Below are 144,179 nucleotides of genomic sequence, written 5' to 3' on the forward strand. Positions count from 1 at the left end.
ACTTGCGGATTATAGGGGGTCATCTTGTTATGCTTGATTTTCCAAGCTTCAATCATATTTTTAATCACTTTATTTAAAAAGTGAGTTCCACGGTCCGATACCATTTCCTTTGGTGGCAGACCAAAATAGCAGATGATTTGCTCAAGTAGAAAACTGGCAGTCTCTTTTGCATTGTCTTGCCTCGTCATCCGTGCTTCTAACCATTTTGTAAAATAATCAGTTGCTACTACAATATACCCGACGGGGTGATAGGACCCACAAAGTCAATGCTCCACTTCTCAAATGGAAGGATAGCCATGATAGGCGTAAGTGGGCATTTCCTATTCTCTCTGCTACCATGCCTTTGACAGGTATCACATCTCTGAACGTACTCAAAGGAATCTTGGAAGATGGACAGCCACCAATATCGAGCTCTTAAAGCTTTTCATGCCGTTAACTGCCCAGCAAAGTGCCCTCCACAAGTGGAGTCATGGAACTCTTCCAAAATAAAGGGAACCTCGTCAGGCATCACACATCGGCGATAGATATCATCAACACCCTGCCGATATAATGTGCCTGTGATCAAGGAAATTTTCAGTGCATGCTGTTTAATTTTCCCCTTCTTCGATTTTGATAAAGTAGCTCGAGTCTCTCCCGTACAAAGATAGTGTGTTATAGTTGCATACCAAGAGGGAATAGATGTCGTATTAATCTTAACAAAGTTTCCATATCACTTCCTTCAACCATGACCTCTTTTGGTTCTCCGAAACCCACAAGTCACTCTATAATGCCCTGAAGCTTCCGCAGCTTACTCTTGATCTCATAATCAAATTCTTACAAAGTGATTAACCACTTTGCTAAACGGTCAGGCTTCTGTAACTTATTCAACAACAATCGAAGTCCTTCCGCCTTCGTATAAAAAGCCACCCTCTCATAAAGAATGTAGTGCCTGAACTTTTTGGTCGCAAATACCATCCCAAGGCACAACTTCTCCATATAGCTGTAGTTAATTTCCGATATGCCAACTTCCGACTAGCAAAATCTATTGGATGATACCACTTTTCCTCCCAAGTTTGAGCTAAACAACAATTGATACTATGCATGGTTACTGCTGAAAATATATAGAACATTTCGCCCCTTTCAGTGCTTTTAAAATAGGTGCTTTGGGTGGCAAGCTCCTACTTCACATCATCAAAAGACACTTTGCAAGCATCACTCCATGTAAACTAAAAGTTAAAGGACAATAGGTTTGTCAACGGTAACTTTCTTTTTGCTAAGGCATTGATAACCCTCCGATAATACCCTACTAATGACAGAAAGCTATGCACTTCCTTTGGAGTATGTGGCAACCTCATGGTGACTATAACCTTGATCTTTTCAGGATCAGTGGCAATCCACATGGCCTAACAAGAGCCCATAAGGGACTCTAAAGACGCACTTCCGTGGGTTAAGAGCTTTGCAAAATTGTCTGCAACGCTCAAAACACTTGCACAAAATGATCAACTATCTATCCCTTATGATGCCTGCCCCCAGATTGTCAATGAATACTTTCAGCTCCTTTGGGGAAATGTCTCCAAAGGTATTGTCGGTTGTTCTTTGCCACAAACCACGTGCATTACACAACCCAAATGCCGTCACATGGTACACAAAGGTACCAAAGACTGTAATAAACATCGTTTTTAGCTTGTCTTGCTCAATGATCGCCATTTGGTTATACCCTGCAAAGCAGTCCATAAACAAATATATTTCCCTACCCGCTAGTTGATCCAAAATTTGGTCAATAAATGGCAACGGGTAGTAATCTTTAACAGTCTGCTTATTCAACTCTCTAAAATCTACACAAAGACAGATTTGATTATTATTCTTCTTCTCGATCACAACTGGTGAGCACCATTCAGTATGCTAAACAGGGAAGATCAAACCCACTTTTCACAACTTCTGTAGTTCCTCGTACAACCCATCCCTTAATTCAAAATGCATACGCCTTACTTTCTTATGTATAGGGCGGGTACCTTCCTTTACAAGAATAGTATGCACAGCTAGACTAGGAGGAATATCCAGAAGTTTGTCATAGCTCCAAGCAAAGATATCACAGAACTCTCGAATTAAGGACACATAATCCTCTCTTTCTTCCGAACTGAGCATGGACCCTAATTTAATTGGCCGCAAATCATTTAGCGCACCAAGATCGAGCTCAATAATGTCCGCATCTCTTATTCGATCATGAGGCTCTATCGGCTCATTCAAGGTTATCTGATAAATATCCTCTGTAGTGGACCCTTCCTTATGTCCATCGCTCGATGACATCTCACTACCAGATGGATCATCTATTGTTTCTAGTTCAATGGAGGATAGTGGAGCTCTCTCACTCTAAGGAGACTCAGGCTAAGCATCCACTATTACACGATGGCTACCTCGACCTAGAATCACTTGACCAGGGAGTATATTGACTTGACAGTCTATCCGTAGAATCCATGGCCTACCTAGCAAAACTCGATAGCTAGGACGTCCTGCAAACTTTATCACCCTAATGTCCATATAGTATTCCATGCTCGCAATAATCACTCCTCTACAACAGCCTTTCCTCTTTGCAGTATTTGCCTTGGTCCATCGTCTTGCTGGAGATTATTCCCTTGTGTGATGGTTAACTAGACTTGGTTGTTTACTCCCGTGTTGGAGAGAACTGATATTACTCCAACAGGTAGCAGCTAAGTGGCCAGACTTTTCGTAAATATCACATTTGACATTTGGGCAATTCCTAGGGAAATGTTGGCCCCCACACCACATAAAGTTGAATCTTGGGGAGCCACCCTCTGTAGGGCGTCGGCTCACTATCAAATTCTGTTGCTTCTTAAGGAAATTGACATCCACAGCTATTTGTTGGTACTGTTCTTCAGAGATCATATCTGTGTAGTGCTTCATCATATCCTTAACTTCACCAAGGACATTAGAAGCACTCGACTCATAGTCGCGATCGTCATTCTGTCGCCCCATGGGCCTAACCACTTGATTAGGAATTAGCCGCTGACCAACTGGGACAACATTACGGTTCATTATTTGGTTTCCACCACTATTTAGCGAGGCCGCTTGACTAGCCATAGGCATATTCATGTTAGGAGGAGCTAGTAACATAGGAAAATTTGACATAATACTCCCTCTGCCACTCGTATTTAACATGGGGTCCCCTTGACTCCCATTGGTCAAGGCCAAATTATTACCATTCCAATTTATCCTAGCTGCATAAGCTGCTTGCAAGCATGAGTCTACTCCTTCTTGGTTGATGGCAGTGTCAATATCCACCAAATCAACACTACTCAGTTGCACCTGGATATTAAAGTCCAATCCATGTAGGAAATATTGCAACTGTGCAACTGCTAGAATGGGAATATAAGTGTTAAGTTTGTGAAGAACTTACTTTAGTTTCTTGGTATATGCCTGGACATTCTCATTTGGCTCTTGGTGTGTTACATTCAGAACACACGACCAATATTGTCCACCCTTCTCACGGGCAAACTCCCTATGGAAAGCTGTAAATAATTGGGCTCTACTAGTTATGGTTCCGGCTTCTAAAACGTGATACCACACTCCCACTCTTCCTTTTAATGTCATGTTGAAGAACATCATTAGGTGTCCTTCATGTTGGATTCAATAGTTAAACATGAGTGTTTGAAACTCCTTAATGTGGAGTTCTCCATGTTCTTCTGCTAACCCATGGAAAATGGGCAACGGTGCTCCTAATGCTGGTAAATCTAGTGTACCTCTTGGAATTGCGATAGGTTGTGCCATGCCTACAACCGGATTGACGACAGGAGTTAGTGTAGGCAATAGTACACCCCCACTTGTTGTGGATTGATTAATTGGAAATAGGGAAGTACTAAGACTTCCACTTGCACTCAAAGAGCTACTCCTAACACCTAGGTTACTAGAACCACTGCCACTTATGTGTAACAAGCTGCTCCTTTGAGGAGAATAGCGTCTTACAATCTCCAACCACTGTCTAGCCCTCTTAGCACGTTCTGCTTTTTGTATTTTAGCTTGATGGTCCTTGTCAGAGGACACAAACCAACTATTTGGTCCCTCAAAACTCTAGATTCGAGAACCACCACTTGTTGGCAACTCCCGACAGACACACCACTAATGGAACCTAAAATGGGCCGGCACTAGCTATGGCACTAGCCGGACCTCATGCATACAACAGACAATTCCACCACATAGTCTCGTAGGCTAGGAGCATCTAAAACTCACTTTACACTAAATGCTTATGACAATTTTGCATTTGTATCCAATATATAGTCCAACGTTCACTTTCCCTTCTCCTCAGAGGGAGATCCCATAACATATAGGCATAATGCCTCATAATACACACATAGGGAAGCACCTCTCGGCTAATTGCCGCGGCTCCACTGCGACTCTCCTACACCTCAGGGATTGGCCCCAAGATACGTCGCTCCAACATATAAAACATAACGCACAAACTCCACTCTTTCATAATTCAACATTCCAGGATATTTTGATTTGCCTCACAAAACTTTCCCCAACAGAAGCACCCGTCTAACCAACGACTTAGATTTCCTGTCCTCTTAGCGTTGGTCAAAGTTTATCAATCAATTGCAATGCATTTCAAGACCTGTTCACAATGGGCCGGCAACACAAAGGTGTTGCGCAAATCCATCCATTTTTTATCGGAATCTATTTCGAGAAATCCAGATGGACCTCGTCGAACTGTTGCTCCAGCTCCTCCAAGTACCACTTTGAACCACTGCACTTCAAATAGTATCATCGAGAAGCTATGGTAATCCACCATAATAATACTTTGCAAGTTCCCAAAATACTCCATCTCATCCACAACCGTGTTCGGATCCGTTGCTCATCGCCGGCTCTCTTGCACAAACCTTGCCATGACACCATAGTCCATTGTGGAGCGCATTTTGTCAATACGCTCCACACGAAAATGCCGCCCGCGCAACCACGCTGCACTATATATTTTGTACTGCACATTTGAAACACTCAAATTAGATGTAGCAAGAAAATTTAGATATGACACATTCTAAACCCCTCATCACCTTTGGACTACATCCCCTCGAGAACTTTCACTCCTCCATTGAGACCTCTTTCCCTTCGCTGGATGCTGTGGTCAAGGCTCCATGCAACCATCGTGTTGACATAAACCGCGGCATCTCCTCCATGCCTTCGGGATATCAAATCGGTCGGTGACATGTACTGTGTCAGAATTCAGCTCGCGCTTCCTCTCGATCTTGCCTTGCAATCTGGTACTTGGCGAGCCACGTCTCCATGGAGGCATGGTGCAACATACAAAAGCGATTCACCTTCTCTTCCATTGAGGCATCCATTCTTTTTTCTACCCCATTTCCAACCACCACATCTCCAGTCAGCCTATCATCGTCCTTCAGCGTCCAAAGCATTTCATTGTCCGGTTCCACCGTTGGTAGCCATTGTGAGATATGTACTAACGCCTCTGACACCAACCAACCTTCCGCCATGCTACCTTCTGGATGAGCTCGTTGTCGCACAAAGCCTTTTAGGGTTTTCATGAAGCGCTCCAGGAAGAACATCCATCGCGTATGGACAGGTCCAGCAATCTCCACTTCGTCCACAAGATGCACAAGAAGGTGAACTTGTATCGTGAGCATGCTAGTGGGCAGGTATTTCTCAAAGAGACAGACCGTCTCAACTGCTCCCCGCCTTGCAGATTCAATAGAGGACGTCTTAATCTCTTTCTGTGAGATCCATTGCACCAAAGTCGACAACTTGTAAATGGCCCCGCGGATTTCTGGAGTAAGGCATCCCGCGATCGTGATCGGTAGGACAAACTACCACAAATGAGAAAGCATTATGAATAATGGTCACTTTTCAAATTTCAAAATGTCCATGCTAATTAAAATCCATTCTGTTCACAAACGTGATATATCTTATGCCAATCGTGGGATTTTAGCCTAGACATTTGGTCATCTTTAGAAAATGCGGACCTGAGAGAACACATCATACCCATCGGAGTGCGGATAAACTTGATTACTTGCTTCACAATGCACTCTTCTTTGGTAGACAAAACCTAGGGAGCGTGAGGAAGCTGCACTCCCCCTTCAGCACTCGACTGCGGCCAAAGCACCTCCATCTTACCTACCTCCTTTAAATCCATTCGTGACCCTATAGTGTCTCTCTTTCCTGTGATGTGGTCCCATAGAAAGCTGCCCACATTCTTGAAAATATGCATGGGATCCAACAAGTGGTTGACCTGTAAGTGGGTCCAATATGGCAACTCGTAGAAAACTGAGAACCGTCGCATTCCATTTGGATGTGATTCCGGGTTTACCATTTTCAGCTCATACCAGCTTGCAGCATTCATACGTGCTGGAGGTCATCCAAGAAAACCTTCCCTAAGTTCATGATCCTCCGGCAAGAAAGCGGCGTGTCCTTGATATACCATCTTCTTCATGGTTCGTGACCTTGGGGAGTCTAACTGTGGCCCACACAATGGACATGTATGATAACCTGAGGTAACCAGACTTGTAAGGTGAGCCACGAACTAGTGAATACTTGATTGAATGAAATAATATATATATATTACCAGCGAGAACAAAGGTCTGCTCACCTGAGCACTCTCCCAATCCGGGAAAGTCATGCATCGTCCACATGAGAATGGCTCGAATGTTGCCTGACCGCTGACCATCGTACCTACTCATATCTTGCACCATGACCCCCTCCTCCCACAAAATATTAAGCTCATCGACTAATGGACAAAGATACACGTCCATATTTTTTACTTTGTAGCGGCGTGGGACGAGCAAGCTAAGGATGAGATTTCCTTTCTTCGTAGAAAGCCATGGAGGGATGTTGTAGTTGACAAGCACTATAGGCCACACACTGTAAGAAGTCGGAGCGCAGACCGAATGGGTTCACACCATCCATGGCAAGACCGAGCTGAAGATTCCTTGGCTCTCGCGCAAAGCTTGGGAAGGTAGAGTCAATGTGGCTCCATGCGCGCGAGTCCGTTGATATTCGTTGAACTCCATCCGTGGACCTATTCTGCACATGCCACGTTGTCAAGCTTGCCATGGCAGACGTGCGAAACATGTGGTTTATGCGGGGGATGAGCGGAAAGTGTCTGAGAACTTTTTGAGGGATGGTTTGCCCTTGTAAGTCCTGTCGATACCTGTGAGCACCACACTTTGGACATGTCTCTATAGTCTCGTATTCATCTCAAAACAATATGCAGTCATTGATACATGCATGGATGTTATTGTAGTCCATGCCAAGCTTTCGTAAAACATGTCGTGCATCATCACGAGACTCAGGCATGGTATTTGCAGGTGGCAATATATGATATTTCAATTACCTGAAAAAAATCATAAAACACCTTGAAAAAACACAAATGTTTGCAATAATACTTTTTTAAAAAAAATCAATGAAGCTTGTGTGTAAGGTACCTGAATAACTCAGTCACACTTGTATCGCTCCAACCGTATTTTGCTTGCACACTTAAGAGTGCAAGCAATGTCTTCAACCGAGATACTCGGCACCCATCATATAATGGTATGGATGCTTCCTCTCTAAGCGGGTCAGATGTCTCAACATCCATGGGAATAAATGCATCGATCATTGCCTCCATCTCAGGCTCCAAGATTGTAGGCAGGTCGAGAAGGTTGTATGTCTCCTCTGGCATTGACGGTATAGATGGGCCTTGCGAGTGGTCGATTGGCTCCTGCAATCCATCCATCGCACATCCACGAACTCTTCTAACTGGCCGCAAAGGGTGCACTCCCCCTTAGGTCGAGACATCACCCCCCTGGATAGAAAATTTGCCAAAAAGACCCAATCTTATTGTGTATGGTTTTCAATTAGCTTGAGAGTACAATGCATGATTAATATTAACTTCAAATTACCATTTGCTGAAAATCTACAATCGCCTGATTAATTATCTTAGATTGAAACTTGCCAAATCGTCGTATGTGTTCTATAGACAATCGGCGTTTTCGTCTAATTGCCAACTTGCATTGAGAGCAAGGACATGGGACACGCTGATTAAGATACGTCTCGCGGTCTTGAACAATAAGACCTTCTTCATTTTCCATCTTATCTACATTACAGCAAATGAGGCTTAAATGGATAGCTTTATGGAGATGTACGTCAAGTTGCAAGTTGACCATAAATCTTGCATTGTATATAGTAGTTGAGAGATTTTCCGATGTTATATCTCGGCCTTGTATCATGCTCAAGGATTTGTTTGTCCCGATAGATAATTATTTGTTATATCTCGGCTTTGAGTATAAGTAATCCATTTTAAAATTAATGCGCGCCATCTATGAAATTTAATAACTATAGTAATAAAATTTATTTCAATCAAATTTACTCATAGTCATAAGACCTGAGAGAAATTATCCTATACTCAATTTAAGGGTTTCTTCTTCTATAACAATACTTTTGGGTTCATTTTGATGAAGTACCTTAATGACCATTAGCTAGGGTATCATTTTCTTTTAGTCCTTCCGTTGACTAGTTGGCATGATTTCTAATTTGGCATGCCTATAAAGTTAATACAAAACCAATGAATTATGCATATCACAATTAGATCCCCTACTTGGACATTATGAAGGAATTGACCATATTTAAGCCATCTTAAAGAGTTACCAATGTACGTGGCCCATGGCAAAGCACATTGCATACCATTAACAATAAGTCTATTATCTTAAATTTCCTTCCCCTCCATCTCCCTCTCTTTCTCTCCCTCTCTCTCCCTCTCCCTCTCCCTCTCTTTCTCTCTTTCTCTCACCCTCTCCCTCTCCCTCTCGTTCTCTTTCTCTCCCTCTCTCATTTCCTTCCCCTCCCTCTCCCTCTCCCTCTCCTTCTCCTTTTCTCCCTCTCCCTCTCTATCTCTCTTTCTCTCTCATTTCCTAACCAAGCAAAAAATAAAGTGATTTAAACATCCTCCAAGCAAAAGGGAGAGGGAGAGATACAATGCACTCTCTCTCTCTTTCTCTTTCTATCCCTCTCTCATTTCCTTCCCCTCCATCTCCCCCTCGCTCTCTTTCTCTCTCATTATTTCCTCTCCTAAACAAGCAAAAAATAAAGTGATCTTTTTGCTGCAAAATCTCTTTCTGACATTCATGTTTTTCAACAAATTCTTGTCTTTTCTACATTCCCTTACAAAGGATCTATGGGGCTAAACTAATTTATCAATCTTTTTCTTTGTAGTCTTTGCACCTCATTTGATGCTACTTCCCTACACTTTCTCTTGCACATCCCAATCTATCTTTTTCTTTGGTTTGGCTTTGGTAATGGCTAGAATTTGTGTATCCTCTAGACAATCCTCCAATATAATACAATATGAGCAATCACAACCCATGTGTTATTCCAACACCTATTGACTCGTAGACTATTCCTTTATGCATGACACTCTTTGTTAATTGAACTTCCTTATGTAATTAAACATTAAACAAGCAAAAGGGAGAGGGAGAGAGAGAATGCACTCTCCCTCCTTCTCCCTCTCTTTCTCTTTCTCTTTCTCTCCCTCTCTCATTTCCTCCCCCTCCCTCTCCCTCTCCCTCTCCCTCTCTTTCTCTCTTACTCTCTCATTTCCTTCCCCTCCCTCTCCCTCTCTCCTAAACAAGCAAAAAAGAAAGTGATTCAAACAACAAACAACCAAACCCGTCGTGAGAGAGAGAATTCACACACTCTCTCTCACCCTCTCCCTCTCCCTCTCGTTCTCTTTCTCTCCCTCTCTCATTTCCTTCCCCTTCCTCTCCCTCTCCCTCTCTTTCTCTTTTTCTCCCTCTCCCTCTCTATCTCTCTTTCTCTCTCATTTCCTAAACAAGCAAAAAATAAAGTGATTTAAACATCCTCCAAGAAAAAGGGAGAGGGAGAGATACAATGCACTCTCCCTCTCTTTCTCTTTCTATCCCTCTCTCATTTCCTTCCCCTCCCTCTCCCTTTCGCTCTCTTTCTCTCTCATTTCCTCTCCTAAACAAGCAAAAAATAAAGTGATTTAAACATTAAACAAGCAAAAGGGAGAGGGAGAGAGAGAATGCACTCTCCCTCCTTCTCCCTCTCTTTCTCTTTCTCTTTCTCTCCCTCTCCCTCTCCCTCTCTTTCTCTCTTACTCTCTCGTTTCCTCTCCTAGACAAGCAAAAAAGAAAGTGATTTAAACATTAAACAAGCAAAAGGGGGAGAGAGAGAGAGAATGCACTCTCCCTCTCTTTCTCTTTCTCTCCCTCTCCCTCTCCCTCTCTTTCTCTCCCTCTCTCTCCCTCTCCCTCTCCTTCTCTTTCATTTAACAAGCAAAAGAGAACGATTTAAACCTTCAACAAGCAAAAGAAAGAGAGAGGGAGACTCACCAATGAGATATGGCGAGCGTGGGGCGGCTTCTCTTTGCAATGAGGGCTCCTCCTCTCCTTCGCGAACAACGGCGGCGGCGGTAGCAAGTCTTCTTCCTCTTCTTCTCTCACAAAGCCTTCGCTCTCTCCCTCGCTCTCGCTCTCAAAAGTCGAAGCAAAAGAAATGAAACGGCGCTCGGGTTTTAGCCGCGTTTTTTTTCCTGCGGCGTCGCTATTGGCGTCGCTATTTGCGTCGCTATTTGCATCGCATTTGCGACGTATATAGAGACGCCAATAGCGACGCCGATATCCACCATCGCTAATCGGCGTCGCTAATTGCCCAATTCCTTGTAGTGTGCAATTGAGAATTGCCCTTATCCATCTAAAACTATCAAGACTATGTTTGTCACAAATTTTCCTGACAAGCCTATGAAAATGCAGTTTTGAAATTCCATTATCCAGAGCCGTCATTGCACTTCTAATCTCCTTTAGACATCTAACATGATATGAAAACTTTCTCCTTGGCTTTGATTTCGTTGTAAGTTTGTATCACGTTCCTACCTAACAATTCCAGACATCACGTTTTAGTGGTCCATCGGGAAACTATCCTAGATGGCTTTGCCCAGCACTCACGAGAATGCACAGGGTCTATTGTCTAGGTTTTCCTGAGCCCACCCCATAACGGAAGGTACCTGCCATCCCCACGATGATCAACCTGCAATCTCCAGGTCCTAATTTGACAACTGAGGTCTCAATACATTAGCTAGCTCCATCGAAGATGTCCCACAAGGACTTCTCGTCTGACTGGAGTGATCATAGTTACCCTTGGTTGATGGAGTGCAATGCTTGTCCACACTGCCGCACCTTTACCCTAAAATAAATTTTTATCAAGGTTTTAATACTTGACCCTAGGTAAGTCAATGCTTGGCTCTACCTAATTTTTCCTAATTAGCATTTCATACAAACTCTTGAGAGAAGCTCCTAGCTTACCAGGACCACCCATCTGCAGGGTGGATCCGTTAGGGATCTTGCCCAGTCGTTGTCCACAAATTGTTCTCTTTAGTTTTATAATTACCTATCACATTAAGTTATGGAATATAAAAGTAGCTTTGTTAATTAACCCGTTATCACAAGTTTATTCGCATAATTTTAGGGCACAACACAAAGAAATAGTCTTTTGGCAAAACATATTTCATAAAGTTATTTACAATGATTTTTCCCTTTTACGTACATAGAAGATAAACCTCCATTCATCATAAAATCCCTTCTTTCTATGCAGAAGAAAAAAACCCTCCAAGATTTTTGTCCCTTCACTAGTATTGGGGACTCTAGGATCCCATCCTGATTCGTGTGAGGGTCAGGTAGTTCCTAGGAGCGATCGAGAGATTTACATCCAAACCCCCTAGAAGTCCCGCCTCCTCCTAACTAACGGATTCCTCACCGAGTGACCTCTCACCTGTCAGGACTGGTAAGCTCCTCACGGTGGTATAAAACAATCCCCCTTGGAGCAACGTTTTATGTCTAGCCATGGGGGAGGCATAATGCAATAGTTTCTCTTATTATTCTAATTATATATTTACAATTTGATCTAGATATTTCAAGCACAATCAATCTTTCTTTTGCAACCATCAATGTATGCACAAATAAAAAAGAAACAGTAGCAACTATTTTTAGCATAGGAAGCAGTCCCATCCAAATCTAGGGTTTCTCTTTTAAGTTCCCGCCTTATTCTTAGGGTTTCACTTTCTACTTACAACTCTTTTTTTCAAGATTTGCAAGTTGTTTTGTAAATATGATTAATTATGAGAAGTCTATTTTACCCTTGTGAAAATTTTGGTATTTCCACCCTAAAAGATAATATGGGCATTTATACCTATGGTAGGCAATTCATGCGCTACCCTGCCCTAACCCGTGCTTAGCAGGATTTCAAATGCTTTTCTAAGTTTGTTTAGACTTTAGAATTTATATCGATAAATTTTTATCAATGCCCAACAAGTCCTACAAAATTTTGATATTTATTTAATTTTCTAATACTGATAGTTTCAGGGTTGTTGAGTATTTCGTAGTTGATTTCACTTCAACATTCTCAATATTTTAGATTAATTTTTCTTGCTAAGTCATACGTAGGTCAACTCATGATATTGACACTCTCGCTAATATAATCATTACGTGTGTTTTTTACAAAAAAATAATTTTTATTTAATTATACTCATATTTTATGGTTTAATCGACAATGTCTAACCATTTACCAAACTTTCAACGTTATCTAGAAAGATCAATTTTCTTTTAGCTATATCCTAAGTGCGTTTTTTTGAAAGCTTTATTCTAGGCAATACAAAAATTATAAGTGCAATTTTTCTTTCATCTTTTAGATATTGAATTATATTTCCATGCATCTAATTTATGTGCATTTACTATATATTTTTCTATACAATTTTTGGTTGATTTAATGCATTGATTATTCCATGATATTATCTAAATGATTTTCCATAAATTATTATAAAATTTATATGCATACTTTTGTCATTAGAAAAATGAAATAGAGATAGTCACTTTCATGGAAAATTTATAAAATATTCCCTTCCCTAACAACATCTACCTTTTCTTTTATTATTATCACATGCATTATTAATAAAATAACAATAAATATTGCAGAATAAATCATAATTTAAATATTTTCTTAATGACAAATATATAATCCTTTTCCAAGTAAAAGAGTCTTGTAACGTGTCCGCTCATCTACTTGTGGAACACGTCTTAGCAGCCCATCGGGAGGAGGGTCTAGAAAGCTCCGCCTCGCAAGGAATGACACAGGGTTTGCGATCTAGATCTTCCCGAGTCTGCCCCAAGTGGAAGTGTCCAGCCATTTTCACTTAAGATCAACTTGAGGTCAAGGTTTCTTTCCTATCAGCAAGGTCTCTAGAAAGCAGCTAACGTCGAGCTCCTAATGAACCACTTGCCTAGGAACAATAGAGTCGAAGCGGATTCATGCTGCACTTGGTTAATGGAGAATGGGAAATGAGAGGGATGCGAGGCTCAACCTCTTTGCCATAAGGCATAGTTCCATTCCTTTTCCCTAAAACAGTATAAATCGAGATTCTAACTCTACTGACGCTAGGTCTACATAGTCTCGTTATCTCATCTTTTGAGAAAAGTTCCTAGCTAACCGAGACCACCCTTCTGTAGGGTGAATCTCACCAAATTTGGCTTCCCACCCAGTAGGAATTTCACCTTAGCAATTTTCCTAGTACAAGAGACCTCACGACCATTTGCTAACTTCCCAAGTAAAGTAGGTGCATCTCTTGTGGCTATCCCTAATCTTTTTGCACAGATCGGAGAAATGAAGGAATGTGTACTGCCACAATTAATCAGGGTTTTGAAGCTTTTACCTTGATAATCTGATGGAGTTTGAATCACCGAGAATTGGCGATTCGGACCTTTCTTGTGAAAAGCGGTGTGAACCATTGCCCTCTCAATGTCAGCATCCATGGATGGATCTTCTTCATCGTCCAGCTCTTTGTTGGAAACACTGGAGGTTCTCCCTCTGGCCATGACGGTGGTTCCTTGGCCATGAGCAGATCTGTTTTGATCTTGGAATTGCCCTTGGCGATGTTCTCTTCTAAGTTTGGGACATTTCCTCTTGAAGTATCCGGGCTCGTTGCAATGGAAGCAACGTGGGTTGCGATCATTACTTTGTGTAGGAACAAAGTTATTGATAGCATTGGCCCTAGCTTTCTTTCTTTGGCCTTGATTCTGACCCTACGCTCTCTTGGTTTGAGCCCTAGACATACCCTTATTCTGATCTTTGTAAGGCCAAGTCATGTTGCTCCTTGGTTTGGTTTGCACTTCCTGTATTATTGGAGCAGTTTGAATGAGTGTATCTTGTAGGTCCGTTGGGCGCATTGATTCCAATCAGGTGTTTATGGGTGGATTCAACCCAGCACAGAATTTTGACACCTATTGTGTCATATCCATTGGAGGTGCGTACTTTAGGAGCGAAACGAACTTTGAATAATATGCATCAAGGGATAATCCTAGCTACTTCAAGTCATAGAATTCATTTATCTTTTGTGTATGGTAGGCAGGTGGCAGATACCTTCCTCACACAGCTTCCTTAAGCTTATCCCAAGTGACTATCCCCTCCGAGATCGCTTGGTCTCTGCACCACTATTTCCACCAAAGTCTCGCTTCGCCTATAAGCTTAAGTTTGGCAAGCATGGCTTGGTTAGCAGGTGCAGTTCCTACAGCCTCAAAATAGTCCTCCATGGACTCAATCCAGATCTCAACATCAGCTTGAACAGTCCTTCCCTTGGCATCAAAATCGGGTGGCTTCATTTGCTTGAGAATGAACTTCTTCTCTTGAACCACAGTTGTACTTAGTGCAGGAGTCGGACTTGGAACCTCCGCTTGGGGTTGCATATGGACAATAAGATTCTTTATGTTAACACCTTATCAAATGTTACCCATATTACATTAATACGACTAGCATAGCTTTTAGCCAAGTGATTTAATCACTTAACACCTTAGCTAACACTTACAATCAAGATAGACAATAGTAAAAAGTCTTATTTATTCATGAGGGCATAACCCTTTGTGTACATTTTATTTTGGATACGTAGGACATCTAATTAACACATCAGTTTGGGAAAAATAGGATTGCGTTACAATCGGCTACAAGGATGAAATAATAATATGGAGTGGGGTCATGGATTTTCAGGGAAGGATAAGTCATAAGAAGCCTAGGGTATCCCTTTTTTTGATACCCATTCTTCTCATAGCGCCCTAGCACTTTGATCCTGTCACATCAGGGATCACTCGGGTCACTTCCTCATAGACATACTTGTTTTGCTTGACTTGCCGACCGCTAATATGCAAAGTTGCGTTTGTTTGAGCTTCGACAAAGATGAATAGCTTCACGATCTTTAAATCCTCCATCCACTTGATTCTCTTCAAGTTAGTCTGAAGGTACACGAGTCGGTGGGCTGCTATATAGTATATTCTTGAATCTCCCGTCCATCTCCGCTCCACATATAGGGGTGAAGGATTATAGATGTGATCCAGAATATTCATCATACCTAGCCTCTAACAATAATCCGAAGCACGCATTGCAGTCATGAACATGACTTGAAACACCAAGAACTTGCTCCATGCTTCGTGACTCTGCAAACCAAGCATCCATAAGTGAGTAAAGAAATGTTTTCAATAGAAAAAACTGCTCTATTCCACTCATCTTCCTCTGCCTATCCCCTTATTCCTTTTATTTTCCTCCATTAAGTTCACTTGTAATCTTGGATCTTGTTGGTTTGCTCTGATACCAACTGTAACGTATATGCTCGTACGCTTGTGGGACACGTCTTAGCAGCCCATCGGAAGGAGGGTCTAGAAAGCTCCACCTGGCACTCGCAAGGAAAGACACAAGGTTTGCGATCTAGGTCTTCTCGAGTCTGCCTTGAGTGGAAGTGTCTGGACGTTCCCACTTAGGATTGACCTAAGATCAAGGTTTCTTTCCTATCAACAAGGTCTTTGGGAAGCAGCTAGCATCGAGCTCCTGATGAACCACTTGTGTAGGAACAACAGAGTCGAAGCAAATTCATGCTGCACTTGTTTCATGGAGAATTGAAACGAGAGGGATGAGAAGCTCAACCTCTCTGCCATAAGGCATAGTCCCATTCCTTTTCCCTAAAATAGCATAAATCGGGGTTCTAACTCTACTGACGCTAGGTCTACATAGTCTCGTTATCTCATCTTTTGAAAAAAGTTTCCAACTAACCAGGAGAGCCCTTCCATAGGACGGACCTAAGTCACATCCACCGCACTTTCCTTAGTTTGCTTTAGTTATCTAATTACCTATCACATTACGTTTGACATGCAAAAGTTGCTTCCTTAATTAATCAAATTGTTCACGGGTTCCTTAATTAATCAAATTGTTCACGGGTTCCTTCACGTAACTTAGGCACTGACACAAAAAAACAATGCTAAGCAAGTTCCTTTTTCTCAAATATCTGATCTTTATTTATCATAATTCTGGAGTACATCCAATATCATGCCCAAAGGCTATCCCAACAATTTATAGGATTGTTGCTCCAAGTTTTGCCCATAGACTAGTACACGGGCCTCGAGATCCCATCTCGAGTCACGTCGACATCTTGTGCGGGATCCAAAGGCAAGAAATTTATAGCCAGAGCCTCCCCTGGCACCCAAGCGTCCTCCCACTCCAAGTAGCACCCATGGAGAGACCTCTCGCTATCGAAGGGGTTTTTGTCGAAAGGTCGAATCCACCGGGGATCAAAAGTAGAAGGAAGTAGAGATAGGAGATGGAAGAGAAGATAGAGAATACCTAAGTGGTAAACATGACAAAAACAAATCACAATGAATTGAAAAAATATGTATTGAAAGAACCTGGAATCTTTGCTCTACTCAGAAGTAATCTCCAGGCATTAGTTCTCCTAGAGCTCCTTCATAGACCAAAAACGTGGATTAAAAAAATTAGCTCTTTCTCTATTGCCCGGAATCCAAATCCGATGTCTCTGTTGGCTTCGAAAGGGGGGTAAAACCCCAAGACACCTGACACTTAGTCACGGATCTCCAGATCACTCCTTCTTCTTTCAGTTCAATCTGCAGTTTTCAGCTTGTTTACGGTGATCGCGACGCGCACGATTTCATCAATCTGTCCTTCTTATGAAAATTACCTAACTGGCTAAAAAAGCAACTAGCTTTTTGCATGCCATCCTAATCTAGAAACTTTTTCTAAATTTTTTGGATTTTTACAATAAATAATATAAAAAAAGACTAAAATTATCCAAAAATCTAGTATTTTCGGATAATTCATGCAACTCACACTAGTACTAATGGCTCAGATCACATTGACTCCCTAGATCAATAGAGAAGTCGGATGATGATGCATTCCATACATTTTCACATTATGTCCTCATAACATCAGGACATCCACCCCCTCTAAACCTGCACATCCTCCGGTATGTGCCAAAATCCTAGTTGTCACCGGATTCTGAGTCCTCCTCATCCTCTGCAACCATATCCTTTACTTCTTCATCTTCCATATCTTCCTAGCTAGCCCCTGTATCATGGCCACTATTTTCTTCCAATTCTAGCAACTCATAAGTAGTAGATTCCCGCCTTTTGAATAATTTGATTCTTTTCCCTGTACCGGAAGTTTTATGGCTGTCCCGTCCAGCTCATTTAATACATAAGTAGCTTTATCAAACAGTTGTCTTACCACATAGGGTCCAAACCGTCTTTTGGAAACTTTAGGCATGGCACTATGCTGGTTATCTAAGCTGCTATCATAAACCAATACCCAGTCCCCATCTTGTATGGTTCTTGGTCTCAGTCTATGTCTTTTGTCAAACCATTTCTTGTTTTGTATTCTTGCTACCCTTAACTTTGTAGTTACTGCCTCTATGTCTTCTGACTTTCTTTCCAACTGTCTAATGCGTAAGGCCAACAACTCCTCTCGATTCAACTCCTCCTCCCAGGGTAACACACTCCATGTGACAGTCATCTCTTCTATCGGCATGATAGGTTTTTGACCATACATCAATTCTGCAAGCATATATCCTGTAACAGCACTATGAGTTGTTCTGTCAGCCCACAAAGCATAAGGGAGCAATCGTGGCCACTCTTTTATCTTCTCTCCACATGCTTTTGCCAATGCCTTCACAATAGGTGGATGATCTCTTTCACTTTTGCCATTTCCTTCAGGGTTATAGGCTGAAGTTAAAGCAAGCTTTATCCCCAATCGTGCAAAGAAATCATGAGCTTCATCTGCATCCAACTCACCCCTATCTGCTGCAAATTTTCCCACACAGCCATATCGACAAAAGATCTCTTCTAAGAGAAAAGTACATACAGCATTTGTCGTCTTAGTACGTAGAGCTCTCCCGTCCACTTGATCAGTCAAGTCTTCACGAGCAAGCACAAGATACCTCATTTGCCAAAGACCTGTAGGCATTGTGACCAAATCCACCAGCCACTTATAATGAAGAGACAATGGATATGTGGGTTGCAATCCATCCTGATGTCTCATAGTTGAATATATTTGACATGTCGTACATGTTTCTACAAAGTGAGCAACATCCTTATGCATACCCTGCCACCAATATCTTTCTTTGATCTTTGAAAAAGTACCCCAAACACCTCTATGACCAGCCCACAAACTTTCATAAAATTATTGCATTACTTTTACTTGTGAAGCTCTGTCACCCAAAACTCGCAATGGCATACCTTGTTTCTTTTTAGCATGTTTCCATAAGTATCCATCTTTTAAGAATAAACCATAGGCTTTCCTCTTGATCTTCTTAAACTCCTCATCTGACCATTCATCTCTCTTTGTTAATGTACTAAGATATTGACCAACTCTCAGCCATTCTCCTGCATATTTCTCTTCCAGAAACACTTCTACACAAGATGCAAAACATCTAAAGTGTCTTCTCTTTGTTGTCCAAGCTTCTGTTAATGCTGTAGCAACACTTTGCATTACTAAATTCACTCTTGCAATATCATTTTCAGCCATAAGAAGGTCATCTTCTTCCTCCTCATCCATCATCCCATCTTCATTCTCATAGCTGCTCGAGATAACATGTATGCGGGTTATCTCTTCCTGCAATATGCTGAAATTCAGGGTTCAAAGATTTAATGTATGAAATCCACCAGAGCATAGCAATGTCCGGGGTAGCAGAACTAGTAATCATACCCAATACTGACAAACAATCAGTCTCAATGACTACATGAGCACCCATAAAATAGTCCTTATCACATTTAAGGGCTGTCACAATTCCCCATAATTCTCTTTTTACCTGTGGATATCTTCTCTGTCGTTCAGTCAATACTTTTGCACCAAAGCGTATTGCATATCTTTGCCCTTCCTCATCATCTTGCCCAATTGCCCATCCAATCCCGATTGGGCTTGTATCAACAATAATAATGATAGGATTTCCATGTGAATAGTCAGCCTTTCTCAACGTTGGAGCAGATTTTAAGAGTTGCTTCAATTTCTTCATTGATTTCTTATGCTTCCTTTCCCAAAGAAAATTTTGACCTTTCCTTAGAAGCTGATAAAGAGCATCGGCTACATGTGCAAAGTGAGGAATCCATATCAAATAGAACACACATGCACCCAAGAATCTACGCACCTCTGATACATTCGTGCATACTTCTTTCATTCTATCAATCCCATCTATTTTTGCTGGTGATAGCCTTCGCCCATAAGGCCCACACATATGCCCAATAATAAAAACCTCTTCAACTCCAAAGGCAGACTTTTGTCTAGAAAGAGTTAAATGCACCTCTTCTAGACGTGTCAAAATCCTCTCACAATCCACAATATGATCTCCAACAAACTGTCTACATCCATGAGCATCCATCTCTTCATTCTTTTCATCCACTACACACCCTTTGATTGGAACATCATCCAAGAAGGGCATAGTCAATTGTGGTATAAAATCCGTGAGTACCCTATTCATAGCATTTGTCATGTGTGCCACTGAGTTTGTTGCACCCTATGGGAGAGTATACATCCATACTAACCCCAAAGGAGTCTTCATGGTTGTGATATCCCTGCTTTCAATTGCAAGCTGAAACTGATCATAACCCGAGTAAATATCACCCAAAGAATAGATCGCTCTACCTGCAAAAGCCTCTGCAAATTCATCAACCATAGGACCTACACCCACATTTCTTATGGTCACTTTGTTGACCGGTTGCATATCTTGAATAAATCTCAAAGCCCCATTCTTTTTGGGCACATTAAACCAATGATTTGAGTACGGGGCTGAAGAAGGCTCCAAGATCTTCATGCGAATCTTTTCATTTAGCAAATCTATCAGCTTTGGCAAGTAAGCTTTAGGCACTGGAATAGGCCTCAAGTTCCATGGTACATGTGGCATAGTAAATATGACCATAGGAGAGACAACATTTGGGTCCACACAACCTATTTCACTTGGCTGAAATGTAAATGCCTTCCCATGTCTAGCCAACATCTGCATAAAATAGTTTCTCTCAGCAGGCAAAAGAAACCCTTCTGCACCAACTTTCAATTCCTGTAATGTTTTAGATGTAAACTGATGACCTATATCTTTAGGATCATATAAGCTTGGCTGTCTTGACACTTTTTCATACATATCCTCACTCTCTGGTGGAAGTGGCAAAGAAATTGGTTTCACCTTTTTGTCAATTGTCTTATACTTTGTCTCCACAAGTGCTTCAACCCATTGTAATCCTTCCTGCTAAGCAAACAATGCTATAACATCATACATATCCAAAGAACATACTGACAACACTCTATTTTCAGCCTCATTTTCTGCATGTATAGTTACTGAAATTTCAGCCATAGTATCAGTAATATTCAGCCCATAAAAGATGCTTGAAATGCCATCATTTTCAACTAACAACCCCAATGATCTAAGTTTCTTAATAGCCCGTTTCATAGATATGCGTTCAACCCTACACATAGCTTCCATAGGCTAAAACCAACATGAACTGTTTGCTGTAAATTGAGAATTACCAATAGTAAATACATGATTCATTTCATCAAGAGGTGAGTACACCCTCTGAACAGCACTAATGTAGCCCCGCATTACAACAGTGCTTAATGAAAATCCAGGTCTTTGAATTCCCTTGCATTTGGAACCAAAGGAGACTCTTGAAGCGTATCACGATTTCTAGGATGATTAACACAAACAGTAAGAAATTGGATTGCTTTTCTCCCCTCCTTGTTTCTAACTCTTCATAAGCAGAACCATCATCAAGTACCTTTGTTTCCATACGCACACTTGTAATATAGGGCTGTCCCAAAATCACTGCATATGAGGAATTATCTTGCACAAAGAAGTGTTGCTCTTCCTGTACATCACCACTTGTCACTTTTACATTAGGACATGCAGCATAGAGCTCCCCTGAAGAATTATTTGCAGCCCTCATACGCCAACCATGATCAATGTCCATAGGTCATGCACCATTTTCATACAATCCTCGCTCAATGACAGTTATCTCAGACCCATGGTCAAGTAAAGCAACACAAGGAGTTTCACACTCCCCTATTTTCACTACCGTTTCAGTGGTAGCTCTAGCCCAATGATTTCTTGTGTAGTGACTTCGAGGAATAAATCCTAGATTCTATTCTCGATATTGTTGCATTTTCCTTACTCCACCATGCATATTGCTATAAGACAATGCATTTTCAGCCACTTTCTTCTCTTTTCCACTTGCTGTCCATTGATTAGTAGCATCCGGCATAGACAATCCTGTACTTACTTCATGCTCATATTCAGCCCGAATACCCAACAAACGAGTTTTCTCTTCAAATTGTAGCAATGCACTAGTGGTATCACCAAGAAACTGGCACTTCCTTTTAATTATGTCAATGATCTCATCATCAAATTCTCACTTGGCAATGCCAAGCACCTCTCCCAAGGTAAATTCCACCCGGCTGTTTAAGACCCGTTCTTCAAGAACCTTATTAAGATCTGTGGCTGTCTCAATGTCAGATTGCAGCTTATATCCTGGCTGCTTACCCTTCTTTTTGCCCTCTTGTTTGTTATCATACTTTTGCTTCTGACTGACCTCTTCCATAACATGCTCGAGAGGTGGCTGATTTGCAGCTTTAGGCCGATCCATACTTCTTTTTGTCATTCTTTTAGATGTCCCTACAATATCTTCATCTCTTTTTCACTTTTCTTCCACAAGTACATCCGTGTTTTGTACCTTTGCTAAATATGCATACACTGAATATATATCTACCAGTGATTTCCAACCAGTTATGCCATGAATGTCTTGCCTTGCATGAGACATTTCACTATCAATGACCTTTCTCTTTTCAGCTGCATGTAAAGCATGTGTCCATATTTCAGCCTTTGGACCGCATGACTTGGACATGCATTCTATTCAACTGTAGACCAAAAGTAGAAGTATGTACCGCCGCATAAGCATTTTGGACAGCCAAGTCTTCCAACAACTTCTGCATACCTCCCTTTCCAAAATTCAAAGCAAGAGGCAATCCCATTTCTTGTGCATGGATCTTGCCATCTTTCCAAAAGATAAGCTATCGTGTGAAGGCCTCCTGATAGGCAACACAATCCTTTCTCTCGTGCTACAAACTGTCACACCACATACATGTTTTTCTAGGCTTAGGAGCTGCTGCCCGTCCCCTTTCCTCTTGTCCTTTTTCATCCAATTTTGCAACCTTCAATTTAAGATCCCGCATCCCTTTGACCAATTCATCTAAGACATCTTCCCTAACAGAGGGAACAATAGCAGGTATAGCCATAAGATTAGCCACAGAAGCACGTGATTTACTGGATACTTCAACTATCTTACCCGTAACAGTGGGCAAGCTAAAGACATGCAATCTTTCTCTTCTTCTATGTTTCTTCACAAGTGCAGTAACATCTTCCTTGACATGTCGCCACTCTCTTTTCAAACCTGTCTCTGTAGTCTGATCCTCCAACAAATCATCAAGCTTCTCTTGAAGCTCAGGATCAGCTGCTTGTAGAAACAATTCAATTTTTTGACTTGCAAGAGCTTGCTGTTCTGCAAGATCCAACTGTTCAAATCTACTTCCAAATTCTCTTAACAATTCTGTAGCCACAAGACCCTTATTAGGGTGTATAACCCACTCCTGAAAAGTCTTGCGCATAATCAAACTTGTGTCCTCAATGTAAAATTCTTCCCTAAGTGTCTTCTTGAAGGCTACCTAGTCAGCATCCTGCAAGTATAATTCTGTAATCTGTGCTTTCAGTTCATGAACAGTAACACGTACAAAATGCCAGCTCCATGCAGATTGAGCCACTCCAAAGAATTCCATCTTCTAAACATAGGTATGTACATATGCAGATGCATTCCTACCATTGAATAACTTCACCTCACGCTCAACTGCTTGCAAAGCATTCATCACAACACTTTTTGTTTGAGCTGAAGCTGGCATCACCTATTGTTATTGTTGGACCTGCATAAGCATATTCATATTTTGCACCAACTATTGCAAAACATCATTAGAGATTGTATTTGAAGGTTCTCCCATCGTATCTTTCCTTCTTCTATGTGACGACCTTTCACGTCGGGTTCATCAATATCGGAGGGGTTTTTGTCGAAAGGTCGCGAATCCACCGGCGATCAAAGGTAGAAGGAAGTAGAGATAGGAGATGGAAGAGAAGATAGAGAATACCCAAGTAGTAAACATGACAAAAACAAATCACAATGAAATATGTATTGAAAGAACCTGGAATCTTTGCTCTACTCAGAAGCAGTCTCCTAGCATTAGTTCTCCTGGAGCTCCTTCGTAGACCAAAAACGTGGATCAGAAAAATCAGTTGTTTTTCTGCTGCCCAGAACCCAAATCTGATGGCTCGGTTGGATCCGAAAGGGGGGATAAAACTCCAAGACACCTGGTCACGAATCTCCCAAATCACTCCTTCTTCTTCTTTCAGTTCAATCTACACTTTTCAGCCTGTTTACAGCGATCGCAACACGTGCAATTTCGTCAATCTATCCTTCTTGTGAAATTTCCCTAACTGGCTGAAAAAGCAACTAGATTTTTACATGCCATCCTAATCTAGAAGCTTTTTCTAACTTTTTTAGATTTTTACAATAAATAATATAAAAAATAGACTAAAATTATCCAAAAATCTAGTATTTTTGGATAATTCATGCAACTCGCACTAGTACTAATGGCTCAGATCACATTGACTCTCTAGATCAATAGAGAATTTGGATGATGATGCATTCCATACATTTTCACACTATGTCCTCATAACATCACGACATCGCAACAGGTTAGGTCCATATACCCGGCGCGGCTAACAACCCCCTTGGATAGGGCCAGGCAGACAGTCAGAGGTAACTGTTCCTGCCTCTCCCTCTAGGCTTTTAACCTGAAGCATTAAGTGTTTTTCTTTGAATTAGTTCCTTGAGCAAAGGAGATCAAATAATGTACCTAAGTGCACAATCAAAAACATTTCGGAGACCGTTTGTATAGCCAACTGCTAAGGTGTGATCCCTTTTTCCCGGATGCTCCCAGCATCCGATCCTGGATCTTTTTCCCGAATGCTCCCAACATCTGATCCTAGATTGTTCATGACTTGGCAAGATCCTAATAATCTCAAACAAGATCATGCAAGCAAATGTTCTTGGTAACTTAACTTATCTTGACTTGCTTTTTCCCTTGGGTTTTACCTTATGGTATTATCCTAACCCTAACCCAAAGCATTAACTGGTCAACCAAGGCAATGGACAAGTTCAGTTAACACACTTGGCAACACAAGATTCTTCATCTAAGCCTTCAAGATATGGTCTAGAGGCATGTGTCCCTTCCATCTCTCTTAGTGTGGTACTAAGCAGAGTTTCCCAATCATCCTTACCCATCATGCACATGGTGCATTTAGTATATTCATACATTCTAAATGACCTTTAACTCTCTTCATACCTGGCAACGAATACTTATTCCTAATGCACAGGATCGCATGTGACTTGCGTATATGAAAGTCTAGGTTTCTATCCAATGGTGCAAATGCATCTTACGAATGGAAACTAACATTTCATGCGTTTCTTTTAATCATGATTGCAAAGAATGAATTCTAAATGACTATTCATGCACTGAACTGGTTTAAAAGCTATTATTTTAAGTGAAATAATGCAAAAACCTTATCATTTTGTGTGTAAAAGCTATAATTTCATGCATATACACTTACGTGAACTCCATACTCTACCATTTCATGCATATAAACTTATGTGAACTCCATACTCTACCATTTAATGCATGCAACCTGGCACTTAGAGTAAACAAAAATCCTAAGACTCGTTCTTGTTCCATGCATGTAGCTAACCCTTTATTTCTTCCTCGAGAAATAATAAAGAAATAATTAGAAAGCTTATGGTATCTAAGGAACCTGGGTTTGATTCATGATTGTAGGGGCATTTGTTGCGTTGGTCGCTCCGCTCCCCTCTCCCGCATTACTGGTACCAATGGTAGCTTTGGCACCTACACTTTCCACGACTTTCTTTTTGGGAGCCATTTTTCACGTGGAGTTTGGATAGTCTGGACCTTAATGGCCTTCAAGACAACAGGCTCGGGTAGGAAAGGTCATGAGAAGGGGTCCTTCGCCGAGGGGGTGGCTTGAAAAAGATGGCTTCATGAACGCAGCTCCTCGGCACGGCCCTCGATACCTTCTCTACTCACCAACTCTAACTCCCTCCATTTCTCTCTCTCTCTCTCTCTCTCTCTCCTTCTTCTTCTTTTTCTCTTCTTCTCTCTCTCTCTCCTCTTCCTCTTCTACTTCTATCCCTCTTCTTCTCCTTCTCTCTTCTCTCTCTCCTTCTCTTCTTCTTCTTTTTCTCTTCTTCTCCTTCCCTCTCTCTCTCTCCTTCTCTTCTTCTCTCCCTCTCCTCTTCCTCTTCTACTTCTTTTACTCTTCTTCTCCTTCTTCTCTTCTTCCTCTCCCTCTCTTTTCTCTCTCTCCTTCTCTTCTTCTCTCCCTCTCCTCTTCCTCTTCTATTTCTTTTTTTCTCTTCTTCTCCTTCTTCTCTTATTCTTCTCCTTCTCTCTTCTCTCTCTCCTTCTCTTCTTCTCTCCCTCTCCTCTTTCTCTTCTCTCTCTCCTCTCCTTCTCTTCTTTTTCTTCTCTCTTCTCTCCTTCTACCTCTTCTTCTCCTTCTTCTTCTTCTCTCTTCTCTCCTTCTACCTCTTCTTCTTCTTCTTCTCTCTTCTCTCTTCTCTCTTCTCTCTTCTCCCTCTTTCCCTCTCCTTCTCTCCTTTTGTTCACGGGGAGGGGGGAGGGTTCAGATGTTGGCCAACGAGGGGGGGGGGGGGGGGAGTCTACTAATGGAAGCCCAAGGGGGGGGTGTTGTTGGCCGCTTGATGAACGAGGAGGGGGGAGTCTACTAACAAAATCCCAGGGGCTGCAGCAGTTCGCACGGAGGGTGACAAAGCATGGAGGGAAGAAGTCTACTGTCGACGTAGGGAGGGGGGACGCTCTTTGTGTAGACGAGGGAGGGGGAGGAAGCTCCCTTTATAGGAGGGGGAGGAAGGTGGTATGGCCGCCAACCCTCCCACCTGGGGGCTACATGCCCCCCTAAACTATCACTTCACTCCCTCTCTCTCTCGTCGATGTGCTGTCGGCGGGGGGAGAGAGAGGGGGATTAAAAAATTTGAACTAAGGTTAATAAATTTTTAAAAAAATTAAAGGGAGGGAGGCGCAGGAATGTTACAAGTCTTTTCATTGAATAGTTAATTATTATATTACTTAGGTTATTTTCCTACGCGATAACTTATATGTATTTTCATTATAATGCACTTATAATAGTTTAAAGCCAAATAAAGTGATAAGCTTATAAAATATTAATTTTTTTCAAATCGATGAGATGTTACCTCTCTCAGGTTTGTAGTAATATCGAGGCTTTTGCCAATTCGTACCGTGCCATTTTCTCCATCGATCGTATTCCTAGCTACCCTTGTTTCAAATGGGGTTTTTGAATTTCTATGACCTCGCGGAGACATCAGGTGTTAGACAAAATTGACGTGATAGTTTAGGGAGAGTTGGTGGTTGTCCAAAAAAAAAACCATCATTTTGCTTAATGGTATGGTCGTATGGGATGAAGGCATAACACGAGGTAGAGAAAATGAAAATGAGGTAGAAGGAGGGTATTTTCTTCTTTCAAGCTCAAAGCTTCAATGGATAAGAGAAGTAGAGAAATGTTTCCATCATCAAGAGGTCTTCATTCTTACTTTTTTATGAAGGAGAGGGGGTGTATTTATATGCATGAGAGGGAGCATGCAATTGACTCATTCTTTTGGCTACTTGTCAAGACCTAATTGAGCTTTATTAAAAATGCATTTTGATTGCCTACCTATTGGATAGTGGCATGGGGATGATTTTTAAATGCTTTCTCTTCCTCCAGGCATCAAAAAGTCATGAATTTTGACCTATTTTTTCAAAAATGTATTTTTTTCTTCAAAATGACTTCATCTGGTGGTTTTTGGCCAAGTTACCTCATGACTTATCTAGTTTAGAAAGTCATGTCATACTCTTTGATACTTAACTTACTCAATATCATGCTTGTTCTTGCATGTTTTTCGTCTATGGATTAAGGCTTTGCGATTGCCTTGCGGTTATGAAATCAATGCGATCTTTGACACATTAAATGGAATTGGGAATGCCAAATCAAATATAATGTGGGAAAATTTGTATCATCAAGCTGTCATAATATTACTTAGGCGTCTTTACTTTTTGTTGGCTGGGAACATTGTGGTGTCTTCTCATGTCAGATTGTAGAATTGATATCAAGAAAATTACATGTGGTCACTTATGTGACAACTCGACAATTAATTTTTAAAATGTCTCAAGCTCGAATTCATTTCTTGATATAAAGTGTTGTGGCGTGAATATTACATCCTCTCCTCCTTAGAGGAATTAGGATGTCCTCATCTCAAAAAGAACTAGGGAAACTATTGTTTTAGAGATGTCTCTTCTATCTAGGTGACATTCTCCTCAGGATAGTCTTTTCTCCACACTGGATAAGATACTCTCTAATGGTTTTGTTTCTCAGAGGTTTCTCTTTTGCATCTAGAATCTTATCAGAATGGAATTCAAGGGCTCCTTAACTAGGCATTACAATTTAATGGCCATCAAGAATATGATCTTGATTTTCCACATAAGCTTTCAGAAGACTAACATGAAATACATTGTGGACTTTCACATGATTAGGAAGTTTCAGTTTCTAGGCATTAGCTCCTAGGCATTTGAGAACCTTGTATGGTCCAGAATACCTTAAATTCAAGTTTATAAACTTTCATAATGATAGAGAACTCTTCTTTGGGCACAGACAGATTAAAATCATGTGTTCCTCTTGAAAGATATGCTCTTGTCATCCTAGATCAACATAAGCATCGATGCTGACAAAGGTCACTCATCAATATCATGGTAGCTAAAATCTCTCCTTTAGATGGCTCTTCCATGATAAGTGCATTCACAAAAGCTTTATGAATTAATGCATCAATAATCACATTCTCTTTGCCAGGTCTGAACTTGATTTCAATATCAAATTCTTGGAAGACTTCAATCCACCGATGCTACCTCATGTTGAGGTTTGGTGGTTGAGTAAATATCCATTTGATACTTTTGTGGTGAGTGACCAAAGTAAACTTGCTTCCAAGAAAATAGTGTTGCCACAATTTGAGAGCATGGATCGCTACTAATAGCTTGATATCATGGGTGGTGTAATTCCTCTTATGAATTTTCAGCTTCCTCGAGGAATAGGTTATCAGATGACCTTGCTACATAAGCACACAACCTAGTGCAAGCAAACTTGGATCCATTACAATCTCAAACTCTTGACTTAGGTTAGGTAGCTTTAAAATAGGTGTTTTTACCAAACGTTTCTTGAGCTACTCAAAACTAGCTTGCTTAATGGGCTTCCACACAATAGCAGTTTTCCTTTTTAGCAAATTAGTGAGAGGTGCAACCATTAGGGCCTAATTTTTTATGAAATTTCTATACCATCCAATTAGCCCTTAAAAACTTCTCACTTTCTTAACTGACATTTGTGGTTGCCACTCTTGAACATCTCTAACTTTGACTGGATCTATAGAGATTCCTTCAACAGATACTATGAATTTGAGATATTCCATCTATCTTTTGAAAATGCACAGTTCTTTGTCTTCACATAAAGCTTGTGTGTCCTCATTGTGTCCAGCACAATGTGCAATTGTAGCTCATGGTCTTCATCTCTCTTGGAGTATGCTAGGATGTCATCAAAGAAGACTATGAAAAACTCATCAAGGTAAGGTCAAAAAATGTCATGCATTAATCTGTTAAATGTAGCAGGGGCATAATTAGACCGAAAGACATTACGAGAAATTCAAAATGACCATATCTGGTATTGAAGGAAACTTTGGGGATATCTTCTTCCTTGATCTTTATTTGGTAATAACTAGATCGGAGATCAATCGTGGAAAATATTTTCACCCCTTGCAGGCTATCAAATAGCTTGTCTACTCTTGGGATTAGATACTTATTATTGATTGTTACTTGGTTTAGATCTTAGTAATCAATGCAAAGGCAGAGAGTTCTGTCCTTTTTCTTTTGAAATAGCACTGGGTCTCCCCATGGCGAATTATTGGATCTGATGTACCCTTGATCCAATAACTACTTCAGTTGATCTTTCAACTCAATTTCTTCAAGGATAGATATTTTATACAAACCCTTAATGATTGGAACACCTCCTAGTTCAAGTCAGATCTCTTGATCGACTTCTCTTCTAGGTTGTAATTCAGTCAATATGGCTCTCCCTTGTCTTGATTATTTTACTCAACCTTATTTAATTTTATGAGATACATGTGTAATTCTTTTCTTAACCCTTTTATTATGCAAGATGATTTGTCTAGTTGAACCTTGGATTTTTCTACCTCACCTTGGGTGTCACTAAATTGATTGCTTATTACGTATTATCTATTTAATAAATTCATGTCAATAAATTAATGACTCACTTTTCTTTAAGTGTTGATGATGATCTAGCATGGCCATGAGACCATTTAGAGACCAGTATTCCTAGTGCATCACTTAATCAGGTGATTAGAGCACTGTGATGGAGATATCTGGTATAGGTAGTACAAGTTATGAAGGGGGAAAGAAGTGTCTACCAAGTGTAAGAGTGTACACAAGAACTAAGGAGTTATACATAAATGAAGATGGATTGAGTTCTAAGAAGAGGAAGTGCGTTAGCATTGTGTATATTGTGCGTAATGAGCATTGCATTCATTTGGGGCCATCCTCTCCCCTACAAGTCAAGGTTTAAGGTATTTTCTTTCATTAAGAAAGATGAGAGAGGGAATTCTCTCACTAAGAAAGACGAAAGACGTGATCCTCTAGAAGTAAGGAGAGAAGTGATTTTCTCTTTCTAAGGTCTAAAATGACACAAGATTTTGGTGGAATTCAATCTTAAGGTTGAGACCCAAGGCAATCTAATGAACTCTCCTTATCTATGACTCAAGGTGGTTGCATGGACCACAAGTTAAGAGTACAGTTTAAAAAGTTTTTTTTTAAAAATCCATTTTTAACATATTTCACAATAGAAAAACAATCTCTAAAAATGGGTCACGAAGGTTATCAGAAACAGTGAGATCTACAACTTTTGTGTTGGACGTTTTTTCATCCAAACAACACACAAAGAGATATCTCAAAATTAGTGCTGTAGAGTGGAACAGCCACATCTTGCATGAAGATCAACTCAACTCTCTCTCTCGAAGAGAAGTTCTTGAAAGCCTATAAAAGAGGAGGCTCTCCTTGGGTGTAAGGGAGAGGTGAAGGAATCATCACTTTGCATGTATCCAAGAGGAGAATAGATGGTGCAAGTGCTGTGGAAGTCTGCTGAAATCAAGTTCCAAGAGAAGAAGAGAAGGTGCAAGTGCTGCGGAATCTCTGTTGAAATCAAGCGCCAAGAGGAGATCCCTACACATATTGTGTAGGAGAGCAGGAGACTAAATAAGGATCAAAAGGTGCCAACTTCCAAGTTGTGCAAGTATTAGCCGATTGTATATTGTGCAAGGAACCGTGATCTTGTTTTCGCGATATACAAGTAAGAACTAGCTTATGTGTAATGGAGGAGCTTGCTCTTTTTCAATAATATAACTCCACAAGGAGGGGAAACTGGCCCATCTTCCAGTCCCTAGTATGTTGCCAATTTCTCTACCTCTCTCTCTACATCTGTTTTCTCTCTCATCTATTCTCCCTCTATGCCAACATAATACTCGCCATATATTTTTTAATTATATAAGAAAGTCAAGCATGTATCTCAAATTTTATAACAGTGATATCAGACGAGGTATCTTTGCTTTTCTCAAAGTAAAGGCAATCTTGCAAGAAGAAGGTAAAGATGGCAACTGATGAAGCACCTACAAGTGAGCAATTACAGTCTCAATTGACTGAGTATCATAGCTTGTTGGAGATTCCCGAAGTACATCAATGGATTGACAGCTTAAGGGAAAGGGAAGAAGCTACTTATGAAGGACCGAATCCTTCAAAAGATGGTGAAGATGCAAAGCATCCCATTGCTGAGAAGCTTCCTAGAAGGAAGAAGGATTCTCGGGTCAAGAAGAGTAAAAAGACCTCACCTCGAGTGAGACGGATAAGGAGGGAGTCATCTCCCTCAGCAACCAACTACTCCCCTGATTACTTAAGTTCCTCCTCCTCCTCATTACCTTCTAGTTTCTACTCTCTTAGTTCTAAGTCTCGTGCAATCCGCAAATGGACAAAGAGGGACCATAAAAGGAGAAAGCTTAAGAAGACTAAGACTTTTAAGTTTGGGGATGAAGACATAAAGTTTGATTCTTACTTTGGTAAGAGAGATCCTGCTAAGGCGTTAGCCTTTGTCAGGAAATTTGAAGTTTCTTTTTCTGATGGTAATTTCTCAGAAAAATGCAAGCTAAGGCATGTAAGCATGCACTTGAAAGACACGGCTAACAATTGGTGGTTGACTCTCATTTTTTAGGAAAGGAAATCTACGACTTGGAAAAAGTTCAAGAAGAAGTTTCATACTCAGTTCTTGCCTCCTGATTCCGAGAATGATGTCAAGAAGGAGTGGGATTGGCTAGGCCAGAAAGAGCATGAAAAGATCACTAGTTATGTGGACAAGTTTTGGTCTACTCTTCTCAAGGTTACTCCTTTCATGGAGATCGGCGATGAAGAGAAGAAAAGGAAGTTTGAAGCTGGCCTACTCCCTCATTTACACAGAACCATGAAGGTGTATTCACATGAAACCTTATCTCGCATGATGGAGTATGCCATCATAGCTGAAAGTTTGCATACATCTGGTACATATCAAAATTTGGAAATGAGTTATTATAGAGCTAGACAAGAGCAGCTCTATGATCAACCAAGAGATAGAACTAATCGAAGGAGAGCTACCTTCATCCATGAACAATATTCAAAGCTAGAGGGTAATAAGAAGAAGCGCAAGTATCTCTCACCCTCTGAGATACAACAGTACAAAGAGGAAGGAATGTGCTTTCTTTGTGGTGAGTTAGGATATATGAAGCGTGATTGTCCTCACAAAAGGAAGGAAGAAAATGTGGTTAAAGATCCTTCTCCACCATCCTCAAACTGGTGCGCAAATCGGTCGCAGATAGCTCACGTGGTGAATCCCGGAAGGTCCCCAAGAACAAAGTACTCTACCTTTTTGCACAAAAACCCATGTAAAAGCATGCATGACAAGAGGCAAGAGACAAATTGGGTTCAATCTCCCCCATGCCTTGTGTGAGCGCTTCACAAAGCATGTATTTTATGTATATTTCCAATCTTCATGCTCAATAATAGCCCAATTACAAAAATATGACAAGCTTTTTAGCTTTTGAGTTTGCTTTCTACAAAAATAGGAAAATAAAGCTAATGGACGGTGCCCATAGTGTCTGGCACGCCCAATCTCAATGTCCAAATAGAAATAACATATCCGGGAGCATAAGCGCATACAAAATAATAATAAATAATCGATGTCTCAATAGACATAACAAAATATAGGCGTGGCGCCTATCAAAATATAGTCCAAATGTCGAATACCCGCTAGACTCCAATGCTTTCCTCCGCCACTGCTGCTATCTCTACACATCAACTGAAGCATTCACAATCGTTAGTAAAATAATACAATTAAACCGACAAAAGTGAATACCTAGCAGTCTTCAGCTACATAAATAAATCAACTGGTTAGAAATAAATCCTAACCTTAATTTATTACGAGTGCGCACTCTAAACTCATAAACGTTTATTAATTTAATATGCATTTTGCGGAATCACCCGCTATGGAATCACCCATGTACACACTAAATTAATGAAACGCCCGAAAAGGACAGGCGTCCCCATCAACTTCTCGCACAAAGAATCCTCTTTGTGTATGAGCCACGGTCATCTAAGTTTACGGAATCCACCGTAAAACCTCACGGAATCCACTGCGGAATATGCCTCCTGGCATCATACCCCCGGGGTGGGATAGCAATTGACCTCAATTGCTATTAGCTCAATGTGGAGCTAACAGAGTGGGGAAAGCATTTAAGTCTCTAGCGTGCATCCATTGTGCTTCCTCTACAGGATGGTTCTTAAATTTCACTAGATATCTAGAATACCTTCGGCCAGTTCTAGTGGTCATGTAGTCAGTGTCTATAATGGCTTTTGGTTCAAGTATTTCAGTCTCTTCTTCTAGTAAAGGTGGGTTTTCATAAACAGGGTGGATAGGTAATTGGCCTCTAAATGGTCTCAATAAACTAATATGAAATGTATTATGAATTTTCCAATGAGATGGCAGTTCTAACTTGAAAGCATTGTCATTAATCTTATGAATAATTCTAAATGGTCCATAGAATCTAGGAGCTAATTTGACAACTGGATGTCTATCTACACTTTGCAGTCTATGCTTTTCTATTCTAAGCCAAACATAATCATCAACTTTGAAATTCATAGCTTGTCTTTTCTTGTTGGCTTGTTTGGTATATGATTGTTGGGCTTTAGCAATCATATCCTTTACCTCATCAAAAATAGAGTTATGTATAGTAGCAATATCATCAGCACTCTGAATTCTATTAGACAAAGATGCAACAGGTGTAGATAATCTATATCCATAAATAACTTCAAAAGGTGCTTTCTTTGTAGATGCGTGTGGTGTATTGTTGTATGCAAACTGTAATAAATGTAAATGAGTATCCCATGTCTGAGGTTTAGAGATAGTGTATGCACGTAAAAGATCTAAAATAGTGCTATTTGTGGCTTCTGTTTGTCCATTTGTTTCTGGATGAAATGCAGATGAGAAATCAATCTTTGTGCCTAGATTTGCAAACAGTGTAATCCAAAAATTATTACAAAATCTAGAATCTCGATCTGAAATAATCACTTTTGGCAATCCATGGTTAGTAAAAACAGTTTTCAAAAATAACTGTGCTGCTTGTGATGCTGTTAAAGTTTTCTTACATGCAATGAAATATGCTTGCTTACTAGATCTATCTACAATTGTCCAAATCATGTCATGGTTAGATTTAGTATTTGGTAAACCAGTATTGAAATCCATAGAAATATGTTCCCAAGGTTTAGATGGAATAGACAAAGGCATTAATAATCCAGACTGTTTACCATGATGTCTCTTTATTCTTTGACAAATCAAACATTCAGAAACGGAATTAGATACATCTGCATCCATATGCGGCCAATAAAAATCTTCAGTTAACATGCGTAATGTAGAAATGATACCTCTATGACCTTGATATGGGGGACAATGAATTTCATTCAAAACAAAAGATCGGAATGGAATAGTAACACACAGTCTCTTTTCAAAGAACATAAATCCATCATTATATGACAATGAATCAACAGGAATGAAATTATTTTGAACTAATTTTTGCCAATCAGAATGAAAAGTAATATCCTGGTGATATGTGTCTTTCATAGCAATCAAAGAATCAAAAGATATGATAGAAATGTTATGAATTGCAGGTCTTCTACTCAATGCATCGGCAACTACATTTTCTTTTCCAGGTTGGTATTGAATGATAGGATGGAAATTTTGAATGAAGGAAGCCCATTTGATATGACGGTCAGAAATTTGGGGTTGGCTAAGTAGATGTCTAATGCTTTGCTGGTCGGTCTTTATCATGAATTCTGAACCCATTAAATAATGCTTCCATTGTTTTAATGCTTGTACAACTGCTCATAGTTCTTTGTCATAAGTGGAATATTTAAGCTCAGAGGGTTTCAGCTTAGAACTAGAATATGCTATTGGATGGTTGTCTTGCATTAATACGGCTCCTATTCCTGATCCGCTAGCATCGGTCACAACTAGAAAGAATGGTCTATTAAAGTCAGGCAATTGTAAAACAGGGGCATTGGTTAATGCACGTTTGAGTAAATGAAAGGATTTCTGCTGATTTTCAGTTCATTGATAAACAATTCCTTTCTTAAGAAGTTTTGTTAATGGTAAAGCAAGTAATGAGAAATTACGTACAAACTTCCTATAGAAACTAGCAAGACCAAGGAATGAGCGTAATTCATGTACATTTTTAGGAACAGGCCAATGCAATATTGCATCAATTTTCTTAGGATCAACTTTAATTCCTTCTTTTGATACAATATGACCTAGATATTCTATTTCTGTCTTAAAGAATTCACTCTTGTCAGGATTTGCAAACAATTGATTTTCTTTCAGTAATTGAAAAACTAATGATAAATGCTCATAATGCTCTTTTTCACTTTGACTGAACACTAAAATATCATCAAAGAAAACAATCACACAATACTGATATTTTAGAAAAATACGGTTCATCATTCTACTGAAAGTAGCAGATGCATTAGGTAATCCAAATGGCATGACTAAGAATTCATAATGGCCAAACTGTGTCCTGAATGCAGTCTTAAATATGTCGGATCTATCTAGCCTCACCTGATGATATCCAGACTTAAGGTCAATTTTACTAAATATAGAAGATCCTTGCAGTTTGTCCATAAGGTCATCAACTCTAGGTATAGGATACCTATTCTTTACAGTGATCTTATTTAATGCTCGGTAGTCAATACACATACGATAAGTATTATTCTTTTTCTTGACTAAGAGCACAGGTGCACCGAATGGAGAACTGCTAGGTCGAATTAGGCCTCTATTTAGTAATTCTTCAACTTGACTCTGGATTTCTTTTTGCTCTATTTGATTGTGCCTATATGGGGCTTTGCAAGGTGGTTGTGTGCCAGGTATTAGGTCAATCTTATGGTCTTCTGGACGTGATGGAGGTAAACCTGGTGGTAGGTCTTCTACAAAACAGTCCTTAAAATATGCGAGAAATTCCTTATGCCTAGGGTGCATATGATTTTCCTTTGCATGCAATTCATTCACCCAAATGAGATATGATTTAGTATTCTTGCGTAGTGCACGTTTTGCTTGAGTATGCGAAAGCAGTGGAAAAATATGAGATGCATGCATACCAAATAATGTAATAGATTTTCCTTGAAAATTAATATTCATTGTGTGTGTGGAATAATCTATATTGGAATTATGTTGGTGTCTCCATGGCATTCCTAGAATAATGTCGCTTGACTGTATGGGACAACTAAGAAATTTCTTCTTTCAATGTATGGACCAATTTGAATTTCTAAATCTTGAACTTCTTGTGTGCCATTGTACCTAGTGCCTAAAAATGCAGCTTTTATGCGATAATGCGTAGGTACAGTATGCAATTTTAATTCCTTTACCAATTTTGCTGAAATAAAGTCATGGGTACTACCGTCATCATGCAATATAGTTCATTCTTTTCCATGCACCATACATTTCATAGTCAACAATGAATGTGAAGTAGGCATACCTGGTAAAGTGTCGGAAGTAGTAGTAGGATCATCTTCTTCTTCAGTGAAATCCGGCATATCCTCATGCTCGTCTTCGTCCATAGCTCCAAGGTAGTTGATATGTGCTGGTGGCTTCTTTGAATGATAATTTGCTGCGAGATGCCCTGGCTGGTGACACTTATAGCATACTATTGGCTTAGCTTTGGTCACATTATTTGCAATGGCTGGGAGTCTGGGTATATTTGGATTTGCTTGTGGAATAGGCTTAGAATTTGAATTGACAGTGGATGGTAATGCAGGTGGTTTAGGCCAATTCTTGCGGAAAGATGGTGATGAGAAACGACCTGGATTAAACCTTCGAAAATTGGAATTGAATTGTTTAGATCCATAATTACCGTTGGCTTGGAATGGCTGTGGTCGTCGATCTCTTCCGCGTAACTTATCTTCAGTGTCATGAGCTAAGGAGATGGCGTCTTCAAGGGTAGCAGGCTTGAACATGTTTACTTCAGCGTAGTAATGTCTAAGAAGTCCAGACATATACTTCCGCTTATGTGTCGTCTCTGGTACGTCTTCAAGCATGCGTAAGTGTAAGAGTGCATTCCAAAAACGCTCTGTATACTGTGGAATAGGCTCACGATCTCGTTGTTGAAGTAAATCCCATTGCTTGATAGCCTTCTCATGAAATTGCGGTGGAAGGAAATTTTGCATGAACTTTTTCTTGAATTCTTCCCAAGTAGCAGGACATTCTATACTCTTGCGGACTACAGTCCACCAAAGTGATGCTCTGTCTATCAGATGATTAGTAACACACTTGATTTTATCTTTTTGGGGATAAGTTTCCTCATGGAAATAGTCATCAAACTGGCTAATGAATGATAAAACAGTCTTTCCTTCTCTTATGCCATTGAAAGTGCGGAACTTGAAACTTCGTTTACTTATCTTGGATTCCTTGCGAATGGTTTGTGCTTCAAGAGTGGCGTCGATGGTACGGCGAATCAAATCTTCAGCTTGCGGTTCTTCTTTATCAGTGGACGCTCTTTGTAGCTTTGTCAATTGCGCTTGCAAGGCTTGCCTAGCCCTTCGCTCTTCTTCCAATTGCAGCATGATAAGATCCAGCTTTTGTTTCATGATAGGCTCGGGTAGGTCGTCTTCAGCCATAGGATCATCCATATGTGGGGTAGTCATCCTGTAAAACTCAACAAACCTTTCTCACTCAAAATCAGTTAGCGGGATGAGCGTAGCTCAAATTTGGGGTTACAAGGCTATGTATTTTTAGGTATTTCTTCTTCAATATTCAGAAATTCTGCAATATTTCTGTCTCCGTTTGCTGAAAGTACTTCAAGGAACTTGTAGATAGGTAGAACAGCTTGCTGCGAACAACTTTCCAGTTCAGAGTTTTTGCATACGAACAAGTCTTCTATGAGTTTTAAGCACTAGTCAGTTCTGATTTAGTCTGACTTGCAGAGTTGCAGACTTAGCAGACTTGCAGAGTTGTTGACTTGCTGGACTTAGGCCGACTTGCAGAACTTGATTACCGTCGACTTGCGGAACTTAACTTCAGAAGTGCGAGACCTGGAGTTTGCCGACTTGTCTGATCTGTGTGACTTGAAGAAAGCCTTAAGCTTTAGTAATTAAGCTTAAGCTTATGAAGCTTAAGGAGGACTAACAGGCCACCGTTTTTTTTCGTGGGGGGGGGGGGGGCGTTTTTTGGCCGCGCGAGATTTTCGGGCCTATCTTCTGATACCTCGATTAAGATTTGTGGAGTTTGAAGCTTTTTTGTAAAGCTTCTAAGCTTAAGATTAAGCTTTTAATGAAGAGGATTAAAAATTGTCTCACTGGTTTTCAACGACTTGTTGATGGAGATGATTGCGTGGTCCTCCGCCTGCAGAGCCTGGTCCTTCGCAATCTGACAGTGGAAACAGGGGTTCTTGATCGCCAGAAGTCTGTCTATATCGACGGTTCGCGACGAGATTGACTGTAGAGCCCGTTTGTTCCTGGAGCTCCGCCTTCGCCCGAGATTGGTAGCGATTGGAAGCTCTTGATCTCTGCTCCGCTCTGATACCACTGGTGCGCAGATCGGTCGCAGATAGCTCACGTGGTGAATCCCGGAAGGTCCCCAAGAACAAAGTACTCTACCTTTTTGCACAAAAATCCATGTAAAAGCATGCACGACAAGAGGCAAGAGACAAATTGGGTTCAATCTCCCCCATGCCTTGTGTGAGCGCTTCACAAAGCATGTATTTTATGTATATTTCCAATCTTCATGCTCAATAATAGCCCAATTACAAAAATATGACAAGCTTTTTAGCTTTTGAGTTTGCTTTCTACAAAAATAGGAAAATAAAGCTAATGGACGGTGCCCATAGTGTCTGGCACGCCCAATCTCAATGTCCAAATAGAAATAACATATCCGGGCGCATAAGCACATACAAAATAATAATAAATAATCGATGTCTCAATAGACATAACAAAATATAGGCGTGGCGCCTATCAAAATATAGTCCAAATGTCGAATACCCGCTAGACTCCAATGCTTTCCTCCGCCACTGCTGCTATCTCTACATATCAACTGAAGCATTCACAATCGTTAGTAAAATAATACAATTAAACCGACAAAAGTGAATACCTAGCAGTCTTCAGCTACATAAATAAATCAACTGGTTAGAAATAAATCCTAACCTTAATTTATTACGAGTGCGCACTCTAAACTCATAAACGTTTATTAATTTAATATGCATTTTACGGAATCACCCGCTATGGAATCACCCATGTACACACTAAATTAATGAAACGCCCGAAAAGGACAAGCGTCCCCATCAACTTCTCGCACAAAGAATCCTCTTTGTGTATGAGCCCCGGTCATCTAAGTTTACGGAATCCACCGTAAAACCTCACGGAATCCACCGTGGAATATGCCTCCTGGCATCACAAATTCTATTCCGTATGTGCAAGCTAACACTCATTCAAATGAGAAGAAAAGACAACTCTTAAAGGGTTGGGGGACACTCAACAATCAACAAGTTTTGATACTCTTTGATCCAAGGTCCATAGATAATTTTGTGTCAACAGATACTGTTGAAAGGCTACAAATTCCACCGGATCGATTGGGAATACCAATTGGATCAGGTTCGACATTTGAAGGACTTACAACCAATTCTACTCCTATTCAAGGGAAGTTGAATCTTAGAATTGGGGATTACCGTGACCAAAAATATTTTCTACTTGCACCCATAGGTAACTGTGATGTTATCTTAGGCATGCCTTGGCATTATAAGATTAGACCTCTTCTTGATTTTTTAAAGAATATCCTTGCATTTCAAGTCAAGGGTCAGAACATAGTATGCATTGCTGATGCTGGAGATTGGCATGTGCCAATGGTTAGTCATGTTTGCATTTCTAAAGAAATGAAGAAAGCTATTTCTGCATACATGATTTTTGTGAGAGAGTCAAAAGAAACTAATGATTCAAGGGCACTTGGTGCCTCTAATGAACACACAATACCAACTAATGCTTCTAAGTCTCAGACTTTAAAAGAACCCCTCTCTTTAATTGATCAAGCTAGACACGATTTTGTTAAACAATATGAAGATTGTTTTAGTGCTTCACTCCCAGGAGAGTTACCTCCTAAGTGCCCAGAAGATCAAAAATTGATCGTATCCCATGTAGTTCACCACCTAACCAACCGCCTTACCAAGTAAGTGCAAGTCGGCAAGAGGAGATTCTAACACAAGTAAATGAATTGTTGGAAAAAGGGTTAGTTCAACCTAGCTCTTCTCCATATTACTTTCGAGTCTTACTTGTTCAAAAGAAAGGCGGTTCTTTCCATATGCGCATAGACTATAGATCTTTGAACAAGATCACAATCAAGAATCATTTTTCTATCCCAAGGATAGATGATATCTTGGATAAGTTGCAAGGAGCTAATATCTTTAGTCACAATGATTTCAAGAGCGGCCATCACTAGATATGGATAGCACCTGAAGATGTTTATAAGACAGCTTTTCGTACGACATTTGGACTATACGAGTTCTTAGTCATGCCATTTGGTTTGACGAATGCACCCGCCACATTCAATCGAATGATGGAGAGAATTTTCAGACCTCACTCAAAGTTCACAGGTGTCTCCTTTTATGACATTCTAATATTCTCACGGTCTGAAGAAGAGCATAGAAAACATGTATCTATTGTTTTTCAAGAGCTTCGCAAGCATAGACTACAGGTCAATGCTAAGAAGAGTGAAATTTTCCTTGCTGAAATTCATTACTTAGGCCATATTGTTTCTCACAATTTGGTGAGAATGGATCCTGAGAAGATTTGAGCCATTGTTGAATGGCCTACAACTACTTCTGTACATGAAGTTAGAAGTTTCTTGGGCCTATGTTCATACTATAGGAGGTTCATACGAGGTTTTGTGTATGTTGCATCTCCTCTATATGACCTTACTAAGAAGCGAATGTCTTTTTGCTGGGGATTAGGGCAACTACAAGCCTTTGAAAGAATTAAGTTTCTTGTGACTCAAGAACCAGTTCTTAGAGTTTTGGATCTTCAAAAACCTTTTGAGTTCACTGCGATGCTTCTAGGGATTGCATTGGAGCTGTGCTTAACCAAGAGCATCATGCAATAGCATTTGAGAGCCAACGCCTCAAGGACCATGAGCTACATGCTCCAATTTATGAGAAAGAGCTTATGGCGGTGGTGGTACATGCTCTTCAAGTATGGAAACACTATTTACTTGGTGCAGATTTTGTATTAAAACACATCACCAAAGTCTAAGATACTTCCTGACTCAGAAGAAGCTCTCAGAGAAACATAAGCATTGGGCAAATTTCTTATCTATGTTTCATTTTCAAATCCTTCACACATTAGGAACTAAGAATGTGGTGGCAGATGCTCTATCACGGCGACCTTGAGTGAATGCAATCACAATTGTTTACCATAACGAGTTCATGGATTTACCCAAAATGTATGCAATTGATTCTGACTTCTCAACCATATGGGATCTATTGAACTCAGGTTAGTCGATTACACCTTACTTGACTCGAGATGGTTATTTGTATCATCATCAAGCAATTTGTGTAGCATTACCATTGCGACACAAGGTAATGGATGAAGCACATGCATCTCCATACGCTGGACATAGTGGTATTCTACCCACTACTTAAGCATTGGAAAGATATTTCTTTTGGCCCACTTTTAGAGCTGACATTGAAAGATATGTCCCCGTAAGTGCAAGATATGCCAAAAAGTAAAGTATGACAAGCATAAACCACCTGGTCTACTGAAGCTATTACCTATTCCCAATGAGCCTTGGGAAAGTATAGCCATGGACTTTATCATGGAGCTTCCTTGCACACAAGTTGACAATGATGCAATATAGACTATCATTGATAGATTCAGTAAGCAAGCTCACTTTATACCCGTGTGAAAGATAATAAAATCCGATCATATGGCTAAGCTATTCATTGCTCATATTTTCAAGTATCATGGCATGCCTAAGTCCATTATAAGTGATCGAGATTCCTGTATGACTAGCCTCTTTTGGCAAGCTCTCTTCGAGAACCTTGGGACAAAGTTAAAGTTTTCATCCTCTTATCATCCTCAAACGGATGGGCATAGTGAAAGTGCTAATTCTACTATTTTGGACCTTTTGAAATCCTATGTCTCTGATAATCAAAGAGAATGGGAAAAGTATTTTCCTTTATTAGTAGAGTTTTCATACAATAATACAATGCACTCTAGTACTGCTAAGGCACCCTTTGAGATCATCTATGGTAAGCCTCATTTACCACCTATTCTTCTTATGAAGGATAAGATCTTTGCAGCATATGAGTTTGTTAGAGACATTGATACAACTTTCACTCAAGTAAAAGCTGCTATCCAAAGGACACAAGACAAGCATAAACACGAAGCAGATAAGTATAGTCGTAAGTTAGATCTCAAGTTGGGACAATATGTTCTTCTTAAGTTTGACAAGGCTCACTTGAAGAAGGAAAAAGGTCAAAAGGGTAAAGTGGTTAATCTTTCTAATCACTATTATGGCCTTTTCAAGATCAAAGATAAGATAAACAATGTGACTTTTTGTTTGGATCTACCAAGTCATTGGAACATTCATAATGCTTTCCATATAAGTTTTCTACATCCCTATATTGGAGAACCTCCAATGGAACCAATCAAGGAAGATTTACCTGACATAGAAGAAACTAAAAAGTTCCTTGTTCCTGAAAGAATTTTACACCATCAGGACAATACTTTGAGGTCAGGTAAGGTATTACGGAAGTATATGGTTAAGTTTAAGAATTATCTCCCATTGGACGCTTAGTTTATGACTGAGAGAGAACTACAAGGCTTTCCAGATCTTTTTAAGGACTATGTATTCCCTCTATAGTTGAGGTCAACTGTTTAGAAGCCAAAGGGATGTCACTAAATTGATTGCTTATTACGCATTCCCTATTTAATAAATTCATGTAAATAAATTTATGACTCACTTTTCTTTAAGTGTTGATGATGATCTAGCATGGCCATGAGACCATTTAGAGACCAGTATTCCTAGTGCATCAATTAATGGGGTGATCAAAGCACTATGATGGGGATATCTGGTACATGCAATACAAGTTATGAAGGGGGAAAGAAGTGTCTACCAAGTGTAAGAGTGTTCACAAGAACCAAGGAGTTACACATAAATGAAGATGGATCGAGTTCTAAGAAGAGGAAGTGCATTAGCATTGTGTATATGTATTTATGTGTGCATCCAGGGACGGTTGGGAATGTGTACTTGTGTGTAATGAGCATTGCATTCATTTGGGGTCATCCTCTCCCCTACAAGTCAAGGTTTAAGGTCTTTTCTTTCATTAAGAAAGATGAGAGAGGGAATTCTCTCACTAAGAAAGATGAGAGACGTGATCCTCTGGAAGTGAGGAGAGAAGTGATTTTCTCTTTCTAAGGTCTAAAATGACACAAGCATTTGTGTGGAATTCAATCTTAAGGTTGAGGCCCAAGGCAATCTAATGAACTCTCCTTATCTATGACTCAAGGTGGTTGCATGGCCCACAAGTTAAGAGTGCAGTTTAAAAAGTTATTTTTTGGAAAACCTATTTTTAAAATATCTCATAATAGAAAAATGATCTCTGAAAATGGGCCGCGTAAGGTATTGGAAACAGTGAGATCTATAACTTTCGTGTTGGATGTTTTTTCATCCAAACAACGCATAAAGAGATATCTTGAAATTAGTGCTGTAGAGTGAAACAACCACATCTTGCATGAAGATCAACTCAACTCTCTCTTTAAGAAGAGAAGCTCTTGAAAGCCTATAAAAGAGGAGGCTCTCCTTGGGTGTAAGGGAGAGGTGAAGGAAGCATCACTTTGCATATATCCACAAGAGAAGAAGAGAAGGTGCAAGTGTTGCGGAAGCTCTGCTGAAATCAAGTTCCAAGAGGAGAAGAGAAGGTGCAAGTGCTGCGGAAGCTCTGCTGAAATCAAGTGCCAAGAGAAGAGCCCTACACATATTGTGTAGGAGAGAATGAGACTCAAGAAGGATCAAAAGGTGCCAATTTCCAAGTTGTGCAAGTATTAGCTAGTTGTATACCATGCAAGGGACCGTGATCTTGTTTCCACAATCTACAAGTAAGAACTGGCTTATGTGTAATGGAGGAGCTTGCTCCTTGTCAATAATATAACTCCACAAGGGGGGGACTGGCCCATCTTCCAATCCCTAGTGTGTTGGCAATTTCTCTACCTCTCTCTCTACATCTTTCTTTTCTCTCATCTATTCTCCCTCTGTGCCAACATAATATTTGCCATACACATTTTAAGTATATAAGAAAGTCGAGTGTGTATCTCAGATTTTATAACATTGGGTCATCACTCTTTCCCCCTTTAGGTTTTGAAAATTCATTTAGACTTTTCTCCACTGAATATGTGCATCATTGGGGACTAGCTATGTCAATAATCCCAATGTGGGGTTGATCATGGTGTGTACAAAATGATTGATACATTATCACGGAGTATTGTAATAGACAACAAACTCCATGGCTACAAAGAGAAGGTAAACAATATTCACACTCAACAAATGTTCTCTTCTTATTCTTCATTGCATACAATGGCTATACTTTTATAGAAGAGATAAGGCCTCATTTATGTAGCCTCACACTTTCCATGTGTGTCCCCATGTGACACCATACAACACACACTTTACATGTGTGCCCTATGTGGCACACTTTACTCCACATCTCTCATCCATATTCATGCACCACACAATATTAAGCACATAAGAGTGCTTTCACATATACACACTCGCAAACACCGAAGCTTACAATGCCAACACCCCCTCTTAAGTGAGGTGTTTAATTTTACCTTGTCACCCATCCAATGTAGCATTGCATGACTGCAATCGCTACTCCTTAGGACTCCCCCTCAATGCTATATTGGAGTGTTTATATGACTAAATACATCTAGTCCACCATATGCATGTTTTATGTGCATGTACAATGTTCGTTTGAGCACCACTTGCTTGGGTGAACCTATCCCATCCTTTTTGAACAATCCTAGATGTTTGGGAAAGGTATGACAAACTTCAAGGTGCAACAATCATGTCTACACACCACACACTCGCAAAATTCTTTTTGAGATCTCAATCTCAAGCAGAGAACCCCGCACAAGCCAATTCTTGTGCAACCTTGTCTCAAATAGACTCTTTTGAGACACACATGCATGTAGATACATTCATTCTGAGTCTCTAGGTGGGCTCGAGTAGAGTACCTATTGAGATATCGAGCTCCACTCGTGATATGCCAGGGTGACCATTGTGCATTTATGTCACCGATGTGTTAGTTGCAGATGCGGTTGGTATACCGCCCATGAATAATAGCTACATGATAGCTATCCTTATCTACTCTAGTTCGTGGCTTGGTTAGTATGCCACCTTAGTTAGTTGAGTTTGGTTTTGAGACCCATATAGGGTTCTTATATTTCTTTGTAAGTGAGTTCTTTTGGCTTACACAACTAAGAAGAGAAAAATTGTTTTCAGCCTCCACCCTTGTGTGTCTTCCCCCATTGTGCAAGCAAGAAAGCTACAAGTGAGACTCCTTCCTTCTCTCCCACAATCCTAACATGGTATCAGAGCCTTGTTCGTGGTAAGGAGCTCAAGAAAGCAAGCCAAGCTCGCGGTGTTCTGGTAAGAGGAGCAGTGTTGCTTTCATTTTCTGTTTTGGGAGCAGATCTTTGCAAGTAGCACAGGCGGAAAGTGCAGGAGTGCATTGTCTCAGGTTGAGACGCCCTTCGCGGTGAAGCAAGAGGGCACTATATGCTGCGGGCGAGGGCTTTAGCCCTCGGTGACCTTGTTTTTTTTTATTTGAGGCCATTTCGGGGCCTGTTTTGAAGGCGGAAGTTTTCTGCACGCACTTAGGAAAAGACCCTATTTTATGCTGTGCGATCACTGTTCTACAGGTCGGTGAAAAGTTACTGTAGAAATTGCATCGTATGCTTGTGCGCAGAGACATTGGGAGTTTCAGAATCATCATTGGTTCCTGTTTATGCAAAATCGTCACTAGGAAGTGACTGTGTGGTCAAATATCACTTTCGCCAGTTTTGCAGATTTGCCCTTGTGAGGGTGAAGCTGTGTTTTTTTGCAGTGACAGAATTTTTTGCAGTATTCTGTAATGGCATCTGATTCTCTTTCATAGATTGTCACTGAAAAGCTTGACAAGAACAACTTCCAGGCATGGAAGTTTAGAATGACGAATTTCCTTATGGGAAAAGGATATTGGGAATTTGTTGCATGAAATGAAGAAGAACCAGTTCTTCCTGATGTTCCCAATCAACAGCAAATGCAAGCATTCAAATCATGGCATGAGAGAGCCAGGAAAGTTATGTACTGGCTATCTATCAGTATTTCAGACTCTATGATTGTGCATATTCAAGATGCAAGTACGCCAAAGGAGGCATGGGATACTTTGTCAAAAATGTATAGCACAAATACGCAAGCCAGGAAAATGCAGCTCAAGCAAGAGTTGCATAATGTGCAAAGAGAAAGTATGAGCATCAATGACTACCACATGAAGGTGAAGAAGATTGCAGATGCACTTGCTTCCATTGGGTCGCCAGTGGAAGATGATGATTTAGTTTCTGTGACCTTGAATGGTCTAGGAAAGGATTATGCACAGTTTCGGACATCCATTTCAGTTCGTGAAAGATTTCCTGATTTTGAGGAGTTGATTGCTCTTCTAATTTCTGAGGAGCAGAGAAATGGTGGTGCATCTTCTTCAGGAGGAACTTCAAAAGAAGCTATCTTCTACTCAAATGCTGGAAGAGGTAGAGGCAGAGGTAGAGGAGGCCGATTTGGAGGCCGTGGTAGAAATCAGAATATGCAGCAAACTCAAGAAAACCAGTCCTATGGAGGAGGATGTGGTAACTCTAGAGGCAGGGGGAGCCAAAGAGGTCGTGGTGGATGGCAAAGAGGTCAAAATGCAAACAGTAATGTTGAATGCTACTACTGTGGTAAAATGGGTCATATGGCTAAAGACTGCTATAAAAAGCAGAATGACATCATGAATGGAAAACTGCAACAAGGGAATTATGCATCTTCTAGTAGACAGGGTGATGACAGAAATGAGCATTTGTTCATGGTGCAACACATGAACAATTCTGTGACAAGTGCAGAAGAAAGCAATGATGTATGGTATGTTGACTCAGGTGCATCAAACCACATGACAGGTCATGCAGAATGGATGGAGGATGCAAGAAAAATGGAAAAACCAGGATTTGTGGAGACTGGTGATGATACTGCACATCCGATTGTGCAGATTGGAAAAATTCCTTTGTCTATGCAGGATGGGAAAAAGAAATACCTGTCCGATGTATTTCATGTCCCGAATATCACCAAGAATCTGGTTTCTGTTGGTCAAATGGTTGAACAGGGCTTGCAGGTCAGATTTAATCCTCATGGATGCTTTGTTGAGGATATGAAAAATAAAGGTCGCTTGATAGCAAAAGGAAAGAAGAAGGACAGAATGTTTACATTGGATGCAGACATGCCTGAATTGAGTGCAGCAATGTTTGCACATGGGACCGGTGTAGTTGCAGATATTGATATCTGGCATAAACGCATTGGTCATGTTAATGTACAGCGACTTAAATCAATGCAGGCCCAAAACATTGTTGCAGGATTGCCTAAATTCAAGGTTGCAGAAATGCATAAGGTATGTGAAGCCTGTCAGTTTGGAAAACAGGCAAGGAAACCATTTCCTAGACATGTTCAAGAGAGTAAGAAGCCATTGGAATTAATTGACTCTGATGTGTGGACTACTAAAGCTGCATCTCTTGGAGGCTGTCATTATTTTGTCAGTTTTATTGATGACTATAGCAGAAAAGTTTGGGTGTATTTTATAAAAAAGAAAGTGAAGTTTTTGGGCATTTCAAAACTCTTAAAGCTATGGTTGAAAAAGAAACAGGCCTGCAAATAAAATGCCTAAGGTCATATGGAGGGGGAGAGTACCTCTCAAATGAGTTTGCAAGGTTCCTGCAGGAGCATGGCATAAAGCAGCAATATTCATGCAGTCATACCCCACAACAAAATGGAATTGCAGAAAGAAAAAACAGGCATATTGGAGAGGTATCTCGTGCCATGCTCAATGAAAAAGACCTGCCAGATTTTTATTGGGCTGAAGCAGTTGCTACAGCAGTCTATATAATGAACATGACTCTCACTGCAGCAATACATGGGGTGACTCCAAAGGAGAGGTATACTGGTAGGAAACCAGATATTTCTCATTTGAAAATTTTTGGTTGCATTGCCTATGTACATGTGCCATATGAGTTGAGATCCAAGTTGGATCCAAAAGCTGAGAAGTGCATCTTTATTGGTTACTCTCTGCAGCAAAAAGGGTATAGATGCTATAACCCTTCTACTCGTAAGTTTACAGTGAGCAGAGATGTTGCTTTTGATGAGATGAGTAGCTGGTATAAACCAGTAAATGTGATTGGAGATGTAGATGCACAAAATGGTAATGCTGCACAGAATTCACATCAGCAGTCACAAAATATTAGTGGACCTGGAGCATCCTCTAGCAGTGGTTCACATTCTTCACCATGGACAGGTAGATTGAGATCAGGAGAATCTTCTCAAAGCAATGCAGATAGTGGTATGCAGGTATCACGAAAAGGAAAAGAGAAGGTTGATCAGTCCATGTTTGATGTGAATACAGGTCACTCTTATGTGGATGGTGAATCCAGTGGCTCAGAACAGAGCATTGATGATGAGTTGGGCATTCCTTCTATTGTTACACCTAGAGTAAGGAAAACCAGGGATGTTTTGAGAGCACCTGGGAGTGAAGCTACTTTGCGCAGGTCTACGAGAGCTAGGTATCCTGTGGATAGGCTGAAATATGATGGATTTACAGCCATTCACTATGCATATATGGTTAAAGTGATACAGGAACCAGAACCCACTTCTTTTGAGGAAACCATGGGAAAAGAAAAATGGGAGAAAGCCATGGATGAAGAAATGGATGCCTTGGAAGCAAATGCTACATGGAAATTGGTACCTTTGCCTCAAGGTAAGAATGCAATTGGCTGTAAGTGGGTTTATAAGGTGAAGCACAATGCAGATGGTTCTGTGAACAGATACAAGGCAAGATTAGTAGTCAAGGGGTATGCACAAACATATGGCATTGACTATGAAGAAACATTCAGTCCGGTTGCAAGGATGGCAACTGTAAGAGCAGTCATTGCTATGGCTGCATCAAAGGGATGGTCTTTACATCAGATGGATGTAAAGAATGCCTTCTTGCATGGTGATTTGCAAGAAGATGTCTATATGGAGCAGCCACCAGGTTATGTGCATGATGTTCATCCTGAGTTTGTTTGCAGGTTAAAGAAAGCCTTGTATGGTTTGAAGCAAGCACCTAGAGCATGGTCTGACAAGATAGGACAGTATCTTGTTACTATTGGCTTTCAGATTTCCAAGGCAGATTTCTCACTTTATGTGAGAAAGACAGAGAAAGGTATTATGCTGCTTGTCATTTATGTTGATGATTTGATTATGACAGGTGACAGTGATGAAGATATCCTTCATGTGAAAATGCTATTCAAGCAAAAGTTTGAGATGAAGGATTTGGGAGAGCTGCGTTATTTCTTGGGCATTGAGGTGATTAGATCACCAAGTGGGATACAGCTCTTGTAGAGGCAGTATGGATTGGGCATGCTGTCCAAATATGGGATGACAGGCTGTAAGCCTATTTCAGTTCCTTTGGAGCAGAATGTGAAGCTGAGCACAGATGCAGGTGAGCTTCTAGAAGACCCTACTATGTACAGACGCATAGTAGGAAGTTTGATTTATATGACTATTACCAGGCCAGATTTGAGCTATGCTGTTGGATTGGTAAGTCAGTTTATGCAAGCTCCAAGGAAACCGCATTTGGATGCAGCTAGACGCATACTCAGGTATGTGAAGTCCACATTGCAGTATGGACTATTTTATGAGACTGGGGTTCAGATACAGTTGCATGGATACACTGATGCTGATTGGGCTGGTAGTATTTCTGATAGACGATCTACTAGTGGATATGTGTTCTCTTTTGGGAGTGCTGCAGTCACTTGGAGCAGCAAGAAACAGCCTACAGTTGCCTTGTCGAGCACAGAGGCTGGGTACAGGGGTGCAGCAATGGCTGCATGTGAGGTAGCTTGGTTGCATAAGCTACTTTATGATATGCATCAGTCTACAGATGGGCCAGTTGTCATTTATTGTGACAACATGAGTAGTATACACTTGGCAAATAACCCAGTCTATCATGCTAGAACAAAGCACATTGAGGTGCATTATCACTATGTGCGAGAGAGGGTTTTACTAGGTCTTATTGATCTAGTTTATGTCAGCACAGAGGATCAGGTAGCTGATATATTTACGAAGGCATTGGGCACAGAGAAGCTGCGCAAGTTCAGAGACCTGTTTGGTGTGCAGGAATTGGGATTGAGCTCAAGGGGGAGTGTTGAGATATCGAGCTCCACTCGTGATATGCTAGGGTGACTGTTGTGCATTTATGTCACCGATGTGTTAGTTGCAGATGCGGTTGGTATACCGCCCATGAATAATAGCTACATGATAGCTATCCTTATCTACTCTAGTTCGTGGCTTGGTTAGTATGCCACCTTAGTTAGTTGAGTTTGGTTTTGAGACCCATATAGGGTTCTTCTATTTCTTTGTAAGTGAGTTCTTTTGGCTTACACAACTAAGAAGAGAAAAACTATTTTCAGCCTCCACCCTTGTGTGTCTTCCCCCATTGTGCAAGCAAGAAAGCTACAAGTGAGACTCCTTCCTTCTCTCCCACAATCCTGACAGTGCCCTCATACCATGGATGAAGTACAATTTTTCATTTTCAACTCTCAAGCTATCATTATCCACAATACAAATGTGAACGTTTTTTTTTTCACATTGTTTCACACAAACATATTTAGAATGTATAACTTAACTTTTGCTTTGGTGTATGAATGGGGCTTTACACATGCCAAAAACCCAGAAAAGATAAGGTTGCCACATGGCAACTCCTTCGCCCCATTGTCATTGGCAAGCTTTTTTTTTTGGTTCGACTCTTCGTTTCTGCGCTCTCTCTCTCTCTCTCTCTATGCCCTGCTTAGAGTGTTTCAATAATGCACTTATTGCTATTGATTATATATTCTCGAAATTGAAAGCTTCTCTAGCACCAACTCAATGACCAGGGATGCCATGATCGAGCTTATGTACAGTGCGTCCAGGATTGTGAGGTAGATTGCCCGTGAAAAACGCAGAAGAGGAGAAGAGAAGCGGCGAAACTCTACATCTGATGGGGGCTCCAAAGCAGAAGTGGACACCGAAGCAAGAGGCTACCTTGTGGGCAGGCGTGGAGAAGCATGGCCCATGACACTGCAGACGAGGGTGTCTGTGGCGGTGAAGCCCGCAGGGTCGCCGGTCTACAAGCCGGAGTCACGATCCTCCAGCTTCAGGCCTGCAGAGGCCTTTTGGTTTGCCGGAGGGGCCAGTCCAAACCTTCTTGCGAATAGCATCACTGTTGTGGATGCCACCATGATCAGGTTAGTTGGAGAGCTGATGAAGTCGCAGCGTGCACCAAGACCTCCCTTGTTTTGCACTCGCAGAGAGGGCAAGCACACAAGAATGGAGGAGGAGGAGACAATGCTGTTCTTGCTGGCCTTGAGGCCTTGGAAGTCGCAGGTGGAAATGGAGGAGGGCAAGGCTAGAGCTACCTGGGCTGCGACCATCACGTCTTCACAATCACACACCTCTCTGATGCTTCTTCTTCTTCTTCTTCTTCTTCTTCTTCTTCTTCTTTTGTTGCCTCTACTGCTGCCGCTTCTTGAGTTAATCACTTAATTGCAATCAATTTCTTGACCTTTGCAACCCTATTTGCTGCAAGGTCTTCTGAATAGTCTTCAATTCATTTTCACCCTTCTGAACAGTGTTGTATGATGTTTGCTTGGAGCTTTGTGCAGTCTGCATGCAGACATCATCATGAATACTTGCATCGTCATCCCGATCATTCCATCCACCTACTTTGGTATTTATGATCTTTTCAGCATGCATCTTCAAGGATGCTTTTACCATGCTTCTCTATTTGATAAGCCTCCAAGGTGCCAACCATGTGAAAGCCTTCCTTGCTTCCACTCTGAATTCTCTTCCTTGAGCATACACATAAGACATGCCTCACCCGACATGCTCCATCTTGGATTTTAGCCAACCAAACACCACTTGCCATTCCAATGACAGCAAGCATATGCACCTTTACATGCTCCTTGCTCAATAGCAAGAGCCGACAACAATGTCCACAAAGAGAAACCCTTCTGTTCTTTGAGCATTGTTCCATGTTCAACAACAATAATCAAGAGGCAAAATGACCAAATACCTTTGACTTCTATTAGTAGCTTCTTCTTTTTTTTACAATGGCTCCATGGCTTGTGTGAAAATCTCCATTTTCAGCCTCCATAGTACATAGCTCCTACATTTGATGTTGATGGCCTCTTTGTAATCCTAAAAATTTTCAGCTCCCTCATTTGCAATCATAATAGTAATGAGTGTGCAAGATTTTTAAGGAAATAATGGCTAAAACATACTAAGGGCATACAATGATATAGGCTACATATATTTTAAAAAATCACCATGATCAAGAGCCCTAACCACGCCTCTGATACCATGTCAATAATCCCAATGTGGGGTTGATCATGGTGTGTACAAAATGATTGATACATTATCACGGAGGATTGTAATAGATAAGGAACTCCATGGCTACAAAGAGAAGGCAAACAATATGCACACTCAACAAATGTTCTCTTCTTATTCTTCATTGCATACAATGGCTATACTTTTATAGAAGAGATAAGGCCTCATTTATGTAGCCTCACACTTTCCATGTGTGTCCCCATGTGACACCATACAATCCACACTTTACATGTGTGACCTATGTGGCACACTTTACTCTGTCAAGATTGTGGAAGAGAAGGAAGGAGACTCACTTGTAGCTTTCTTACTTGCACAATGGGGGAATACACACAAAGGTGGAGGCTGAAAACAGTTTTCCTCTTCTTATTGTGTAAGCCAAAAAGAAGTCAAGTACAAAGAAATAGAAGAACCCTATATATGGGTCTCAAACCAAACTCAACTAACTAAGGTGGCATACTAACTGAGCCACGAACTAGAGTAGATAAGGATAGCTGTCATCTAGCTATTATTCATGAGCAGTGTACCAACCGCATATGCAACTGACATGTGGGTGATATAAATGCACAACGGTCACCCTGGCATATCATGAGTGGAGCTCGATATCTCAACACTCCCCCTCGAGCTCAATCCCAATTCCTGCACACCAAGCAGGTCTCTGAACTTGCGCAGCTTCTCTGCGCCCAATGCCTTCGTGAATATGTCAGCTACCTGATCCTCTGTGCTCACATAAACTAGATCAATAAGACCTAGTAAAACCCTCTCTCGCACATAGTGATAATGCACCTCAATGTGCTTTGTTCTAGCATGATAGACTGGGTTATTTGCCAAGTGTATACTACTCATGTTGTCACAATAAATGACAACTGGCCCATCTGTAGGTTGATGCATATCATAAAGTAGCTTATGCAACCAAGCTACCTCACATGCAACCATTGTTGCGCCCCTGTACTCAACCTCTGTGCTGGATAAGGCAACTGTAGGCTGTTTCTTGCTGCTCCAAGTGACTGCAGCACTCCCAAAAGAGAACACATATCCACTGGTAGATCATCTATCAAAAATGCTACCAGCCCAATCAGCATCAGTGTATCCATGCAACCGTATCTGAACCCCAGTCTCATAAAATAGTCCATACTGCAATGTGGACTTCACATACCTGAGTATGTGTCTAGCCGCATCCAAATGTGGTTTCCTTGGAGCTTGCATAAACTGACTTACCAATCCAACATCATAGCTCAAATCTGGCCTGGTAATAGTCATATAAATCAAGCTTCCTACTATGCGTCTGTACATAGTAGGGTCTTCCAGAAGCTCACCTGCATCTGCGCTCAGCTTCACATTCTGCTCCAAAGGAACTGAAATAGGCTTACAGCCTGTCATCCCATATTTGGACAGCATGTCCAATCCATACTGCCTCTGCAAGAGCTGTATCCCACTTGGTGATCTAATCACCTCAATGCCCAAGAAATAACGTAGCTCTCCATCCTTCTTCTCAAACTTCTGTTTCAATAGCATTTTCACATGAAGGATATCTTCATCACTGTCACCTGTCATAATCAAATCATCAACATAAATGACAAGTAGCATAATACCTTTCTCTGTTTTTCTCACATAAAGTGAGAAATCTGCCTTGGAAATCTGAAAGCCAATAGTGACAAGATACTATCCTATCTTGTCAGACCATGCTCTAGGTGCTTGCTTCAAGCCATACAATGTTTTTTTCAACCTGCAAATAAACTCAGGATGAACAACATGCACATAACCTAGTGGCTATTCCGTATATACCTCTTCTTGCAAATCGCCATGCAAGAAGGCATTCTTTACATCCATCTGATGTAAAGACCATTCCTTTAATGCAGCCATAGCAATGACTGCTCTTACGGTTGCCATCCTTGCAACCGGACTGAATGTTTCTTCATAGTCAATGCCATATGTTTGTGCATACCCCTTGACTACTAATCTTGCCTTGTATCTGTTCACAGAACCATCTGCATTGTGCTTCACCTTATAAACCCACTTACAGCCAATTGCATTCTTACCTTTAGGCAAAGGTACCAATTCCCATGTAGCATTTGCTTCCAAGGCATCCATTTCTTCATCCATGGCTTTCTCCCATTTTTCTTTTCCCATGGCTTGCTCAAAAGAAATGGGTTCTGGTTCCTGTATCACTTTGACCATGTATGCATAGTGAATGGCTGTAAATCCATCATATTTCAGCCTATCCACAGGATACCTAGCTCTGGTAGACCTGCGCAAAGTAGGTTCACTCCCAGGTGCTCTCAAAACATCCCTGGTCTTCCTTACTCCAGGTGTAACAATAGAAGGAATACCCAACTCATCATCAATGCTCTGTTTTGAGCCACTGGATTCACCATCCACTTAAGAGTGACCTGCATTCACATCAAACATGGGCTGATCTACCTTCTCTTTTCCTTTTCGTGATACCTAAATACCACTATCTGCATTGCTTTGAGAAGATTCTCCTGATCTCAATCTGCCTGTCCATGGCAAAAAATGTGAACCACTGCTAGAGGATGCTCCAGGTCCACTAATATTTTGTGACTGCTGTTGTGAATTCTGTGCAGCATTACCATTTTGTGCATCTACATCATCAATCACATTTACTGGTGTATACCAGCTACTCATCTCATCAAAAACAACATCTCTGCTCACTGTAAACTTACGAGTAGAAGGGTTATAGCATCTATACCCTTTTTGCTGTAGAGAGTAACCAATAAAGATGCACTTCTTAGCTTTTGGATCCAACTTGGATCTCAACTCATCTGGCACATGTACATAGGCAATGCAACCAAAAATTTTCAAATGAGAAATATATGGTTTCCTACCAGTATACCTCTCCTCTGGAGTCATCCCATGCAGTGCTGCAGTGGGAGTCTTGTTCATTATATAGATTGCCGTAGCAACTGCTTCAGCCCAGTAAAAATCTGGCAAGTCTTTTTCGTTGAGCATGGCACAAGATACCTCTCCAATATACCTGTTTTTCCTTTCTGCAACTCCATTTTGTTGTGAGGTATGACTGCATGAATATTTCTGCTTTATGCCATGCTCATGCAGGAACCTTGCAAACTCATTTGAGAGGTACGCTCCCCCTCCATCTGACCTTAGGCATTTTATTTGCAGGCCTATTTCTTTTTCAACCATAGCTTTAAGAGTTTTGAAGTGCCCAAAAACTTCACTTTTCTTTTTCATAAAATACACCCAAACTTTTCTGCTATAGTCATCAATAAAACTGACAAAATAATGACAGCCTCCAAGAGATGCAGATTTAGTAGTCCATACATCAGAGTGGATTAATTCCAATGGCTTGCTACTCTCTTGAACATGTCTAGGAAATGGTTTCCTTGCCTGTTTTCCAAACTGACAGGCTTCACATACCTTATGCATTTCTGCAACCTTGAATTTTGGCAATCTTGCAACAATATTTTGGGCTTGTATTGATTTAAGTCGCTGTACATTAACATGACCAATGCGTTTATGCCAAATATCAATATCTGCAACTACACCGGTCCCATGTGCAAACATTGTTGTACTCAATTTAGGCATGTCTGCATCCAACGTAAACATTCTGCCCTTCTTCTTTCCTTTTGCTATCAAGCGACCTTTATTTTTCATATCCTCAACAAAGCATCCATGAGGATTAAATCCGACCTACAAGCCCTGCTCAACCATTTGACCAACAGAAACCAGATTCTTGGTGATATTCGGGACATGAAATACATCGGACAGGTATTTCTTTTTCCCATCCTGCATAGACAAAGAAATTTTTCCAATCTGCACAATAGGATGTGCAGTATCATCACTAGTCTCCACAAATCCTGGTTTTTCCATTTTCCTTGCATCCTCTATCCATTCTGCATGACCTGTCATGTGGTTTGATGCACCTAAGTCAACATACCATACATTGTTGCTTTCTTCTACACTTATCACAGAATTATTCATGTGCTGCACCATAAACAAATACTCATTTCTGTCATCACCCTGTCTACTAGAAGATGCATAATTCCCTTGTTGCAGTTTTCCATTCATGATGTCATTCTGCTTTTTATAGCAGTCTTTAGCCATATGACCCATTTTACCACAGTAGTAGCATTCAACGTTACTGTTTGCATTTTGGCCTCTTTGCCATCCACCACAACCTCTTTGGCTCCCCCTGCCCCTCTAGAGTTACCACGTCCTCCTCCATAGGACTGGTTTTCTTGAGTTTGCTGCATATTCTAATTTCTACCACGGCCTCCAAATCGGCCTCCTCTACCTCTGCCTCTATCTCTTCCAACATTTGAGTAGAAGACAGTTTCTTTTGAAGTTCCTCCTGAAGAAGATGCACCACCATTTCTCTGCTCCTCAGAAATTAGAAGAGCAATCAACTCCTCAAAATCAGGAAATCTTTCACGAATTGAAATGGATGTCCGAAACTATGCATAATCCTTTCCTAGACCATTCAAGGTCACAGAAACTAAATCATCATCTTCCACTGGCGACCCAATGGAAGCAAGTGCATCTGCAATCTTCTTCACCTTCATGTGGTAGTCATTGATGCTCATACTTTCTCTTTGCACATTATGCAACTCTTGCTTGAGCTGCATTTTCCTGGCTTGCGTATTTGTGCTATACATTTTTGACAAAGTATCCCATGCCTCCTTTGGCGTACTTGCATCCTGAATATGCACAATCATAGAGTCTGAAATACTGATAGACAGCCAATACATAACTTTCATGGCTCTCTCATGCCATGCTTTAAATGCCTGCATTTGCTGTTGATTGGGAACATCAGGAAGAACTGGTTCTTCTTCATTTCCTGCAATAAATTCCCAATATCCTTATCCCATAAAGAAATTCGTCATTCTAAACTTCCATGCTTGGAAGTTGTTCTTGTCAAGCTTTTCAGTTACAATCTGTGAAAGAGAATCAGACGCCATTATAGAACACTGCAAAAAATTCTGTCACTGCAAAAAACACAGCTTCACCCTCACAAGGGCAAATCTGCAAAACTGGCGAAAGTGGTATTTGACCACACAGTCACTTCCTAGTGACGATTTTGCATAAACAGGAACCAAGGATGATTCTGTAACTCCCAATGTCTCTGCACACAAGCATATGATGCAATTTCTGTGGTAACTTTTCACCGACCTGTAGAATAGTGGTTGCACAGCATAAAATTGGGCCTTTTCCTGAGTGCGTGCAGAAAACTTCCGCCTCCAAAACAGGCCCCAAAATGGCCTCAAATCAAAAAAACAGGGTCGCCGAGGGCTAAACCCCTCACCCGCAGCATATACTACCCTCTTGCTTCATCGCGAAGGGTGTCTCAACCTGAGACAATGCACTCTTGCAATTTCCGGCTGTGCTACCTACAGAGATCTGCTCCCAAAACAGAAAATGAAAGCAACACTGCTCCTCTTACCAGAATACCGCGAGCTTGGCTTGCTTTCTTGAGCTCCTTACTACGAACAAGGCTCTGATACCATGTCAAGATTGTGGGAGAGAAGAAAGGAGTCTCACTTGTAGCTTTCTTGCTTGCACAATGGGGGAATACACACAAAGGTGGAGGCTGAAAACAGTTTTCCTCTTCTTAGTTGTGTAAGCCAAAAAGAAGTCAAGTACAAAGAAATAGAAGAACCCTATATATGGGTCTCAAACCAAACTCAACTAACTAAGGTGGCATACTAACTGAGCCACGAACTAGAGTAGATAAGGATAGCTGTCATCTAGCTATTATTCATGAGCGGTGTACCAACCGCGTCTGCAACTGACACGTCGGTGACATAAATGCACAACGGTCACCCTGGCATATCACGAGTGGAGCTCGATATCTCAACATACTCCACATCTCTCATCCATATTCATGCACCACACAATATTAAGCACATAAGAGTGCTTTCACATATACACACTCGCAAACATCAAAGCTTACAATGCCAACAAGCTAGTCATACCCAATAGACATTTGTAGGCCCTAAATTCATGATCCTAAATCCCATTTTAGAGACATTGCTTCCCAGGCTAAATGTCACTTTGCAAGTTTACTGACTAGATAGGATTTCTTTTCCGTTGGAAAGTTCCACAAGCAGCCTAGATGTAGGTATTGTGTTTATTCCTAATTTCTTGGCAAGCTTCCACAGTCAATCAGAATTTTAAAGGACTTGCCCTAATATTCCGCTCGTGTTTGAATAACTGAGAATTGGAGATTTGGGCTTTTATTATGGAGGGTGGCGTAAATTGATGCCCTCTCCATATCAACTTCCAGTGTTGGGTTTCCCTCTTCTTCAAGCTCTTTAAGAGTTACAAAAAATGGGTTTCCTTAAAGTAGCCTGGCTCATTACAGTGGAAACACCTAGGTACTCCTGTTACTTCCCATAGATATGAAGTTTCCGACTGCATTTGTTTTGTCCCTCTTTCCTTGACCAGGTGGACGCTGACCTTGGGCTCACTTAACATAGCCTCGTGAAGTCCCTTTTTTTTAAATTATAGAGCCTATTATTCCTTGGCTTTGATTGAATCTCCTAAACAAGAGGTATTGTGAAAATCAAAGTATCTTGCAAATCAGTTAGGTGCATAGATTCAAGGTGTGTGTTTACAGGAGCATTCAATCTATGATAAAACTTAGACACCTGCTGAGTAATAGTCATGGAAGGCGCATATTTAAGAAGTGAGATAAACTTTGAGTAATATGCCTCCAAGCTCATTCTCAGTTGTCTTAAGTTAAAGAACTCATTCATTTTTAGCGTGTGATAAGCTGTGGCAAATATCGACCACGCACAACTTCTTTCTGCTTTTCCCAGGTAATAGCTGTCTAAGAAAGTCCCTGACCTTTACACCACTATTTCTGCCATAGACATGCCTCACTAGTCAATTTCAACTTGGTGATCATAACTTGATTAGTAGGGCTAGTTCATGTGGCAGTAAAGTAGTCCTTCATGGTCTCAATCCAAATCTCTGCCTCGGATTTAATGTCTTTACCATTGCCATCAAATTTTGGTGGCTTAACTTGCTAAAGGAGATACTTCTTCTCCTAAATTTCAGTTAGACTAGCAATAACTGAATTACCCTAGGTTATCATAAGTTTCACGAATTAGTTTAGCACTTAATCTTTTCACCTTTGTTTCCACATTAAAATATCTTACTAGATTTGTAAAACAATGATGGGCCAAAGAGCACAATATTTTTACAAAAACTAGCCGCCATTATCTTTTATTATTAGCATCCATAAGCTATGATTTTTACAAGTAAAGAATATTTACAAATGTTAGATGATTACAACTAGAGATACATCAGCATTGATAGGTTAGGTTGGATTCTATGCATAATTTCCAAAACATGATATCATTATATCTTTCTTTTTCAGGGATGGATATCAATTACATTCATGTAGAAGAAAGTAGGCCAATTGTTGTCTATGTCCAGAAACCTATAGTATGGAAATGTCAGATTTAGAAAACCATGGGTATGGTAATCTCGATACTTGCGACATCCTTGGATTATAATCCTGTCGAGATGGGATTACCTTCAGTACCTTGTCATAGACATAATGGTCTAGACGTATCTGCCGACCACTGGTAATCATAAGTGGATTCCTTCTCTAGAGGCCTCAACTACTTTTAAATTTTCCATCCATTCAAGGCATTTCAGATTAGTTTCCATGTTGAAGAATTGATCCACCTCAATGTAACAATAACGCTCATCCGAGAACCATCTTCTTTTGTGATTCACAAGGGATGGATTATATAGCTGATCAAGTATCCTCATCATTTCTCTTCTTCACTTGTCCTCCGTGGAGTTCAGCGCGTAGATATGTACATTGCTTGAAAAACAAAAAACAAGAAACTAGTTCCAACCTTCATTACTCTGCCAAAGTTTATCCCTTAACAATTAGCATGCTAATTATTACTTAGAACAGTTGGTCTTAAAAACCATAGATATTTTTAATTTCAATTATGCTCTAATACCATGTGTCACATGCCTGCCTAACAATTCCCTGGCAATACATTTTAGTGGTCCATCAGGAAACTATCCTAGACGGCTTCCCTTGGCACTCACGAGAATGCACGGGGTCTATCATCTAGATTTCCCAGAGCCCATCCATAAAATAGAAGATACATGCCATCCCCTCAAGGATCAACCTGCAAGCTTTGGGTCCTAATTTGACAACTGAGGTCTTGATACATCAGCTACCTCCATCAGAGGTGTCCCACAAGGGCTTCTCGTCCGACTGGAGCGATTGTAGTTACCCTTGGTTCATGGAGTGGAACACTTTTTTCTAGTAACTGGTTAGGATTGAGGGAACCTTAAAGAGTTCTCGCATAGCTGTTGCACCTTTCCCCTAAGATAATTTCTGATCAAGGTTTTATGACTTGACCCTAGGTAAGTCAACATTTAGCTCTACCTAATTTTTCCTAATTGAAATTTTGTTCAAACTCTTGAGAGAAACTCCCAGCTTACCGGGATCACCCATCTATAGGATGGATCCATCACAAAATGGTTTTCTTTAGTTTTCTAATTACCTATCACATTAAGTTATGGCATATAAAAGCAGCTTTGCTAATTAACCCATTATTACAAGTTCCTTCACGTAATTTTAGGGCTGAACACAAAGACAGAGAAAACAATCTTTTAAAAATATATTTCACAAAGTTATTTACAATGATTTTTCCCTTTTGCCTATGCAAAAGATAAACCTTCGTTCATCAAAAAATCCCTTTTGTCTATGCAGAAGAAAAGAAACCCTCCAAGATTTTCGTCTCTTCACTAGTACCGAAGACTCCAAGGTCCCATCTTGATTCTTGTGGGGGTTAGGCAGTTCCTAGGAGTGATAGAGAGATTTACGGCCAAAGCCCCAGTGGCACTCCTACCTCCTCATGCCTAACAGATTCCTCATCGAGTAACCTCATGCCATCGAGGCCGGTCCAAAGCTCCTCGCAGCGGTACAAAACAATCCCCCTTGGAGTAGGGTTTCACATCTAGTCGTGGGGGAGGCATAGCGCAACCTTTCCTCTTATTATCCTGATTATAAATTTACAATCGGACCTAATTGTCGCAAGCACAATCAATCTTTCCTCTGCAACTATCAATGCATGCACAAATAAGAAAGAAACATAAAATGTTTTTAGCACAAGAAGCAGCCCCACCTAAATCTAGGGTTTCTCTTTTAAGGTCCCACCTTATTCTTAAGGTTTCATTTTCTACTTGCAACTCTTTTTCAAGATCCGCAAGTTATTTCGCGAATTTGAAGTCTATTTTATACTAATAAAAATTTTGATATTTCCTCCCTAAAAGATAATATGGGCATTCATACCTATGGTAGGCAATTCATGCGTTGCCCTGCCCTAGCGCGTTCGTAGTAGGATTTCAAATGCTTTTACAAGTCTATTTAGACTTTAAAATTTGCATCGACAAATTCATATCAATGTCCAACAAGTCTTATAGACTTTTGATATTTATTTAATTTCCTAATACTAATAGTTTCAGGGTTGTCAAGTATTTCATAGTTGATTTTGCTTCAACATTCTTGATATTTTAGGTTAAGTTTTCTTACTGATTCATACGTGGGTCAACTCATGATATTGACGCTCTCACTAATATAATCATTAATATTAAAATTACATTTTTTTCAACAAGAAAATGATTTTTATTTAATTCTAATCAAATTATATGGTTTAATCGATAATGACTGACCAACTTTCAGCGTTATCTAGAAAGAAAAATTTTCTTTTAGCTATGTCCTAAGTGCAATGCTGATTATTTTTTTGAAAACTTTATTTTAGACAATGCAAAAATCATAAGTGCAAATTTTATTTCATAATTCAAATATCAAATTATATTTTCATCCACCTCATTTATGCACATCTAGTATATATTTTTCTAGATAATTTTTCATTGATTTAATGCATTGACTATTTCATGATATTATCTAAATAATTTTTCATAAATTACTATAAATTAATATGTATATGTTTATCATTAGAAAAATCAAGTAGAGATAGTCACTTTTGGGGGAAATTTATAAATATTCCCTTCCGTAACAATGTCTATCTTTTTTTTGTTATTATGATGATCACATGTGTCATTAATGAAATAACAATAAATATTGCAAAATAAACCATAATTAAAATATTTTCTTAATGATAAGCATATAATCATTTTTCAAGTAAAATATTATTTTCATTGAAGTTAACTATTATATTATTTAGGTTATTTTCCAAAGCGGCAATTCATATGCATTTTCATTAGAATGTGTTTATAATCGTTTAAAGCCAAATAAAGTGATAAGCTTATAAAAAATTATTTTTTTTCAATAGAAATGTTACATTTCTCAGGTTTGCAATAATAATGGGCATTTTGCCAATCCTTATCACATTATTTTCTCCATCGACCGCATTCCTCCTTGCTTCCCTTTCTTCAAATGGGCTTTTTGAATTTTTGCGACCTTTCGAAGCCATTGGATGTTAGGCGAAATTGATGTTGTAGTTTAGAGAGAGTTAGTGGTCATCTAGAAAAATTTCACCAATGTTTTCCTCAGTGGTATAAAATTCACGTTAATCGCAGTGTAATATTTTCGCAACGAAATATTGAAGATCCTAAATCTCACGTAAAAGCGATTCAAAGCAACTTTCCGCAACAAAAAGACCCTCAGCTAAGTGCTCCACCCTCGCGCAATAGAAAACTCCAGCTCCGTGTCATCGCGTATAGGAAGCCGTGGCTCAAAAGCCGTAGTTCCATGCGGGAACACCCCTTCAAGGGGAAAAAGGGATAATGGATAAATTTTTGGTAATTTTTTTAAATTAAAACTCCCCTCCCCTTCAGCCGTTGCATGGTGGGGAGAGGGAGTATGAGTATGAGTATGAGTATGAGTATGAGTATGAGTATGAGTATAAGTATGAGTATGAGTATGAGAAGGAGGTTGAAAGGTGGAGCAGCATGGGGAGGGGAACATGCTGCTCACCACTTGTGTGGCTGCCCCCCCCCCCCCACCTTCAGCATATAAACCCCCCCTCCTATGCTTGAGGGGAGGGATTGTGGAGCTTGCTCATCGCCTGCTGCCACTGTGAGGAGCTGCCACCGCCTCTGATTGCTGCGCCCCGCTGTCTTCATCAACATCATCATCATTATTATCATCATCATCTTCATCCTCATCATCCTCTTCAACCCCATCGTCATCATCTCCCTCATCATTTTCTCTCTCCATGTCATCCCTGTGATAGAAGCTTAGAAGCTTCTATTAAAGCCTCCATAAGCTTTGTTTACCCGTGCCTTCCCGGGTTTTTAAAATCGTGTCCTGCAAGTCTTATGTCCTTGCGCGGAGGAGGAGATATCGAACGGAAGTGACTTTGTAACGCGTAAGAGAGCCAAGAGGAAGTTCACTAAATCGAAATTTGCTACACCAATGGCTCCCAAGCAAAAGATGAGAGGAGCACACGCATGAGCTTCCAACCCAAGTACGCGAGTGGACAATGCTCCGATTCTTAATGCCTAGGTTCTGATAACATTCCGCATGAAAGGATGCATTAAGCATGTCTTTAATTCACGTAGGCATGTTTGAATACATTGGAAAATTTATATACTCGCATCGAATTACCAAGTTAAGTTGCATGACGAGTACTTGCATGGTCATGGTAGTCACATTCTTGAACGCATATTGCATAAATTAAAAGGTGGATTTGTCTAAAGGCATCCTTGTTGCCTCGCAAAAAGAACAGCGCATATAACATATAATGCACTTAGGTAATAATTTCCTAGTTGTGACTCGTGTATGAGATAAATCTTAGACTCCAAAGACTGATAAATAAAGATCAAATGTTGAAAAGGAACTTGCTTGACATTGTTTTTCTGTGTCAATGCCTAAGTTACATGAAGGAACCAGTGATTAATTGGTAATTAAAGAAGCTTTTTTTGCTTGTCAAACTAAATGTGGTAGGTAATTAGATAACTAAAGCAACCCGAGGAAAGTGCGGTGGATGTGACTCTGGGTCCATCCTACGGAAGGGTGGTCCCGGTTGGCCAGGAACTTTTCTCAAAGGAATTGACAGCAAGGTAACGATGACCTAGAATCTATAGAGTTAAAGCCCTGATTTGTACTGTTTTAGGGGAACGAAATTGGACTATGCTTTATGGGCAGAGAGGTCAAGCCTTGCATCCCTCTCATTTCCCATTCTCCTTGAACCAATTGCAGCATGAATCCTCTTTGACCCTAATGTTTCTGTGTAAAGTAGTTCGTCTGGGGCTCGATGCTAGATACCATTCTAGGAACTTGACCATTAGGAAAACCCTGATTCAGGTTGATCATAAGTGGGAAAGGCCGAAATGCTTCCACTTTGTGGCAGACTCGGGAAGACCTAGATCGCAATCCCCGTGACATTCCTTGGGAGTGCCGCGGGTAGCGCTTTCTAGAATCTCTTTCCAATGGGCTGCTAAGATGTGCCCTAAAAGTGGACAGGGGGACACGTTACAATTGGTATCAGAGCGAACCAACAAAATCTAATATTTACAAGGAATATTAATGAGGGAAAATAAAGCAATGATGCCGTTAAGAACATTTCCTTACTTACTTATGGATGCTGGCCTGCAGAGTCGCGAAGCATGGAACAAATTCTTAGTGTTCCAGGTTATGTTTATGACTGCAATGCGTGCTTCGGATTACTAAAGAGGCTAGGCATGATGAATATTTTAGATCGTATCTACAATCCTTCACCCCTGTACATGGAACGGAGATGGATGGGTGAATCACGAATTTATTCCATAGCTGCCCACCGACTTGCGTATCTTCGGACCAACTTGAAGAGAATCAAGTGGATGGAGGATTTAAAGATCATGAAGCTGTACATCTTTGTTGAGGCTCATGCAAACGCAACCCTACATATCGGTGGTCGAAAGGTCAAGCAAAAAAAGTATGTGTACGAGGAAGTGACTTGAATAATCCCTACCGACAGAATCAAGGTGTTGGGACATTATGAGAAGAACGGGTATCAAAGGAAAAGATACCCTAAGCTTCCTATGACCTATCGATTCCTGAAAATCCATAACCCCAATCTATATTATTACTTAGTTCCCATAGCTGAATGTAACACAATCTTATTCTCCCCAAATTGATGTGCCAATCAGCTTGTTCTACCTTCCCAAATAAATGTACTCGAAAGGGCTATGCCCACATGAATGAATATTTTTTTTTACTATTTGTCATGGCTGTAAGTGTTGGTTAAGTGATTAGGTCACTTGGCTAAAAGCTAAACTGGGCATGTTATTGTAATTTGAGAAACGCTTAGCAAGTTTTTAATGTAAAGAATCTTAATGCCCATGTGCAACCTCAAGTGCAGATTCCTAGTCCGACCCCTGCACTAAATACGATTGTAATTCAAGAGAAGAAGTTCCTTCTCAAACAAATCAAGCCACCATAATTCGATGGTAAGGGAAGGACCGTCCAAAACTGATGTCGAGATTTGGATCGAATCCATGGAGGATTATTTCAAAGCAGCAGGTACTCCACCCGCTAACCAAGCTATGCTCGTCAAACTGAAGCTTATCGGTGAAGCAAGATTGTGGTGGAAGCAATGATGCAGAGATCAAGGGATCTCGAACGGGTTAGTTACCTAGGAGAAGCTTAAAAAAGCTGTACAAGGAAGATATCTACCACCTGCCTATCGCACACAGAAGGTGAACGAATTCTATGAATTAAAGCAACTTGGACTATCCCTTGATGCGTATTATTCAAAGTTCGTCTCTCTTTTGAAGTACGCACCACAAATGGATATGACACAATAGGTGTCAAAGTTTTGTGCTGGATTAAATCCACCCATAAATACCCACCTCGAATCAATGCACCCAACAGACCTTCAAGACGCACTCATTTGAGCTGCACCCATAATACAAGAGGTGCAAACCAAGCCAAGAAATAAGAGGACTTGGTCTTACAAGGATCAAAACAAGGGAATGTATAAGTCTCAAGCTAAGAGAGCGCAAGGCCAAAATCAAGCACAAAGGAAGAAAGCTAGGGCCAACACTATCAACAATTACGTTCCTACCCAAGGTAATGACCACAATCTTCGTTGCTTCCATTGCAACGAGCTTGGTCACTTTAAAAGGCAGTGTCCCAAGCATAGTAGAGGACAACATCAAGGACCATCCCAAGGAGCCTCCCATGGACAAGGAGCCACCGTCATGGCCAGAGAGAGAACCTCCAGTGTTTCCAACAGAAAGCTGTGTGATGAAGAAGACCCATCCATGGAAGCAAACATTGAGAGGGCAACGGTTCATGCCACTCTTCACAAGAAAGGCCCGAATCACCAATTCTCAGTGATTCAATCCCCATCGGATTATCAAGGTAAAAGCTTCAAAACCTTGATTGATTGTGGCAGTACACATTCCTTCATTTCACCAGTCTATGCAAGAAGATTAGGAATAGCCACAAATGATGCACTTACCTTACTCGTGGAATTAGCAAATGGTCGTGAGGTCTCTTATACCAGGCTAATTGCTAATGTGAAATTCCTACTAGGTGGAAAGTCGACTTCGGTCAGATTCAGGATAATGAACCTAGGTGTCCACGAATGTTTGCTCAAAATGGATTGGCTAATACCCAATGATGCCCACATTCACTATGGGAAGGGCCAAGTCTCCTTTCGAAATTCTGAAGGGGAACTAGTCACAACTCAAGGAGAGCCTGGTAAGTGTAATATTTCCACTCAAAAATATTGTTGAACTTAACTCCCCGCACGTCGTGTAAAACCTGTGCAAGATTATCTCCCACATCGTAATTATCAGTAGCTTAGTCCATACCCCGCACGCACAAAAATGAGGCCTGTGCATTGAGCATTCAAGGCCGGGGGATGAAGACCGTAAAAAACCCACGAGAGAACACCCTTTTTGAAGGGGCAATTGGATAATAGTAAGGTTAAGTCAAATTTGTTTTATAATTATCCCTTCCGGTAGCCAATGGATGGCTCAAGGAGAGGGAGTAGGAGAAGAGAAAGTGAGGTGTATGGGGGAGCTTGTAGAGGTGGAGTGCATGGAGAAAAGGGAAGCATGGGGGTTTCCACTTTTGTGGAGTCTCTCCCCTCCCCCCCCCCCCCCCAAGCACTATATAAACACTCCCCTTTGGAGCAGAGAGGAAGAAGGAGGCGGTCGTGTTGTTGAAGGAGGAGGCTGCCACACTGACAACAACCGAAGAGGAGAGGAGAGACGAGGCTCCTGCGCTGACGGACAAGGGCTGCATATGCTGCCGTGCGTGGCGGTCGCCATTCTGCCACCACATACCACCTACAGCCGCCAAATGTCGTGCTGCAGCCATCAAAATCTTCCATACGGTAGAGGACAAGGGGCTCCTTCCTCTGCTGCAATGTATGCGCTCTGCTGCCGCCATCCTACCATACGGCAGAATCAATCATTACCTTTCTTTCCGCCCGTCAACAAAATTTTCCTTTTCCCAATCATTGGGGCCCTTCCATGTCGATTCCGTTCAGGATCAAAAGCTTCTAAAGGGATAAGGCCCATAAGCCTTGTTCCTACGTGCCCTTCCTTGATTTTAAAATCAGGTTTATAGAGCTCCTATTCCTACGCGAGGAGGAGGTATCAACCTACAGGCAGTCTCGGAGAGCAAGAGTAGAGGCTAGAAGGAATCGGTGGAGTTCAAATCATCAACGATGGCTCCCAAGAAGACGCAGGACGAACCTACGGGAGGTTTCTCCCCAAACTTACACGTGGACATCACCGCGGATCCACAAGCCCAGGTTCCACGAATTTATTTCCACATGAAGAAATGCTTTAAGCACGCTTAATTCCATAGGGAGAATGCATTTTACGCTTATCTTTGATTCATGAGGTAGTGATATAAGGACATTTGAGAAATTATCTCAGTAAACGATGGACAAGGATTGGTGCATATCATGCAATTAGATTGTTTGCATTTTACAAAGTTGTGAGTATAAACTACTTGTCCGTCTTAGGGGATTAGGTGCATGTTGTCGTGTCGTGCACTTCAAAGTGAAAGTCTAAAACGCATATTGCCTAGGGTTAAAGAGGAAATTGTCAAGTGCATTGGCCATGAAGGGAAAGAGTATCTTGCATTTAGTCAATAACTTCTTGTTATGACTCACATGGAAATAATTGTTAACGTCCGTTGCATGGCATGACAACGGAACAATAGACATTGCATGTTGCATGCAAAGATGTTTGTTGAACAGATCAAAGGTTGCATGTCACATGAACTTCATTAACAATGTTGTACTTAGAAAAGGGTCGCATGTTACATATTCGTAAATTTCATTTCATTGAGTTGCATTTGGAAAAGATTGCATGGCTTGTCAAAGCATGAAATTCTAAAGCTTGGACAAAAGGGTTGTAGGCATGATTCTTTGATGTAAAACCTAATAGGTCCTATGTAAGTTACTCTCCAAATTATCATGAGTAATGACTTTAGTAAGAAAATTTAGGGTTATTGCAAATCTTTTAGTGCGTAGAAGTATTGATTCACATGTTTACATGTATTGTGATGTCTTGCAAACTAGTTTAGTATCTCTAGGAAAGGATCGTCCTTGTCATAAGACAAGTAGGTCAATTTACCCAAATCATTTGTGGTATAATAACCGTTAGGGTTTTTTATAGGCATAACTAGCTGATATGATAAAAACCTCAAGTACTAGCTAGGGCTTGGCATGTCAGAAATGTAGCCTAGTATCGTACTTGGACGCCAATTCGAAGCCCTCAAACCCAAAGGTCCTACCCACATTCACGGAATGTTTGGGTCAATTGGACACTCTTGCAAACAACGATCTAGGGTTTCTACCCTAAGGATCATTCAACCTAATGCTAAAACTTGGATTGATTTTGGAAACCCTAGGACCGAACATTGTCGTCCTAATACAATTAGGGTTGGGATGGTAAGAAGACACCCCAATCCCTACATCTTGTCTAAACATGAATTCCTTGACCAAGAAACGCCGTTCAATGTGTGAAATGATCCCATGAGTTAAGAGCGACACTTGTGCAAAAAATTGCAATGTCGCGTGGCCTTGTAGTTTAATCACAAGATAGATTTTCCATTCCTTGGATTAAGGTTGACAAGTTCTAGCGTAAGTATAACTTGCAAGAGGATGAGTAGTCATCCTGCTACATCACCTTCTTGGGGTAATTTGCCAAGATAAGGGAAGTTATGCATTGCTTGGTAAGCAAAGGATCAATCAAGTTAGAGCGACATGGTCGCCAAGATTTACTATTAATTTATGAAACCTAAGGTATTGGTTAAGTTGGGTTAATAGGGTATGACCCTAACCCAAGGACAAAGGGTGAACAAATAGACCCTTGGGGATCTTGCCAAGTTGCAATTGATCCCGGATCGAATGCTGGATGCATTCGGAGATAAGGATTCACTCCTTAGTAGTTGGCCAAATAAACGACCTCTGGATTGATTGTGCTTGTAATAGTTTAGGAGCACTGTTTGCATTGTTTGCTCAAGGAACTAAAAGATGAAAATTTAATTAATGCTTTAGGTTGAAGGCCTGAAGGGAGAGGCAGCATCAGTTACCCCCGACTGTGTGCCTAACTCTAACCAAGGGGGTTGTTAGCCACACCCGAACATGGAGCGAACCCGCCGCAAGAGGTCTCTCCGTTGAGCACTACTTGGAGCAGGAGGACGCTTGGGTGCCAAGGGGGACTCTGGCCGTAAATCCCTTACCTTCCGGGCCCTGCACAAGAGGCCAATGTGACTTGGGATTGGATCTCGAGGCCCACATACTAGTCTACGAGCAGAATCTTGGATTAGTAATCCCTTGTGGATTGCTGGATAGCCTTCGGGTGGATTATGGATTGCCTTTGGGCGGATTATGGATTAGCCTAAGGGCTCCATTATATGATGTCTTCCAAGGATAAATAAGATCAATTGATGTAAAGGAACTTGTTTGACACTGTTATTCTATGTCAGTGCTAAGATTACATGAAGGAACCAGTGTCTAATTGGTTAATTAAAGAAGTTGTTTTATGCATGCCCAACTAAATGTGGTAGGTAATTAGGCAACTAAAACAACCCTGAGGAAAGTGCGGTGGATGTGGCCATGGGTCCGTCCTACGGATGGGTAATCCCGGTTGGCCGGGAACTTTTCTCAAGCAAAATGGACAGCATGAAACTTCTCTTGAAGGAAATGAACAGCAAGGGCACTGACCTAGATTTTAGGTTTCTAGAATCCCAATTTATGTTGTTTTAGGGGAATCGAATGGGACTATGCCTTATGGGCAAAGAGGTCAAGCCTTGCATCCCTCTCGTTTTCCATTCTCCTTGAACTAAGTGCAACATGAATCCGCTTTGACCCTCACGTTCCTGGGTAAAGCAGTTCACCTGGGGTTTGACGCTAGCCGCCGTTCTAGGAGTTTGACCACTAGGAAAACCCTGATTTAGGTCTGTCCTAAGTGGAAACGGCAGGAATATGTCTGCTATGTGTGGCAGACTCGGGAAGACCTAGATCGCAAACCCCGTAACATTCCATGGGAGTTTCGGGCGGATTATGCGGGTCACTTCCTCATACACATACGGGTGATTCAGGAATCTATTACATAGCTGCCCACTGATTTTCGTACCTTCGAACCAACCTAAAGAGAATCAAGTGGTTGGAGGACCTGAAGATCGTGAAGTTGTTCATCTTTGTTGAGGCTCACATAAATGCAACTTTACATGTCGAAGGTTGGAAGGTCAAGCCGAACACGTATGTGTATGAGGAAGTGACCCGCATAATCCCTGCCAACAGGATCAAGGTGTTGGGATGCTACGAGAAGAATGGGTACCAAAGAAAAGGAGACCCTAATCTTCCAATGACTTATCGATTCCTAAATATCCATGACCCAAATCCATACTATTACCCAATTCCCGTAACTGAATGTAACACAACCTTATTCTCCCCGAACTAATGTATCAATTTTCTCTATCATCCCAAGAAATATTGTACTCCGAAAGGGCTATGCCCATATGAATGAAATAAGACTTCTTTTTATCAATGATTGCCTTGACTATGAGTACTGATAAAAAGTTAAGTGGTTAAGTTTCTTGGCTGAAAGCTGAATTGGGTATGAAGTATAATAGTAACGATTAGCGAGTTGTTAACGTTAAGAATCTCTCACCCAGGCACAACCTCAGGTATAGATTCCTAGTCTGACCCTACACCAAGTACGAATGTGATTCATGAGAAGAAGTTTCTTCTCAAGTAGATCAAGCCACCAGAATTTAATGGGAAAGGAAGGAGTGTCCAAGCTGATGTTGAGATTTGGATCTAGTTCATGGAAGATTACTTTGAAGCACACACCAACCAGGCAATGCTCGCCAAGCTGAAGCTCACCGGCAAAGCTAAACTTTGGTGGAAGCAATGGTGCAGAGACCAAGGGATCTTGGAAGGGTTTGTTACTTGGGAAAAGCTAAAAAACGATGTGCAAGGAAGATACTTACCACTTGCGTATCGCACGAAGATGAATGAGTTCTATGAGCTGAAACAGCTTGGTCTAACCCTTGACACATACTACTCAAAGTTTGTCTCTCTTTTGAAGTATGCGCCACAAATGGATATGACACAACAGGTGTCGAAGTTTTGTGCCAGATTAAACCCACCTATAAATACCCCCCTCGAATCAATGCGCCCAACAGATCTTCAGGACGCACTCATTTGAGCTGCGCCCATAATTTAGAAGGTGCAGACCAGGCCAAGAAATAACAAGACTTAGTCTTATAATGATCTGAACAAAGGAGTATATAGGTTCTAAGCAAAGGGAGTTCAAGGTCAAAACTGGGGACAAAGGAAGAAAGCAAGGACCAACAATGTCAATAACTTTTTTCCTACCCAAGGTAATGGCCGCAATCTCCATTACTTCCATTGCAACAAGCCCGGTCATTTCAAAAGGCAATGTTCCAAACTTGGTGGAGGACAACGTCAAGGACCATTCCAAGGAACTGCCCGTGGCCAAGGAGCCACCACCCGGGGCAGAGGAAGAACCGCCTGTGTTGCCAACAGGGAAATATGCGAAGAATAAGATCCGACCATGGAATAAGACTTTGAGAGGGCAACAGTCCATGCCGCGCTTAACAACAAAGGCCCAAATTGCCAGTTTTTGATGATTCAGACACCATCGGATTATCAAGGTAAAGGCTTCAAAACCTTGATTGATTGTGGTAGTACCATTCCTTTATCTCACCAACTTGTGCAAGAAGATTAGGAATATCCACAATAGATCCACCCATCTTGCTTGTGGAATTAGCAAATGGTTATGAGGTCACTTGTACCAGGAAAACTACTAAGGTGGAACTCTTTCTAGGAGGAAAGTCGACTTCTGTCAGATTCAAGGTCATGAACCTAGGCATCCATGAGTGCTTGCTTGGAATGGACTGGCTTAAACCTAGTGACACATTCATTGTGGAAAGGGTCAAGTTTCCTTTTGAAACTCCGAAGAGGAATTGGTCACAACTCAAGGAGAGGCTGGAAAGCTGAAAATTCAATTGGCCAAAGCATCTCGAATAATAAAGGGAGTTAGAAAGGGACTACTTGTTTATTTGATTAAGCTCAATAAAATAGAGCAGAATCAAGAGTCTAGTGAAGAACCTTCATGGTTAAAGTAGTACACAGACGTATTTCTTGAATAGCTGACAGAACTTCTGCCTCAAAGGGAAGTTGATCAAGCTAGTGCTGGGAGCTGTGCCAATTGCAAAGAGGCCATATAGAATGTCCATCCCGAAAGCAATTGAGCTGAAGGAGCAACTCAAGAAACTATTAGATCAGCCGTCCTAGCACTTCACCATGGGGAGCTCCAGTGTTGTTCCAGAAAAAGAAAGATGGAACGCTTCGGCTATGTATTGATTACAGAGGGTTGAATCCATCAACCATTAAGAGCAAGTACCCTATTCCAAGAATAGATGAACTTCTTGACCATCTTCAAGGTTCTAAGATGTAACCTGTCCACATGTTATCTTCAGGACACGTCTTAGCAGTCCATCGGAAAGGATGTCTAGAAAGCTTCTCCTGACACTCCCATGGAATGTCATGGGGTTTGCGATCTAGGACTTTCCACGTCTCTACCACGTAGCAGAAGTATTCTGGCTGTTCCCACTTAGGACCAACCTAAATCAGGGTTTCTCCTAATGGTCATTTCCTAAACGCCAACTACCATCGAACCCCAAGCAAACTACTTTACGTAGAAACACCAGGGCCGAAGCGGATTCACGCTACACTTGGTTCAAGGAGAATAGGAAACAAGAGGGATGCAAAGCTCAACCTCTCTACCCTAAGGCATAGCCCCATTTTGTTCCCCTAAAACATTGTAAATCGGGATTATTATAACTTAGACTCTAGGTCAGCGCCCTTGTTGTTCATGTCCTTTGAAACTATCTTCTTGGTGTCATTTTTGATTGAGAAAAGTTCCGGCCAACCGGGACCGCTCATCTGTAGGATGGACCCATGGACACATCCACCACACTTTCCTCAGGTTGCTTTATTTATCTAATTACCTACCACATTTACTTGGACATGCATCAATCAGCTTCCTTAATTAGTCCATTAGGCACCGGTTCCTTCACATAGTCATAGCACTTGACATAGAAAAGCAATGTCAAACAAGTTCCTTTTCAACAAGTTATCATATTTATCTTTGAAATACATTTATAAAGTCCAGTCCGTAGGCTTATCCATAATCTGCTCGAAGGCTATCCAGTAATCCAAAGGGATTACTAATCCAAGATTTCGCCCGTAGACTAGTATGCGGGCCTTGAGATCCAATCCCTCACGTTGGCCTCTTGTGCAGGGCCCGGAATGTGAGGAATTTACGGCCAGAGCCCCCTGGCACCCAAGCATCCTCCTGCTCCAAGTAGCGCTCAACGGAGAGACCTCTCACGGTAGGTTCGGTCCACCTTCCCGGCACGATTAACAACCCCCTTGGTTAGGGTCAAGCAGACAATCAAGGGTAATTGAGATTGCCTCTCCCTTCAAGCCTTCAACCTGAAGCATTAGATTTCTTTTCATCCTTTAATTCTTTGAGGAAACAAAGAAAACAGTGCTCTCTAAACTGTTACAAGCACAATCATTTCCAGTGGTCGTTATTTTGGCCAACTGCTAAGGAGTGAATCCTTCTCTTCGAATGCATCCAGCATTCGATCCGGGATCAATTGCGACTTGGCAAGATCCCTAAGGGTTTGTTTGTTAACCCGTATGTCCTTGGGTTAGGGCCATACCCTATTAACCCAACTTAACCAATACCTTAAGTTCTATTAACAGTAAATATGTTATTCCAATTTATTGATTGGTCTTTTGCTTCCAAGCAATTATCTAATCCCCTTATCTTGGTCACTTTTCCCAAGAAAGGTGCTATGTTAGGATGACTGTTCATCCTCTTGCAGGATAAACTTGTGCAAGAATCTGCCAATCTCATTCCGAGGAATTTGGCCATTCCCTTGTGATCAAATCATAAGATCATGCGACTTTGCAACTTGTTGCACGAGTGTCGCATCTAATCCATGGGACTAATTTACCCATCGAAGGGTGTCTTCTAATCACGGAATCATGATTAGGTAGGAAACAAGGTTAGGGTGTCTTCATAACCAATCCATTTCCAATTACACTAGGCCGACATTGTCGGTCCTAAGGTTCCAATTCAAATCAAGTTTCCTCTTTTTAGCGAGCGATCCTTAGGGTAGAAACCCTAGATCTTTTCTCGCAAGTATGTCCTATTTTCCCTGCATTCCATGAATGTGGACAAGTTTTTAGGGTATGAGAGTTTCAACTTGGCAATAAGTGCGACTAGGTCACGTCCTCAACGTGCTACCCTAGTTAGCACTTTGGGATGTTTTGCATCGATTTATCCATTCCTAAGCGAGTCCCTCACATTTTAGGTGTTCAAGTTAAACTAATTTACTTGTCTATTCTTGAAGATATTTACAATACCATTTTCCTAATCACATGATTCATTACCTACGTATGAGTAGATTTACAAACCCTAACTTTTCTAGTTAAGATGAAAGCGTATGTTAAGTTATGGCATAATTCCTATTGATCCTTCTATAACATGCAATCAAGATTCATGCTACAAAGCTTTAGGGTTTTATGTTTAAAACGAACCATGCAGCCTTTTTCCTAGTTTCATTTCTGAATGAATTACTCGCATGCTGAATTTACACAACCTTTCGTAACTACTTACGTAATTGATTGAGATTTATGTCAATTTCCTAGAGATTAATCTACTTTGTGCAGCCCTAGAATCATTTCCATGCCTTGCAAATTCCTACGGTTATTAGTAACTTTCTTTAACGAATCATTTTGAGAAGAAGAGATGTCTAATAATGCGACATGCGATTTATACTTTCCATGCATAAACGAAGTGTACTACCATAATTTTGATTTGTAAAGATGATCATTAGTTGATCTAAATTTGTTACTTTGCAATGCATATAAACAAATTGCTAAGAATGCATAGACGTCTTATGTCCTTTCATTCATTTCTTTGGAAAAATACAAATGACTGATTCCTCAATTGTGCGTTATTTTCCCTAAGATAGCCAATGTTTTCATTCGTAGAAGTGCATCTTACTTTCGTGAATTAACCATGCATAATTACGATATTATGACGTAAATCAAAAATAGGAGGAAAACCTGGACTTGTGGATTTGGTGAAATGTCCACATGGATGTTAGGAGATGATCCTCCTACGGTTGTGCCTTGTGCCTTTTTAGGGGCCATCGCGTATTCGACCTTCTTGCCTTGGCCACGGACTTATGATCTTGGCCCGTCTCCTTCGTACACGAAACTCTCTTTGTGATTCGGCTTCCTTGACTGATTGCACCGTCTTTCAGAATTGGGCTTTAGAAGACCTTATAGGCTTGTGGGAGTTGAATAGGAAAGATGGTTCTTGAATCCGGCAAATTAGAGCGAACTTAAGAAGGACCAATGAAAGAGGGTGTAAAACTTGCTACTACGGTTTGAGTGGGAACATCATGGGAGCCCTTAAAGAACTTGTGTGGGGGAAAAATCCATGGAAAGGTTAAAATTGGCTTGTGGAATACAATGGCTTAAATTTCAGGTTTTAAAAAAACCCCGCTTTGTAGGGCCAATGGGAAAAGGAGTTTTGAAACCCGGAAGTGAGGATTTCCACGGGAAGGTTTACTTTAAACCCTGGGCAAGGTGAGCATATAGGGTTTTAGTGGGACCCCACGGGAAAGGGGGTGCTTAAATCTCGGGGGGGTTTATAAAAACCCACTTGAGAGGCAATAGGAAAGGGATTTTAAGAAACCCGGGGGTTAAAAGTGGCCAAAAAGGGATTTGTATGGAACCCCACGGGAAAGGGGGGGTTTTAAATGGACTAAGTGGATTGAAAAAGGGGGGAAAGGGGGTTAGTTCTTGGGGGTTATATTAAAAAAAACCACAAGGGAAGGGCCTTATCAAAGCTTCACAAGAAGGGGTTTAAATGACTTTAAAGAATTTTGGGGGCGGGGGGGGGGGGGGGGGGGGGGGGGGGTGGGGGGTGGAACCCACGGGAGAGGGGGCCTTGGAAGAGGCCTTAGAAGCTTCAAGAAGCTTCTTGAAGCTTCTATAAATGTGGTGGAACCACGTGGATGAGAGGAGGGCAACTGAATTGGCAGAGCGACGACGTCTTCCTTCTGCCAACGGCTTCACGACCTAGTCCCTCGAGCTCAGGCGGCGGCTTACTCCTTCTCACGACCTCCACACGGCAATGATGCTCTCCACCCTCTCTCTCTTGACACGGCATGCAGCGTTATGGCCTTATAGGCCTCTCAATATCCTCTCTCCCTCCTCTACCTCACGACCTTAGAGGGGGAGGTATTTATGGGAAGGGGGGGTAAGGCCTCCCTCCCCCACGTGGTGCCTGCATGCAGTCACTCCCCTCCACCTCTACACTCTCCCATTTTAGCACCATCCTCTTCCCTCAGCCACGCTTCGGCTAGGCGAAATAGGATTAAAAAATTTTGCATTAAATCCCATATTATTCCCTTGACCTCCTCCTAAGAGGAGGTTCTCATGAAAATATGCGGTCTCATTAGACCATTGTCTCAATTCTTCCAATGGAGATCATGATACATCGTGTTAAAGTTTGCAGTGTCCGTGACCAAAATGCCGGCATTGTCATTTGCCCAGGACTTCACACGGCCTCATATTATTTTCAGCAGAAATATTACATTCTCTCCCCCTTGGAGGAATCGAGATGTCCTCATCTCGAGATAGACTAGGGTTATTGATGTTTGAGAGTGCTTTCATCTATCCAAGTGGCATCCTCCTCAGGATCATCTTTCCACTGGATGAGGCATTCTCTCAAGGTTCTGGATCTCAGTTGTCTCTCCCTAACATCTAAGATCCTATCAAATCGTAGTTCAAGGACTCCTTGACTAGGCATTACAACTTGTTGGTCATCAAGTACATGACTAGGATTTGGTACATACTTCTTCAATAGGCTGATCTGGAATACATTATGAACCTTTAGGTTCTCAGGGAGTTGCAGTCTATAAGCATTAGGTCCTAGGCACTTGAGGATCTTGTATGGTCCACAATACCTTGGACTTGGCTTCTTGCAATCTCCTAAGGATATGGAAGTCTTCTTTGGGCGTGCATGAATGAAGACCATGTCTCCTTCCTCGAATTTTCTATCTTGACGCTTCAAATCCGCGTATGCCTTCTGTCTATCCTTGGCGGCTTGGATGTCATGTCTTATTGACTTTACTTGGTCATCCATCTCTTCCAACATCTGCCTTGAAGCTTCAACTCTCAAGGTCGGATCTTAGAAGTTTAGGGGACTTCGATAGTCATGACCATACAATGCTTGAAAAGGATTCATCTGAATGCTTTGTTGGTAAGAAGCATTGTAGGAAAATTCAACCAAAGGCAAGTATTGAATCCACCTTTTTGGTTCATGACAGCAGTATGCCCTAAGCATATCCTCGATGACTTGATTGACTTGCTCCATTTGGCCATCAGTTTGGGGATGGTAAGCTGTACTAAAACAGAGTTGAGTCCCAATGGCTTCAAAGATAGCTCTCTAGAAGTGTGATGTGGAGAGAGAATCACGATCACTAATGATTCTTTTGGGTAGCCCATGTAGCTTGAATATCTCCTTGATAAACAACCTTGCAATGTCTAAGGCTTTATAGTTTGTCTTTACTGGAATAAGGTTTGCAACCTTAGTAAGCATGTCAACCACAACCATGATGGAGTTGTATCCTCCCTGAACTTGGGGTAGGCCAACAACAAAGTCCATACTGATGAATTCCCATTTCATTTGGGGAATGTCGAGTGGTTGTAACTTTCCTGGCATTTTGACATGTTTGGCCTTGATACGTTGACAAGACAAACACTCGATGACATATTTGAAAACATCACCTTTAAGCCTCTCCCAATGGTAGCTCTTTCTAATTGCACTGAGAGTCTTGGCATAGCCAAGATGTCGTGAGAAACCCCAATCATGAGCTTCCCACAATAACTTCTGCTTAAGTGACTAGCTTGCCGGTATTCATAACCTCATTCTATAGTAGACAAGCCCACTATTAATAGAGAATTCATGATACTTAGCCTGTAGCTTTTGGTCATGGTCCTTGATAGGAATCTCCCTTAGCATCTTTTGATAGGATGGATCATGGCATGCTTCTTCTCTAGCCAGCTCAAGTATTGGATTGTTTGGCATGGATACCTTTGTGGCTAGAGATCTAGCTATTGATGGATTTTACAAGATTAATGAGTTAAGGAATGCCTTGCGACTGAGTGCATCAGCAACTACATTCTCCTTTCCCAGTCGGTACTTCATTTCAAAGTCATACTCCTCCAACACTTCAATCCACCGACATTGCCTCATGTTGAGCTCGTTTTGGGTAAAGATCCACTTGAGACTTTTATGATAAGTCACTAGCGTAAACTTGTTACCCAACAGGTAGTGTCTCCAAAGCTTTAGAGCATGGATGGCAGCTAATAGTTCTAGATCATGGGTAGCATAATTCTTCTCATGGCTCTTCAGTTTCCTTGAAGAGTATGCTACAGGATGACCTTCCTGCATGAGCACACATCCTAAGGCAAGTGTGCTAGCATGAGTTACTACCTCGAACTCCTTATTGAGGTCTAGAAGTTTTAGGATAAGTGCTGATACCAAACTTTGCTTCAATTTATCAAAGCTAGATTGTTCGGCAGTTGACCATGCAATGGATGTTTGCTTCTTCAGTAATTCCGTCAGAGGTGCTACAATCAAAGCATAGTTTTTGATGAAGACCCTATACCATCCTGTCAATCCAAGAAAATTGTGTATTTCTTTGACAGTTGTTGGCATTGGCCAATCTAGCACATCTTTGACTTTGGCTGGGTCCACTAAGATTCCTTCCACTGATATGATGGATCCTAGATATTCAATCTGACGCTTGAAGAATACACACTTCTTCATCTTAGCATAGAGCGTATGCCCTCTCATTGTCTCAAGGACAATCCGAAGTTGGGGTTCATGATCTTCTTCCTGCTTGGAATAGACTAGGGTGTCATCGAAGAAGAGGAGTATGAAGTTGTCAAGATATGGCCTAAAAATATCGTGCATTAACTTGTTGAAAGTGGTAGGCACATTCGTAAGCCCGAATGACATAACTAGAAACTCAAAGTGTCCATATCTTGTGTTGAAGGCTATCTTTGGGATATCTTCTTCCTTGATCCTTATCTGATAGTGTCTAGACCTGAGATCAATCTTGGAAAAGATCTTCACACCCTGAAGATGATCAAGAGGCTCATCTATTCTGGGAATAGGGTACTTGTTCTTGACAATTGATTGATTCAACCCTCTGTAGTCAATACATAGTCAAAGCGTTCCATCTTTCTTTTTCTGGAATACTATTGGAGCTCCCCATGGTGAATTGCTAGGACGAATGTAGTCCTAATCTAGCAATTGCTTGAGTTGTTCCTTCAGCTCAGTTGCTTCCGGGATGGACATTCTATAAGGTCTTTTTGCAATTGGCGCAACTCCTGGCACTAGTTTGATCTCATGATCCACTTCTCTTTGAGGCGGGAGTTCTGTCAACTCTTCAAGAAATACGTCTGCGTATTCCTTTAGCCATGAAGGTCCTTCAGTAGACTCCTACTTCTGATCTAACTTATTGAGCTTAATTAAGTAGATAGGTAGTCCCTTTCTGACTCCCTTTATAATCCGAGATGTTTTGGCCAATTGAATTTTTTGCTTTCCAGCCTCACCTTGAGTTGTGACTAAATCCCCTTCAGAGTTTCGAAAGGAAATTCGGCCCTTTCCACAATGAATGTGGGCATAATTAGGTTTAAGCCAATCCATTCCAAGTAGACACTTATGGATACCTAAGTTTATGACTTTGAATTTGACCGAAGTCTTCTTTTCTCCCAGAAAGAATTTCACATTAAATTACATATTTACTTCAGCCTTTAGCCAAGTGACCAAATCACTTTACTTCTTTATCAATATTCACAGTCAAGACCTCATTGATAAAAAGAAGTCCTATTCCATTTACGTGGGCATAGCCCTTTTGAAGTTCAATTATTCTTGGGGCGATGGAACAAGCTGTTACATTAATTCGAGGAGAATAAGATGTTGTTGCATTCAGCTACAGGAACTGAGTAGTAGTACGGATTGGGGTCATCAATTTTTAGGAATCAATAGGTCATTGGAAGATTAGGGTATATTTTCCTTTGATATCCGTTCTTCTCATGACGTCCCAACACCTTGATTCGGTCGGCAGGGATTACTCGAACCACTTCCATGTACACATACTTATTCTGATTAACCCTTCAACCTCCAACATGTAGGGTCATGTTTGCGTGATCCTCAATAAAGACAAATAGCTTCACAATCTTTAAATCCTCCATCCACTTGATTCTCTTCAAGTTAATTCGAAGGTACGCAAGTCGATGGGTAGCTATGTAATAGATCCCGGAAACACCCATCCATCTTTGTTCCACGTACACAGGCAATGAATTGTAGATACAATCTAGGATGTTCATCATTTCAACCCTTTGTTGATAATCTGGGGAATGCATCGCGATCATAAACATGACTTGGAACACTAAAAACCTGTTCCATCCTTCATAATTCTGCAAGACACCATCGAAAGTAAGGAAATGTTCTGAACAGCAACATTTTCTTTACTTCTTCTTGTTAAAATTTCTTAAAAACAAATCCTTCATTGCTTCGCTCTGATACCAACTCTAACGTGTCCACCTATTATCTTCATGACACATCTTAGCAGCCCATCGGAAAGGATGTCTAGAAAGCTCCGCTCGGCACACCCATGGAATGTCATGAGGTTTGCGATCTAGGACTTTTCGTGTTTGTCACGTAACACAAGTATTCTGGCCACTCCCACTTAGGACCAACCTAGATCAGGGTTTTCCCTAATGGTCATTTCCTAAACAGCAACTAGCGTCGAACCCTAAGTGAACTACTTTACGCAGAAACACCAGGCCCGAAGTGGATTCACGCTGCACTTGGTTCAAGGTGAATGGGAAATGAGAGGGATGCAAAGCTCAACCTCTCTGCCATAAGGCATAGCCCCATTCCGTTCCCCTAAACAGCGTAAATCGGGATTATTATAACTTAGACTCTAGGTCAGCGCCCTTACTATTCATGTCCTTTGAAACAATCTTCTTGCTGTCATTTATGATTGAGAAAAGTTCCAGACCAACCGGAACCACCCATCCATAGGAGGGACCCATGGCCACATCCACCATACTTTCCTCAGGTTGTTTGAGTTATCTAATTACCTACCACATTTAGTTGGACATGCATCAATCACCTTCCTTAATTAGCCCGTTAGGCACCAGTTCCTTCACGTAATCATAGCACTTGACATAGAAAAACAATGTCAAACAAGTTTCTTTTCAACATGTTATCATATTTATCTTTGAAATACATTTATAAAGGCTAGCCCATAGGCTTTTCCATAATATGCCCGAAGGCTATCAAGCAAAGGGATTCCTAATCCAAGATTCCGCCCGTAAACTAGTATGCAAGCCTTGAGATCCAATCCCGAGTCACGTTGGTCTCTTATGTAGGGCCCGGAATGCGAGGGATTTACGGCCAGAGCCCCCTGGCACCCAAGCATCCTCCTGCTCCAAGTAGCGCTCAACAGAGAGACCTCTCGCGGGGCAGGTTCGGTCCACCTTCCCGGCACGGTTAACAACCCCCTTGGTTAGGGTCAGGCAGACAATCGAGGGTAACTGAGATTACATCTCCCTTCAAGCCTTCAACCTGAAGCATTAGATATCTTTTCATCCTTTAATTCTTTGAGCAAACAAAGCAAAAAGTGCTCTCTAAACTGTTACAAGCACAATCATTTCCAGTGGTCGTTATTTTGGCCAACTACTAAGGAGTGAATCCTTCTCTTCGAATGCATCTAGCATTCAATCCAGGATCAATTGTGACTTGGCAAGATCGCTAAGGGTTTGTTTGTTAACCCGTATGTCCTTGGGTTAGGGCCGTACCCTATTAACCCAACTTAACCAATACCTTAAGTTCTATTAACAATAAATATGTTATTCCAATTTATTGATTGGTCTTTTGCTTCCAAGAAATTATCTAATCCCCTTATCTTGGTCACTTTTCCCAAGAAAGGTGCTATGTCAGGATGACTACTCATCCTCTTGCAAGATAAACTTGCGCAAGAATTTTCCAATCTCATTCTAAGGAATTTGGCCATTCCCTTGTGATCAAATCACAAGATCATGCGACTTTGCAACTTGTTGCGCGAGTGTCACATCTAATCCATGAGACTAATTTACCCATCGAACGATGTCTTCTAATCACGAAATCATGATTAGGTAGGAAACAAGGTTAGGGTGTTCATAACCAATCCGTTTCTAATTACACTAGGCCGACATTGTCGGTCCTAAGGTTCCAATTCAAATTGAGTTTCCTCTTTTTAGCAAGCGATCCTTAGGGTAGAAACCCTAGATCGTTTCTCGCAAGTATGTCCTATTGTCCCTGCATTCCATGAATGTGGACAAGTTTTTAGGGTATGAGAGTTTCAACTTGGCAATAAGTGCGACTAGGTCACGTCCTCAACGTGCTACCCTAGTTAGCACTTTGCGATGTTTTGCATCGATTTATCCATTCCTAAGCGAGTCCCTCGCGTTTTAGGTGTTTAGGTTAAACCAATTTAATTGTCTATTCTTGAAGATATTTACGATACCATTTTTGTAATCACATGATTCATTGCCTACGTATGAGTAGATTTACAAACCCTAACTTTTTTGGTTAAGATCAAAGTGTATGTTAAGTTATGGCATAATTCCTATTGATCCTTCTATAACCTGCAATCAAGATTCATGCTACTAAGCTTTAGGGTTTTATGTTTAAAAAAAACCATGCAACCTTTTTCCTATTTTCATTTCTGAATGAATTATTCGCATGTTGAATTTACGCAACCTTTCGTAACTACTTATGTAATTGATTGAGATTTATGTCAATTTCCTAGAGATTAATCTACTTTGTGCAACCCTAGAATCATTTCCATGCCTTGCAAATTCCTATGGTTATTAGTAACTTTCTTTAATGAATAATTTCAAAGAAGAGATGTCTAATAATGCGACATGCGATTTATAGTTTCCATGCATAAACGAAGTGTACTACCATAATTTCGATTTGTAAAGATGATCATTAGTTGATCTAAATTTCTTGCTTTGCAATGCATATAAACAAATTGCTAAGAATGCATAGACATCTTACGTCATTTCATTCATTTCTTTGGAAACATACAAATGACCTATTCCTCAATTGTGAGTTATTTTTCCTCAGATAGCCAATGTTTTCATTCGTAGAAGTGCATCTTACTTTTGTGAATTAACCATGCATAATTACGATATTTTGACGTAAATAAAAAATAGGAGGAAAACCTAGACTTATGGATTCGCTGAAATGTCCACATGGATGTTAGGAGATGATCCTCCTGCAGTTGCGCCTTGTGCCTTTTTAGGGGCCATCGCGTATTCGACCTTCTTGCCTTGGCTGCAGACTTATGATCTTGGCCCATCTCCTTTGCACGGGAAACTCTCTTTGTGATTCGGCTTCCTTGACCGATTGCACCGTCTTTTGGAATCGGGTTTTAGAAGACCTTATAGGCTTGTGGGTGATGCCAGGAGGCATATTCCATGGTGGATTCCGTGAGGTTTTACGGTGGATTCCGTAAACTTAGATGACCGAGGCTCATACACAAAGAGGATTCTTTGTGCGAGAAGTTGATGGGGACGCCTGTCCTTTTCGGGCGTTTCATTAATTTAGTGTGTACATGGGTGATTCCATAGCGGGTGATTCCGCAAAATGCATATTAAATTAATAAACGTTTATGAGTTTAGAGTGCGCACTCGTAATAAATTAAGGTTAGGATTTATTTCTAACCATTTGATTTATTTATGTAGCTGAAGACTGCTAGGTATTCACTTTTGTCGGTTTAATTGTATTATTTTACTAACGATTGTGAATGCTTCAGTTGATGTGTAGAGATAGCAGCAGTGGCGGAGGAAAGCATTGGAGTCTAGCGGGTATTCGACATTTGGACTATATTTTGATAGGCGCCACGCCTATATTTTGTTATGTCTATTGAGACATTGATTATTGATTATTATTTTGTATGCGCTTATGCGCCCCGATATGTTATTTCTATTTGGACATTGAGATTGGGCGTGCCAGACTCTATGGCACCGTCCATTAGCTTTATTTTCCTATTTTTGTAGAAAGTAAACTCAAAAGCTAAAAGCTTGTCATATTTTTGTAATTGGGCTATTATTGAGCATGAAGATTGGAAATATACATTAAATACATGCTTTGTGAAGCGCTCACACAAGGCATGGGGGAGATTGAACCCAATTTGTCTCTTGCCTCTTGTCATGCATGCTTTTACATTGTTATTTGTGCAAAAAGGTAGAGTTCTTTGTTCTTGGGGACCTTCCGGGGTTCACCACGTGAGCTATCTGCGACCGATCTGCGCACCAGTGGTATCAGAGCGGAGCAGAGATCAAGAGCTTCCAATCGCTACCAATCTCGGGCGAAGGCGGAGCTCCAGGAACAAACGGGCTCTACAGTCAATCTCATCGCGAACCGTCGATACATGCAGACTTCTGGCAATCAAGAACCCCTGTTTCCACTGTCAGATCGCGAAGGACCAGGCTTTGCAGGCGGAGGACCACGCATTCATCTCCATCAACAAGTCGTTGAAAAACAGTGAGCAAACTCTTAATCCTCTTCATTAAAAGCTTAATCTTAAGCTTCTAAGCCTTAAAGAAGCTTGAGAAGCTTCATAATTTGAAATCGTGGCCTCAGAAGACCCCCGAAATTTCCGCGTGAAGAAAAAACGGACCCCCCCCTCACGAAATCGACGCCGCCTGCTAGTTCTTCCTTAAGCTTCATAAGCTTAAGCTTAATCACTTAAGCTTAAGGCTTTCTGCAAGTTACACAGGTCAGACAAGTCGGCAAACTCCGGGTCTCGCACTTCTGAAGTTAAGTTCCGCAAGTCGACGGTAATCAAGTTCTGTAAGTTCTGCAAGTCGGCCTAAGTTCAGCAAGTCAACAACTCTGCAAGTCTACTAAGTCTGCAACTCTGCAAGTCAGACTAAATCAGAACTGACTAGTGCTTAAAACTCCTAGAAGACTTGTTCGTATGCAAAAACTCTGAACTGGAAAGTTGTTCGCAGCAAGCTGTTCTACCTATCTACAAGTTCGTTGAAATACTTTCAGCAAACGGAGACAGAAATATTGCAGAATTTCTGAAAATTGAAGAAGAAATACCCAAAAAATACATAGCCTTGTAACCCCAAATTTGAGCTACGCTCATCCCGCTAACCTGATTTTGAGTGAGAAAGGTTTGTTGAGTTTTACAGGATGACTACCCCACATATGGATGATCCTATGGCTGAAGACGACCTACCTGAGCCTACCATGGAACAAAAGCTGGATCTAATCATGCTACAATTGGAAGAAGAGCGAAGAGCTAGGCAAGCATTGCAAGCGCAATTGACAAAACTCCAAAGAGCGTCCACTGACAAAGAAGAACCTCAAGCTAAAGATTTGATTCGACGTACCATCGACGCCACTCTTGAAGCACAAACCATTTGCAAGGAATCCAAGATAAGTAAACGAAGTTTCAAGTTTCGCACTTTCAATGGCATAAGAGAAGGAAAGACTGTTTTATCATTCATTAGCCAGTTTGATGACTATTTCCATGAGGAAACTTATCCCGAAAAAGATAAAATCAAGTGTGTTATTAATCATCTGATAGATAGAGCATCACTTTGGTGGACTGTAGTCCGCAAGAGCATAGAATGTCCTGCTACTTGGGAAGATTTCAAGAAGAAGTTCATGCAAAATTTCCTTCCACCGCAATTTCATGAGAAGGCTATCAAACAATGGGATCTACTTCAACAGCGAGATCGTGAGCCTATTCCACGGTATACTGAGCGTTTTTGGAATGCACTCCTACAGCTACGCATGCTGGAAGACGTACCAGAGACGACACATAAGCGGAAGTATATGTCTGGACTTCTTGGACATTACTACGCTGAAGTGAATATGTTCAAGCCTGCTACCCTTGAAGACGCCATCTCCTTAGCTCACGACACTGAAGATAAGTTACGCAGAAGAGATCGATGACCACAACCATTCCAAGCTAACGGTAATTATGGATCTAAACAATTCAATTCCAATTTCAGAAGGTTTAATCCAGGTCGTTTCTCATCACCATCTATCCGCAAGAATTGGCCTAAACCACCTGCATTACCATCCACTGTCAATCCAAATTCTAAGCCTATTCCACAAGCAAATCCAAATGTACCCAGACTTCCAGCCATTGCAAATAATGTGACCAAAGCCAAGCCAATAGTATGCTACAAGTGTCACCAGCCAGGGCATCTCGCAGCAAATTGTCATTTAAAGAAGCCATCAGCACATATCAACTACCTTGGAGCCATGGACGAAGACGAGCATGAGGATATGCCGGATTTCACTGAAGATGAGGAAGATCCTACTACCACTTCCGACACTTTACTAGGTATGCCTACTCCACATTCATTGTTGACTATGAAATGTATGGTGCATGGAAAAGAAAGAACTATATTGCATGATGATGGTAGTACCCATGACTTTATTTCAGCAAAATTGGTGAAGGAATTGAAATTGCATACTGTACCTACGCATTATCGCATAAAAGCTGCATTTTTAGGCACTAGGTACAATGGCACACAAGAAGTACAAGATTTAGAAATTCAAATTGGTTCATATATTGAAAGAAGAAATTTCTTAGTTGTTCCATTACAGTCAAGCGACATTATTTTAGGAATGCCATGGAGACACTAGCATAATCCAAATATAGATTATTCCACGCACACAATGAATATTAATTTTCAAGGAAAATCTATTACATTATATGGTATGCATGCATCTCATATTTTTCCACTGCTTTCGCATACTCAAGCAAAACGTGTACTACGCAAGAATACTAAATCATATCTCATTTGGGTGAATGAATTGCACGCAAAGGAAACTCATATGCACCCTAGGCATAAGGAATTTCTTGCATATTTTAAGGACTGTTTTGCAGAAGACCTACCACCAGGTTTACCACCTTCACGACCAGAAGACCATAAGATTGATCTAATACCTGGCACACAACCACCTTGCAAAGCACCATATAGGAACAATCAAATAGAGCAAAAAGAAATCCAGAGTCAAGTTGAAGAATTACTAAATAGAGGCCTAATTCGACCTAGCAGTTCTCCATTCGGTGCACCTGTGCTCCTAGTCAAGAAAAAGAATAATACTTATCGTATGTGTATTGACTACTGAGCATTAAATAAGATCACTGTTAAGAATAGGTATCCTATACCTAGAGTTGATGACCTTATGGACAAACTGCAAGGATCTTCTATATTTAGTAAAATTGACCTTAAGTCTGGATATCATCAGGTGAGGCTAGATAGATCTGACATATTTAAGACTGCATTCAGAACACAGTTTGGCCATTACGAATTCTTAGTCATGCCATTCGGATTAACTAATACACCTGCTACTTTCAGTAGAATGATGAACCGTATCTTTCTAAAATATCAGTATTGTGTGATTGTTTTCTTTGATGATATTTTAGTGTTCAGTCAAAGTGAAAAAGAGCATTATGAGCATTTATCATTAGTTTTTCAATTACTGAAAGAAAATCAATTGTTTGCAAATCCTGAAAAGAGTGAATTCTTTAAGACAGAAATAGAATATTTAGGTCATATTATATCAAAAGAAGGAATTAAAGTTGATCCTAAGAAAATTGACGCAATATTGCATTGGCCTGTTCCTAAAACTGTATATGAATTACGCTCATTCCTTGGTCTTGCTAGTTTCTATAGGAAGTTTGTACGTAATTTCTCATTACTTGCTTTACCATTAACCAAACTTCTTAAGAAAGGAATTGTTTATCAATGGACTGAAACTCAACAGAAATCCTTTGATTTACTTAAACGTGCATTAACCAATGCCCCTGTTTTACAATTGCCTGACTTTAATAGACCATTCTTTCTAGTTGTGACTGATGCTAGCGGATCAGGAATAGGAGCTGTATTAATGCAAGACAACCATCCAATAGCATATTCTAGTTCTAAACTGAAACCCTCTGAGCTCAAATATTCCACTTATGACAAAGAACTATTAGCAGTTGTACAAGCATTAAAACAATGGAAGCATTATTTAATGGGTTCAGAATTCATGATAAAGACTGACCAGCAAAGCATTAGACATCTACTTAGCCAACCCCAAATTTCTGACCGTCATATCAAATGGGCCTCCTTCATTCAAAGTTTTCATCCTATCATTCAATACCAACCTGGAAAAGAAAATGTAGTTGCTGATGCATTGAGTAGAAGACCTACAATTCATAATATTTCTATCATATCTTTTGATTCTTTGATTGCTATGAAAGACACATATCACCAGGATATTACTTTTCATTCTGATTGGCAAAAATTAGTTCAAAATAATTTCATTCCTGTTGATTCATTATCATATAATGATGGATTTATGTTCTTTGAAAAGAGACTGTGTGTTACTATTCCATTCCGATCTTTTGTTTTGAATGTAATTCATTGTCCCCCATATCAAGGTCATAGAGGTATCATATCTACATTACGCATGTTAACTGAAGATTTTTATTGGTCGCATATGGATGCAGATGTATCTAATTTCGTTTCTGAATGTTTGATTTGTCAAAGAATAAAGAGACATCATGGTAAACAGTATGGATTATTAATGCCTTTGTCTATTCCATCTAAACCTTGGGAACATATATCTATGGATTTCATTACTGGTTTACCAAATACTAAATCTAACCATGACATGATTTGGACAATTGTAGATAGATTTAGTAAGCAAGCATATTTCATTGCATGTAAGAAAACTTTAACAGCATCACAAGCAGCACAGTTATTTTTGAAAACTGTTTTTACTAACCATGGATTGCCAAAAGTGATTATTTCAGATCGTGATTCTAGATTTTGTAATAATTTTTGGATTACACTCTTTGCAAATCTAGGCACAAAGATTGATTTCTCATCTGCATTTCATCCCGAAACAAATGGACAAACAGAAGCCACAAATAGTACCATTCTAGATCTTTTACGTGCATACACTATCTCTAAACCTCAGACATGGGATACTCATTTACATTTATTACAGTTTGCATACAACAATACACCGCACACATCTACAAAGAAAGCACCTTTTGAAGTTATTTATGGATATAGATTATCTACACCTGTTCCATCTTTGTCTAATAGAATTCAGAGTGCTGATGATATTGCTATTATGCATAATAGTATTTTTGATGAGGTTAAGGATATGATTGCTAAAGCCCAACAATCATATACCAAACAAGCCAACAAGAAAAGACAAGCCATGAATTTCAAAGTTGATGATTATGTCTGGCTTAGAATAGAAAAGCGTAGACTGCAAAGTGTAGATAGACACCCAGTTGTCAAGTTAGCTCCTAGATTCTATGGACCATTTAGAATTATTCATAAGATTAATGACAATGCCTTCAAGTTAGAATTGCCATCTCATTGGAAAATTCATAATACATTTCACATTAGTTTATTGAGACCATTTAGAGGCCAATTACCTATCCACCCTGTTTATGAAAACCCACCTTTGCTAGAAGAAGAGACTGAAATACTTGAACCAGAAGCCATCATAGACACTGACTACATGACTACTAGAACTGGCCGAAGGTATTCTAGATATTTAGTAAAATTTAAGAACCATCCTGTAGAGGAAGCACAATGGATGCACGCTAGAGACTTAAATGCTTTCCCCACTCTATTAGCTCCACATTGAGCTAATAGCAATTGAGGTCAATTGCTATCCCACCCCGGGGGTATGATGCCAGGAGGCATATTCCACGGTGGATTCCGTGAGGTTTTACGATGGATTCCGTAAACTTAGATGACCGGGGCTCATACACAAAGAGGATTCTTTGTGCGAGAAGTTGATGGGGACGCCTGTCCTTTTCGGGCGTTTCATTAATTTAGTGTGTACATGGGTGATTCCATAGCGGGTGATTCCGCAAAATGCATATTAAATTAATAAACATTTATGAGTTTAGAGTGCGCACTCGTAATAAATTAAGGTTAGGATTTATTTCTAACCATTTGATTTATTTATGTAGCTGAAGAGTGCTAGGTATTCACTTTTGTCGGTTTAATTGTATTATTTTACTAACGATTGTGAATGCTTCAGTTGATGTGTAGAGATAGCAGCAGTGGCGGAGGAAAGCATTGGAGTCTAGCGGGTATTCGACATTTGGACTATATTTTGATAGGCGCCACGCCTATATTTTGTTATGTCTATTGAGACATTGATTATTGATTATTATTTTGTATGCGCTTATGCGCCCGGATATGTTATTTCTATTTGGACATTGAGATTGGGCGTGCCAGACTCTATGGGCACCGTCCATTAGCTTTATTTTCCTATTTTTGTAGAAAGCAAACTCAAAAGCTAAAAGCTTGTCATATTTTTGTAATTGGGCTATTATTGAGCATGAAGATTGGAAATATACATTAAATACATGCTTTGTGAAGCGCTCACACAAGGCATGGGGGAGATTGAACCCAATTTGTCTCTTGCCTCTTGTCGTGCATGCTTTTACATTGTTATTTGTGCAAAAAGGTAGAGTTCTTTGTTCTTGGGGACCTTCCGGGATTCACCACGTGAGCTATCTGCGACCGATCTGCGCACCAGTGGGAGTTGAATAGGAAAGATGGTTCTTGAATCCATCTGATTAGAGTGAACTTAAGGAGGACCAATGAAAGAGGGTGTAAAACTTGCTACTACGGTTTGAGTGGGAACGTCATGGGAGCCCTTAAAGAACTTGTGTGGGGGAAAAATCCACGAAAAGGTTAAAATTGGCTTGTGGAATACAAGGGCTTAAATTTCGGGTTTTTAAAAAACCCACTGTTGTACTGCTGCGCATCCGAGATGCTGAATCCACCAAAAAGATATGCTGAACATGGGACTCATGAAGAGGTACGTCCATGTAATATTTTCGTTTGAATAAAAATATCACTAGACCAACCTCTCGGACACAGTAAATTCGTGAAAAGATTATCTCCATTTCCGATAGTTGATTTATGACCATACGCAAAGGAGTACTCCGCATTGGTCAACCGGGACCGAGGATCAGAAACCGTATCACCTATGAGGAAACATCCTCTTGGTAGGAGGCCAAAGGGATAAGGGATGGATATATGGCTTTTTAATTTCTTTATAAAAAAATTATTAGCCTTCTTTTCCCCAGCCGAAGGCCGTGTTGGAGGGAAGGGAGTGAGGCGCGGATGACTAAGCTCGTCGCTGGAGCTCGTACAAGGGGTGAACCCATGCAGGATGCCGCGTGGGGGAGGGAGGATCCCCTCCCCTCACCTATATAAAGCGTGAGGAGGGAGAGCGTGAGGGGGAGAGAGCGACATCGCTGCCAATGTGCATGTTGCACTGTGTGGAGGAAGGAGGAGTGGAGCGACGAGTCACCGTGCCGCGTCGTGAAGGAGAGGGAGACGCTGGTCGACACGCCGCCACCTGTGGCTCGTGTAGCCGCCCACCAGGTCTGCCGACCGAAGTTGCTGCCGCCATTCCACCTCACTACCGCCATCAAGGCGTTCAAGATACTCATCCTCCACGTAGTCATTAATCCCCTTTTTCTCCACGTGGCCATCACACATCCAGGAGGCTTCTTTTGGAAGCTTCTAAGGGGGCTTCCCTAAGCCCCCTTCTCGTGGATTCCCCACACAAGTCCATATTACCCCCTCACGGGTTCCTTTTAAATCCCCTTTTCCAATACAACTTTCACAAGCCTTTATACCCCCCCCCCCCCCCCCCATGTTTTCTTTTAAAACCCCCTTCCATGGATTCCCCATAAAGCCCATTTTACCCCCACGGGTTCCTTTTAAACCCCTTTCCCATTGTAACACCCACAAGCCCCCTATCCCGGGCTTTGAAGAGAAGAAGGGGTAGCCTATAAGCCCCTTCCCACCGATCACCCACAAGTCCCATTCCTAGCCTCGGAATTTTGAAGAGAAGAAGAAGAAGCTTATAAAGCTCCCTTCCCGCGAGACCCATGGTAAGAGTCTTCCGCAAATAGGCTTCAAAGCCCACAAGCCATCCGTGAACCCATTCCTAGCCACCTCGGTTTTCCCTAAAGAAGTGCATAAAGCCTCATTTTCCGCAAGCACCATTCATCCGAAGTCTCGCAAAGGAATCTTAGGCGTACGAGGGAGGAAGTCAAAGATCTTGAGACTACATACCAAGGTGAGTAACTTCGTAGACCGCAAGGCAAACCAGAAGCCGAAATCATGCCTATGATAACCCCTAAAAAGTCACAAGGCACGCCTGTGGGAGGATCTTCTCCTAGTATATACGTGGATATTTCCCGGAGTCCACATATCTAGGTTTTATCTATTTGGATTCCACACAAATGTATTGAATTAGTCACGATAACTTCATGGATTAGGAAGCACTCATGCATGTTCAAATTCAACTAGTCAAGTTGAATGCAATTGGAAAAAAAATTGGCTATTTGAACATTTACTAGAATTAGCTCAAGATATGAAAATTGGTCATTGGTATGTTAAATGTAATGAATGAAAATAACATAAGGTGCCTATGCATTTTTAGGACCTTACCAGTAAGTTTCCTTTTGTGCATTCAAAAGTGACAAGCCTAGGACAACTGTTGCCTCATTACAAGGTTGAAATTATTGAGGTACACCTTTTACTAGGCATGGAAAGATTAATGGCATGTAACATTTTTAGATAAATCTTCTTGGTAATGATTCATTAAGGAAGCCGTTATCACCCGTAGGAAATAGCAAAGCATGGAAATAATTCTAAGGGCTGCATTAAATAGGTTAACTCTAGCTTCAGTTGACATGAATCTCATTTAACTACGTGTAGTTAGGAAAGGATTGCATGTTGCACATTCATCGCACGTAAGAATTTCATTCATCAAGAGATGTAATTAGGAAAAGGTTGCATGGTTCATTTAAGCATGAAATCTTAAAAAGCTTAGAAAAAGAATTGTGAAAATGATTCTTGAATGCAAGTCCTATTAGGATCAATGGAAGTTATGCCGCAATTTAACATGTGTCTTGATCTTAACAAGAAAAGTTAGGGTTATTACGAATTTAGGGGCCCGTAGAAGCAATGAATCACGCGTTTAGGTGAATTGTGAGATGTTACCACTAGCTTTCTCCTTTAAGATCAAGTTAACATCTCTAGGGATGGTTCGTCCTTGTCGCAAGACAAGTAGATCGAATTATCTAAATCGCCTAACCCGCAAGGGATTCACATAGGATGGCTCAACTGATACGATAAATAACCCAAGTGCTAACTAGGGTTTAGCACATTAAGGACTCGGCCTAGTTTTGCACTTGTTGCCAAGATGAGACCCTTGAACCAAAGGTCCTACCCACATTCATGGAATGTAGGGAAAATTGGATGCTCGTGTATAAAATGATCTAAGGTTTTCTACCCTAAGGATCACTCGATGAAACTCGGATTGAGTTGAAATCCCTAGGACCCGAACATTGTCGGCCTAGTGTAATTAGGAATAGGTTGGGTAAGAAGACACCCTAAAACCCGCTTCTTGTCTAGAGATAATTCCGTGACCAGAAAATACCGTTTAATGAGTAAAATGATCCCATGGAATAGATGCGACACTTGTGCCACAAGTTGCAACGTCGTACGGACTTGTGGTTTGTTCACAAGAGCGTTTTGCCATTCCTTAGAATGAGGTTGGTAGGTTCTTGTGCAAGTTAAACTTGCAAGAGGATGAGTAGTCATCCTGTTACATCACCTGTCTTGGGGAAAATTTTCCAAGTAAAGGAAAGTTAGGTATTTGCTTGGAAGCAAATGATTGGGAGCGACATGGTTGCCATGATTTACTGTTAATAAAACCTAAGGTATTGGTTAAGTTGGGTTAACAGGGTATGGCCCTAACCCAAGGACAAAAGGATGAACAAACAAACCCTTGGGGATCTTGCCAAGTTGCAATTGATCCCCGATTGAATGCTGAATGCATTCAGAGAGAAGGATTCACTCCTTAACAGTTGGCCAAGTAAACGACCACTGGAATTGACTGTGCTTGTAACAATTTAGAAAGCACTGTTTGCATTATTTGCCCAAAGAACTAAAGGATGAAATGATATCTAATGCTTCAGGTTGAAGGCCTGAAGGGAGAGGCAGCTTCAGTTACCCCCGACTGCCTGCCTGACCCTAACCAAGGGGGTTGTTGACCGCACCGGGAACGTGGACCGAACCCGCTGCAAGAGGTCTTTCCGTTGAGCTCTACTTGGAGCAGAAGGACGCTTGGGTGCCAGGGGGGGCTCTGGCCGTAAATCCCTCGCCTTCCGGGTCCTGCACAAGAGGCTAACGTGACTCGGGATTGGATCTTGAGGCCCGCATACTAGTCTACGGGCGGAAGCTTGGAATAGTGATCCCTGGCGGATTACTGGATAGCCTTCAGGCGGATTATGGACAAGCCTACGGGTGGAACTCCTTGTATTTCAAAGATAAAATGTTGAAATGATAATAAAAAATTATTTGATATTGTTTTTCTATGTCACGTGATAAGATTACGTGAAGGAACCAGTGCTTAACAGGGTTAATTAATGAAGCTGATTGCTATATGTCAAATTAATGTGTTAGATAATTACATAACTAAAACAAACCGAGGAAAGTGCGGAGGATGGACCATGGGTCCGTCCTACGGTTGGGTGGTCCCGGTTAGCCGGGAACTTTTCTCAAAAATCTCGAAGAACAGCGGATGATCATCATCATCAAAATGAATAACGAGAGCAATGACTAGAGTTACGTCTTACCCGATTTACGCTGTTTTAGGGGAACGGAATGGGACTATGCCCTATGGCAGAGAGGTTGAGCCTTGCGTCCCTCTCGTTTCCCATTCTCCTTGAACCAAGTGCGGCGTGAATCCGCTTTGGACCTAGCATTTCTGGGTAAAGTAGTTCACTCGGGTCTGACGCTAGTTGCTGTTAGCTAATGACCAAAATCAGGAAAACCCTAATTCAGGTCAATCCTAAGTGGGAACGGCCAGGATGCCTCCGCTACATGGTAGAAGCGGGAAGACCTAGATCGCAAATCCCGTAACATTCCATGGGAATGCCGGGCGGAGCTTTCTATACATTCTTTCCAATGGACTGCTAAGACGTGTCCTGGATGATTCTAGTGGACACGTTACAGTCCAGATGCTTTCATTTGTCTTTACAACTTGAAAACTTGTAGCATTGCAGGAGCTTTGGAAACAGGACATGAAATGCATGCTGAAATAATTCAAAGGGGATTTGAAAGGGGGGTTCCTTGTGGAAAACATGCTGGTAGAAATGTATATCAGATGTGGCTTTCATGGAGATGCTGCCAAGTTTTTGACAGGCTACCAGTTTGAGACATAGTTTCTTAGACTGCGAAGCTTTCAGGATATGTAGAATGTGGGAAAAGGATTGCTATTTTTCTGTTTCTCTGAAAAACACTGAAGGACGGCCTTACCTCCAACAAGGTCGTTTATTGACGGTGGTTGAAATATATTTTGCTACTTTATAGAGCACTCCTCCCTGCACCTGTATGGTATCGTTTCTTCCTAAACAAAGATTATGGAAATTTGTTCTCATCCTTCATGACAGGACTTTACCTCACCTTCAAGCTCACAGCAACCATAGAAAAGGTTCAAAGGTGTTTTGCAGCAATCAAGTTGCTATTTTTGAAGGGAAGCACAATATGGATTGGCGGCAACATTTGACGAGACAGCATTAAAGGGGAAAACACTATTTTTCGACATGAGGTTAGCAGGAATAGAGGGGGGAAGGAAAAGCAACGGAAAAAAAAGGAGGAGAGAGTCTTCCCGAACTGCAGCGCAAATTCAGACCGTTTTTGGGGCACAAGAGAAGGGAGATTTCTGAGAATCAGACAGATGTTGTTGTAAAAAGGTCGTGATGGTCGTTTACGAAGCGTAAGCAATGATGAACTAGTTGCATAGATTCTATACAGGCTGGGTTTTGGCAGAGCAACTCAGAGGAGGTCGGAGCACTGGATGGAACAGAGGAGCTACGGAAGAAAACAAAGAGGGGATTAGAACCTATCAAGGGTGCTTAACTGAGGACTTGCTGATTGTCATGAAAAAGACGGAAAGGGGAAGCTGAATATCGGAACAAAAGCTGAAGAAGGAGGTGGAAAACGAGGCTCCAAGAAGGCTACACAGGGTGTCGAGAGTGAAAGGCTAACTTAGAGGAGGTGAACGAAAGGGACTTCGACGTAGCAGAAGGAGATGCAGAAGACAAGGAGGCTTTGATGTAGCAGCTAAAGAAGGGACAAATGATGAAGAAAATCCAGAGGAGGTGTGTTTGGCATACTAAGAGCTTTGGAAAGTGAAGCTTGCAGACGCAACAAAAGGAGGAGCAATATTGAAACATGCTGATGAGAACGATAAAGAAAAGACTTGCTGACTAAGGTGGCGAAACGAAGGAGAACGAAATAACTAAGGAAGCAGACGATGAATTCTGATATGCAAAAGACGTCGATAGGAGGGAAGACGATAATAAAGAAAAGTTCAGTTAGCTATTATGAAGTTGGAGACCTGTGACACAACCTATAGAAGACTACAACAACGAATAATCAAGGAGGAAGCTCGTAGACAAAACAGATAGAAGGAGCTACAAAAAGCCAAGAAGAAGTTGACGAAGAAGGATCAGTCAAGGATTCTGGGACCTGATGTGCAGAATTCAGGGCAACCCAATCAATTTCATGGTCAGTTGGAATATATGTTGGAACTTTATTGAAACAACAGTTATCAGAGATATGGAGGAAGGTTGCCATTTCTGCTGATAAAACGCTGTAATCTTTAAATCCGTAGCCAATCAATGTCATCGACAGACTTGTAATCTGCTGTAATCTTCAAATCAGCAGAAACAACCCATAATATGGCAATCTGATTTTGAGATGATGGTGGAGGATTGATAATGCTCTGCAAGCTCAATTGCAAACCACAGGGCTAGGTGAAAATTTAGCAAACATTTCAGGATGATGAGAATATGTCAATGAAGTGGCAGACCTGTGAAACATATTCGTGGTCACTGCAAATAGAATGATTGGCTTTGCCTTGCAACATGGGCATTACACTTGTCTGAACATGTCTGCAAGGTCTAAGGATGTTCAGAGCACCACATGATGTACTAATAACCTCCAACAGTAGTAGTACGAGGCCTTTGCGCAACAGGCTTTGTGCCACCTATCAAACATATACCTTCAAGGCATTCCTACTTTCTCTAATGTATTGGTGTATTGTCTTCTCCATATTCATAATTGCACTTGTTAGATTCGTGGAGTTGAAGCCTATCTAAACTGCCAAGGAGCACAGAGGTATTCATGCAATTCGGGCAGTTGAATGTTATTCTGCTCACAATATCCTGAAATCCTGAAGCTAAAAGGAAATTTTAGTTTATACAAACCCTGTACTGCAACATGTAGAGAATGTTCACTTTGTTGGAGTGCAATCACTGATCAGATAATAGCTTTGTCAGATTGATAAAAACTAGAGAGTCCTGAAGTGTCAAGTTTTTATCCTTAAGAACTGGCTGAAGTATTTCATGGTTACTTGAAACAAAATTTCTGCATAGAATTCTGAGTGAAAAGACAGTGAATTTACAGCAAACACATGATATATACCATGCAAAACTCTTCTATGTTTTTGAAGGATTACTGGTTCATTCAATACAAAGAATTATATATGATCATGAACATTTTTTATCTTTCCAACTGATCAACATCACAGGAAATAATTGCAGTCATAATAGACTGGACTTCATTCACTTGCTTGATCTTCTATCCTGAAATTTATCAAGGACTTCTAAAGTCGCGACATTGCTTTCGAAACCCTTCGACATCGCTTTGTAGGGCCGATGGGAAAAGGGGTTTTGAAACCCGGAAGTGAGGATTTCCACAGGAAGGTTTACTTTAAACCTTGGGCAAGGTGAGCTTATAGGGTTTTAGTGGGACCCCACGGGAAAGGGGGTGCTTAAATCTCGGGGGGGGGGGGGGGGGGGACGGGTTTATAAAAACCCACTTGAGAGGCAATAGGAAAGGGATTTTAAGAAATCCGGGGGTTAAAAGTGGCCAAAAAGGGATTTATATGGAACCCCATGGGAAAGGGGGGGTTTTAAATGGACTTAGTGGATTGAAAAAGGGGGGAAAGGGGGTTAGTTCTCGGGGGTTATATAAAAAAAAAACCACAAGGGAAGGCCTGATGAAAGCCTCACATGAAGGGGCTTAAATGACTTTAAAGAATTGGGGGGGGAACCACGGGAAAGGGGGCCTTGGAAGAGGCCTTAGAAGCTTCTTGAAGCTTCTACAAACGTGGTGGAACCACGTGGATGAGAGGAGAGCAACTGAATTATGGCCTTATAGGCTTCTCAAAATCCTCTCTCCCTCCTCTACCTTCATGGCCTTAGAGGGGGGGGGGTATTTATGGGAAGGGGGGGGTAAGGCCTCCCTCCCCCACGTGGTGCTTGCATGCAGTCACTCCCCTCCACCTCTACACTCTCCCATTTTAGCACCATCCTCTTCCCTCAGCCACGCTTTGGCTGGGCAAAGAGGATTAAAAAAATTTGCATTAAGTCCCATATTATCCCCTTGACCTCCTCCCAAGAGGAGGTTCTCATGAAAGTATGTGGTTTCATTAGACCATAGTCTCAATTCTTCCAATGGAGATCATGATACATCGTGTTAAAGTTCGCACTATCCCTGACCAAAATACCGGCATTGTCATTTGCTTGGGACATCACATGGCGTCGTAATATTTTTAGTAGAAATATCACACAAGTTATTCTCCAAGATTGATCTTAGGTCTGGATACTATCAGATAAGCATCAAGGAAGAAGATATCCCAAAGATGGCATTCAACACAAGATATGGACACTTTGAGTTCTTAATCATGTCGTTCGGGCTAACAAATGCACCTTCCACCTTCAATAGGTTAATGCAGGATATCTTTAGGCCATATCTTGATGACTTCGTACTCGTCTTCTTTGACGATACCTTAGTCTACTCCAAACATGAAGAAGATCATGAACCTCAACTTTGCATTGTCCTTGAGACAATGATGGCACACAAGCTTTATGCCAAGATGAATAAGTGTGCATTCTTCAAACGTCAAAGTGAATATCTCGGATTCATCATGTCAGCAAAAGGAATTTCAGTGGCCAGATGTTCTGGAATGGCCAACTATCAAGGAAATATGTAGTTTTCTTGGATTGATAGGATGGTACAAGGTCTTTATAAAAAACTGTGCTTTGATTGTAGCACCTCTGATGGATCTATTGAAGAAGCAAACATCGATTGCATGGTCAACTGCCAAACAATCTAGCTTTGATAGATTAAATCAAACTTTGGTATCAGCACCTATCCTGAAACTTACGGACCTTAGTAAGGAGTTTGAATTAGTAATTGATGCTAGCACACTTGCCCTAGGATGTGTGCTTATGCAAGAAGGTCATCTTGTAGCATACTCTTCAAGGAAACTGAAGAGCCATGAGAAGAATTATGCTACCCATGACCTAGAGCTGTTAGCTGTCATCCATGCTCTCAAGCTTTGGAGACACTACCTATCAATAGTGGACTTGTCTACTATAGAACGAGATTATATATACCGGAAAGCCAGTCACTCAAGCAGAAGATACTTTGGGAAGCTCATGACTCTCCTTTTTCAAGACATCCTGGCTATGCCAAGACCCTCAATGCAGTCAGAAAGAGCTACTATTGGGAGAGGCTTAAAGGTGACGTTCTCAAATATGTCACTGAGTGTTTGTCTTGTCAACATATTAAGGCCGAACATATCAAAATTCCAAGAAAGTTGCAACCACTTGATATTCCCCAAATGAAATGGGAATTCATCAGTATGGACTTTGTTGTTGGCCTACCCCAACTTCAGGGAGGATACAACTCCATTATGGTTGTGGTTGATATGCTCACCAAGATTGCACATCTTATTCCTGTTAAGACAAACTGTAAAGCCTCTGACATTGCAAGATTATTTATCAAGGAGATATTCAAACTGCATGGGTTGCCTAGAAGAATCATTAGTGATCGTGATTCTCTCTTCACATCACACTTCTAGAGGGCTATCTTCGAAGCCATTGGGACTCAACTCTATTTTAGTACAGCTTACCATCCCCAAAGCAATGGTCAAACAGAGCCAGTCAACCAAGTCATTGAGGATATGATAAGGGCACATTGCTACCGTGAACCAAAAAGGTGGATTCAATACTTGCCACTGGTTGAGTTTGCCTACAATGCTTCTTACCAACAAAGCATTCAGATGACCCCTTTTTAAGCATTGTATGGGCACGAATGTCAAAGTCCTTTAAACTTCTCAGATCCAACCCTAAGAGTTAAAGCTTCAAGGCAGATGCTGGAAGATATGGACGACCAAATGAATTCCATAAGACACGACATCCAAGCCGCCAAGGATAGACAGAAGGCATACGTAGATTTGAAACGTAAAGATAGAACCTTCGAGGAAGGAGACATGGTCTTCATTGGCCCAAAGAAGAGTTCCCTATCCTTAGGAGATTGCAAGAAGCTAAGTCCAAGGTATTGTGGACCCTACAAGATCCTCAAGTGCCTAGGATCCAATGCTTATAGACTGCAACTCCCTGAGAACCTAAAGGTTCATAGTGTATTCCACATCAGCCTACTGAAGAAGTATGTACCTAATCCTAGCCATGTACTTGATGACCAACAAGTTGTAATGCCTAGCCAAGGAGTCCTTGAGCTACAATCTGACAAGATCTTAGATGTTGGGGAGAGACAATTGAGATCCAGAACCTTGAGAGAATTCCTCGTCCAATGGAAAGATTATCCCGAGGAGGATGCCACTTGGATGGATGAAAGCACTCTCAACCAACAATACCCCCAGTTCTTCTCGAGATGAGGACATCTCGATTCCTCCAAGGGGGAGAGAATGTAATATTTCCACTCAAAAATATTGTTGAACTTGACTCCTAGCACGCCGCATAAAACCTGTGCAAGGTTATCTCCCACATTGTAATTATTGGTAGCTTAATCGGTACCCCGCACGCGCAATAATGAGGCCTCCACATTGAGCAATCAAGGCCGGGCAATGAAGACCGTAAAAAAACCACGGGAGAACACCTTTTGAAGGGACAATTGGATAATGGTAAGGTTAAGTCAAATTTTTTTATAATTATCCCTTCCCCCAGCCGATGCATGGCTGGAGGAGAGGGAGTAGGAGAAGAGCAAGTGAGGTGTATGGGGGAGCTTGTAGAGGTGGAGTGCATGGAGAAGAGGGAAGCATGGGGGGCTCCACATGTGTGGAGTCTCTCCCCCCCCTAAGCACTATATAAACACTGCCCTGTGGAGCAGAGAGGAAGAAGGAGGTGGTCGTGCTATTGAAGGAGGAGGCTACCACGCTGACAATTAGAGAGGAGAGGAGTGACGAGGCTCCTGCACTGAGGGACAAGGGTTGCCTGCTGCCATGCGTGCCGCCATTGGCGGTCGCCATTCTGCCACCACATACTGCCTACAGGCACCCACTGTCGTGCTGCAGCCATCAAAATCTACCATATGGCAGAGGACAAGGGGCTCCTTCCTATGCTGCAGCATACGCGCTCTGCTGTTGCCATCCTACCATACGGCAGAATCAATCATTACCTTTCTTTCCCCCGTCAACAATCTTTTTCTTTTCCCAATCATTGGGGCCCTTCCACATTGATTCCGTTCAGGATCAGAAGCTTCTTAGAAGCTTCTTTAAGAAGCTTCTAAAGGGATAAGGCCCATAATCCTTGTTCCTGCGTACCCTTCCGCGATTTTAAAACCGGGTTCATAAAGCTCCTATTCCTACGTGAGGAGGAGGTATTGACCTACAAGCAGTCTCGGAGAGCGAGAGTAGAGGCTAGAAGGAATCAGCGAAGTTCAAATCATCAACAATGGCTCCCAAGAAGACGCAAGGCGCACCTGCGGGAAGTTTCTCCCCGAACTTACACATGGACATCACCGCGGATCCACAAGCCCAGGTTCCACGAATTTATTTCCACATGAAGAAATGCTTTAAGCACGCTTAATTCCATAGGGAGAATGCATTTTACATTTATCGTCGATTCATGAGGTAGTGATATAAGGACATTTGAGAAATTATCTCTGTAAACGATGGACAAGGATTGGTGCATATCATGCAATTGGATCGTTTGCATTTTGCAAAGTTGTGAGCATAAACTACTTGTCCGTCTTAGGGGATTAGGTGCACGTAACTTGTCGTGCACTTCAAAGTGAAAGTCTAAAATGCATATTGCCTAGGGTTAAAGAGGAAATTGTCAAGTGCATTGGCCATGAAGGAAAAGAGTATCTTTCATTTAGTCAATAACTTCTTGTTATAACTCGCATGGAAAGAATTGTTAATGTCCGTTGCACGACATGACAATAGAACAATAGACATTGCACGTTGCATGCAAAGATGTTTGTTGAATGGATCAAAGGTTGCATGTCACATGAACTTCATTAACAATGTTGTATTTAGAAAAGGGTCGCATGTTACATATTCGTAAATTTCATTTCATCGAGTTGCATTTGGAAAAGATTGCATGGCTTGTCAAAGCATGAAATTCTAAAGCTTGGACAAAAGGGTTGTAGGCATGATTCTTTGATGTAAAACCTAATAGGTCCTATGTAAGTTACTCTCCAAATTATCATGCGTAATGACTTTAGCAAGAAAAGTTAGGGTTATTGCAAATCTTTTGGTGTGGAGAAGTAATGATTCACATGTTTACATGTATTGTGACGTCTTGCAAACTAGTTTAGCATCTCTAAGAAAGGATCATCCTTGTCGTAAGACAAGTAGGTCAATTTACCCAAATCATTTGTGGTATTATTTTGTATAGGCATAACTAGCCGATACGATAAAATCCTCAAGTACTAGCTAGGGCTTGGCACGTTAGAAATGCAGCCTAGTATCGTACTTGGATGCCAAGTCAAAGCCCTCAAACCCAAAGGTCCTATCCACATTCACAGAATGTTTGGGTCAATTGGACGCTCTTGCAAACAACGATCTAGGGTTTCTACCCTAACGATCGTTCAACCTAATGCTAACTCAGATTGAGTTTGGAAACCCTAGGATCGAATGTTGTTGGCCTAGTACAATTAGGGTTGGGATGGTAAGAAGACACCCCAAACCCTGTGTCTTGTCTAAACATAAATTGCTTGACCAAGAAACGCCGTTCAATGGGTGAAATGATCCCATGAGTTAAGAGCGACACTTGTGCAACAAATTGCAACATCGCGCGGCCTTGTGGTTTAGTCACAATATAGATTTGCCATTCCTTGGATTAAGGTTGGCAGGTTCTAGCGTAAGTATAACTTGCAAGAGGATAAGTAGTCATCTTATTACATCACCTTCTTGGGGTAATTTTCCAAGATAAGGGAAGTTATCTATTGCTTGGTAAGCAAAGGATCAATCAAGTTAGAGCGACATGGTCGCCATGATTTACTGTTAATTTATGAAATCTAAGGTGTTGGTTAAGTTGGGTTAACAGGGTATGGCCCTAACCCAAGGACAAAGGGTGAACAAATAGACCCTTGGGAATCTTGCCAAGTTGCAATTGATCCCGGATCGAATGCTGGATGCATTCGGAGATAAGGATTCACTCTTTAACAGTTGGTCAAATAAACGACCACTGGATTGATTGTGCTTGTAACAGTTTAGGAGCACTGTTTGCAGTGTTTGCTCAAGGAACTAAAAGATAAAAAGTTAATTAATGCTTTAGGTTGAAGGCCTGAAGGGAGAGGCAGCATCAGTTACCCTTGACTGTCTACCTGACCCTAACAAGGGGGTTGTTAGCCACACCGGGAACATGGACCGATCCCACCGCGAGAGGTCTCTCCATTGAGTGCTACTTGGAGCAAGAGGACGCTTCGGTGCCAGGGGGGCTCTAGCTGTGAATCCCTTGCCTTCCGGGCCCTGCACAAGAGTCCAACGTGACTCAGGATTGGATCTCGAGGCCCACATACTAGTCTACGGGCGAAATCTTGGATTAGTAATCCCCTATGGATTGCTGGATAGCCTTTGGGTGGATTATGGATTGCCTTTGGGCGGATTATGGATTAGCCTAAGGGCTCGATTATATGATGTCTTCCAAAGATAAATAAGATCAATTGATGTAAAGGAACTTGTTTGACATTGTTTTTTAATGTCAGTGCTAAGATTACGTGAAGGAACCAGTGTCTAATTGGTTAATTAAAGAAGCTGTTTTATGAGTGTCCAACTAAATGTGCTAGGTAATTAGACAACTAAAACAACCTTGAGGAAAGTGCGGTGGATGTGGCCATGGGTCCGTCCTACTATAAATGGATGGTCCCGGTTGGCCGGGAATTTTTCTCAAGTGAAATGGATAGCAGGAAACTTCTCTTGAAGGAAATGAACAGCAAGGGCGCTGACCTAGAGTTTAGATTGCTAGAATCCCGATTTATGCTGTTTTAGGGAAACGGAATGGGACTATGCCTTATGGGCAGAGAGGTCGAGCCTTGCATCCCTCTCGTTTTCCATTCCCCTTGAATCAAGTGAAGCATGAATCCGCTTTGACCCTGACATTCGTGCATAAAGAAGTTCGCCTGGGGTTCAATGCTAGCCGTCGTTCTAGGAGTTTGACCGCCCTAGGAAAACCCTGATTCAAGTCAGTCCTAAGGGGGAACGGCTGGAATACTTCCGCTACGTGGCAGACTCGGAAAGACCTAGATCGCAAACCCTGTAACATTCCATGGGAGTGCCGGGCAGAGCTTTCTAGACTCTCTTCCCGATGGCTGCTAAGATGTGTCCTGAAAGGGAACAGATGGACATGTTACAGTAAGCCAAAAATTTAGCTGGCCAAAGCAACACGGATAATAAAAGGAGTTAGAAAGGGGCTACCTGTCTATTTGATTGAACTAAATAAGCTAGATTAGAATCAAGAATCTAGGGAAGAACCTTCATGGTTAAAGGAATACGCAGACGTATTTCCTGAAGAGCTGACAGAACTTCCTCCTAAAAGGGAAGTCGATCATGAAATCAAGCTAGCGCTAGGAGCTGCACCAATCGCAAAGAGACCATATAGGATGTCCATTCCAGAAGTGATTGAGCTGAAGGAGCAACTCAAGCAACTGTTAGACCAAGGCTGCATCCGTCCTAGCGATTCACCATGGGGAGCTCCATTGTTGTTCGAGAAGAAGAAAGATGGAACACTTCGGTTATGCATTGAATACAAAGGGTTGAATCAATCAACCGTTAAAAACAAATACCCCATACCAAGAATAGATGAACTTCTTGACCATCTTCAAGGTGCGAAGATCTTCTCTAAGATAGATCTCAAGTCTGGATATTATCAAATAAGGATCAATGAAGAAGATATCCCAAAGACGGCATTCAACACAAGGTATTGACACTTGAAATTCCTAGTCATGTCATTCGGGTTGACAAATGCTCCTACTACCTTCAATAGGCTAATGCAGGATATCTTTAGGCCCTATCTTGATGACTTCGTATTTGTCTTCTTTGACGATATCCTAGTCTACTCCAAATAGGAAGAAGATCATGAACCCCAACTTCGCATTGTTCTTGAAACAATGAGAGCACACAAGCTTTATGCCAAGAAGAAAAAGTGTGCATTTTTCAAGTGACAGATTGAATATCTGGGATTCATTGTATCAGTGAAAGGAATTTTAGTGGATCTGGCCAAGGTCAGGATTGTTCTAGAATGGCCAACAGCAACTTCTGTCAAAGAAATACATAGTTTTCTTGGATTGATAGGATGCTACAGGGTATTTATCAAAAACTATGCTTTGATTGCAGTGCCTCTGACGGATCTACTAAAGAAGGAAGTATCAATTGTATGGTCACCTGCTGAATAGACCAACTTTGACAAACTAAAGCAAACCTTGGTATCAGCACCCATCCTGAAACTTCTTGATCTTAGTAAGAGGTTTGAAGTGATAACTGATGCTAGCACACTTGCCTTAAAATGTGTGCTTATGCAAGAAGGTCATCCCATAGCATACTCTTCAAGGAAATTGAAGAGCCATGAAAGGAACTATGATACCCACGATCTGGAGCTGTTGGCTGTCATTCATGCTCTCAAAATTTGGAGACACTACTTGTTGGGTAACAAATTTACCTTAGTGATAGACCACAAGAGTCTTAAATGGATTTTTACCCAAAACGAGTTCATTATAAGGCAACATCGATGGATTGAAGTGCTGGAAGAATATGATTTTGAAATCAAATACCAGCCTGGGAAGGAGAATGTAGTTGCTGACGCACTCAATTGCAAGTCGTTTCTAAATTCTCTGATTTTGCAAGATCTAGCAACAGCAATATCTCTAGCCACAAAGGTATCCATGCCAAACAACCCAATTCTTGAGCTAGCTAGAGAAGAGGCATGCCATGACCCAACCTATTAGAAAATGCTAAGGGAGATCCCCATCAAGGATCAAGACCCGAAGCTACAAACAAAGTATCAAGAATTCTCTATCAATAGTGGACTTGTCTACTATAGAACGAGATTATGTATTCTAGCAAGCCAATCACTCAAGTAGAATATACTTTGGGAAGCCCATGACTCCCATTCCTGTAATATTTCCACACAATAAAAGTTAGTTGGTTAGTTCAAAAGTTAGTTAGTTAATTAATAAGTTAGTAAGATTACTAACTAAAGACTAACTAAGGTAAAAACTAACTAACATTAATTATTAATAATTTTTATTTAATTTAAAATATTTTATTTAGAAAAATCAAGAGTCGTAAATTTGATATTTTTTTCAAATTGGCAAGGACCGTGGCCACCCTTCACGTAAATTACAACGTGAACGAAACTTATGAGTCATATTAATCACTAGGATAATGTGTATAGTTTGGATGGTCTAAAAATATTAGACTTTTGGACAAGACTAGAATATTTTAGATATTTTAGAGATTATCTTAAAATTTTTTTAAAAGAGAGATATGGGAATTTCTAGAACTAGATGTCATTTAAAAGAAAAAAACAAGTGATGTGTTAGTTAGTTTGAAGATTCTATAAAAATAAAAATAAAGAAAAGTGACTGGCAAAATCGCGCGCACCGCGATCGCAGTTTACAGGCAGTAGACAGCACTTCGAACAGAGAAAAGAAGGAGTGAACTGAGAGCTTTCTAAGCAAGTGTCTTGGGATTTTACACCCCTTTCGGAGCCAATGGAACCATCAGATTTATGATCTGAGCATCAAATCACTTATCTTTCCAAGATCCCCCTCCACAAAGAGCTCCACTTCTCAACCACAAGCCCTCTTCTCCAATTCACTATAAATATGAGGCATGGGAGAGACATAAGGGACATAAGGAGACCCCGAGAGGCTGCGAGAGAGAAGAAGAGAGAAAGAAGAATACTCCTTCAAGAGGCTACAAGAAGCTAGAGAGAGAGAGAGAGAGAGAGAGAGAGAGAGAGAGAGAGAGAGAGAGAGAGAGAGAGAGAGAGAGAGAGAGAGAGAGAGAGAGAGAGAAAGAGAAAGAGGAAGAGAGTTAGCTCAAATCCCTTGTCTCGATCTTTAAGTAAGCCATATTCTCTTACCCTCTCTCATCTAAAATCTATCCCACCTTCCCTATCTCTCAAACTCCTCGTGGATGATGGCTCCCAAGCGACGAAGTGGAAAAACCATGGAGATCAATGCAACCGGTCAAGCAACGAGTATTGCCAAAGATACAGGAGTGCCCGAGGTTGCGGGAGTTGCCACTACAAATGGAACATCGGGTGTGGCTAATGCGAGCGCGAGTAAAGGAGAAGTTCCTAATGTCTCCATGCTGCCAAACCAGGTTATTCATTACTAGATTATTACTTTTCAATATAAGATAATTACATAAGATATTAGCTTCCATATTCTTCACTTATACATTAAACTGATAACTCATCTAGAAAGACATATTAGTACAAGCATAAAACGGTTAATCACTATGATTTGTAGCTAGAATAGTTGAGATACTAAGGCATAGAATTAATTGCCAAAGGTTATTGTACATATGTCTTTATGCACATTCAATATAGTTATGATCAAATGCGACATTGATTAGCGAAGGTTATAGAAACTGATTGTCTATTTAGGAATCCTATAAATCATCTCGTTGAGTTATTGACACAATATATTTCCTTAAGGGATTTTGCTAATGTTGGATAAGTGAATCCAAATGGAAAACTTGTGCCTTGCTTAACATGTTATAAGAGGTGTACTCAACACTTCTGTATGGGGAGAAGAATCCTCATTAGAATGTAAGGTTACCTTAGGATAAGGTCTACCTTGGCTATGTGAAACTGTGATTTACATGTTGGGATGATTGTCATTGCATTATTTGATATATATTTGAAAGGACTGTTTGTGTTTGCTAGAATCTAGATTTTTGATTGAAATTATTGTCAAACAGAATAAGAAGAAGATCGCGCTAGGCTACCCCCAAGCTAGCGGCGAGACCCTACTCCAAGGGGGTCATGATTATCGCTACAAGAGGCTTGGACCGGCTCCGTAGGCGAAAGGTCTGTCAGTAGGGGATAGTCTCGAGCAATAGGAATTGTAGATGCTAGAGGGGGCCCTGGCTGTAATTCCTGCATTGTTCCAAGAATCTGACGAGCCCCTTCGTGACCCGGGATAGGATCCTGGAACCCTAAATACTAGTTATGAGGGTGGAATCTTGGTGGACAGAATGTCCTTATGGAATTCTGTGTATCTTCCACTAGGATGGAATGATGGAATTTGTAATAAACTTCCAATATAATAAAGAAGTTTGCTTTACTATTCGAATTGTATGCGTGTTAGTGAGATAAATTATGTGAAGGAACATGTGACTTAATGGGCTAATTAAGGAAGCTGGTTGTATATGTTCCAATAAATGTATTGTAGGTAATTAAAAAACTAAAGATGACCCATCATCATAGGAAAGTGGATGGGCGTAACCCCCGACGGGTCCGTCCAATGGTAGGGTGGTATCGGTTAGCTGGGAGCTTTTCTACATCGGATATAGAAATAGGAAGACGATAAATTGACCAAGTAGTCATTAGTAGAACTAACTTGCATTGTTTTAGGGGACCGGAATGGGATTTTACCTTATGGGTAGGAGGGTTGATGTACCGCACTCCCCTCCGTCTCCCATTCTCTTTGAACCAAGTGCAATGGCAAGTCCGCTTCAGATCGAGTAATCCTCTAAAAAGTGGAACTCGAAATTACTGATGCTAGCTGGCTGCTAGGAGACCCATCCGATTTTAGGAACCCAAGTCTTCAGGTCGATCCTAGTGGGTTCATCCAGAACTCTCCCGGTGCGAAGTAGGCTCGGTAGGGCCTAAGTGACAACCCCGTGATGTTCCAAGGGAGCACCGGGTGGCATCATTTATGGGAAAACCTACTGATGGACTACTAAAAGGTGTGCCATGGGTTGGGACTAGCGGACACCTCATAGTTGGTATCAGAGCTCACGTTAGTATAGATTACGACGTAATCTTAAGAAAAATATTATTTTTTTCTAAGCATAGCTTAGGACATGTTTTCTTCTCTTTATTAACGTATATTTTTTGAATTATGGCAGAGTAACGAATCTTGGAAGTGATTCTTGATCTTTCAAGTAATGTTTATGTCAGCTATGCATTCATCCAGTTTTTCCTAGAGAATTCAGATGATGCGAGTACTAGATCAGTTGTACAACCCGTCGCCTCTATATCGTGAAAGACGGTGGATGATTAGTGGAGGATATTGCTATATTGATGCAAGCCGTCTAGCTTATCTTCAAAATAATCTGAAAAAGGTAAAATGGATGGAAGATCTTAAAGTTGTTAAGATCTATCTATTTCATGAGGCCACTGTAAACTCAACCCTGTATACTAGAGGCAAGAAGATCAAACTAAACCAATATATCTATGGGGAAGTTACGAAGATCCTTCCGGCTGACAGAATAAAAGTCATAGGTCGCTCTAGCTGCCGTAACTACAAAAAAGACGGATTTCCTGAACTCCCTAAAAAATATAGATTCCTAGATATTTACTCTTTGAATCAAAGTTACTTCATAAAGGATGTATCAGAGTGTCATACTTAGATTGTAGTAGGGAATCCATTCCTGAGAGAAAATAAGATGAGCCTGCGAGCCATCTGAATAATGTATTTCCTTCCATCTGATTACCTTGTATATCCGTTGTAATAAAAGATTGATTGATACTTTATCAATCAAAGAAATAATGCAATCTTTTTTTTTCTTGAAACCTCTGAAATTGCAATTTAACTTTAGCATGGGAAGAGAGTTGATTTGAGAGTTGTTTCAGTAAACTAAGCGAGATATATTTTGAGTACTAAACTCTATTATTGACGCTACATAGAGTTGTAAAATTTAACTTACAAATTGCTAAAAATTTCTCAGAATCTTGCACCCACAACAATTCCCAACGACGAAAATGTGGAAGCTGATGCAAAAATTTGGATCAAATCAATGGAAGATTATTTTATTGCTGTTGGAACTATCCCAGCCAACCAAGCCATGATAGCTAAGCTAAAATTAATTGGCAAAGCTCGAATTTGGTGGAAGTAGTGGTGCCGAGATCAAGGTGTCCCTGAAAATACCATTACTTGGGACTTGCTGAAAGAAGCTGTAAGAGGAAGGTATTTACCTCCAGCTCATCGCACCCAAAAGATGAACGAGTTCTTCAATTTGAAGCAAATGGGACTAACCTTGGAAGCATACTACTCCAAGTTTGTTTCTCTTCTTAAATATGCACCCCCCATGGATACTGTTCAACAAGTGTCCAAGTTTTGCAATGGGCTAAATTATCCTTTGAACACTCGTTTAGAATCAATGCACCCCATAGACCTCCAGGATGCTTTGATTCGAGCTGCTCCTATTGTGCGGGAAGTACAATCAAAGCCTAATAACAATAAGTTCTGGAGCTACAATAACCAGAACAAAGGAGGATTCAAAGGTCAAGCAAAAAGAACCCAAGGACAATTTTTCCAAGGACAAAAGAAGAAGGCAAAATCCAACGCAGTTGGAAATTTTGTTCCTACCCAGGGAAACAGGGATGGTCTTAGGTGCTTCCACTGTAATGAGACAGGACATTTCAGGAGAGATTGTCCAAAGCTTGGTAGAAACCATCACAAAGGCCAATTTTGAGGTCAAGGCAGAGTTGCCCAAGGTCATGGTCATGTAGCTATGGCAAGAGGAAGAACGTCAAATATTACCCTAAAAGAGACAAATAAGAAGGAAGACCCTACTATGGAAGGAGACATTGAAAGAGCAAGTGTTCATGCTGCATTCCACAGGAAAGGACCAAATCGTCAATATTCGGTAATACAGACACCAGCTAGTCACCAAGGTAAATCATTTAAAGTTTTGATTGATTGTGGAAGTACACACTCATTTATTTCACCCAAGTGTGCTAAGAAGATAGGTATAGATACTGTAAATGCATCAAAGCTGCTTGTGGAATTAGCAAATGGAAAGGAAGTACTTTCTACACAGCAAACTGCCAAGGTAGAGTTTAACCTAGGAGAAAACCTTTCAAATATGAGGTTCAGAGTAATGAACCTGGGAGCCTATGAATGTTTACTAGGAATGGATTGGCTGATTCCCAATGATGCTCATATCCATTGTGGAAAAGTTCAAGTCACATTTCAGGATTTGAATGGTGAAATAGCAACTACACACGGTGAAATAGGGAAACCTAAAGTTCAATTAGCAAAAGCTTCTCCAATTGTGAAAGGCTTGAAGAAAGGATTACCTGTTTACTTGATCAAGCTTAACAAGATAAATCAAGATGATCATGCAGAAGAAGAACCATCCTGGTTAAAAGAATATGCTAACATATTTCCTAAAGAGCTAACTGAGTTACCTCCGAAAAGAGAAGTTGATCATGAGATCAAACCTATTCCAGTAGCCGCTCCAGTAGCAAAAAGACCCTACAAAATGTCTATTCCTGAAGCCATCGAACCAAAAGAGCAACTCAAGTAACTGCTAGAACAAGGGTATATCCGGCCAAGTAATTCACCACGGGGAGCCCCAGTATTATTCCAAAAGAAGAAAGATGGAACTCTCCGTCTTTGTATCGACTACCGAGGGCTAAACCAGGTGACAATAAAGAATAAGTACCCAATCCCAAGGATTGATGAGCTTCTTGATCGTCTACAAGGAGCAAAGATCTTTTCTAAGATTGATCTTCGGTCAGGATATTATCAGATTAGAGTCAAGAATGAAGATATTCCAAAGACCGCCTTCAACACAAGATACGTCCATTTCGAATTCATCATGATGTCATTTGGATTGACAAATGCTCCAGCTACCTTCAACAGGTTAATGCAAAACATTTTTAGACCCCATCTTGATGACTTTGTCCTTGTATTCTTTGATGACATCCTAACTTATTCTAAGGAGGAAGAGGATCATGAACCACATCTTCGCATTGTCCTAGAGACAATGAGAACACACAAGTTGTATGCCAAGAAGAAGAAGTGTGCATTCTTCAAAAGAAAGATTGAATACTTGGGATTCACAGTGTCTATTGAGGGTATATCAGTAGATCCTGCCAAGGTCAAGGATGTTCAAGATTGGCCACCCCCAACCACTATCAAGGAAGTGAGAAGTTTTCTAGGTCTAACAGGATGGTATAGAGTATTCATTAGAAACTACGCTCAAATTACAGCACCTCTTACAAATTTACTTAAGAAGCAAGTTGCCATTAATTGGATGCCAATCGAATAGTCTAGCTTTGAGCAACTAAAGCATAGTCTGGTAACTGCTCCTATCTTAAGGCTACCTGACTTAAGAAAGGAAATTGAAGTTGTCACATATGCCAGCTCTCTTGCTTTGGGATGTGTACTAATGCAAGAAGGACATCCTATAGCTTACTCTTCAAGAAAATTGAAAATCCATGAGCAGAAATATGCTACTCACGACCTGGAGTTATTAGCTGTGATTCATGCTCTCAAATTATGGAGACATTACTTGCTTGGAAATAAGTTTTCCTTAGTCACAGATCATAAAAGTCTTAAGTGGATTTTTACTCAGCCTGATCTTAATATGAGGCAACGACGTTGGATCGAGGTTCTACAGGAATATGACTTTAAAATTAAGTTCAGACCCGGTAAAGAAAATGTAGTAGCAAATTCCCTTAGCCGTAAAGCCTTCCTTAATGCTCTTATCACTGAAGAACCATCTAGGTCAGAAACTCTGGCTACAATGGTATCGATTCCGACTAATCCTATCATCGAGCTGACCAAGGATGAAGCAAATAAGGACCCAGACTATCAACAATTGTTTTGGGAAGTTCAGAATAAGGAACAAGATCCCAAACTCAAGACTAAGTATCATGAATTCTCTATAGATAAAGATGAAGGACTTGTTTATTTCAGAATGAGACTATGCATTTCTTCAAGTCAGACTCTCAAGAGAAGGATACTTTGGGAAGCACATGATTCTCATTTTTCAGGACACCCAGGATATGCAAAAACTCTTAATGCTGTCAGGAAAAGTTATTACTGGCAAAAATTCAAGGGTGATGTACTTAAGTATGTCACTAAATGTCTAAATTGCCAAAGGGTAAAATCTGAACGTGTCAAGTTACCAAGAAAACTCCAGCCACTTGACATTCCCCAGATGAAATGGGAATTTATTAGCATGGACTTTGTAGTTGGGTTACCTTCTGTACAAGGAGGATATAACTCAATAATGGTAATAGTAGACATGCTAACAAAGGTCACTTATCTTCTCCCAACAAAAACCAATTACAAAGCTTTAGATATTGCTAGAATTTTTGTAAAAGAGATTTTTAGGTTACATGGGTTACCTAAAAGGATCATCAGTGATCGTGATTCTCTTTTCACATCACACTTCTGGAAGAGTTTATTTGAGGCCATTGGAACCCAACTTTGTTTCAGTACTGCTTATCATCCACAAACTGATGGGCAGACAGAACGAGTTAATCAAGTAATTGATAATATTATGCGTGCATATTGCAGCAAGGAACCTAAAAGGTGGATTCAGTATCTATCCTTAGTGGAATTTGCCTATAATGCCTCCTATCATCGAAGTATTCAAATGACTCCATTTCAGGCACTATATTGTCAAGATTGTCATATGCCACTTAATTTTTCCGATCCTACTCTAAGGGTAGAAGCCTCGAGAAAAATGTTAGAAGAAATGGATGATCAAATCAAGATCATCAGACAGGATATTCAAGCTGCCAAGGATCGACAAAAGGTGTATGCTGATCTAAAAAGGCAAGAACGAGTCTTCAAAGAGAGAGACAAGGTCTTCATCTGCGTCCATCCAAAAAAGAGTTCTTTGTCTTTAGGAGAGTTTAAGAAGCTAAGTCCAAGATATTGTGGACCCTATAAGATTCTCAAGTGCCTAGGACCAAGCGCTTACAAGATACAACTCCTTGAGAATATAAAAATCCACAATGTATTTCATGTTAGCTTATTGAAAGTATACGTAGCTAACCCTAACCATATCCTTGATGATGAACAAGTTGTAATACCTAGCCAAGGAGTCCTTGAGCTACAACCTGACAGAGTAATTGATGTAAGGGAGACAAAATTGAGGAGTAGAACCCTTAGAGAACACCTTGTCCAATGGAAGGATTATCCTGAAGAAGATGCTTCATGGATAGATGAGGATACTCTTCATCAACAATACCCATAGTTTCTCTCGAGATGAGGACATCTCAATTTCTCTATGGGGAGAATGATAAAATATTACCACACAATAAAAGTTAGTTGGTTAGTTCAAAAGTTAGTTAGTTAATTAATAAGTTAGTAAGATTACTAACTAAAGACTAACTAAGGTAAAAACTAACTAACATTAATTATTAATAATTTTTATTTAATTTAAAATATTTTAATTAGAAAAATCAAGAGTTGTAAATTCGATATTTTTTTCAAATTGGCAAGGATCGTGGTCACCCTTCACATAAATTACAACGTGAACGAAACTTATGAGTTATATTAATCACTAGGATAATGTGTATAGTTTGGATGGTCTAAAAATATTAGACTTTTGGACAAGACTAGAATATTTTAGATATTTTAGAGATTATCTTAAATTTTTTTTTAAAAGAGAGATATGGGGATTTCTAGAATTAGATGTCATTTAAAAGAAAAAAACAAATGATGTGCTAGTTAGTTTGAAGATTCTATAAAACAAAAAATAAAGAAAAGTAACAAGCGAAATCGCGCGCGCCGCGATCGCAGTTTACAGGCAATAGGCAGCACTTCGAACAGAGAAAAGAAAAAGGAGTGAACTGAGAGCTTTCTAAGCAAGTGTCTTGGGGTTTTACCCCCCTTTCAGAGCCAATGAAACCATCAGATTTATGATTTGAGTATCAGATCACTGATCTTTCCAAGATCCCCCTCCACAAAGAGCTCCACTTCTCAACCACAAGCCCTCTTCTCCAATTCACTATAAATATGAGGCATGGGAGAGGCATAAGGGACATAAGGAGACCCCGAGAGGCTGCGAGAGAGAAGAAGAGAGAAAGAAGAATACTGCTTCAAGAGGTTGCGAGAAGCTAGAGAGAGAGAGAGAGAGAGAGAGAGAGAGAGAGAGAAAGAGAAAGAGGAAGAGAGTTAGCTCAAATCCCTTGTCTCGATCTTTAACTAAGCCATATTCTCTTACCCTCTCTCATCTAAAATCTATCCCACCTTCCCTATCTCTCAAACTCCTCGTGGACGATGGCTCCCAAGCGACGAAGTGGAAAAACTATGGAGATCAATGCAACCGGTCAAGCAACGAGTATTGCCAAAGATACAGGAGTGCCCGAGGTTGTGGGAGTTGCTACTACAAATGGAACATCGGGTGTGGCTAATGCGAGCGCGAGTAAAGGAGAAGTTCCTAATGTCGCCATGCTGCCAAACTAGGTTATTCATTACTAGATTATTACTTTTCAATATAAGATAATTACATAAGATATTAGCTTCCATATTCTTCAGTTACACATTAAACTGATAACTCATCTAGAAAGACATATTAGTACAAGCATAAAATGATTAATCACTATGATTTGTAGCTAGAATAGTTGAGATACTAAGGCATAGAATCAGGATAGAATTAATTGCCAAAGGTTATTGTACATATGTCTTTATGCGCATTCAATATAGTTATGATCAAATGCGACATTGATTAGTGAAGGTTATAGAAACTGATTGTCTATTTAGGAATCCTAAAGATCATCTCGTTGAGTTATTGACACAATATATTTCCTTAAGGGTTTTTGCTTATGTTGGATAAGTGAATCCAAATGGAAAACGCATGCCTTGCTTAACGTGTTATAAGAGGTGTACTCAACACTTCTTTATGGGCAGAAGAATCCTCATTAGAATGTAAGGTTACCTTAGGATAAGGTCTACCTTGGCTATGTGAAACTGTGATTTACATGTTGGGATGATTGTCATTGCATTACGTGATACATATTTGAAAGGACTATTTGTGTTTGTAGAATCTAGATTTTTGATTGAAATTATTGTCAAACAGAATAAGAGGAAGGATCATGCTAGGCTACCCCCAAGCTAGCGGCGAGACCCTACTCCAAGGGGGTCATGATTATCGCTACGAGAGGCTTGGACTGGCTCCGTAGGCGAAAGGTCTATGAGTAGGGATAGTCTTGGGTAGTAGGAATTGTAGGTGCCAGAGGGGGCCCTGACTGTAAATTGTGCATTGTTCCAAGAATCTGACGAGCCCCTTCATGACCCGGGATGGGATCCTAGAACCCTAAATACTAGTTATGAGGGTGGAATCTTGGTGGACAGAATGTCCTTATGGAATTTTGTGTATGTTTCGCTGGGATGGAATGATGGAATTTGTAATAAACTTCCAATATAATAAATAAGTATGCTTTAATGTTCGAATTGTATGCGTGTTAGTGAGATAAATTATGTGAAGGAATGTGTGACTTAATGGGCTAATTAAGAAAGCTGGTTGTATATGTTCCAATAAATGTATTGTAGGTAATAAAAAAACTAAAGATGATCCATCATCAGAGGAAAGCGGGTGGGCATAACCCCCGACGGGTCCATCCAATGGTAGGGTAGTCGTAGTCATTTAAACTTTTCAGATCCAACCTTGAGGGTTGAAGCTTCAAAGTAGATGTTGGAAGACATGGATGAACAAATCAAGTCAATAAGACAGGACATACAAGCCAGCAAGGACAGACAGAAGGCTTACACAGACCTTAAACGTCAAGACAACTCCTTCGTTGAAGGTGATATGGTCTTCATTCGTGTACATCCAAAGAGTTCCTTATCCTTGGGTGAATGCAAAAAGCTAAGTCCAAGGAATTGTGGACCCTACAAGATCCTCAAGTGCCTAGGGCCTAATGCTTACAGACTTCAACTCCCTAAAAACCTAAAAGTTCATAATGTATTCCATATCAGTCTATTGAAAAAGTATGTGCCTAACCCTAGTCACATGCTTGATGATCAACAAGTTGTAATGCCCAGCCAAGGAGTCCTTGAGCTATGGCTTGACAGGATCTTAGATGTTAGGGAGAGGCATTTGAGATCTAGGACCTTGAAATAATACCTCATCCAGTGGAAAGATTACCCTGAAGAGGATGCCACTTGGATGGATGAAAGTACTCTCAACCAACAATACCCCCAGTTTTTCTCGAGATGAGGACATCTCGATTCCTCTAAGGGGGAGAGAATGTAATATTTCCACAACGAAATATTGAAGATCCTAAATCTCTCGCAAAGGCGATTCAAAGCAACTTCCCACAAAAAAAAGACCCTGGGCTAAGTGCTCCATCCTCGTGCAATAGCAAACTCCAACTCCGTGTCGCGTATAGGAAGCTGTGGCTCAAAAGCTGTAGTTCCACGCGAGAATACCCCTTCAAGGGGAAAAAGAGATAATGGATAAATTTTTGGCAATTTTTTTAAATTAAAACTCCCCTCCCCTTCAACCGTCGTTGCATGGTGGGGAGAGGGAGTATGAGTATGAGAAGGAGCTTGAGTGGTGGAGGAGCATGGGGAGGAAAACATGCTGCCTGCCACTTGTGTGGCTGCCCCACCCCCCTCCCCCCCACCTTCAACATATAAACCCCCCTCCTAAGCTTGAGGGGAGGAGAGAAGGGATTGTGGAGCCTGCCCATTGCCTGCTACTGCCGTGAGGAGCTGCCACCACCAGAACTGCCACCGCCGCCTCCTGCTGTGCCCCGCCACCTTCATCAACATCATCATCATCTTCATCCTCATGGTCCTCTTCAACCCCATCGTCATCATCTCCCTCATCATTTTCTCTCTCCACGTCATCCCTGTGATGACAAAAGCTTAGAAGCTTCTATTGAAGCCTCCATAACCCTTGTTTACCCGTGCCTTCCCAGGTTTTGAAAATCGTGTCTTGCAAGGCTTTTGTCCTGCGCAAAGGAGGAGATATCAGACAAAAGTGACTTTGTAACACGTAAGAGAGCCAAGAAGAAGTTCGCTGCATCGAAATCTACTGCACCAATGGCTCCCAAGCAAAAGATGAGAGGAGCACACGCGGGAGCTTCCAACCCGAGTACGCAAGTGGACAACGCCCCGATTCTTAATGCCCAAGTTCCGATAACATCCCCACATGAAAGGATGCATTAAGCATGTCTTTAATTCACGTAGGCAAGTTTGAATACATTGGAAAATTTATATACTCACATCAAATTACCAAGTTAAGTTGCATGACAAGTACTTGCATGGTCATGGTAGTTGCATTCTTGAACGCATATTGCATAAGCTAAAAGGTGGATTTGTCTAAAGGCATCCTTGTTGCCTCGCGAAAAGAACAGTGCATATAACACATAATACACTTAGGCAATAATTTCCTAGTTGTGACTCGTGTATGAGATAAATCGTAGACGCCCATTGAATGATGTCCAAATAGTCACAATGCATGGAAAATTGCATGCAAAGATGGTTACATTTTAGGTTAAGTTAAGTGATAAAAGGAAGGATTAAATCAATGAAGGACTCATGAAATTCACTCATGCATGGAGTTCTTTTATCAAACCTGGAATGCATCTTCATTAAAATTATTAAAGCTTTGACTTTGTTGCATCAACGTAAGGTTTATAAGAGTTAGGCCTGAATTGTCAATCATTATAGTTTAGGGCAAGGAAAAGTAACGATCATTGTAGATCTTATAGCTGCATAGAAGGAAAAGGTCTATGGTCTTGAAATTGCATATTTGCATGGAATGTTATATCTTGCAGTTATTTACATCTTTTAGGGAAAGTATCTGCATCTCTAAGGAAAGATCACCTCTTATCGTAAGACAATTAGATCAATTACGTAAATCGCTTGTAATTGTGTAACTCACATGGGATTCATAAAAGCGTAAATAGTTAGTATGACGAACACCTCAATGTGCTAGATAGGGTTAAGCTATGTTAAAATTCTGCCTAGTATCGCACTTAGGATGCCAACCTAATATTTCCGATCTCAAAGGTCCTACTCACATTCACGGAATGTTAGGGTTAGCTAAATGCCCATGCAAGAATGATCTAGCGTTCTCACCCTAAGGATCAATTGACCAAATACTAGACTTTTGTATGAATTTAGGAACCCTAGGGCCAAAGCATTATTGGCCTAGGAGGGTTAGGATTGGGTTGGGTCAAGAGAACTCCCAAGCCCTTATCTTGACCGAAGATATTCTTGACCAAGAAATACCCTATGATGGGAGATATAACCCCACAAGTTGGTATTGACACCTATATCGTGCAACAAGCTACAACGTTGCATGATCTTGTGTCTAAATCACAAAATAGTATTGCTACTCCTTAGACCAAGTTTGGCAAGCTCTAATCACAAGTCAAATTTCCTAAGAATTGACAAGTGATCCTGCTTCAACACTCTTCCTTGAAGACAGATTTGTCAAGCCAAGGTAATTATGAATTGCCTAGCAAGCAATTGACCAATCAAGTGAGTACATCGGGATTGTCCAAGATTTATTGACCATAATATATGGAAACCTAATGTAGTGACAATTTGGGTTAATAGGGTATAAACCCCAATTTCAAGCTGTTCCCTAGTGTTTATGCTTTATTTTTACGTATGGTTTGCAATGCCAAAAGTTGGATTAGCACCCAACGAAAGAGGGTAAACAAGCAACTCACCTTACGAAACCCTTGGGATCTCCCCAAGTCGCGATTGATCCCGAATTGAATGTTGGATGTATTCAGAGAAAAGGATTCACACCTTAGCAGTTGGCCGTATAAACGACCACTGGAGTGCTTGTGTTTGTACACTTAGGAGCACTGTTTGTTCTTCTTTGCTCAAGGAACTAATGCTGGAAAATAACTAATACTTTAGGTTGAAAGCCTGGAGAGAGAGGCAGCATCAGTTATCTCTGACTGTCTGCGTGACCGTATCCAAGGGGGTTCTTAGCCTTGTCGGGTACGTGGACCGAACCCGCCGCGAGAGGCCTCTCCATGGGTGCTACTTGGAGCAGGAGGATGCTTGGGTGCCAGGGGAGGCTCTGGCCGTAAATCCCTTGCCTCCGGATCCTACAAGAGGTCAATGTGACTCGAGATGGGATCCCAAGGCCCGCATACTAGTCAATGGTTGGAAACTTGAAATAGCGATCCCTGAGGATTGCTGGAATAGCCTTCGGGAAAATTATATGATGTATTCCAAAGGCTAATAAATAAAGATAGAATGTTGAAAAGGAACTTGCTTGACATTATTTTTTTGTGTTAGTGCCTAAGTTACGTGAAGGAACGAATGATTAATTCGTAATTAAAGAAGCTGTTTTTGCTTGTCAAACTAAATGTGGTAGGTAATTAGATAACTAAAAAAACCCAAGGAAAGTGCGCTAGACGTGACTTTGGGTCCGTCCTACGGAGGGGTGGTCTCGGTTGGCCGGGAACTTTTCTCAAAGGAATTAACAGCAAGGTAATGATGACCTAGAATCTATAGAGTTAGAGTCCTGATTTGTGTTATTTTAGGGGAATGAAATGGGACTATGCCTTACAGGCAAAGAGGTCGAGCTTTGCATCCCTCTCGTTTCCCATTCTCCTTGAACCAAGTGCATCATGAATCCGCTTCGACCCTAATGTTTCTGTGTAAAGTAGTTCGTCTGGGGCTCGACGTTAGCTACCATTCTAGGAACTTGACCATTAGGAATATCCTGATTCAGGTCAGTCCTAAGTGGGAATGGCCAGAATGCTTCCGCTTCATGGAAGACTCGGGAAGACCTAGATCGCAATCCCCGTGACATTCTTTGGGGGTGCCGGGTAGTGCTTTCTAGACTCTCTTTTCGATGGGCTGCTAAGACGTGTCCTACAAGTGGATAGGGGGATACGTTACACGCAGGATTCCTATATTGGCAGGGTGCTAATGATATCTATCACCAATGTGTGATGCCTAACGAGGTTTCATTTATTTTGGAAGAGTGCCATGACTCCGCTTATGGGGGGCACTTTGCTGGGCGGTTGACAACACAGAAGGCTTTAAGAGATGGATATTGTGTCCTTCCATCTTCTAGGATTCATTTGAGTATGTTAAGAGATGTGATACTTGTCAATGGCATGACAGTAGGGAGAACAGGAAATGACCACTTACTCTTCCATTTGAAAAGTTGTGGTTCTATTACCCCATCGTCTACTACTCAGAAGAGATATATTATAGTAGCAATTGATTACTTCACAAAGTGGACATAAGCACAAGCAACGAGATAGGACAATGCAAAAGAGATTGTCAATTTCCTACTTGAGCAAATCATCTGTCGTTTCGGTCGACGCCCAAGGAAATAGTATCGGACCGTGAAACTCACTTTTTAAATAAGGTGATTAAAAGCTTGACTGAAGCATGGAAAATTAAGCATAACAAGACAACTCCTTATAACCCGCAAGCAAATGGACAAGTTGAAAGTACCAATAAGCAGCTTGTGGGTATCCTGTCAAAGATAGTCTTCGAAAATAAATAGGATTGGGATACAAAATTGTATGTTGCGGTGTGGGCATATAACACCACGTTTAAACGAGCTATTAGCCACAACCCATTCAAATGAGTTTATGGGGAGGAGTGTACCTTGCCCTTAGAAATTGAGTTGCCAACCATAAGATTCGCAATCAACCATTCTTTGGGTGACGAAGATGCCCTATTCGAGTGTTTGAAGACCATAGCCCACCTGGATGAGCTCAAATTGCAGAGTTTGTTGCACCAGGAAGTAGCTAAGTGTTGGATGAAGTGGCTACATGATCTAAAAATGAAGAAATATACATTTAAAAAGGGGTAGTTAGTTTTGTATTACGATGCACATAGGGAGCTATTTCCAGGGAAGCTGGAACCTAGATGGGATGGCCCTTACAAGGTAGTTAGGATAGGTAAAAATAAGTGCATGGCTTTACTAGCTAATCTACAAGGAGTGGAATTGAAAAATAAGGTTAATCTTAATAAGATCAAACCTTATTATTTATGAGTATGCTAATGTGATAAATGCATTGCAAGTCCATTCTAGGGTTGATCTGAGACCTGCAGGAGAGCTTAAACTAGTTGATGGGGTGGTTAATTCCTTATTTGGAGTACCCATATCTAGAGTAAAGATATCATCAGGGGAAGCTTATCTAGTGGAGCAAAGAATGCAAAGTGATTGAGCAAGAAGACTCTACCTTTGTGTGGGAAATCAATGTTTTATGCCATCACTACTTACAAATTTTGACAAGCATTCCTCTTGATTTTAATGAAGAAGGTGGGAGATGGAGCCATCAATTCATTCTCTAAGCATGTTAAATTTTGACTATCATAATTACAAATACGGGAGTTCTTGATGGCTGGCTATGTAAACCCATTGTGGCATACATATTATACTTTGATGGAGCGTCCAAGGGGTCCTAATAAAAAAGGGAGTGTTGGAGTAGTTATCCGAGATCCCTGACGTAGAGTTACAATGAAATTAGCTGTTTATATCAGGGTAGGATTCACCAACAACATGATGGAGTATAAAGCCTTGATTAAGGGACTCAATATTTCCAAGAAAGGTGGTATTCGGAGGTTGTTAGTAAAAGTGGATTCCTGGTTGATCTTAAATCAACTAAATGAGACATACATAGTTCGGAATCCCATCCTTTACATGTATCATCAAATTGCTATGAGCTTACTTGATGAATTTGAGAGTGTCTCTCTTCAGCTAATCCCACGTTCTTGGAATCAATTTGCGGATTCATTAGCTGATTTTTCTTATGAAGAGGATCTCTTCTTCAACTGTGATTCTAGTCCGAATGTTGCTATTGATAATTAGACAAAACCTAGTCAATTGTGGAAAATTTTATTAGACCACACGCTATATGTCACGCGATGGTTAGTATGGGTAATGCAAAGAGTAGCCAAGATCCATCTACCACAATTATCTTAGACCCATAGGTTGATTAGATGACATGTTATGTGTATGCCTCTTGCTATATATGCAGGAGGGATGGGTTACAAATTTATGCATTTAGTTTAGGGGTGAGAGCCCTATTTTTCCTCTTGGAATGGAGCGTATTTTTGTATATCTGCCTTATTCCAAGGAGGGATGAGTAGGCATTGTTTTTCTTGATTTCTTTAGGCCAAGAGGGCCAAATTATTAGTTTTGTAGTGACATGATCTATTTCTTTAGGGCAAGAGAACCAGTTAGTTTTTAGTAAAATGTGCTATTTCTTTAGCCTAAGAGGGCCACATGTCTATTTGGTGCAAGTACATTTAATGTTTTTTGTTTTACCGATTGCATCATACAAGTTGACGAAGTTACTCGAGGGAGCCTTTGCTACGGAGGAGCTTTTTGTGGCCATTCCAGTTGGTTTCATCCCCTTTTCGAGTCTTTTTCTCTTAAGAAATTAATGATATATGTGTATGTAAGTGTTACTTTCTTTTTGTTTGTTCAGGACCAACAATCAAGGCATGAAGCCCCAGGTATAGGCTAGGCATGTTTGAGGGAGGTTTGTGTAGTCATTGCCTCCTGCAAAGCCATTGTCAAGCCCTAAAATACCTATTTTAGATGGCAATCCTAGTGGCCCTATTCTACTGACTTGCTAGGTGGCTGTTTTAGGAGTTTCTGTTTTAGTGTGAGGTAGTTAGAGAAGCCTACACTTAAATATCAAGGGCAGAGCAAGTTTTAAATCTATTTAAAAATCCAAATACGGAGAGGTGTAAAAAGGGGTTCTAACCCCTCTATAAAAATAGAAAAGGAAAGAAAGAAAAATCCTTGAGCAATTATTCATCACCTTGCGAAGGCTTGGTAGGTTCCTGGGGACGAGACAAGACCCATGGCCAATGCCTTCTCTTCCTAGGGGTAGCATCTTGCTGAGAAAATAAAAGACAAGAGAAGGTTAGAGCAAAAATAAAAGTGGGCATTAGAAAAGGATTAAGTGTCACCTTGCAAGGCCTTGGTAGGTTCTTGGGTACCAAGACAGGACCTGAGGCCGATGCCCTATTCTCCTTGGGTCACTACGCTCAGCTCCCTCCTTTTTACACGCTTGAGTATGGAAAAATAAAGGCAACTCTTCTATATTTGTTTTTCCCCTCTATAATATTTGCCTTGGTGCATCATTCTGCTGCAAGTTATTTCCTTACGCTCTATGATTCACTGGGCCCGACTGTTTACTCCCTTGTTGGAGAGAACTAATCTTACTCCAACAGGTAGCAGCTAAATGGCCCGACTTCCCACAAATGTCACATTTCACATTTAGACAGTTTCTAGGGAAGTGCTGTCCACCACACCATTTACAACTAAATCGAGAGGGTCCACCCTCTTCAGGGCGTCGACTCCCTATCAAATTTTGTTACTTCTTTAGGAAATTAACATCGACGGCTATTTGTCGATATTTTTCAGAAATCATATCGGTATAATGCTTCATCATGTCCTTGACTTTGCCAAGGACATTAGATGTGTCAAGATTGTGGGAGAGAAGGAAGGAGTCTCGCTTGAAGCTTTCTTGCTTGCACAATGGGGGAAGACACACAAGGGTGGAGGCTGAAAACAGTTTTCCTCTTCTCAGTTGTGTAAGCCAAAAGAACTCAAGTACAAAGAAAATAGAAGAACCCTCTATATGGGTCTCAAACCAAACTCAACTAACTAAGGTGGCATACTAACTGAGCCACGAACTAGAGTAGATAAGGATAGCTATCATGTAGCTATTATTCATGGGCGGTGTACCAACCGCATCTACAACTGACAAGTCGGTGACATAAATGCACAACGGTCACCCTGGCATATCACGAGTGGAGCTCGATATCTCAACACTCCCCCTCGAGCTCAATCCCAATTCCTGCACACCAAGCAGGTCTCTAAACTTGCGCAGCTTCTCTGCGCCCAATGCCTTCGTGAATATGTCAGCTACCTGATCCTCTGTGCTGACATAAACTAGATCAATAAGACCTAGTAAAACCCTCTCCCGCACATAGTGATAATGCACCTCAATGTGCTTTGTTCTAGCATGATAGACTGGGTTATTTGCCAAGTGTATACTACTCATGTTCTCACAATAAATGACAACTGGTCCATCTGTAGACTGATGCATATCATAAAGTAGCTTATGCAACCAAGCTACCTCACATGCAGCCATTGCTGCACCCCTGTACTTAGCCTCTGTGCTCGACAAGGCAACTGTAGGCTGTTTCTTGCTGCTCCAAGTGACTGCAACACTCCCAAAAGAGAACACATATCCACTGGTAGATCGTCTATCAGAAATACTACCAGCCCAATCAGCATCAGTGTATCCATGCAACTGTATCTGAACCCCAGTCTCATAAAATAGTCCATACTGTAATGTGGACTTCACATACCTGAGTATGCGTCTAGCCGCATCCAAATGCGATTTCCTTGGAGCCTGCATAAACTGACTTACCAATCCAACAGCATAGCTCAAATCTGGCCTGGTAATAGTCATATAAATCAAGCTTCCTACTATGCGTCTGTACATAGTAGGGTCTTCCAGAAGCTCACCTGCATTTGCGCTCAGCTTCACATTCTGCTCCAAAGGAACTGAAATAGGCTTACAGCCTGTCATCCCATATTTGGACAGCATGTCCAATCCATACTGCCTCTGCAAGAGCTGTATCCCACTTGGTGATCTAATCACCTCAATGCCCAAGAAATAACGCAGCTCTCCCAAATCCTTCATCTCAAACTTCTGCTTCAATAGCATTTTCACATGAAGGATATCTTCATCACTGTCACCTGTCATAATCAAATCATCAACATAAATGACAAGCAGCATAATACCTTTCTCTGTTTTTCTCACATAAAGTGAGAAATCTGCCTTGGAAATCTGAAAGCCAATAGTGACAAGATACTGTCCTATCTTGTCAGACCATGCTCTAGGTGCTTGCTTCAAACCATACAAAGCTTTCTTCAACCTGCAAACAAACTCAGGATGAACAGCATGCACATAACCTGGTGGCTGCTCCATATAGACCTCTTCTTGCAAATCACCATGCAAGAAGGCATTCTTTACATCCATCTGATGTAAAGACCATCCCTTTGATGCAGCCATAGCAATGACTGCTCTTACGGTTGCCATCCTTGCAACCGGACTGAATGTTTCTTCATAGTCAATTCCATATGTTTGTGCATACCCCTTGACTACTAATCTTGCCTTGTATCTGTTCACAGAACCATCTGCATTGTGTTTCACCTTATAAACCCACTTACAGCCAATTGCATTTTTACCTTTAGGCAAAGGTACCAATTCCCATGTAGCATTTGCTTCCAAGGCATCCATTTCTTCATCCATGGCTTTCTCCCATTTTTCTTTTCCCATGGCTTGCTCAAAAGAAGTGGGTTCTGGTTCTTGTATCACCTTGACCATATATGCATAGTGAATGGCTGTAAATCCATCATATTTCAGCCTATCCACAGGATACCTAACTCTGGTAGACCTGCGCAGAGTGGGTTCACTCCCAGGTGCTCTCAAAACATCCCTGGTCTTCCTTACTCCAGGTGTAACAATAGAAGGAATACCCAACTCATCATCAATGCTCTGTTCTGAGCCACTGGATTCACCATCCACATAAGAGTGACCTGCATTCACATCAAACATGGGCTGATCAACCTTCTCTTTTCCTTTTCGTGATACCTGCATACCACTATCTGCATTACTTTGAGAAGAATCTCCTGATCTCAATCTGCCTGTCCATGGCAAAGAATGTGAACCAGTGCTAGAGGACGTTCCAGGTCCACTAATGTTTTGTGACTGCTGCTGTGAATTCTGTGCAGCATTACCATTTTGTGCATCTACATCATCAATCACATTTACTGGTTTATACCAGCTACTCATCTCATCAAAAACAACATCTCTGCTCACTGTAAACTTACGAGTAGAAGGGTTATAGCATCTATACCCTTTTTGCTGCAGAGAGTAACCAATAAAGATGCACTTCTCAGCTTTTGGATCCAACTTGGATCTCAACTCATCTGGCACATGTACATAGGCAATGCAACCAAAAATTTTCAAATGAGAAATATCTGGTTTCCTACCAGTATACCTCTCCTCTGGAGTCATTCCATGTATTGCTGCAGTGGGAGTCCTGTTCATTATGTAGACTGCTGTATCAACTGCTTCAGCCCAATAAAAATCTGGCAAGTCTTTTTCATTGAGCATGGCACGAGATACCTCTCCAATATGCCTGTTTTTTCTTTCTGCAATTCCATTTTGTTGTGGGGTATGACTGCATGAATATTGCTGCTTTATGCCATGCTCCTGCAGGAACCTTGCAAACTCATTTGAGAGGTACTCTCCCCCTCCATCTGACCTTAGGCATTTTATCTGCAAGCCTGTTTCTTTTTCAACCATAGCTTTAAGAGTTTTGAAATGCCCAAAAACTTCACTTTTCTTTTTCATAAAATACACCCAAACTTTTCTGCTATAGTCATCAATAAAACTGACAAAATAATGAGAGCCTCCAAGAGATGCAGCTTTAGTTGTCCACACATCAGAGTGGATTAATTCCAATGGCTTCTTACTCTCTTGAACATGTCTAGGAAATGGTTTCCTTGCCTGTTTTCCAAACTGACCGGCTTCACATACCTTATGCATTTCTGCAACCTTGAATTTGGGCAATCCTGCAACAATGTTTTGGGCCTGCATTGATTTAAGTCGCTGTACATTAACATGACCAATGCGTTTATGCCAGATATCAATATCTGCAACTACACCGGTCCCATGTGCAAACATTGCTGCACTCAATTCAGGCATGTCTGCATCCAATGTAAACATTCTACCATTCTTCTTTCCTTTTGCTATCAAGCGACCTTTATTTTTCATATCCTCAACAAAGCATCCATGAGGATTAAATCTGACCTGCAAGCCCTGTTCAACCATTTGACCAACAGAAACCAGATTCTTGGTGATATTCGGGACATAAAATACATCGGACAGGTATTTCTTTTTCCCATCCTGCATAGACAAAGGAATTTTTCCAATCTGCACAATCGGATGTGCAGTATCATCACCAGTCTCCACAAATCCTGGTTTTTCCATTTTCCTTGCATCCTCCATCCATTCTGCATGACCTGTCATGTGGTTTGATGCACCTGAGTCAACTTACCATACACCATTGCTTTCTTCTGCACTTGTCACAGAATTGTTCATGTGCTGCACCATGAACAAATGCTCATTTCTGTCATCACCCTGTCTGCTAGAAGATGCATAATTCCCTTGTTGCAGTTTTCCATTCATGATGTCATTCTGCTTTTTATAGCAGTCTTTAGCCATATGACCCATTTTACCACAATAGTAGCATTCAACATTACTGTTTGCATTTTGGCCTCTTTGCCATCCACCACGACCTCTTTGGCTCCCCCTGCCTCTAGAGTTACCACGTCCTCCTCCATAGGACTGGTTTTCTTGAGTTTGCTGCATATTCTGATTTCTACCACGGCCTCCAAATCGGCCTCCTCTACCTCTGCCTCTACCTCTTCCAGCATTTGAGTAGAAGACAGCTTCTTTTGAAGTTCCTCCTGAAGAAGATGCACCACCATTTCTCTGCTCCTCAGAAATTAGAAGAGCAATCAACTCCTCAAAATCAGGAAATCTTTCACGAACTGAAATGGATGTCCGAAACTGTGCATAATCCTTTCCTAGACCATTCAAGGTCACGGAAACTAAATCATCATCTTCCACTGGCGACCCAATGGAAGCAAGTGCATCTGCAATCTTCTTCACCTTCATGTGGTAGTCATTGATGCTCATATTTTCTCTTTGCACATTATGCAACTCTTGCTTGAGCTGCATTTTCCTGGCTTGTGTATTTGTGCTATACATTTTTGACAAAGTATCCCATGCCTCCTTTGGTGTACTTGCATCCTGAATATGCACAATCATAGAGTCTGAAATACTGATAGAAAGCCAGTACATAACTTTCCTGGCTCTCTCATGCCATGCTTTGAATGCCTGCATTTGCTGTTGATTGGGAACATCAGGAAGAACTGGTTCTTCTTCATTTCCTGCAACAAATTCCCAATATCCTTTTCCCATAAGGAAATTCGTCATTCTAAACTTCCATGCCTGGAAGTTGTTCTTGTCAAGCTTTTCAGTGACAATCTGTGAAAGAGAATCAGACGCCATTACAGAATACTGCAAGAAATTCTGTCACTGCAAAAAACACAGCTTCACCCTCACAAGGGCAAATCTGCAAAACTGGCGAAAGTAGTATTTGACCACACAGTCACTTCTTAGTGACGATTTTGCATAAACAGGAACCAAGGATAATTCTGAAACTCCCAATGTCTCTGCGCACAAGCATACGATGCAATCTCTACAGTAACTTTTCACCGACCTGTAGAACAGTGGCTACACAGCATAAAACTGAGCCTTTTCCTGAGTGCGTGCAGAAAACTTCTGTCTGCAAAACAGGCCCCGAAATGGCCTCAAATCAAAAAAACAAGGTCGCCAAGGGCTAAAGCCCTTTCCCGCAGCATATACTGCCCTCTTGCTTCACCACGAAGGGCGTCTCAACCTGAGACAATGCACTCCTGCAATTTTCGGCTGTGCTACCTGCAGAGATCTGCTCCCAAAACAAAAAATGAAAGCAACACTGCTCCTCTTACCAGACCACCGCGAGCTTGGCTTGCTTTCTTGAGCTCCTTACCACGAACAAGGCTCTGATACCATGTCAAGATTGTGGGAGAGAAGGAAGGAGTCTCGCTTGAAGCTTTCTTGCTTGCACAATGGGGGAAGACACACAAGGGTGGAGGCTGAAAACAGTTTTCCTCTTCTTAGTTGTGTAAGCCAAAAGAACTCAAGTACAAAGAAAATAGAAGAACCCTCTATATGGGTCTCAAACCAAACTCAACTAACTAAGGTGGCATACTAACTGAGCCACGAACTAGAGTAGATAAGGATAGCTATCATGTAGCTATTATTCATGGGCGGTGTACCAACCGCATCTACAACTGACAAGTCGGTGACATAAATGCACAACGGTCACCCTGGCATATCACGAGTGGAGCTCGATATCTCAACAAGATGCACTCGACTCATAGCTCAATCGTCAACCCGTCATTCCATTGGCCTAACAATCTGATTTGGCATTGGCTGTTGACCCACAGGAACAACGTTAGAACTCGAAACTTGGCCTCCAACATTTGATGGAGCCAACTGACTTGCCATAGGCATAGTCACACTAGGAGGAGCTGGTAGTAAAGGTACATTTGAAACCATACTCCCTCTTCCAATAGGGTTAGTCATAGGCATCCCTTGACTTCCATTCGTCAATGATGGATTTCCGCCAAGTACTAAACCCCCATTAACGTTCATTCGAGAGGAGTAGGCCGTTTTGTAATCATGCTTCTACTCCCTCTACTCGCGTAATAGCGGTATCTATATCTGCTAAGGCCACACTGCTCAATTGTACTTGAATATTATAGTCCAACCCATGCAAAAAGTATTGCAATTGGGCAGCCGCGGTGGAATGGGAATGTAAGTTTGTGACTTAGGAATACTTCCATCAACTTCTTAGCATATGCTTTCACATTCTCATGAGGATCTTGACGTGTTACATTCAAGATCTACAAGCAATATTGGCCACCTCTTTCAGGGGCATATTCCGCTCAGAAAGCTGCATAGAATTGATCAATGGTGGTTATGGTTCCAGACTCTATGCTGTGATACCATACCGCAGCTCTTCCTTTTAACGTCATATTGAAGAACATCATGAGATGTCCCTCTTCTTGAATGCGATACTTGAACATCAATCTCTGAAATTCACAAATGTGAAATTCTGCATCCTTTTCTGCTAACCCATTAAAAATGGGCAAGGGAACTCCTAAAGCTGGTAAATCCGGCGTCCTTGCAAGAATCGCAATAGGCTGTGCCATGGTGGCAATCAGATTAGCAATAGGAGCTTGAAGTGATGGATTCACACCCCCACTTGAAGTGGGTAAACTTGGTGGAGGAGAAGAAGATCTTACACTTCCTCCTGCACATAATGGAATAGGTGGAGTAGTTAAATGACTAAGACCACTACTTTGTATATGTACTCGACTAGTCCTTTGAGGAGAATAATGGCTTACGATCTCTAGCCGCTGCCTAGCCCTCTTAGCATGTTCTGCTTTCTGGATTTCGGCTTGACGATCCTTGTCAGAGGACATAAACCAACTTCCTTTTGGTCCCTAGAAACCCTAGATCTGAAAACCACCACTTATAAGTGGCTCCCGGCAGACGCACCACTGATATGACCGGAAATGGGTTGGCATTGGCTATAGCACTAGCCGGACCTCATGCTCATGACACACAAACACCCTCACGGCCTCGCAAACCAGAAGCGTCAATCTAAGGCTGAAGGACAAACTACCCTAAAGCTTAATTCCTGCGTTTATAGTTTATAGTCCAACATTTCCCTAAAACTCCTCAGAGGGAGATCCCAAAGTACGTAGGCATAACGCCTCGATCACACACACATAGGAGGCACTCCACCGACTAATAGTTGGAGCCCCTCTGCAACTCTCCTACATCTCAGGGATTGGCCCTTTGATGCGCTGCTAAACATATAACACATACGAACACAAACTCCTCTCTTTCATATTTCTCGTATTTCCAGGAGATATACCATGCTTCCTCACTTCACAGTCCCTTAGGAAACCGACCCTCTACCCTACGGCAAGGGATAACCTCACACTCTCAAACGTGGGTCAAAATCCTAAGAAAACAATTGCTACGTAGTCCAGGAAATTTTCCTTCGATACCATGAACCATGCATAGTACATAATGTGAATGGTTTGGTGCACAAACAATAGAAAATCAGCATTGTGTATCGTGCGAAACCAATCTTTTCATGATTTCCATGCTACCGTTTATGTATTGAAACGAGGAGAGACACCGAGCCTTACGCTCATGCTGCCTTTTCCTTTATTTTAAAACAACATCCTATAACCATGATGCAACACATAAATTAGATTTAAGATTGTACTTTGACGCTCAAACTCCCCTCTCACCCTACCGTTTAATGTTTTGCAATCGTTGATAGGTGTAAGAGTCATTTTATGTGTATTTCTTTATAGAGAAAGCAATAAATACGAACAAAAACATAGAAATGAGGGTAAACCGAGGCTAACCTCATGCTCTACCTTCATTATACATTGCACAAACACTTATGTAATTTTCTAAAATTTTCTTTTTATCGTTTCCTAATTTTCTCCCATTTAAAACCCATTTTTCACCATTTTTTGGTATTTTTCCTCTATTTTTTTCAAAAAAAAAGACTAGAAATTGAGATTGATTGTGGGCTATTGCCCTTAGGCTCTTTGACAGCAAAATTTCAGGTTTTATTGATGTTATATCTCATGTTTCCCCTTTATTTTGCAAAAAAATCCCATTTTGCCTCTTAAACGCATGTTTTATGAGTTTTATAACACTAATTTCACTCATAACACTTATGATTTTCTGATTTTCTGAGCATAAACTAATTAAAATCATAGAAAACAACAACATAATGCATAATCAGCCCATGGGGACAATATTTCATCAACCAAATAGCATAAAAACTCATTTTTTCTTCATAAAAATTGAATTACCACTTAGGCTTTGTATCTTGAGATCTCGGTTTTGTTGTGGGACTGTGTGTCAGCCCTCATTCAATGTCCAACACCTTCAAAATCAGCATTCTTCATATCTTCATCCACCTGAGAGCAATCCGGTCTCATCTGGACAAGCTTTCCTCCATCATTCTTCATTGTCTTCTTCCACACAAGAACAACCCCTTAAGGGAGAGAGAGGGAGGAGAGAGAAATACTAGAATCAGAGATTTCCAACCAGGCCACCATTTGACAGGCGAGAGGCGGTGATATGATCAGCAGGGAGAATGTAGGCAAGTCCCATGATCAAATGGGTAGGTTGTTTGCAGGCAGGGATCACCCTCATCCATCAAGATGGCGCAATTTTCGGCCACTTGCAGACGTCGTGCTCCTCCATCTCTCCACGATTTTTTTCATCCTAAAATGTTAAGTGGCATCAAATGCCCCAACTCCCCAAAGGTCATGACCACTTGGAGTGCAGATCGGTCGCTGTATGCTCACGTAGTGAATCCCGGAAGGTCCCCAAGAACAATGAACTCTACTTTTTGCACAAGTTACAAGGTAAAAAGCATGAATGACAAGAGCAAGAGACCAATTGGGTGCAATCTCCCCCCATGCCTTGTGTGAGCGCTTCACAAAGCATTTATTTTATGTATATTCCATCTTCATGCTCAATAATAGCCCAATTTACAAAAATATATCAAGCTTTTAGCTTTTGAGTTTACTTTTACAAAAATAGAAATAAAGCTAATGGACGGTGCCCAAAGAGTCTAGCACGCCCAATACAATGTCCAAATAGAAATAACATATCCGTGCGCATGGGCGCATACAAAATAATAATAAATAATCGATGCCTCAATAGACATGATAAAATATAGGCGTGGCGCCTATCAAAATATAATCCATAGATCGAATACTCGCTAGACTCCAATGCTTTCCTCCGCCACTACTGCTATCTCTACACATTAACTGAAGCATTCACAATCGTTAGTAAAATAATATAATTAAACCGACAAAAGTGAATACCTAGCAGTCTTCAGCTACATAAATAAATCAACTGGTTAGAAATAAATCCTAACCTTAATTTATTACGAGTGCGCACTCTAAACTCATAAACGTTTATTAATTTAATATGCATTTTGCGGAATCACCCGCTATGGAATCACCATGTACACACTAAATTAATGAAATGCCCGAAAAGGTCAGGCGTCCCCATCAACTTCTCGCACAAAGAATCCACTTTGTGTATGAGCCCCGGTCATCAAAGTTTACGAAATCCACCGTAAAACCTCACGGAATCCACCATGGCACGGAATCTAGCGTGGAATATGCCTCCTGGCATCATACCCCCGAGGTGGGATAGCAATTGACCTCAATTGCTATTAGCTCAATGTGGAGCTAACAGAGTGGGGAAAGCATTTAAGTCTCTAGCGTGCATCCATTGTGCTTCCTCTACAGGATGGTTCTTAAATTTAACTAGATATCTAGAATACCTTCAGCTAGTTCTAGTGGTCATAAAGTCAGTGTCTAGAATAGCTTCTGGTTCAAGTATTTCAGTCTCTTTCTCTAATAAAGGTGGGTTTTCATAAACAGGATGTACAGGTAATTGGCCTCTAAATGGTCTCAGTAAACTAATGTGAAATGTGTTGTGAATTTTCCAATGAGGTGGTAATTCTAACTTGAATGCATTGTCATTAATTTTATGAATGATCCTAAATGGTCCATAGAATCTAGGGGCTAATTTGACAACTGGATGTCTATCTACACTTTGCAATCTACGTTTTTCTATTCTCAGCCAAACATAATCATCAACTTTAAAATTCATAGCTTGTCTTTTCTTGTTGGCTTGTTTGGTATATGATTGCTGGGCTTTAGCAATCATATCTTTAACCTCATCAAATATACTGTTATGCATACTAGCAATATCATCAGCACTTTGAATTCTATTAGACAAAGATGCAACAGGTGTAGATAATCTATATCCATAAATGACTTCAAACGGTGCTTTCTTTGTAGATGTGTGTGGTGTATTGTTATATGCAAACTATAATAAATGCAAATGTGTGTCCCATGTCTGAGGTTTAGAAATAGTATATGCACGTAAAAGATTTAGAATTGTGCTGTTCGTGGCTTCTGTTTGTCCATTAGTTTTTGGATGAAATGCAGATGAGAAATCAATCTTTGTGCCTAGGTTAGCAAACAGAGTAATCCAAAAGTTGTTATAAAATCTAGAATCACGATCTGAAATAATCACTTTTGGCAATCCATGGTTAGTAAAAACAGTTTTCAAAAATAATTGTGCTGCTTGTGATGCTAATAAAGTTTTCTTACATGGAATGAAATACGCTTGTTTACTAAATCTATCTACAACTGTCCAAATCATATCATGGTTAGATTTAGTATTTGGTAAACCAGTAATGAAATCCATAGAAATTTGCTCCCAAGGTTTAGATAGAATAGACAAAGGCATAAGTAATCCATACTGTTTACCATGATGTCTCTTAACTCTTTGACAAATCAAACATTCAGAAACGAAGTTAGATACATCAGCATCCATATGCGGCCAATAAAAATCTTCAGTTAATGTACGTAAGGTAGATATGATACCTCTATGACCTTGGTATGGGGGACAATGAATTTCATTCAAAACAAAAGATCGGAATGGAATTGTAACACACAGTCTCTTTTCATAAAACATAAATCCATCATTATATGACAATGAATCAACAGGAATGAAATTATTTTTAACTAATTTATTCCAATCAGAATGAAAAGTAATATCCTGGTGATATGTATCTTTCATAGCAATCAAAGAATCAAAAGATATGACAGAAATATTATGAATGGTAGGTCTTCTACTCAATGCATCAGCCACTACATTTTCTTTTCCAGGTTGGTATTGAATGATAGGATGAAAACTTTGAATAAAGGAGGCCCATTTAATATGACGGTCAGAGATTTGGGGTTGGCTAAGTAAATGTCTTATACTTTATTGATCGGTCTTAATCATAAATTCTGAACCCATTAAGTAGTGTTTCCACTGTCTTAATGCTTGTACAACTGCTAATAGTTCTTTGTCATATGTGGAATATTTCAGTTCAGAGGGTTTCACCTTAGAACTAGAATATGCTATAGGATGATTGTCTTGCATAAGTACGGCTCCTATTCCTGATCCACTAGCATCGGTGACTACTAGAAAGAATGGTCTATTAAAATTAGGCAATTGTAGAACAGGGGCATTGGTTAATGCATGTTTCAGTAAGTCAAAGGATTTCTGTTGATTTTCAGTCCATTGATAAACAATTCCTTTCTTGAGAAGTTTGGTTAATGGTAAAGCAAGTAATGAAAAATTACATATAAACTTCCTATAGAAACTAGCAAGACCAAGGAATGAGCGTAACTCATGCACGTTTTTAGGTACAGGACAATTCAATATTGTATCAATTTTCTTAGGATCAACTTTAATTCCATCAGATGATACAATATGACCTAAATACTCAATTTCTGTTTTAAAGAATTCACTCTTTTCAGGATTTGCATACAGTTGATTTTCTTTCAATAACTGAAAAACCAATGACAAATGCTCATAATGTTCTTTCTCATTTTGACTAAACACCAAAATATCATCAAAGAAAACAATCACACAATACTGATATTTCAGAAATATACGGTTCATCATTCTACTAAACGTAGCAGGTGCATTAGTCAATCCAAATGGCATGACTAAAAATTCGTAATGACCAAACTGTGTTCTAAATGTAGTCTTGAATATGTCAGACTTATCTAGCCTCACCTGATGATAACCAGACTTAAGGTCAATTTTACTAAATATAGCAGATCCTTGCAGTTTGTCCATAAGGTCATCAACTCTAGGAATAGGATACCTATTCTTTACAGTGATCTTATTTAAAGCTCGATAGTCAATGCACATACGATAGGTATTATTCTTTTTCTTGACAATGCAGCTTTGATGCGATAATGCATAGGTACAGTCTGTAATTTCAATTCCTTTACCAATTTTGCTGAAATAAAATCATGAGTACTACCGTCATCGTGCAAAATAGTCTTTTCCTTTCCATGCACCAAACATTTCATAGTCAATAATGAATGTGGAGTAGGCATACCTGGTAAAGTATCGGAAGTAGTAGTAGTGTCATCCTCATCTTCAGTGAAATCAGGCATATCCTCATGTTCGTCTTCATCCATGGCTCCAAGGTAGTTGATATGAGCTGGTGGCTTCTTTGAACGACAATTTGCTGCTAAATATCCAGGCTGGTGGCATTTATAGCATACTATTGGCTTGGCTTTGGTTACATTATTTGCAATGGCAGGAAGTCTAGGTACATTAGGATTTGGCTGTGGAATAAGCTTAGGGTTTTGATTGACATTGGATGGTAGTGCAGGTGGTTTTGCCCAATTCTTGCGAAAAGATGATGAAGAGAAATGACCTGGATTAAATCTTTTAAAATTGGAATTGAATTGTTTAGATCCATAATTACCATTGGCTTGGAATTGTTGTGGTCGTCTGTTCTACCGCGTAGCTTATCTTCAGTGTCGTGAGCTAGTGAAATGGTGTCTTCAAGAGTAGCAGGCTTGAACATGTTAACTTCAGCGTAGTAATGCCCAAGGAGTCCAGACATATACTTGCGCTTATGTGTCACCTCTAGTACGTCTTCAAGCATGCGTAGCTGGAGGAGTGCATTCTAAAAACGCTATGTATACTGAGGTATAGGCTCACGATCCCATTGCTGGAGAAGATCCCATTGCTTGATAGCTTTCTCATGAAATTGCGGTGGAAGGAAATTCTGCATGAACTTCTTCTTCAAATCTTCCCAAGTAGCAGGACAATCTATGCTCTTGCGTACTACAGTCCACCAAAGTGATGCTCTATCTACCAAATGATTAGTAACACACTTGATTTTATCTTTTTCTGCATAGGTTTCCTCATGGAAATAGTCATCAAACTGACTAATGAATGCTAGAACAGTCTTTCCTTCTCGTATGCCATTGAAAGTACGGAATTTGAAACTTCATTTACTTATCTTTGATTCCTTGCGAATGGTTTGAGCTTCAAGGATGGCGTCGATGGTATGTCGAATCAGATCTTCAGCTTGAGGTTCTTCTTTGTCGGTAGACGCTCTTTGTAATTTTTCCAGTTGCGCTTGCAATGCTTGCCTAGCCCTTCGTTCTTCTTCCAATTGCATCATGATTAAGTCCAGCTTTTGCTCCATCGTAGGTTCAGGTAGGTCGCCTTCAGCCATAAGATCATCCATATGTGGTTCCGTCATCCTATAAAACTCAAAAGACCTTTCTCACTCAAAATCAAGTTAGCGGGATAAGCGTAGCTCAAGTTCGGGAATACAAGGCTTATGTGTTTTTGGGTATATCTTTCTCAATCTTCAGAAAATCTGCAATTTTTCCTTCTTCGTATGCTGAAAATGCTTCAGCAAACCTGCGTATGGGTAGAGTACCTTCCAACGAACAACTTTGCAGTTCAGAGTTTCTGCGCAAGAACAGTCCTTCTAGAAGTTTTGAGCACAAGTCAGTTCTGACTCCAGTTGACTAGTCTAACTTGCAGAGTTGCAGACTTATGTGACTTGCAGAGTTGCAGACTTGCAGAACTTAATCAACTTAATGAACTTGCAAAACTTGATCAGAATTTACTTGCAGAACTTGACTTCTGTGATGTGTGGCCTGGAATTGTTGACTTGTAGGGTTTGAGAGTTTCTTAGAAGACTAAGCTTAATGGATTAAGCTTAAGGAAGCTTAATCAGCGAATTTCATGAGGGGCGGGGGAGGCTTTTTTGTTTTGTCGCGAAAAAAACGGTGATATTCTGAGACCTCGCGGATTGATTTCGTGAAGCTTCTAAGCTTCTAACCAAGCTTATAAGCTTATTATTAAGCTTTTTGAAAGAATGAGCTATGAAAATAATAAAGCTTATCTCTCTATTTGACGACTTGATGAAGGAGATGAAGGAGTGGTCCTCCGCCTGTATAGCCCGGTCCTTCGCAATCTAATGACAAAAACAGGGGTTCTTGATTGCCAGAAGTCTGCCTGTATCGACGGTTCGTGACGATATTGACCGTAGAGCCTGGTCGTTCCACGAGCTCCGCCTTCGCACGAGATGGGTAGCGATTGGAAGCTCTTGATCTCAGCTCTGCTCTGATACCACTGGAGCATAGATCGGTCACTGTATGCTCACGTAGTGAATCCCGGAAGATCCCCAAGAACAATGAACTCTACTTTTTGCACAAGTTACAAGGTAAAAAGCATGAACGACAAGAGCAAGAGAGACGAAAGAGCTAGGCGACGTACTAAAATTCTTAGGAGGTATTCCCCTAAGCGTAGCAGTGCTGAACCCTTACGAGGGAGTGGATCTAGTGGTCTTGGTGCCATAAGCAGTAAGTTAGGAGAAGGTGGAAGCTGTAGTGCTCCCCTTTCTTCCATAAGCCAGTCTACATCAAGTGCAGGAGGTGTAACCTCACCGTCCCCTATTTCTAGTGCAAATCCAATTTCCGTCGTGGCATAGCCTATTGCAATTCCTACAGAAACGACGGATTTGTCGGCTCTAGGTTACCCGCTACCCATTTTTAATGGGCTAGTTGAGGAAGATGCGAAACTCCACATCAGGGAGTTTCAAAAGCTGATGTTTAACTGTCGCATCCAAGAAGAAGGACATTTAATGATGTTCTTCAACATGACTCTCAAAGGAAGAGCTGCCATATGGTATCATGGTTTAGAAGCTGGAACCATATTGAATATTGATTTATTTTATGGAGCTTTTCGAAGGGAGTTTGCCCGTGAAAGGGGTGGGCAATATTGGTTGCCTGTACTCAACGTGACCCGCCAAGAACCACACGAGGATATTCGTGCTTATGTGAAGAAACTAAAAGAGGTTTTTCGTAAGTTGGACACCTCTATTCCTATCCCCGCAGCTGCCCAATTGCAATATTTTCTGCATGGCTTGGACTTTAACATCCTGTTGCAATTGAGTAGTGTCCCTTTGGGGGATATAGATACTGCCATTACACGAGCACAAGAAGTGGAATCCCGACTACAAGTAGCCTATACCTCTCGTGGCAATCCGAATATAGGTCTAGCATTGGGAAATAATATGGCGATAACCAATGGCAGTGGTAGCCAAGGGATAACGATGGCTAATCCTAATGGGAGAGGGAACATGATGCAGAATGTGCCTTTATTACCAGCTCCCCCTAGCATGTCGATGCCTACGGACAGTCAAATGGCTCCAAATGGTGGAAGCCAGGCAGTTAATCCTAATACCATGCCTGTGGTTCAACATCCAGTGCCTAATCGAATTGTTAGGCCGATGGAACGACAGGGTAATGATCAAGGCTACGAGTCAAGCGCTTCCAATGTCCTTGGCGAGGTTAAGGACATGATGAAGCATTATACCGACATGATTACAGAGTAGTATCGACAAATATTGATGTCAACTTTCTTAAAAAACAACAAAATTTGATAGGAAGTAGATACCCAGATGAGGGTGCACCTTCGAGCTTTAGCTGCAAATGGTGTGGTGGGCAACATTATCCGTGAAATTGCCCAAATATCATGCAATATCTGTGGGAAATGCGGACATTTAGCAGCCACTTGCTGGAGTAAGATTAGTTCCCTCCAGCGAGGTAGTCGGCAAACCAGGGACTGTTAATCATCGTGCGCAAGGAAATGATTCCCAGCGAGAAGATGGACCTAAACAAATACTCCAACAACCAAAGACTACAGTGGAGGAGATGCCTAGTGGTAGTGGGGTTAGTTTGATTGAGGCTGTGCACGTTAATGATGCTGAGACCTCTAATGTGCGAGTTGTCCTTATAAGAGGTCAAAAGGGTAGAGAGGCTGACAAGGATAAGCCTGTCGACAGAAACCCTAAGCAAGGTGACAAAGGAATGTAAGTTCTGGATCCTGCCATGGAAGGGGGACCTCTGAAGCCCATGGAGAGTAAAGCCGATGCTAAGAAGGATAAGGAACCACCGAAGAAGAAGGTGAAAGTTAAAAAAGAGGCAATAAAGCCGATTCAGTGACCTAAAGAGCGGATGGTTTGGCGTGAAAAGTAAACTCTACCGAACTATCATGAATTCAATTTAGCGAGCTCTCTTTGCGAAGTCAAGCCAGATGTGAATCTTTTACAGCTTATTAAGCTTTCCCCAGGAGTACGCAAGGAATTTAGAAAGATCCTGCATACCGGGTATATCGTAGAACCTTTGGGTATTGCACGAGTTGGTGATGACTGGTTCGAGCATGCTGAGAAGCATTGCCCAAGGGTTGCAGCCTATGTCGATGGGATATTAGTAGATTATGCCATTTTTGACATGGGATCATCTATTAACATTATGAGTTCTAAACTGATGGAAAGGTTGGGTCTTGCGATCCAGAAAGATACCTCCACAATTCTCAGAATGGCAGATGATAGTTTGAGACAACCGGAAGGCTACATTACTAAGGTCCATGTCACTGTTACAAATGTAGAATGCCTGTTGGACTTTCGGGTGATTCGTTTTGCAGGGCGTCCAAGTTACCAAGTATTACTTGGACGACCTTGGATCTTGCAAGCGGACTGTCAAGTCGATATACCCGCCGGTCGACTGATATTCGGTAGAGGTGCTCAGCGCATGGTGATTGATGCCTATCCTGAGTCCTCATCGCAGAGTGAGAGAGCTCCTCTATCTTCTACAGAATTGGAGACATTAGAGGATTTATCCGCCAGTGAGACATCATCAAGTGATGAGTCCAAAGAGGGATCTACCACGAAAGACATCTATCAGATCACTTTGAACGAGCCGATAGAGGCCCAAGATCGTATAAGAGATGCATACGTTATCGAGCTAGACCTTGGTATGCCTGATGAGCCGCGACCAATCAAATTAGGTTCTATGCTCAGTTTAGCAGAAAGGGAGAACTATGTGTCCCGAATTCAAGAATTCCGTGATATCTTTGCCTGGAATTATGATGAGCTGAGAGGCATTCCTCCCAGCCTGTCTGTTCATACAATTCTATTGAAGGAAGGAAGCCGCCATGTGCGTCAAAAAGTAAGGCGTATGCCTTTCGAACTGAGGGACGGGCTGTTTGAAGAGTTACAGAAGCTTCGAAAAGCAGATTTGATCTTTCCTGTGCAACACACGAAATGGTGTTCACCAGTTGTGATCAGAAAGATGAAAAATAATCAAATCCGATTATGTGTAGATTTTAGGGAGTTGAATAAGCAGACAGTTAAGGATTACTACCTGTTCCCGTTTATTGACCAGATCTTGGATCAATTAGCGGGTAGGGAGATATATTCGTTTATGGATTGCTTTGCAGGATATAACCAGATGGCAATTGCAGAAGAGGACAAGTTGAAAACAACTTTTATTATTGTCTTTGGTACTTTTGCGTACCATGTGATGGCCTTTGGTTTATGCAATGTGCCTGGTTCATAGAAATGAACAGTAGATAAGACATTCGGTGACATATCCATTGAAGAGTTGAAGGTGTTTATTGATGACTTAGGGGCCGCCACCGTGAGAGGAAGGCAATTGATCATTTTAAGAAAATGCTTTGAGCACTGCGGACAATTTTGTATCACTCTAAACCCACAGAAGTGTGTTTTTGGTGTACCTTATGGGCTATTGCTAGGCCATGTGGTCAGTTCGGTAGGAATTGCGACAGATCCCGAGAAGGTCAAAGTCATAGTTGCCATGGGCCCACCATGCACTCCGAAAGAAGTTCATAGCTTTCTGTCTTTGATTGGTTATTACCGTAGATTCATAAATGCCTTGGCAGAAAGAACGTTGCCACTTACAAATCTGTTATCCTTTAGCTGTTTGTTTGTATGGAGCGACCCTTGTA

Source organism: Lygodium microphyllum, chromosome 25 (genome assembly GCF_053477565.2).
Source record: "Lygodium microphyllum isolate KBCC chromosome 25, Lygodium_microphyllum_v1.1.10, whole genome shotgun sequence".
NCBI lineage: Eukaryota > Viridiplantae > Streptophyta > Polypodiopsida > Schizaeales > Lygodiaceae > Lygodium > Lygodium microphyllum.